Source organism: Chanos chanos, chromosome 12 (assembly GCF_902362185.1).
Source record: "Chanos chanos chromosome 12, fChaCha1.1, whole genome shotgun sequence".
Lineage (NCBI taxonomy): Eukaryota > Metazoa > Chordata > Actinopteri > Gonorynchiformes > Chanidae > Chanos > Chanos chanos.
In genome coordinates, this window is record NC_044506.1 from 11,045,941 (window position 1) to 11,189,126 (window position 143,186).

A 143,186-nucleotide genomic window follows, 5' to 3' on the forward strand; every position below is an offset into this window, starting at 1 on the left:
ATGAGGAGTTGCCAGAGGGGGTCTGCTTGCTGCGTGGAGTGGTGAGTGGCAGCAGTGAAGTCTCCTCCTCTCCCTAGAGGAGGGTGATGGAGATATCCCACAAAGCCACAGCCTGTCAGTGGCACAACAGACCCCCACGCGGAGGAACGCGTTTCCCCCCCCGGTGGCTCTGCCTCGGAACCCCTCACAAAGCAAATGTCACACTGTCAGGAGCTGCTGATGGGGGGAGCGCGCGCTTAGCCCGAGACGTAAAACCGTTTTCCAGAGGCGGGGGAGAGGCGGAAGAAGAAATAAAAAAAAGAAAAGAAAGGAGAGGAAAGAGAGGGGTTCGCAGCAGTGAGCTTGACTGTGTTTGTTGTTCAAACTGCGTGACTCTCATTTTTCCTTCAGGAAAGCTAACAGTCCCCTCAGCACCCAACATGGTGCTGGTGTCTGTGACTTAGACCCCGAGTCTTAGACGTAGCAATGGAAGTATGAAAATGATCTCCATACCTGTTGCAGTGAAGAACAAGTATATGTGCATCATTGCGGTGCAGAGGGAAAAAAATTGACAGACAAGCACTGCATAGCACAGGTACCTACATCATCAACTGATTTTCAGGGTTGTTTTTTTTTTTTTTTTGTCTCTAGGTCACAGAAACCAAGCTGTTAGAAGTACTGTTACCTTAGGAGCCGGAATGTATATTTTGCAGTTATGACTTAGAACACACAGGCTTCATATTTCTTGCTCTTAAAATTGCATGCCACAGAGGCAATTTCATTAGAATCACTGTGCTAGTCAGACTGTGGTGGATGAATGTGGGTTAGGATCCTTACAGAGTGCCTTTTCCAGCCGTGAACCTGTCTCCACGCTACTGCCAAAAACCAAAACAACCAGAACACGAAAACAGATGGAGATTAAACACCTCCCTCTCTTTCTCTCTCTCGCTCTCTCTCTCTCTCTCTCACACTCTCTCTCTCTCTCTCTCACACTCTCCCTCTCTCTCTCTCTCACTCTCCCTCTATCTCTCTCTCTCTACCTCTCCCTCTCTCTCTCTCACTCTCCCTCTCTCTCTCTCTCTCTCTCTCTCTCTCTCTCTCTCTCTCTCTCTCTCTCCTTTCCTTCCTCTCTCCCTCACCATATATTCTCTTTTCCCTCTCCTGCTGGACAATTGTGAACTCCCTAAGCACTTGCTGTAGCTGCATTGCATGGAATAGTGGTTACCACATAAACAGTGCCGACGGCGAGCGTGTCCGGACCGTAACTCAGGAGCTGAACGAGCCATCTCCTCTTCCCCCGGAGCAGAACAGTAAGAGCAGAGAGGAATGAGAGGGATGGTTGGAGAAGGAGGGAACGGCGGTGGGGGTAGAGGGACCCGCAAATCAGCCCCAGAGAGCCTGCGAACGCTGATGTCACCCAATCCCCAGGGACAGGCAATAAATCAGAGACCAGCGGGGGGAGGTTAGAGACAAGCAGAGAGAAAGACAGACAGACAGACAGACAGACAGAGAGAGAGAGAGAAAGAGAGACAGTCAGGCAGAGTGGTGCACCTCAGCATTGCTGCAGTACTTTATAAGATTGTTTGCATGCAGTAGGCCCCACCCTCGCCTCTTGTTTCCCATTTAAGCCCTGATCAGCCTGGCGATAACGTATGGCGCCACAGGTAATTGGAAAATTGGCAGGCTTGTCAGAGAGATTTGGTGGATGGCACCGGTGTATCCGGCAGAGAGGGGGGGGTTCATGAGGTGTCGCCCCAGCGGGAGATTTATATCTCCCCGGGGGGCCCGACGGCAGCGCGGTATCCAGAGTTCAGGAAAAAGTAACGCATTTTTCATCGGGGAGAGGCTGCATTTTCAGAAGTCATCTTCAGACAGAGACAAGACTAAAAATGAGGGAGACTACAGTAAATGGAGTAAAGCTAGTTAACCATCCAGGGAGATTATAAATGTGATATTTAAAATTGTCTGAGGCTTATGACTACCCTAAGGATATCTCCTCTATTTAATATAGTTTTTAAAATGCTTTACCTCTGGAGATGTCTTTAGTCTGAAGTATTCAGAATGCCTGTGGTAGGCACATTTTTGTCACGTCTCTTTTCTTACAAGACATTTTAAAGACTACTTTTAAAGGCCGTCGTATTTTAATGCTTTAAAAATATTTGATGGTTTTAAGACACTTAAAAGAAAAAAAGACTTAACGTAAACAAAGACTGTCGTATTATTTTAATAACGTTTCATGAAATCCAGGCTCACTCTGTGTCTACTCACAGTCATCACTATGGAAATATATAGGGGATAGTGATATAAAGCTGTTATTCTGCTGTATGTATCGGTTAAATGGTCTGTATATCACAGTAGCATCTTATTGCTGTATATCAGCAGTGTATTAGATGTGCTGTCAGTGAGGCCGTACAGATGCAGGTCACTCTGAGGTACTCTGTGTTTAAGCACCTGGGGATGGTGGGGGGGGGGGGGGGGTACTCAGTAATCACATATGACCATGTGTAGATGTGTTTATTAACCTCCAGAGGGAGGGATAATTGCATCTGTCAGACTCGTTTAAGTGTGAGGACGGCCGTCGCTTTCCGTTTGTCTCCCGCTCTAAATCACAGGGGGGGTCTTAAGCAGCTCCAGCATGACGTACGTCCTTTGTTCTTTTCCGCGAGACCCTTGTATGTTGCCATAAGCCGCAAGTCGCTGAGGGAGGGGGGGGGGGGGGGGCTGTTGGGAAATATCTCTCAACGGTACCGCTGTAAGTACCGGTCTGAGAATTCAGCTGACGGCTTAAAGGTTATGACACGCAGGGTAAGGTCGTTTGGGAAACGCCTGAAAAGATGTCCCTTATCGGGTCAGTTTTGAATGCACGTGAAATATTTTTCTTCTCTGTCTACATACTGTGTGTTCCTTTAACCCAGGTATTTGAGTTGTTATTATATGAATGCGCACGTATGCATTTTTTGTTTCTTCTTTTATTTTTCAGGAAGAAGAAGAGGCACGGGAGGAGGAGGAGGAGGAATCTGTGAAGGAGGAAACAGCAGAACAGGAAATTCCAGACTGAACCAAGTGAAACCTCACCTCACCTGAAAACTGATCTCCGATCAGCATCAGTATGGTCAATGCTATCACCTCCACTTTCTCAACGACGTTAGAGTAGTACATTCACTTTCGTCATTTTAAAGAAACTTGCTGAAAAACCTTATCTCCATCTTCTGATTGACATTTCACCTATTATGTGTCAGATACATCCTAGAAAAGAATTAGTTTTGTGGTGATAATAATTTAAACACTTAAAGAGAACGTAGTAGAACTTCATGTTTGTTAGAGACTGGAGGTAATCGCACTGACAGGTAGTTGTGTCTATAGCATTTATCACAGTTTTCATCTGTGAATCTTTCAGTGGCAGCAGCATTGGTCTTTTGAGTTTCAGCCATGGACAGTGTCTGGAAACAACTGACAAGAAGTTGAATAAGTCATTGTAATGATGACCGTTTTAGTGCCGCGAGGCGACTGTTCCGAGTATGCAGATCTAGATGCAGTATCACAGGACAACTGTGTTTTTGGTATTTGATTTGTGGGCAACCAAAGGCCCTTTTTTTTTGTTCCCCTCTGGGTTATTTTCGTACAAAGTTAAATGTATTTCCCTCGACTTCACTACCTGAATGTGAAGAATCCCGTGTGATATATTATCACACTGGTATTGTGTCACCAATATTTTTTTAGAAAGAGTTACCTTTAAAGTCATTCCAATACCTCTCTCTTTTTTTGTCTCTTTTTTCCTTTTAATTGTAAAGAGAACATATGCTATTGCCTTGTCACTTTCCAGCAAGAGCTCGGTTAGCTCACTCTCACTGGTTTCATTTACCTCCGTTACGTTTTTCTTTTTTATATATGAGTTGAATTATTTTATATTTTATGCATGTATGACTGTTATTTGCAATGGTGATACTGTACTGTCTCCGTTACGTGTGCATTGCCTGTAATCGAGGCTGTTAGCTGCACTTAACACAAAACTGGCATGGTAATTAACCATTAATGACGTTTTCAAGGGATCTCAGAGTTTACGAGGAAAGACACTATTTTTGCATTTTTACAGAATATTCAAACATATTGATTGAAAAATAGTTCTCATATAGGAAGCGGTGTTCTACCATATGCACATATTTTTCAGTTGTGATGTGTGAGCCACCTTTTCTTACCTTTCTTTTTCATTTTATGATACTACAAATGATTAAACATTGTGCCTGCCACACAAGAACTTTTAAGTTAACTAAGAGTCTGTATTTAGGTACTTTGTAAATGTGAAATTCCTAATAAACGTTACTTGTGAAACTTGCTGGTTTTTGGATCGATTACAATAATTTTAAATGGTTTTATAAAGTGAAGACTCGTACGGAGTTGTACTGTACACATACACATACACACACACACACACGTGTGTGTGTGTGTGTGTTTATTACATATATGCTTTTATGATCTGATAAATCAGAAACCTCAAGTTGCACATTTCTGTAATATTTTCAATTGTAGCATTTACATTTTAGACCCATAATTGTCAAATATGTACTATTTAAATCAGAAGCTAATTGGATTCATTTCCTTTTTGTCCCACTACACTGACTTTTGTGGCGTCTGTTTACAGCACTTTGACTCTAAAGTATCCCAGACTCTGAAGCCACAAGGGTAGACCCACAGCACAATAACATGACTGCCTCCCCACACCATGGACAAGCAAAAAAAAGAAAAAAGAGAGAAAGAAAAAAACATTAAATATCTCATCGCCTCACAAACCCAGCCCTCCGTTCCCCCACCCCCACCCGCCCGCCCACCCCTTACCCTGTCAGGGAGGTGGCTAGCATTCTGACATTAATGCATCGAGGGGTGTAATTCCAATTTGTTTCAAAGCAACTATTAATTTGCCCATTTCAAGGCCAGGCGGGAGGGAACCCCTGTAAGGCCGCTGAACCGTGAAAGACATTATCTGGAGGGCTCTGTCTCTTTCGGAGGGGGAGGATTGCGCGTCGCACAGGCGATTGATGCTCTTTGATGAGGCGTCGCCGGCTCCCGCGGCCGTTTGAGATGGGCCCCCTGCAGCCCAACTCCCAGCATGCCGTGCGAGGGGGATGTCATTAGAGCTATAATAACAGCGGCAGGCACCCTAATGTCGGAGTGGTCCGCTCCTCCGGACCCCCCCCCCCCCCCCCCACATGCCCCTTCAATGGACTGATTTACAACTCCTGCATACCAAACAGGTCTTTAATGATGGCCACATACTCAGAGAGAGAGAGAGCAGTGTTCAAGGACCAGCTCTTTTAAGAAGCACACACACACACACTACACTACACTACACTACACTACAAATACTTAAGCGGTCTGCCGCTTTTACGTTACACACCCCTGTGAGCAACTCATGGGTGTCAGCGATACTGAACAGTCATGCATGCCCCGTGCAGCCTGAATGTTTATGGTGACTGGTAATGACTAGATCATAATGTTCTTAAGGTACAATTTATCGGCGGCTCAGCTGGATCTCTGCCTTTATGCGCAAAACCTATTAAGTCAGAGGCATTCTACATTACCACTCTATGTATCCAAATGAAATTTAATGTAATGAGTTTTATAGGAGAATATCTTGTAAACATTTTGATACCGTGCTGTCGCTTCATTTCATCTAATGTTTGTCAGCCAGCCGACCTCGGACGGATCAGTGTTAAATAATTCCGCCGTTGTAACATGAAGATGCCGAGCCATATGTGTGTATCTTGTTTTCTCTGTGTTTATGCTGTTCTGCGTTAGATGGTCACCTTTATATGGCAGCAGATCAAGGCCAACAATAGGTCAAAGTGATTTGGAGAGGTTGAAGAAGCTGGGGTCTGTTCAAATGGACAGGTCGGTGTGAGAGTGAGAAGTCCGGATGACGTGGATATGTTGCTGGGAGTGTAGACATGCACCTGTTTGCACATAAAAGATCAGATAACATAAAGGTAACAAGAGATGGCCACAAAAATAGTTTGCTTTAATTAACCATATCCCAGATTTACCAATCTTTATATCTGTGCCTCTACAGTAAGGTCAGATTTAGTGAGTCTGCATATAAATGTGCTACTGCAGAGATATTCAACCAGCTGTCAGTTTGTCATCAGCCTTGATTTTCCAGACAGCCTTACTCTGACATATATCTTGATTCCAAAAAGAAGACTGTCTATAAGACATTAAGACCTGAATTTGATCAGATGGACAGATATATGATAAAGAAATGTTAAGTTTGTTAAATTATTCATTAAAACGTCTTCCAGTGAATACTGGTCTGCCGATTGGTTATCTGCACAAACCAAGTCAGTTTTAAGCTTTCACAAACATGTTCAGATAATGTCCTTCTTTCTCACCTTAAACTGTCTTCTCACAGGAACACCTCTGACTTTAATCCTTCACAGTCACTTTGAGTTTTTAATTTGACGTCTCCAACGTTCACGTTACGTTCGATTTTTTTCGGTCTTCTATTCTGGGTTTCAGTCTCCTTACATCTAGGCCTACTTTCAGTCTGTGGCTACTCTATGTATGAGTTGAGACGTCGGCGTCCTAGGATACAGGATTCAGAAAAGTTTTTGGATAAACAAAACTTCTACTAATGAAGCTTTTGTTATGCCGCTATTTACAATTTCAAAACTCCACGGAAGTTTCAAGATGTTCAAGCCATCACATTTTAACCAGGTTGATCTTTGTTCTGACACCTCCCCTAGCCTCTTAGCCTGTTCTTCGTCTCTTCCCCGATGACTAATATTCTCCTTGTTTGTTCGGGGGAATTAAAAAGTAAAAATTCACTTATGAGGCAGCGCGACATTTCGATTGGAGCCTTGAATATTATCCGAGGCTCTCTTTCGCGCTGTCTCGCTGTTTTAATTGCTGCGGATAATGCTTAAAATAACGTCTTCCAGGATCTGAGAGGTGCTTGCGTGACCTTTTCCAGGCTTTGCCGTGTTGTGACAGAGTCATTTTGCAGTCCTTAATGCACTCAGAGTGTACTCTGTTCTCAGACGACGTTCACCGGGTGCTAATCTCCCTCTCTCGACACCTCGGCAAAGAAACTCTCATTAAGAGTAGGGGTTCCTAAAAGGGTCCCTGACACGCTGAAGTTGGACACGGTAATAACTCGACATCTCTTACCGAATTTAAAAAGACAGGAGAGGGAATATCCTCCGGCACAGCTCACAGTAGGCAAAGAAAATTTGATGTAACTAACTTTTTAAATTTAGAGTGCTGGGAAATTTTTTATGTAGTTTGACAACCCTAAGTTGATATTTTCCAAGAAACCCAAAGCGAGACTAGCTAGACTGTTCAAAACAGTACCCTTTTATGTGTTTGTTAATTTTTTAATTGCACTGTTCTTAAACGAGATGTTGGCCAGTTTTCCTCTCTCTCTCTCTCTCTCTCTCTCTCTCTCTCTCCCTCTCCCTCCCTCCCCCCACATTCACACACACACACACACAGACACACTTTTCTCCTGCAGGAACCTCAAGGAAGCGATGCTTTTTATGCCTTATGTCAAATTTACACCCACATAAAAAGGTAAATACCCTGCAAGGCCACAGGGATAGAAGCTACTGATTGTCTCCCTGTTACAACTTTATGGGCTGTGTAATTCAGATGGACACAAAACGGACTCTAAGAAGTTTCTGGTGCCTGCTGGAGTTACCTGGACTGTCCTCACAGACCTGTCATCTCACAGTCTTTATCTGTGATGTAAACAGACTTTTTTTTTTTTTTTCAACAAATTTGAAAGGCAGATTATCAAATCATTCTATTTGTGAAAGATAAAGTGTTTTCTTTACAAAACTGCAAGAATAGAAACTGCGTTATGTCCAGAAAGACATCAGTCATACAATCCCTGCATCAGATACTGCCAGTGCAGGCATCTAATCTTTTCCCTTTTTCTATATCCATACCCTATACAAAAGACACACAAACAGACTTGAAGGCACTCGGATGGCTGACTGATAAATGTCTTGTAGGCGATGTGATCAGTCACATCAGGCAGGGGTCAGATATTGGCTCTTAGTCTGGGCATCTGTGTCTCCGGGAGGAAACAGTGTCTCTCAGCAGCTCATAAAGCAGCCTCTTCCAAAGGACACAGAGGTGCACTCCACGCCATCAAAACCATTTTTCACCCAACACCAAGGACACTGCCATCTCCCACTGCATCACACCCTCTGCCAGACCCTGCAACTCAAACTATTTTTTGTCACTGTTGACACTGTGGAGGGGAACAAAAGACGCTGATCAAGGATTATATGAATTCTAAATCGAGTTTGTCCTTCATGTACGTTTGGCCAAATCGTTACAGAAACAAGTCTTTAGAGGTATGAAGATGTGTAACTGGTCCGCTTTGAAAGGTTTATAAAAGAAGACCAATTGTTATTCATTTGACCTTGACAATTTAGCTACTAACTAGTATTTGTTTGGCCTTTCATGGACTGAATTAGATGAATGGGTCAACAGGTGATTCATGTAAAGACATTTATTTAAATATGAAATCTTAAATAAATAAACAATTTGTACCATTAGAAAGAAAAACAACAACAGCAAAAACAAAAACAGATTGACAGGCTAACAGGAATGCAAGACTGTAAACAAGTAGGAAATAGATACATTTATCACTATCTTCTTTATATTTTTTAAAGCCTTTATGATACTTTAACCCTGGATATGTTAATTACAACTATAGTCCACTTGTAATACATTCAGTGTCGTAAAGCATTACTTATAAAGCTTAAATGCCAGTAAGGAGTGTTTTTTTTTTTTTTTTTGAAGATTTAGTTTCATATCTTACAGATACTCTTCAACTCGTACATTTATTCAAGTCAGTCATCAGTTTGAATAGTAAACGCGTCTGGTTAGAAAATGCCATCTTGACAGCATGAATCAGGCCAATCACCGGGCTGCAAATTGCAGGCCCTTGGCTGCCGCTTAAGTTTAAGCTAAGAGGCACTCACTTTGTACAGAGATGCTATCGTCCCACATTCAAATTGAGTCGCAAATGCCAGACTTAATGCATTCTGCATCTGTGCCGTGTGCACTATAATATCTTATTCAATCTACAGATTAGTACTCGCTTGCCATCTTTCTTTCTTTTTTTTTTTTCTCCCTCTCCCTCTGTCCCTCTTTAATAATATTCTGTGCATCGTCTCTGAGCGTGAAGAATATTATTCCCTGTCGTTAACTGCGGTGATCTCTGCTTTGAAATATTGTCATTTTCGCATCACCATTCCAGCTGTATGCTCGTCGTACATTTAAAAGGCTGTTTTGGGACAGGAAGGCCTCTATACAGTTTTTGGCATGCCAACATTAGCTAGAAGATTGCATTATTAAATGGCTATAGTGTTCTAGCACTCCCCATGACCTGCCAAGGATAAAGAATCTGTTTACTGTAAATTGCACCTCACTCCCTCCCCAATACCATCTGCCACTTAGAACGCCGCTGAGTTTGCCTTTGCTAAAAATAGACACTCTGATTGGTTCCTGAAGTGAAGGGGGTTTACTCCACCTAAAAAAAAAAAGTCTCAACACGTCCTGGGTAACTCAATAGAACTTTGGCAGTGCATTACCATAGCTTTAACTGTCACCATCCAAATAGCACCAACAACACGGCGGATTGATTTTGTTATGTTTAATGAGCTGTTTGTGTGTGTGTGTGTGTGTGTGTGTGTGTGTGTGTTTGTGTATGTTTGTGAGTGACAGAGGCAGATAGGAGGCAGTAATATATAGGCAATACAGTCAGGTGTTGAGGAAGCTGACATAACTTTTTACTCATTCTAAGTGTATCTCTGGGGATGGGTTTGCAGGCGCACTGCCTGTAATTGGCTCATCCTGCCTGCTCTACAGCTCTGTCACTGTGATTTGCCAGTTTGCTGATGTGGGGAGACAGAGGTGTGGCTTTTGTGTCTCTTTGCATTTGAGTGCACGGGATGGGCTAAAGTGTTAGCAGAGAGATAAAATGTGTGAATTATTCTGAACCTGTTTTTCCTAGAGTTTAGATTACAGACTTTGATGGATCAAACCAATCTGCTTCTCCGTGTGATTACTCACAATACCAGCAACTGCTATTAGTGTCTTATTATCCTCATCAATACGTGTACTGATAACCTTGTTCATGGTTAAGGTATGTAGGCTACTGAATGCAACACATAAATGTTATCCATTCATTTTGAAACATTTCAATAGGTGGTTTCAGTTAGCATGGTAAAACAGGCACTCCACTCTCACTGTGCCCTATTAAAAAATTTGGAACGTTTTAGGCTCCAAACAATTTGCTGATAAGTCTGCAATACTAGATAAATACTTAATGAGGTACTTGTTTTATATTGTCTTACAATCCTTCTGCCTTTGTAAAATAGTGCCTTCAGAACTGCAGAACTTTTTTTCAGTGGGACGGCATGGCAGTTTTTGTTTTTTTTTTTTAAACGGGAGATAAAAACAGTCCCTTTCCAAGAAACCTTCAGAATCTGTAATAATCTGCCACAAGCGGTGGCCATATCTCCAAGCTCTGCCCATATTTAAAGGTCTTCTGTGGTTTTACAAGTGGCAGTAATGGTGTTGCTGTGTTTCTGTGAATTGGCTGACCTGTCACAGAGAGAGCTTGTTTATGAGCAAATTATGCCTTCCCCCCCGCCCCTCTCCCACGCGCACTTCCCAGCCTACCAAGGCACAAAGCTCATTCCAATGGCAGTAAAAATCCACAATTGCCCAGATTCATCACTGAATTAGTGAACCTATGACAACCTCCAGCCAATGCACCCTCCACTGATGCAGGTGCACACGCTGAAAGGGAAACGCTCTACTCCCGAGAAGAGGAGATGGTTAAAACGGGCAAAGACCTACTATAAATTCACTCATGCCGTCATCTGTCTGTTAAAGGGGCTTGGCCGTAGGGGCTGCATGTCAAGTGATGGGGATAAAACTTTAGCCTTAAGACAGTTGATTTAAGTGTCTGACATCCAGAGACGCGTTAAATGTTTTTTTTTATATATATATATATATATATATATATATATATATATATATATATATATATTGCTTGAGTTAATCAGTGTTTCTTAAGGTTTTAAGTCAAACTTCTCCATTTGCAGCTTCAATAATCAGTAACGTAAGAGTATAATAGCTGATGTATTAAAAATAGTGTGCTGCCTAGCAGCCATTTGGTTTTTTTTTTCTCATGTCTGTCATGTGATCAAGTATTTAAAGAACAATGCAGCTGTGATGGGGTAGTCTCAGTATGAAGTAATGTAGGTCACTATACAATCGCTTTTCGCCCCATATATGGCCTTTTTTTTTTTTGTCTCTCTCTGTAGGTGCTGAAAGAGAACACTTTAAAGAAGCAGGAATCTAAGGTTGAGTGTGTTGAAGATGTAGCATGCTGCCACGAATAGAGAGGGAAGTAAGGCTCGTTCCGTGTGTGTAATATACTGAAAGGTCATAGCTTTCTCCCTTTCTCTCTCTCTCTCTCTCTCTCTCTCTCTCTCTCTCTCTCTCTCCCTCTCTCTCTTTCTCCCGGAGCTCTTCTATCTCTCACCCTACAGAGTGCTGGCCTGGTGTGATAGTGCTCCAGGTGTGCTGTAATTTGCCTGCTTTTTCTCATCTTTATCTTTGGCTGACCCCCCCCCCCCCCTCCCCCCCACTTGCTCGTTGTGAGAGAAGAGGCATGTTGGACATATACCCAGCAGTGTAATCTCCACTTCTGCTGTTTCATTTAAATGAGCTCCTTCTTTCATATTCAGCACCCATCTCATAGGCATTCTAGCAAAGGTCAAACGCTTTGCAGTGTCTATAACGCAGGGCTTAACCCTACATAGTTCACATTCTGAAGAGGACATCTCAAACAGTATTCATAAGTAGAGTTGGAATGGTGTTGTTTTTACTGATTTTTTTAAACTAATTTTTGTGACTTTCAAAATTTGTTTCAGTGGGTAAATTATTATGAAAAAAAAACCCAATTGTTTTTGAAGACCAAGTCTGTCGTCGCAACTTAAGATGTAATTCTGTTTTATAGCTGTTCCTACCTTGGGATATATGCAAAGTAGAATAAAAAAAAGAAAATCTGGTTCACTCATAAAACAGTGATTACTGCAGACAAATTGCTGCCTGCCATAACCTGCCACATGCTTTTGTCAAACACAAACTGAATTTCTTATGACCTACAGGCATGAAGCAGTAAACACATAAACATTGCATTTGACAAGGACATTTTCGAAAGGTGTACGGGTGAATTCATTGGCTGCATCCATGTGATTTAGCAAATTCATCATGGAATTGCAACCAATCAGGAGACTGGCTCACGTAACGGGCTGCCTGTTGAATGGTTTGGCTCGCTGATAAAAAAAAAAAATAAAAAAAAAGCCTTGACAATGAAAGTCATCATAGTCATTGCACAAATGAATCACTTTGGTACCAGACGGAGACAATGACACTCCTCTCTCATAGCTGTCTGCGTAGCTCTTTCCAAACGTCTCTGCAACGTTGAAATAATGTTGGGTCTCCATCAAAATTAGTAGGGGGGGGGGCATTAAGATCTGCTGGAAGGCAGACAACTGGCAGGCATCAGTTTATAGCAAGATTGAGACTGGTTTTGGACGCTCACGACTGAATGGCAGCTGAAGCCCATCACAGGCACATCTGAACTACACACGATAAGGCTTCATTTGCATAAGTTTATTTTCTCCTATTGAAGAAGCTGCCTAAAAACAAAAGGGCAGCTGATTATTTTTGCTTGATCATTGTACCATTCCAGGCATCGACTTGAAAAGGTGGAGAACAATGAGCTTTCCCTCAGGAGAGGGGAGCCTGACACGCATACAGTACCGGGGAGACACTTAACACGGATGTGTCCGCAGTTGACAATAGGCCTGCCGGACAGTAAGGGGTGCAGTGAGGCCTGATCTGTCAGCGCTGTCCACTCGTTCAAATGGCTCCCGTCTGCTGAGAGTCTAAACCGTTTCTCATTACTCCAACAATACAAACATCTTTCATCTCTGCTGTCGCCCATATGATACCGCAGCTCATTAGACGTTCTAATGAAATAACATTTTATGGTGAGGCACGCAAGGTCTCATAAATTTAAGAAATTCACATTATGTTAAAAGAGGCAGATTCTTTCGCAAGTTCACTGCAGACAGCTGCGCTCTGCAAATACAAACATTTGAATATTGGTCCATCGATTTTTAGACACGAGTAATGATCTGTGAATTACTGACATGTAGGGATTAGTGTCTTTGCTTTTGTTGTTTGGGTAGTAGTTTGATTATGACACAGTGTATTAGTGATGCAGAGGCATTTCAAAGGAGGATTATGGTGCATTGAAATGGTTATTGAATAGGTGAATAGTAACACTAGCAAGAGAGCCTGAAAAACACAGGATTACCAAAGGCTTTTGGCTTCCTAATGTGATTTTAAAAGACAGTTTTACCTATGTTGTGTGCTCTCCAACAAGGATGGCGGGAAGCCTGGGATTAGAGGAGAGAATGTATTTTGCCACAAAGCCGATTAGCTTGAATTGAAACAGAGCCAAATTGCACCTCTTTCATTCAAAATAGCTTGTGTGACAAAATACGAAGTAATCAGTGAACCTTTGTGTCTAGAAAATGTGCCATGCACTGATATTCCAATAAGCGTGGCATTGATTGAATATAATGATGTTCGTTAAAGCTACAGGTTTTTGTTTCCGTTACCGTATGATGGCAATGCACACAAGCCTTTGAGGTGTATTTGAGGGAGTATTTGGCATGTGGAACATAATGACCATGTTTTATAATCTCTCTTTTGGAATCACAAAATTGCTCATGTAGTTGTACATTTACAGCTGGTCTAACAGCAAGTCTTGTGAGGCTGTAGTTTGTAGCTTGGAGTTTGGCTTCAATCACATGCAGCCGATGGCTTTTCTTTCAAGGCATGACTGCCACCTAGTGGCTATGCAGTAGTATATCATCAAGAACAAATTATTCACAAAGTCTTAAAATAAATCGAAGCATATTTCTCAAAGAAATATTTAATTATTTGTATTGGTCTCTGAAAGAGCAGAATATTGCACAGATAGTATCTTCAAGTAAAGGAAGTTTCTCAAACCAATTTAAATAACCAGTAATAAGACACAACCAAAATGAAAAAGTAAAAATATTGACTTAATTTTTGATTACATCTTTATCTCCAGCCATTGAATATTTGTTCGTAAAATAAATTCAGTATAAATTCAGATTTTTATTTTATTTTATTATCAAAATCATGTAGCAATACTTGGTGATGCAGCCGTAATTTACACTGTACGCTTATTCCACGGAGACAATTTATCAAGGCCTGCTTTTTTAGGTGTTGGGAGGATGTTTTTCCACCTTTATACTGAAAACATTTCATTTGGCTCTACTCCTACCTACATCTATAATTAAAGCACACGTGAATGAACTGCAGGCAATCCGTCTTAGAAAGGCCAGTGTGACAAAAAAAAAAGAGGGTTCTGAACCAATGAATCACAGCAGGTCTCAACCTGTGTGCCCGTCTACTGGAATTTGATGGTGCTTGGGTCTGCTCCGTGCATGGCACCAAACTTGAGTTTGAATAACTTCTTTTTCAGCAGTGTTATCTGTGAAGCTGTTGTTCCACACAGCCATGAAGCACATGTAATTTATGTCTTCATGGGGAGTTGAGGAGGGATCAGCGGTTTGGACAGCCCCGAGGCTCCTGTACCATGTGACACACAGAGGAATTACACGCTGACGGCTGACAGCTCTGGTCCTCGCCTCAGGTCAAATGGGCAGTCCGACACAGAAGGTTCATTCTTCGCATTAAGTCAGTGATTTACAGTGGTTATTTCATTATGAATGCAGGAAGGTATTTCTAAGAAAGTCTTAAACACGCTGAGAATCTGTCAGGATGTTTCTGGATGAACATTTTCCAAAGTATTCGTTTAGGATACATGATTAAATAATTAATGGGTGTGAAAATAATCTGGGGGGGTGTGAAATGATAAGACCCCTCAAACCCCCCCACCCCTGCCCCATTTCTGCATAATAACCACGCTGGAGAAAATGACAATGTTTAAATGATTTCAAAGTTGAAGAATGAATCTGTATTTATATTTTAATATTTTTTGCAGAAGAAAACGGTGACAAATATCCAGATGTTGCTAAGAGCCTCAGTCGCCCCTTTCCCCACCTACAAGACAAAACCGTTCTCATAAGCAAGTAAGCAGAGAGAGAGAGAGAGAGAGAGAAAGAGAGAGAGAGAAATCACCTTGATTCTGCTAATAACTTTATTTAAATAAGACACAAGATCTCTATATTGAAAAATCTGAACAATTAGCCACACACGACCAGCAGTTGAAGTAAGAGAGTGTGGCTTTGGACGCTCTCAGCTGTACACAGTGACCGAACATGAACAGTGGATTTGTGAACGTTAAGCAACCTCAGTGACCTATGCTACAGCATATAGCACGGCCAAAAACATTTTTTATAAAATAATAATAATAATAATAACAACAACAAAAAAAATAAAAGCTATAAGGCTTATTTTCGAAATGTTTCCAATAGTTTGAATCTTGCGACAGTGATCACCATTTCACACAGAGGTGAAGAGAGGACAAAGGAGTTTTTTCTTTTTTTTTTTTTTTTTTCAAAGCTTGATTGTGAGAGTGTGTGGCTTTTTTGAGAAAGAGAGCTGTTGTTTTGCCAAAAAAAAAAAAAAATGTCTTCCTTGAGGGGATTAACACAATTATTATTCATATTGGAATCTTCTTCCCGTTAAAAGCAACAAGAAACAGTCTTCATATTCATCTTGCTTCAAAATCCCCACCCCCTTTTCCACCCTTTGTGCACACACTCAAATGGGTTTTTTTTTTTTTTTTTGTAAAGTGGTCACAACAACCAAATAATTTATTGCCATTGTGCGCAAACAGACACAGAAGGTCAGATTAAACAAGTAAACCCAACCAGTAATTTTTTTTTTTTTTTTTCATATTAGTTAATGACTGCTTGCTAGCAATATGCTAACAATGTGCTCTGGTCACATTACCAGTGCTGGTTTCTGTATTGATTGATGGCTTTATCAATAGGCTATGTGCTGATTTGGCTCTGTACTCATAAAAAAAAAAAAAAAGAAAGAAAAAGGAAAATGGAATGGAATGACATGAAACAGGTTAGCCACATAGGAATGGAACGTTTCAAACTTCCATTTCAAAGCAAATTTTTTCATCTACTGGACAAAATCTTTTGCTATTATTGCACACATGTAGTTTTACCCAAAATAACAGCAGTGTTAGTCATTCAAATAAATTATTTATCTTTAAAATAAGGTGCAAGATAGGAAAAAAAAAATTGCATTGTTCCTTTTTAAAGCCAGCTTTATCTAACGTACTCTCTCTGGGCTGCCAATGCTTAGTCAGAGCAAAACCAAATGAACATGATGTCTTTTTAAACTCTCTTTTGGAACATGACAACTGAAGTGAAGCAATACAGACATTGTTCAGTTTCAGGAATGCGCACAACTAGAATGGATGTCTAAAAGGGAGGGCAATTTTTTTTTGTGATTGTTTTGTTTTGTTTTAACAAATTGCTCACGTCATGCTGTTTGAAACCATCTTGTTCAAATAATCAACATCAGAAACTGGTTAACACAAGTAGTAAAAGAAACAATGACATAGCCATCCAACTTAAGTTTATCCAAATGTGAGGCCGCTTAGATGAACGTAAGACATGCTGTTGGCCATCAGATTCAAAAGGAGCTTTTCTTTAGTGCAGTAAAATAGCATTGTCATTCAGGCTACCAAACAGGTACTTCACTCCAGTAACAGAGTTTGTATTTCATCTGACCACACCCCTTTGTGTCTAAACTTTGATGAAATGGGACTTTCTGTATACATTTTTTATAAATATATTGAAAATTAAAAGCTTAGTCAGTCAATTGAGCTTTTATCGTGTGAAATGTCATACGTGTTAAATGTAGCAGTACACATGAATTCTTGAATCTGTCATCAAAATCTCTTTCAGTGCTCCTTTCATCATTACATAACTACTCCTCTGAATGAGCCCCGCAGGACTCAGAAACTTCCGGAAAGCCTGACACTGCATGTTCACCTGTGGTATCTTAACAGTCGTACGTTGGAGCAAAACCTGACGGTTTGTAATGTTTCCGATTTACATTTGATCCATCACGTGCAACCATGCAACTAAGGGAAAAGGGTGAGGTGAAGTCGGGCACGTCCGACGTCCATGGTCAGAACAGTCTAGAACACTCCAAACCATACAGAGGCAAATGAGGGCCTTACGTAGGTCCACACGCGGTGCTCTGAGCATGTCAACCACAGACGTAAAGAGAAAAACACCATTCATCTCAACGTGCTGCTGCTAAACTCCAGACAGCACCACCTATGGAATGTTATGAGAAGAATATGGGTCGTTTTTGGAAAGAGAGGAAAAGAAAAAAAACCAAAAAAAATATAACAAAAGATGACTGCTTATTGTTGAATTGCTCCTCTACTTGGACAGGCTGCAGATGTGATTCAATCTGTGTGTATGAACATACATTCCACATTACCTGAGTTTAGACTCCGAGTGATACACCTGAAGCGAGCCCAAAGGCGCTAGACACTGTGCAACAAATTGTGGCCTTTTTCCCTATTTTTGTTTTTTCTTCTGTTTTTTTTTTTTCTTTTTTTTTAATTTTTGTCCAAACTTTGCGATTTGACTCTTTTTTTTGATAGTTTTGCATTAAATGTTCAGGAGAAGTTAAGAAACCTGGGTAGAGTGTAAACATAACTCTGAAGACAGCTCTTTTTTCTTTCCCCCCCGCCCCGTTACGTACATAACACAGCAATACACGGTTTTCAATCCAAACAAGCTTTTTTCTTTTATATGTATATGTATATATTCATATTTATATAGAGAGAGATAGAGATAGAGAGAGCTTATTCATACTGTGGATGTTTAAAACAGAACACGACACAAATTTTAATCTTAAACATACTACCAGTTTCAGATGCATGCTCCCTGCCCTATTAAACCCTCCTTGAAGCTTTTTTTTTTTTTTCTTTTTAATCGTTTATGATTTTATCCTCAAATAACAGCATAGCTGCATATTTCACCTTACGGTAATACCCCACTTTGCGCAAACTGATTATAGTGCTAATATGTAAGCCGCTTCGCTTAAATTTTAAGCACACAAACAAGCTTGACTATGGACCGGACAACATTTGTGCAAAAATTGCACAATATCGATATTGTTTCATTGGTAGGATTGTAAAACGAAAAAGTACCTGGGAAAATGGATTTACAATGAACCCTAAACGCGCGTTTGGACCATATCCTGTTTTGTGGAATGTAAATAAACTTTGAGACATAACAAATAAATACAAGTTTAAAGTAAGAGAGAAAATGTAGTCCTGTTGCTCGCTCCAGTTTCTGTTTTTGTTTTTTTGTTGTTTTTTTTTTTTTGTTTGTTTTTTTTTCCTTAAAAGATTAACGATTAATTCATACCTAAAATGTCTTTTGCATATTTTAGGTCCATGGAACCTATTTTTGATTAAATTTAATAAGAACCTCTTCTGGTGCTAACATGTCTACGATGTTTTTTTTTTTTTTTCCCCTTGCGCAAAGCGTGGTATTACCGCACATTTACACTACTCCACTCACATCCCTGCCTAGAACAGTGTTTAAAAGTATGCAAGGAACATGAAGGTGATTTGTATGTAGGTTTTTTTTGGGGGGGGGGGCGGGGGGGGTTTGGGTGGCGGTGGGGACCTTGTTGCTATGCCATGCAGATAGTGGAAGTTCAGCAAAGAGGTGGGGGCTGGGAGGGGTGGGGGGGTCCTTCAGCAAGAGTGAGGGGGGTGGGGCATCTGGGATTTTGGGTGGCAGAGGCCAGCTCTGCCTGGCTTTAGCTCACAGCAAAGTCCTGTGGCTGAGAAGGAGATTCTGAGGGCGCCCCCTGGAGTTGGGAGGGCGAGGTGGCGGGCGATTCCGGGGGGTCGTCTGTGCTGGTGCTGGTGGAGACCTGAGTGGGGTGGAGGGGGGCGTAGGAGCCCGACGCGGCCGCTGGGAGGGCGGAGCTAGGGCCAGCCTCGGGGTCATCATCCTTGTCGGGTTGGGAGGAGCTGTGCTGAAGCAGAGAGCCAGGGAGTTTGACTGGACAGAAAGCCGAGCCGGTGGGAATGAAGTTAACTTTGTTTTTGTCTGGGCAGGAGAAGAGAGGGACGGTTGTGGACTGTCTAGACCTGAGAGAGGAAAAAGGCAGAACAGATTCACGTTTGTTTACATTCCTAATACACACAACCTAAAACCAGGGAAACATACACATGTACCACAGTGCATTTGGCTGACTCTGCATTGTCAGAGTGTGGAGATTGCAGATACTGGTCCTGAAGTAGATTCTCCTTATTCTCTCACAGACAGAGCGTGGGTTGCTATGAGCTAGTGATGCAGAAGGATCAGACATAGACTGTAGGATGAGAGCGCCACTCACGTCATTTCCTCAAACACTTTGATCTTCTCACAGCCCTCTGGTGGTTCCCGTTTGAACATGTAGCTGTTGTTGGGTTTTGGGGAGGAGGCGAACTTGGGCAGAGGGGAGCTACTGCCACTGTCTGTGGGGAGGAAGAAAGAACTCTTTAGAGAAAGGAAACACATCATACGCCAAACAACACAACACCCAGCCAGATTAAAATAAACAAAAACAAAAACAAGAAAAAAAAACACAAGAAAAAGAACCACATGAGCAGATTTTGAGAGATTTGATGCTGAGGCCCTCTGATAAACCACAGTTAACGGCATTAAATCTCAAAGTTCCCTTGAAACTGTAAAGATCTGGGAGACTCTGATGAACAGAAAGGGTGCATGGAAGTGATTGTCAAAATAATAGCAGTTACTTTCAGAAGTAAATCAGCTGTTCTCTCCCCTGACCTTTGTCTCTGTCGTCGAGCAGTTCGTCTGTGGAGTACGGGCTGCCGTCGTGCGAGCCGTGCGGGCAGGCGGGGGAGGGACAGGGGGACAGGCTGGAGCAGCTGCTGGAGCGACCAGGCACTGAGGGCGTCTGTGTGTCCACACTGCGACTGCTGCTGCTTCGCTGCTGAGGGGGAAAAGGAGCCCGTCGCCCGTCTGGAACCTCCAGTGCCTTAGAGAGAGAGAGAGAGAGAGAGAGAAAGGGGGGGTATTAGTTGTGAAAGCAGAGTTTTTTAAGAGTACTGCCAGTCTGACAAGCACTGACAAGCACTAGTGACAGCAGTATGAACACAAAACAAAACCTGGTCATTTTTATCAATGTTACGATACATCCATCGGTTGGGGTATATATATATGTGAGTACCTTCAGCTCCTCCTTTTCTCCGTTGTCTTTGATGAAGACTTTCTCCAGTTCGTGATTGATGCCCTCCATGCTACTGGGCACTCTGGAGATGGTGGGCTTTGGCACGGTGATGTTGGACAGCGGCATCTGCACTGACTTCGACATGGACAACTACAGGAGACAATCACAGTCATACACATTCAACGTTAACACACATTCACGTAGGTTCGAAAAACACATTCATACACAGGCTGATGCATTAAATTCAGTTTGAGAACTTAATTGAATAGTTTCTAAATACCCTCCACACATGGACGTGTCTGCTGACTGTACTTATACAAAAGCCCGTTGTGAGGGAGTGTTGACCTGAGTTTGGTTGCCTGTTGTGGTGGTGGAGGTGGTGTTGAGAGAGGTGATGGAGGGGACACAGCCCTGGAGTGGCGACAGACGATCTTTACTGTGGCGACCCCCCTGTTTACTGCGCTGGAGCTGCTGACGGAGCTTAGCAATCTGCTAGAGAGAGAGAGAAAGACAGAGAGAGAGAGAGACTGTGAAATTGTTTCTACTGTTCTAATATTGTTTGATCCTCATGTACAGAAAATGCTGGTGGCATTGACATATGAGCACTGACAGTGGAGAATGAATTGGTCAGAAAAATCATGGCTGAATATAAAACACACAGTCATCCAAGACACACAGTCATCTTTTCTATGATGACTCAGTGGCACCACAAGGGGGCGCTGCATAAAAGGAAACGAGTAGTTATGTGCGAAGCAGTTGAGCATGCGTCCACACTGCTGCAGCATGTGTGTGTGTGTGTGCGCGCGCACGCATGTGTGTGTAAGACACACTGAATGCACTAGTGGTCATTCTGACAGTTGAAATGCAGATGGCAAAAAGAACCTTTTTAAAGATAAGGATAAACTTCATGCAAAACAACATACTAAGCACTTACCTGGCAGCTACAGAAAACTGAATAGTTTGGAGCATATAGTCTGGAGCATAATATGAAGAATACAAGGTGCCAAGGAGTGAAAGCACCATCTTAGCATAGCAGCATGATCACTAGGTCTTTACTGAGGCTCCTCCAAGTTTATCTAGAGCACAGCCCACTTTGTCCAGTGGGTGTCTGAGAAAAACACAGCAAAACAAGTCTGGACATGCCACTCAGTGGTTCATTCACAATGCTAGTAGAATAAGAATTGGTTGACAATCATTTTAGCGCGTCAACATTTTTTTTTTTTTTCCTTCTATGGTAACAAAACAAAACAGGAAAACAAACAGACCAAACATCAACCGTCATGAAAAAGGCACTCTGTTTGTCAAGGGTGATATCTACGTTGACCTGGTCGCGTTGCGCTCCGCTAAATCTGTGTCAATAGCTCATTAAGGACCTTTGTGTACCGCCCGCTACATTTGGAATTAAAAATGTGGCGCAAGGTAATTAGGAGTGTCAAACCGTGTTTTGATACAGTCCATTCTGACTATAAGAACCGCTGTGATGTGAAAGAAAGAAGAGAAAAAAAAAACAGAAAGAGTGTTCTTGGAGTCAACATTTACCGGCGGCGCCATAAGTACTGGTGTGTCTGTAACATTAAACATGCAATAATTGAAAACACATAGTATGGTTCAGCTCTAATGAAGCAAACTGAATGCGCTTCCTTGTAAAACATCAGCTTAAGTCAATAAACATAGTCTAAATCCACTTAGGCAATGTAAAGAGCTGTGAGCTACTAAGTGGAAGCACTTGATGTAGACATGGCCAAAAAAAAAAATGTGTAGATTGAGGACATAGACTTCCTATACGTGATTAGGGGAAAATAGTTTAAAATCGCTCTCTCGGAAATACTTCCAAACGAGGCAAACAGCCGCTGGGCTGTTTACGACCTGGCCAAGGCCAAGAAACGTGCTATGTTTGCTGGGGTTTATGTTTAATGAATGACAAGTCATGATTTCTTGTGTGTTTATGAATATGGATATCATCTGCCTGCAGGAAGTAGTGTAGGGTGGGGTGAAAAGTCGAAACAAGAGCAGCCCTTGCACATGGGAAACTATTTTCAGCAAACACGACAGAGTTTCATAGTTTTACATAGCAATTTTACCACTGTTTCTGTTACACACAGCTGGTTGAACTAAGAAGGCACATTATAGAGGGTCGCATTTTCCTTACAAACAAAGCCTGTTGACAAACTTCAAAGCCTAAATGCTGAAACATTTGTATACTGTCTAGGACAATGCTAATGTACATTTTTTTAATGAAGGTTGATTCCCTGGAGGCCTTGGGTCTGAAAGATGCAGAATATGAAATGCAACTGGGAATTCCAGAGAACCAGATGCAGAGGAAGTCCAAAAAGAAAAATTACACCTCCACCTCAAAAAGCGGAAATCTAAACTAGGTGTGCGTGGACAATCCAAAAAGAACCTAAATTGTTGCAGCGTTAACAATCACAAGATTTTCCATGCTTGACCAATAACGTATTGGATCAGAGGGAAGGTGTCCCACAGCACGGTGCTGCTGAGTGACCACACACACACACACACACACACACACACACACACACATCCCCCCCCTGATGTGCTGCTGTGCATGTTACTGGCCTGGCTCTTATATCTACACCTGCATCATTGTTGGAGAGGCCACAGTTGCCTGGCCACCCATAAAGCATGTGAGGTTGCGGCCGTTGCTGAGAGGGGAAGTAAGCTGTTACGGAGGAGAGATAGCCTTATCTCCCTCCTCCCTCCCTGCAGCATCCTCACAGCCTGCACTGAGCCTTAACGATAAGCTCGCCTCATCTGAGCTAACGCTAACGCTACAGCCGAGCAGCGGAGGAAGTCTGAAGCCGCACAGGAAGTTATATATAGCGGCGGGCGTGCGGAGACAAGGACTGACTGGTTAGCGGCTGGCAGCTCCCCTCCGAGCTGGGCGAGAAAGGTTTCGTTTTTCATCTGCCTGCGTTTTCTGAGTGCATGTCGTCTCTTCGTATGGAGAGCTATATTGAGCCTTTGGGCAGGATGAGATCACTCTAAGCAAAGTGCACAACTCATCATTGTGCTTCTGTCGGGAGAACTACGGTTTCATAGCGCCTTAAATGATGAGGCGGTTTATACGCTTACACGTTACACATTTCATATTCAGCCTGGAAACACATGTAATGACAACGAATGGGCTGGGCGCTAGATGTGCTAGCTAGCCACTGTCAGCCAGTGTGTGCGTGTGTGTGTGTATGCATTAGGTTGCTTTACCTCTTTTAGCTGGTCAGCACTGCCCCAGGATGCTGAGCGCTGGTGAGTGCTCCTCTTTTCTCCCGTTTCTTCACTCCAACATCCAGGAGTCTGACACACACACACACACACACACACACACACACGTACATACATACATACACACACACACACACACACACAGAGAAACACACACTGTATCAACATCCATCTCCACGTTGCAATCATAACATAATCCCTAATAAGTTCTCCAAAGCATTTGAGTGGGCTTTAACATACATTTCTCTTACACCTTAATCTCTTAATGGACCCAAAAAAACTTTCAAGGACATTTCAAGGCAATACATAACACTGGGTTACATGATTCATTTATGTGTTTCTGTGTCTTCCAACACCCTCTCTCTCTCCCCTACACTCATCCCAGAAACACACACTTGAGTGCAGTATGTTGAGTGCACTCAACTGAGGTCTGGAAATACCAAGGCCCAAAGCACAGCTGAGAGCGATAATTTTTTTTTTTCTTTGAAAAAGCAAGCGGTTATAAAAAGACGCTAGCGTCCCTTGGTGACCCCCTGGCTGACCTCCGCCAACAGACGGAGTTTTGGGGGGGGGGGGGGTCTGGAGGAGGAAAAAGAAAAAGGCTTTTTCTGATGCATGCTGGCCTCCGAATCACGGGCAGCTGGGACCCGGGGCTGGTTTGGAACAGCAGACTTTAAAAGGGTTCCTGTGGTCGGATAAAGGAAACCACTGTGTGTGTGTGTGCATGCTAGTTTACCTTCTGGAGAGCTCAGCTCAGAGCCCCAGTACATATAACTGGAGCAGTCATGCATGAGGACGGGTTTTTTAGCAGCGCCTGTGGGGGTAAGCAGAGGCCGTCACTGCTTGGGCTAGCGGCAGAGTCATGAAACGGTGAGGCCCTCTTTCATTCATCTGCCCGATAGACGTCACATTTCAAAGGCTGCCCTTTTGTAAATAGATCAGCACAGGAGCAAGCCAGGAAATGGAGAGAGGGAGAGGGGGAGAGAGAGAGATAGAGAGAGAGAGAGAGAGAGAGAGAGAGAGAGAGAGAGAGAGAGAGAGCTTTGAAGCCCCCCCCCCCCACCATTTTTTCATGGCCTCTTTTGAAAAAAGGTGAGGAAGAAAGAAACAGGGGAAGACAAAAACAAAAAAACCATGCACGTGGAGTTGGATGCGGTCACCTCTTCACAGAGGAGGACGTGCATGAGTGCTTGCCAGAGTGGGTTTAGATACGGAGTAAACGAGCACTGCACCACACAGGCAAGCTCTCGCAAGGCCAGAGGACAGAGGGTGAAACCAAAGGCGCAGTGTGTTAGGAGACACACACACACACACACACACACACACACAGAGAGAAACACACACGCACTCACACACACACACACACACACACACACACACAGAGAGAGAGAGTAGAGAGGGAGAGAGAGGTTGAACCAGAAAAGAAAACTTTACCAAAATATATTGCACATCTATTCCAATGGACACTCACACTATTTCAGGGCTCGATATAAGGAAATTGTCTAGTGTTGTGAAAGTATCTCTGGTTTTTGTACAGTCAAAAGTGGATGACACAATGCAATAGAAAGCCACTGATGGGGCACCTAATTAACAAATGGTCAAAATGCCTGATAAAGTCTGATAATTATACATACATACACACACACACACACACACACACACACATATATACATACACACACACACACACACACACACACACACACACATATATATATATGTGGGCAGGGGCAGGGGCAGAAGCAGAGGCAGGGGCAGAGGTAGAGGCAGGGGCAGGGGCAGGGGCAGAGGTAGAGGCAGGGGCAGGGGCAGGGGCAGAGGTAGAGGCAGGGGCAGAGGCAGGGGAAGAGGCAGAGGTAGAGGCAGGGGCAGGGGCAGAAGCAGAAGCAGGGGCAGAGGCAGGGGCAGGGGCAGGGGCAGGGGCAGGGGCAGGGGCAGGGGCAGGGGCAGAGGCAGGGGCAGAGGCAGAAGCAGGGGCAGGGGCAGGGGCAGGGGCAGGGGCAGGGGCAGGGGCAGGGGCAGGTTGCTGTGCAGCACTGAAAACAGGATGCACGGGCCCAGGCACACTCTCAGTGTTTATCAGAACCCTGCGGTTGAGAAAGAATCGGGTGACGCTACTTAAGACGACGGCTGAGAAACATGCAGAAGAAAAGCTATTCGACCATAAGATTCCACTCAAAGGAAAATGTAAATGAGAATGAAACTGTAACTCGATAAAAGAAATACTATTCAGTATTTTTAGAGCCCCAAAAACCCGCGAGATTAGCATATGACCTCACTTGCGTATGAATGTGTACTTTTTTTTTTTTCCTCTCAAGGGAGTGCCTGAGGCATATTTGTTCTTGACCTGCATCTCCACTTGAGCCAGCTGGCAGCTTTACATACACAGAACTTAATGTAAGCATGCATTTCAAGAAAAGCAGAACATGTGCTGACATGTCTCATTGTGTCATAAACCGCTCGGAATTTCAGAGCTAGAGAGAGGACTGCAAGCAATCCACGACAGCGGTAGAGAAGGAGAAACAGGATACCGGTAAAAATTAGAGTAGTCTAGCTGCAGTCTCCTCTCTCTCTCTCTCTCTCCAAAAAAAAAAAGGTTCAGTTGACATGCAGAGCTTGTAAAGTAGGATCACACACATGTTGGTTCCCCACAAATGGACCTTTGTGTGGCTGAAAGGCAGGGCCTGGTTAATGAGTGCTAGGGGCAAGGGGTCATTGCCTTTGGAAAGACTCGGCTAATACAGGTGCTAAATCTCACCCTGACAGTGGAGGCAGGTGGTGTGCGGGACTTGGGGGGGGGGGGATGGGGGGGCTGTACTAGAGGGACTCTAAAACACCTGGCGACAGGTGAGAGCAAGCTAATCAAACACCTAGTCACCACCTGTACACATCAGTGCATCAGTTTCAACTACATTTGAAGTAATTGAGGGATTTGATAAGAACCCAGTTATCCAGATTCTAAACCATCAGATGAGGATGCATTGTGAGACCAGTTTTTATCTTATTTCTATGGGAATAGTAAAGACACCTCTGTAACTGGTGCTATTTAAACTGAATGATGCGTTCAGGGCTAAAAGCCCTCTGACAAACACGCACACATGATCACCGCTCGGTTATCCGGTGGAGAGCTTGCTCGCACTTTGGATGACGCTTTTGTAACATCTGCTTTGGAGATCCTTTGCAGTGGTAAAAAGCTGTCAAAGAAAGATCTTAAACACAATCCACATACCTGATCAATATCTGCACATATTTAAACAAGACAGGTTTAACCGTGTTTGACACGTCACAAACGAGGTGAAGCCTTTAAGATGAATTTCAAATCTTTCAGAGAAATCATTTGGTTAAATTTAATACCACAACTGACACGCACAGACTCAACGAACCATCGCAATTTAAATATTTGATCTTTAAAGATGACAAGATTAAAACCTTCTGCCTTCTACCTCTCCGTATCTCCAACCATCAGCAAACGCGAAGCTCGCAGACAGATGTGTGTGGATGGTGAAAACAGTATGCTGATCCTGATAATATGCAAATGGCGAGTTATTCAACCTCTGCTGGAAAGCAGAAGCCACCCAGACAGGCCGAGCTGTAACCAGGCAGAGAGCGGTATGGAGAGGGTAAGAGCTCTGGGCCTACCTGAGTGGACTTGTCTTTCATGCACGAGGGGTAGTGCACATGGGGATCTCGCGGCCACTGCCCGGTGAGGTAGGGTCCGGTAATCGCTCCCAGGGAGGAAGTCCGTCGGATGGTCCCCGCGGTTCGCACCTGCTGCGACTTCGACCTTTCAACTAATGTGGTGAGAGAGGAAAAGAAAGGGAAAGACAGACGTGGGAGGGAAAGAGATAAAGAGAGTATAAGCGGAAGAGCAAAAAATTTGATTGCAGTATGGTTATTCCTGTTGTACGTATCACAAGTTAATATGTACACAGGATGCGTTAAAACAACACTCCGCATATCCACAGGAAAATAATCTCTTTGAAGCAGCATTCAAATCGTGTTTTATTCCAACAGCTCCCGTAATCATTAACCAAAAAGGTGTAGGGCTTATCGGCACTATCTCAAACGCACCTTTTGTCAGTAATGGATGGGGTCACGGTGTACTAATCCAGGATGACAGGATCCCAGATCATTTATTAGGGAAGGGAGTGTTGATGCAGATTATTTCCACACTCTCCTTCACCAGAGTTTGTTTTGTTTAATGCCACCGGCACAAAAGCACCCAAGCTTTAAAGAAAAAAAAGTTGGGTTTTTTTGTTTTTATCTACAGAGTAAAGATTTCAAAAGTAAGAGGGGTGTTTTTGGGGATGGGCGGCGGTTAACGGTACAGGATTGTACGTTTTCTGTAAGGAAGCCACTCTAGAGGTCTTGCTTACCCTTTATTTGAGGGCAAGCAGGACAAGTCCATTTCAAAAGCAACCGAACACCTGATAAAAATACCTCAGACATATCCCTCGTCTCCCAGAGACCGAGGTGGGGACGGGAATTAGGTCAAGGACGTGTGAATATCATGTTAACCATAGTCGGAGCGTAGCACCTTTCTGCCGTGGAAAGGACAATATTTACGCCTCTCTCTCTCTCTCTTCTTCCTCTCTCTGCGGCACCGCTGTGCAGACAGTATCAGAGTTCCCAATCACCTTTATGGGTTTCAACAGTCAGTCTCAGGTATCTGTGTAAATACAGCAGCCCAGGGCGTCTAAAGTAAATGGAGCTGGGGCTTTTTATGAAAAACAGAGCCCTGGGAGGCAAACACGGCTCTGTGCCCTTGAGCCAAAGCTGACCAAACAGGACGGGTGTCTAAGAACAGCATTCCTTTATCGTCACATGAGACTGCACAGACGCTGCATCCTCTGCTGAACCTCACATTTCTGAGTGAGGTGTTAGATATGGTTGCTTTTTTTTTTTCTTTCTTTTTTTTTTTTTTTTAACGTTACTTTTTTTGGGGTGGGGGGTGGGGGGTGGGGGTTATCCTGATGCACGCATGCACTACGTGAGAGATGGCATTTGAGCAGTGCAACCTCAAGATCGGGGAAATGCTTTAGCAAAGACCTAGAAACTGTGTTTTGGTCATGTCTGTGTGGAGGGGTTTTGGCTGAGTGCTGTTTTACTGCTGAGCGTGCAGATCTGGCGGTGGTTCACACAACAGCCCATTTTCAGCTCTCGCCTCGCAGAAGGCTGCAAAAGATTCACACACCCACTGTAATTATCTCATCATCATTGTCTGCTGCTGCGCTATAAACTGTAAATCGCCAAGTTCAAATGATTATTAAGTAGAGACATAAGAGCAAGCTGTCTTAAACCTCAAAAGTCAACTTAATGCAGACTTTAGAATGTTTGGACTAACATGTAGTTTCTTTTTCTCTCTTTCTGTCTCTCTCTTCACTCTCTCTCTCTCTCAAATTTAAGCAGAAGACAAATAACATGAAGAGTTCTGGAAGCATGTTGTGTATATGCAGAGCGGACATTTGTTCCAGTGACAAACACAGTCAACTGGTGCAAAGGGGATTACTTTATGCATTCTTAATTTGCACAGCAAATTTAGGCCCAAGCTAAAAAAAAAATTTAAAAAAAAAAAGAATTGCAACTATTCCTCTACAGTGTGTGCAGTTTAGCTTAGCTTTACTACACTTCCCTCCTAGTGGAGCTCGACTGGTCCAAGTTCCAAAACCAAAGGGAAAAATCCAGGAGGACTGTTTATTACTAGGGGTGTAACGGTTTTGCGCTGAACCCCAAAGTGGCGGTTCTGTAGTCCACAGATCGGTTTACGGTACGTGTGCAGTGATCCGTGAATTTTCCCTTTTTTTTTTTTTTTTTTCCTTTTTTTTTTTTTTTCAGTGGTTGCAACTCAAGTTTTTTCTTTCGAACATGATGCCAAATGAAAGGGAAACCATAATGTTAGCATAGGAGATCATTCCACATGCTTTGTGCCTTTGTTCATGAAGAATAACAGTAGTCATAATTTTGAAGGCAGTACACATTTTCTTTTTCTTTTCATTCCTCAGTGCAAGAAAAATATACGTACGGTGCTCACTGTGCAATGCACAAATGCGTTTACTGAGCGGACTATTCCAACGGCTTTAGTGCCAATGTCCACCAGGTAACTATTTTAAATAACAGTCAAACACACGCCGTCATTATTCAGGTCATAAACGATCTAAGTTATACTGGAACATACAAATCCACATAAATGATTAAACTTGATCTAATCTCTAGGCTTCTCCATGCGGTAACTTGTTGTTTTTTTATCAAACTAGCCGTGCGCTGATCTAAGAGAGGTCAGAGATGTCAGTCACTGTTTTGCAGTCGTCATGCGTTTCTTTTCCTGCTGAAATGGCGCACTTGACCGACAGTCCCAAGTTTAGCTTCATCATGCTGATTTTCTAGGAGATGAACTTTAGATAACTGGTGCTACAGTTAAGATTTCTTGTGGTCATTTTCTTTAAAAAGAACCTTAAAATACAGTGTCCTGTTACTTAAATGTATTCCACTCATTGTCATTTGCCTTAAAATAACTGTTGCTCAGGTGTTGTTTTCAGACAGTCCAAGATTCTCTAAAACTAGAACCCTAAAAGAAAAGGTAGGGAAGGTTAGTTTTCTTTCCTTCTCACTTTTAAATAGCTTCGTTGGCGTTTCTATTGAATTTGTCTTCTTCTGTTAAATTTGCATATGCCTTAAATTAAAATGAAAGAAAAACTTGAGGTCTAAGGTGGTTACATTTTCTGTCGAGCTAAAGCCAAAGCATGACAGAAACCGAACCATGGACCAAAAACCAAAGTATAAACAGAAGCATGAATTGGCTGAAACATTACACTTCTTTATTACTGATACATTATTTGCTTCATGGATCAGTTCTATTGATAAGTCACTTTGGATAAGCACATCTACTCAACAAGTTAGCACAAATTTGTTTTACCTTTCAAGAAATTCAATCAAAGTGGAGACAAAACTCTGTAATACAAGTGGAACATTTTTATTAAGTACGTGAGATATTATAAACTGGAGTTCTGTAGAATCAGTGTATTAAACTTTGGCTCAGACAGTCAAAGTGAACTCAACACATCTCAGTATATCTTCCACAGACTAAACACAACCTAGCCTGACTCCAACCTAAGAACCATGTTCAAATTAAACTGTGACAAATCTCTTGAAATGTTCCTTTTGAAAGAACTGTTTGCATTGAAAGAATGTATCTGAGATGTATACGTATAATGGCAACAATAACTCTATCAAATGTAAATTATTTTTCTAAATGCCTGAATGAACCGAGTTTCAACCCTGGACAACCCCGGGCAGTCACGTACTTCAGAAAGACCTAGAATGTCTTCGAAAACAGGATCTAAACGGTGAATCTGGGGCAACACTAAGCTATGCCCTCACCTGCTGATCTGGGGACAGTGTTTTCTTCATGACCTAAGTGCTGAAGTACAGACTGAAGTTGAGAGCAGAAACTTAATGATGCGAAGACTAAATTCTGCAGACAAACTGTAAAGTAGCTTTGTGGCTTTAACAGCTATGCTAATTTGTGGGACACCCTAGGCATTGTAACACAGACACACACAGACACAGAGTTGCAGACTCAGAGCTGGCCCTGTATCCAACTTGCCCAAATGCCTCACAGTGGGACTCCCAGAGTGTGGATAGCATTTGGTTACTGATGCCCTGGCACCAGGCTTTTTGCCTCCCTGCTTTTTTACAGCTTCCTGAGAGCAGATGGAAAGAAGGGCAGAGGCCCATGCCAAGAGCCCTCACAAGAGAGCACACTGACACTTTCACAGCACGGCACAGAGAGGGAGAGAGAGAGACAGGGAGAGAGAGAGGCCTTAAAAGCTACACGTCGTGCGCTCTCTCTCCAAAATGTCTTAATTTCGTATTGGAAAGCTGCGTAAATGGTTCTACACAAACTGTATGCGTGAGTAATAGGTGACATTTGTGTTCAGTACTGGACGTGCAAAGAGAGAGAGAGAGAGAGAGAGAGAGAGAGAAAGTGTGAGAGTGAGTGGGTGCCAAGCATTAAAAAAAAAAAAAATGAAAAAATAAAAAAAAAATACACTGAGTGTCAAATCATGTGGTTGTTTAAAATGTTGACTAATTTCTAGATGACCTCATCAAAGGTATCTGTTTTCATCCAGTGAGTAAATTACACTACCACAACAATCCACGCGAATTTTGAAAACTGTAGGCAGGGTTTGAGTACAAAGAGGACAGAAATATATGCATGCTTATGTGTGATATTATCTATACGTTGCTGTCAAATCACAGTTTGTAAGTAACCTAATACCAAACGACACTTGAAATTTGAACTCGCAGTGACAGTCATCTCAGATACAGCGTGCGCATGTCAGCAGACAGTCAGACGTTCGCTAAATCTATATAAAATAAATCTCTCAGTAAAATTACTCATGAAAGGTACGCGAATGCACGTACCATAAAAGTCTGAAATGTGGAAGCTTCACGGTTTCATAAGTCAATATGGTCTCTATGGGGAGTTGATTTGCATAGCAGAAAACACGGCTGCTATTGTATGACAGTCATCAGCCCAGTTGGGGGTTCTGTTGGGCAGGTAGGTTTCACACTGAGAAACCAAAACTAACCGAGAGGTTGGGAATATGCAAATGTGAACTTTTCTCCTCAAAAAAAAAAAAAAAAAAAAAAAGTCATGTCCTCACATATCTCCTCTCCTGTAGTTTAGAACTAAAGGGACAGACTATGCACATGAGGCACACGACATTACTACATGACACATTCAAAAGTCAAGGACTTTAAAACAACAAAAAAAGGACTTAAAGTTAACTGTTCATTTTCCCTTAACAGTTAGGTCACCATCTTCTAAATGTGCCAGTAAACCAGATGAGGTTTACATGTTCACACAAGTTGAGGCTTTGTCCAAGATTACTTTTGTTTAACCTGAAATCTTACTCTACCACTATCATATCTAAAATTAAGTTATAAAAACGGTCTTCAAATTCATTGTCTTGACTCATGTGTAACCTTACCCACCTCACACTGTAATGACACACACAATGAAAAGTATAGGCTGGATTTAACTGTATTTCCATACACTTAAATCCAGATTTCAAGAAAATACTGGACAGACAACAGGAGTGGCAGGGAGCCTAAATTTTAATCTCACCGTGTGCGTATAAAAGACAATGTGCTCCAGAGACCAGATGCTGAAGGGCTTGAGTCCCGAAAACAGGCTTACGGATGAGAAACTTCTCTGACCCAGCACAAAAGAGCAAAGAGGAAACATTCAACGCAACAGAGAAGGGAAGAGCTTATTTCACCCACAGTTTTAAAGGTGATAAATCCACTTCCTATGAGGCGAAGTGAGTATGTTCGCTTCTGGGCAAATGCACCAAGCTTGCGCGTTAACACTTCTTGATCCAAACGCAGATCGGGATGAGAAAATGTCATGTGTGAAGCACGTGAGGGACAGCTGAGTGTTTAACTTACTCTGCTGAATATTTTAATGAGTAATAAAATGTCATCCAAGTCATGTTTTTCTCTGGGTGTTCTCAATGCAGTTCTCAAACCATACTTCACAATGTCTTGTCTTTGTGTTAATTTCAAGAGACAGGAAGCAAACGCGTCGGCACCCCGACGTGGAGGTAGCAGACCCTCACCACGTCACTGGAGTGAAGGCTCCACAATTAAAACGGGCACACAGTGAAAATCTAATGACAACGTACTATGCACAGTGAATCACACAATGTGGTATTACTGTAATCTGCTTTGGATAACCAGTTCTGCATTAACAATCGCCTGTTTGTTTCCCCATTGCCATACACATGTGTTACTTCATGACTAACTGACCTGTAGGTTGCAAAGGCGCCTGACAGAGTGAAAAATCAGTCTGACACAGGGATCTGAGTACTACACTGAAAAGTATCCTAATGTAGATGGGTAACACAATGCAGTGTAAAAGGGCTAAAATAGTGCGTAACAGTCCTCAGGAGACTACCATATCCTGTTCTTCAGTGTCTGAGGGGAACAGGACCTCCATCACAATGACACTTACACTCACCACTCTGCTGTGTGGAACAAAAATGAGAAAAGTTCCAAAGCAATACTAGACCTGAAATAAAACTTCTTGCATGCTTTCCTGTGATTTCAGTGTTTTCCACCCCGACCCAAAATAGAGATGTAAACAATGGAAGGACTAAAGTTATAAAAAAAAAAAAAAAAAAGGCTTGGGCAGATCCCAGTTGGGTCTCTCAGTGGGGTTTTTCTCTGCTATGGAAAGTCTATTGCTCTCTAGTTTGACATTGGCTTGTCATACAAGTATGTACTAACTTACGACAGCTGGCCTCTTCTATTACTACAGCTGCTTCTTTTTTTTTTCCTGGGCAAACATTAAATTCTGCGCATGGGAAATGTCCAAATTAAAACGCGGTTTATTTCAGAGACTATGAATGAAAATAACCGTGACAGCCGAATCATTCGTACAGTTCTGCATCGTACATCTAAATTAAATTATGTGTTTTCATAAATGTAACTAACACTGGAGGACAGATTGTGAGCATTCCAACTGTTCAAACTACACAAAACTGGTTTGGCACAGACTTGTAGCAGGGGGGTGGGGGGTGTGTGTGAGATGATGTTCTAGAATGAGCAGGTGGGGGGGGGGGGGGGGGTTTGCTTTCTCAATTAGACTTATGTCATTGGGGGATGTCCTAATCTGTCATAATCCCTGTGTGTCCGCCTGGAGTGAATATGATGAGAGTTCAGCTGTGGGTCAAAAAGCTCCTGCTCTCCAGCCGTCTGACCTGTCTGTCCTCTCCACAGACCCTCACACAGCCGTCCTACACATTAATCCTTTACCATGAACCTGTCTGAGAACAAATCATGCTCACAAGTAATACTACGACACTACTGTGGAATAGTGACACAGAAGTTGTGTTTTGTTTTGGATGTTTTCTTTTGGTGAGACACTTTTGGTGAGTCAAGTTGTGCAGGAGACATTTCCATTCCATCGGAGGCAGTCACAGAAACGTGTGAGGTCTCTGGTTGATAAGGCGCTCTAGAGCTCTTATCCTGCAATGTAGAGCAATGTGATGAATGGTGTAATTCAACCCATGAATAATATAAACCCATGTATGCTATTAGGTCCTTCAGTGCTACAGCTAATATTCATTTCATTAAGACAGCAGTGCTTCAGTAATGGCTGTGTTAAGTTTTTAAATTAGTAATACAGATGTGGTGAAAATAAGAACGGTACTAATATGGGTGTGGTGTGTCGTTGTTCTCGTTTGTGTAGGAGTTAAACTGTTGCGAGGTTTCTCTAGTCTCCTGTAGAATAATTCCTCTATGCTGTATGATTTATGGAGGACTAGACCACGAGTTAATGAATTCAGGCATCGCTACATGCCTTCAGCCTGACTCCGATCAGCTGGGACGACATACCACAGATATACAGGTTTAGATCTGTCATGAGTGTAGACCCACATGTGGTCTTCACTGAGGACAGTGTACGACTAAAGAGGCAGCCCAAGTTTCCTGCTGGCCACCTGAGTAAAAGAGGAAGCACGATTTCTCACTTTTCAGCTGACTGTGCCAAGGGGTGTGTATTTTAAACCATTCTCAGTCATCACGGCTCACGCGCAGAAGATAAAATAGGTACCAAAACTGTGTAACTTTTCATTTTCTCTACTCTGTTTCTCCTTCAGTGCCGATGCACTCTCAAAGTTACAAATGTTGTTCCTCTTTTCATGCCCACGTCTCCAGACCGCATAAATGTTTGAAAAATTGCAAAATCGTATTCTTTTGATCCAATTTATTTGCTTTGAGAACAGTCTCTTGGGTTTCATGCGGCAAAATCTGCTGGAACTTGAAAAGCAGATGAATGGGACGCCAGTAAACATAATTGATGATTTCAACGGACATATTGGTCCTCTACGTTAATTGCCAAAACCTCCTCTTTAGAATAACTTTTTTTTTTTTTTTTTAAATCCCTGGTGACATTGGAATAATGTTTTAAACATCACCAAAGTAAAAGCAGGTCATAAAGTCATAACTATACCATACGTATGACGCTATGGGAGTTTTGCTTTGAGGGGAAATGAGGGTTAATAGTTAACCAAACAAGACAAATTCTAAACAACTATGGCCCTCACACCCTTCCCCCTGTGACTTCAACATATTTTGACAATGTGGGAGCAATGCAAAATCCAACACACTGCCCTGAATCGACAACACAGACAAAGCTGTCTTCACTGAACACATCTCAGTTACGAGACAATCCGCACCGTTTGTCAGTTTATCATACAATTCTTTGTGGGGAATGGATATTCAATGGTAAAAGAATTCGTGGGTGCTTGGAAGTTGATGAATGAAAGATATTTACTGTATGAAAGTGTCTCCACTTGGACCATGTCTGGCGCTGGTGATGACGTCATCTCTTTAAGCCTTGTAAAGATCATGGGTTAAAATGTCAGCCCTGTGCATTTTACTATACATCTGCAGCGTCTGAAGCCATAAAAGCCATAAAAGCTGTTGACAAGCTCGGCAGCCATTAAACAAACAAAGCCCATGCAGCACTACCATCACTTCTCACACTTTTGAGTGAGTTACATAATAAGAGGCTACTAACCACACACAGTGACAGCTCAGCTGCACAGTTGGAATACATTTGCCCACTGAAACCTAATTAAAAAAAAAAACACCCATGACCAAACAAAACCTAACACACACACACACACACTACACGAGTAAGGCTAATCATTAAACCCTTCAACCGTCTACATGTCTATGAATAATTCTGACAAAGGTGAGCCCACATGCCTTTAATGGTAATCAACTTGCTCCTTTTGGTAGGAGTTGTTGCACAATGATGTTCTGTGCAAGTTGCATCCAAGTTATGGAATCCTCATCTGGTTAAAGTGAAAATCATTTCAACTGGGAAGTGTGGAACTCAAACATTTAAGGTGTCCAACCACACACATTGTTTTCCATCATTACTTACTCTTGGCCCCTAAGAAGCTGCAGAATGCACTACTCTGCAGTACATTAGAGTGTTGGGTTGCCATTTTGAAAAAGGGTATATAATCCAACGTCCATTATTGCTTTGCAATAATCAGGCTGGACAGCTGAAATGCCATGACAAGCATAAAGATTCAGGGCCTACACTCAAAATAACATCCTAAAGGTCACATTGGTAAAGGAGAAAAGAAAACCTCCAGCTGTGTCAATGAGAGAAAAAAAACAAAACAAAACAAAAAAAAACATTGCTAACCCAGTCATCATTGACAAACAAGTTCACTTACACAGTCTTTACTCTGAACATACCTAGTAAAAGGAAATGGTTGGAGCCCATTCTGCAAGATGAGCCATAAACACAAACATTTAAGCTTGGCTGGGCATTATGCAAGTCCAATCCAATCAAGCACTTTGGGCTACATGTCCTTAAAGGTTAGAGTATGTCACGTCATTATCATAAGTTCATCATTAACCAACAGTTCTGAGTTAAATGACTTCACTCCACACTATGCATATCTTCGGACCTTGAATATTGCATATAGTAATAAAAAGAAGGACAGCATCTGAGGTTCCCCTTCTTGAATTCACTCACCCTTACCCACGAGACCTCCAATGTACAAATAAGATAAAACCTCAAGTACTGATGACTTTCTCCTGTTTTCCAAACGCGCACTCTAAACCTTGGACGAAGAAAACGATTGCTGCAATAGCAAAGTCCATGAAAGACCACATAATGTGTGTCACAGCTGCTATGTTTATGTCTTCGATGCGCAGCAAGGCCCATTTCTGTTTAATACAACCTTCCAATTACCGACGTAATTCTTTCCATCCTTTCCATGTTGAACAACAACGCTCTCGTTATAGCCTGGGAAAATACTTACATGCTCAGTCATTATCAGCACTCCTGGCTGAGAGTTGAAGCTCGAGCGATTGCATGTCCTGTACTTATCGTTGCCAACATTTTATACAGCCAGCCAAGGAGAGTCGTGTTTATCAGACTCGAGCGCTAGCTTAGCAAGGCAGCCTCGGGCTGAGGTGCATCAGCTGAGACACGATACAAATTTAAACCAATGCTCATCACGATACAATTAATACATCTCCTTTATAGCTTTCTGCAGATATTAAACTAATGATTGCACTGACTGGCATTGTCTGGTCTGCAAACAGAACGACCAACACGGAAAAAAACAAATGGGCAAGTGGGCCAATGGCGTTTACTTAGCCACCCATACATTTCTGATGGTAATGAATATGACCAGTTTGCTTATACGTTATGTGTAAAATTATTCGCTGGTTTTGTAAGAACACATCTTTCAATTTGTCAAGAGCGACATGCATGAAAGATTCCCCCCCAGTGTTAGAAGATAACGCACGTCATCAAAGAAAACAAGGCACCACCAACAGTCTGACCCACTTAAATGGCTAGCAGTGAGCTAACATTGCTACGTCTGATGCATGATGGATGGCTGGATGCAGAGAACGAGAGAAAGATTAAACATCACAATTCGCTGTTACTGTTTACCTCTGAAAACGGGCGAGTTCGGACAGCGTTCTGGAGAACTCTTGTTGTCAGGCGGGGAGCGTCTCTGTCTTGCGACCAGCCTTGCGTCCACCGAGCCGTTTCCAGCCGGGCTCGCAAGCAGCAGCTGCGTCGGGCTGGTGGGACTGGAGCAGCGGGACGTTGACGGTCCTGTGTTGCTCCCAACTGAGATGGAGGAGGGAGAGCGGGTTGGGCTGTGCTGATTTCCACGCAATAGCTGGTAGGGTACCGTGGCACGAATGGGCTGCAACCGGCTCGTGTTGCCACTGCTGTTGTTGCTGCTGCAGTTGCCGCCGGTGGCTGAAGAGGTGGGGGACCCGTCATTGCTGCGTTTGACCCTCTGTTGCTGCTGATGCGTTGAGTTCGCAGATGAAGCTGACATGATTGCCACGAAGTACCAACAGTTCTACTTAGGGAAGTATATGGCATCCAAAAATTAAACTCTATATTTATAAAAATCGATAACAGTTCCCCCGGGCAACGGTGAAAAAAACTTACTTTAAGAACAAGGGAATTTAGTCCATGATGAACTGCGAATCACATTTAAGAAGCCAATTCAGTTTGTTTTCTGCGGATATGAATTAGCTTGCTGGTAACAGCTACATTTTTAGCAGTGTAGGTTCCCGCATCGAAATGTTTTGGTCCTTTTGAATTGTCAGCATTGCCGTTGCAGAGAATGGGTTACTTTTGACTTTAAAGTGTCTTAAATGTAACTTAACTCTATACACGTGTTAAAATAAAAACTTCACATTGGAGAAATGTAATCCTATGTCGTAAGTCTCGGCACCCCTCTGGCCTTACGTTACTCCAAATGACAAACACTGCATCCGCACAGCCACTGGCTGAAATATGCGGGCAGGATACTACGGTGAGAAGCTACCATTTGATTGGTTCGTGCTCTAGATAAAGTAAAAAGTCATTGGTCCAAAATCAATGACTGACTGCAAAATGGCAAATAGATTCATTGAGGTTTACTACATCTTGGATTTACACTTTCGTCTGAACCGCTATTGGTTATGAAGGTAATTGACAGGTTCATCAACAACAAGGGGATACGCACTATAAAGTCTGTACAGACATAGTAGTCCACGAATATCGAAATATTTGTCGAACAAATCACAGCCTGAGATAACAAAATGGAAAAAGTTGTTGCGGTTGGGAAATATAAAGAATTATTAACTTACTCGGAAACCAGCGAATAAAAAGCCATGCCCGTGTTCTACACTTTGCGAAATCAGTAAATAAACTTAAGATTTATATTTAAGGGAAAACAAATGTGTACCATACTCTTTTAAATTATTTTAATAAAATACCGCATGACAAAATTTGTGTTTAATTTGAGCAACTGAGTTCCCACCCTACCCCCAAACAGGAAATAAATACAGCAAACACTCAAACCATTGAGACTATAAACCCTTCTATTCTAAGAAACAACTGGGAAAGCATCTCTCTGTTTGTTCAATGTTAATATACTGTATTAACTCAAGAAAACAAGACACAAATCAGGAGCTGACAGAGCATTACTCTAGCATTATGAACTGATGGGTCACTACTGTGTGGTTTAGACCACACTGAAAAGTCATGCTGACAAGCAAATGACCCCCTAGACAATGGCTGTCTTACAGAAGCTATATATAAGGCTTTTGGGTGATTTCATACAGTAAATGGATGAGCTATGCTCCAGTGCATATCATAAAATGTAACAAAAAGGACGGAAAGAGGAAAAAAAAAACATCAGAGGGAAAATAATAATAATAATAATAATAATCATGCTGAAAGTGAAAGAGCGCAAATAAAAGTACAACTTGCAAACACCAACATGCACTACGACATTAAAACCCTTTTGATTACATTTAAATAACCTCCATTACAGTTCAAAATATTCTACCAAATTCAATCAAAACAAGCATACCAATTCATATAAACCAAAGGATACAGCACACACAATGAACCAAAACATGCACACAAACAGATGGACTGATCTCACACCGTGTATATCACTGTTCTGTTTGTCATACAGATACTAAGTTAACTTCTGAGTCCTAAAAGACACATAAAGTATAACACCATTTAACCAAATGATGACAAAATGTTATTGTTTCTTTTATCAGAAATATCAAAACATAACAAAACGAAAATCCCTTCATTTCATACACCATTCATTTCGACATCATATTTAAGTTTTATTCATGTGCATTGTTCTAGGAATATGACAGTGTTTGTATTTCTTGTATTCATAATCCTGTCACAAAGCATATTTTTATACTATATTTCATATTATACATGGTATATTGTAAAAAACTTGTCAGTCCCAGAGCCAATTACACTGGGAGAATATACTGAAGCTCTGAGCTCAAATCAAAGTCTACAGAAAGTGAACAACAGCAAGTTGCTGCTTGAGCAACAAAATTGTGCAAGACACAGAACTTGAAAGTAATGGAAAAGCACTATGATTTGAAAGTGTGACGTAAAATGGAGATACATGGCACAAAATGTACTGATGAGCAAAAGGAGTACTATTCTTAATCTGACATGACATAAATAAAAGTGTTTCACAAATACAGCAGGGACAGTCATCTTACATAGCCAAAGCGAGTGCCGTACTGTCCTGAGTTAACTGGTAAACATCTGAAATGTCGGCCTTTGGCATATTCACGTCTCTACAGCACGAAACATAGGTCGTTTTCGGTCGATCGCTACCGTACAATTGATCTTTCATTTACAGCCGACAGACATCTTCACTCTGAGATGATACTGCGCAGAAGGGATTTGACGTTACCAGCAGGCGATGGATCAAGAGTTGGAGAGCACCGAGTTCTCTAGAGTGAAGTCATACCGGAAATTGGCCAAGTTGTCATTGATATCTCGTGGCAGGACCAGATCTGGGATGAACGGCAGCCCTGCTTGCATTGCAAGAATATGTGGTGCTAAGGTGAAGGGAACGTCCCCAAGAAGCTCTGGGAGAGCCAGGCTTACATCTGCACTCGGGGCCCCTGGAGGGGGCATAGCAGCTGGGGTAACTGGAGCAGACTGGGCAGCCTCAACAGCCAGACTCTGTCTTGCGCTAGACGACTGGATGAGAAAAAGGAAGGAAAGAGTTTTGGATCATATGAGCCTGAAAGTTTTTTTGCACAACGTGTTACACGGGTCATGAGCATTCATTAGAAACTTAAAGTGAACTCGCTATCCAGTCGTCATGAAAGTGATCTATTAATCTGCAACTATTTGCATATTAAAAGATCAGATTAATAACAACATTTGCGAGAAGGAGACGTACTTTGAGACAACGTACTGTAATCAGCCTATAAAAAAAAATAAATACAGACGTGAGGAGTTTCTGGCAATTTGCCCTTTGACTGCTAACAGTGGAAATTATGTTTGAAGTGGATGAGGTTTCATTGCATAGGCCCTGTCTTTGCAGCCCTGCAACATCCTAAGGAAGGAAGTTGCTGGGTGCTGTCCCCAATGTTACAAATGTTAGCAGCTAAATAATACCACTAAACACAACCAGAAACTCTTCCACTTTTACAGCTGTTTCTTTGCATTGTTGAACAGTCGAACCATTGAACAGAGCTTCACAAACTGCTTTATTACTACTGAGACTTCCATGAAAAGGTTTGTGTGGTTTTTTTTTTGGGTTTTTTTTTTTAAATTTCCATCCAAAAAGCTGTGTTTGAATTTGAGACAGAAAAAGAACACATATTAAAGTCAAATACATTGAATCATGCTACTGTAGTGAAGAAGAGTGCACTGTCCCTCATCCAGAATGACTGGTTAGTAATTTCGAATGGTCCTGAAGGGAAACAAAGCTCATGTTGTGTATGGACATGAAGTGCCAACAATATACACCACAGGACAAATGACAAATTGAGGACACTGGCTTTCCCTGGAATGGGACTGAGGTCAAATGTGTTACTAAATGCAGCAGAGATGTTGTTTCAAGAAATGTTTATTCCTCTGAAATTAAAGGAGGCACACTATTCCTTTGGGAACAAACCGCAGAAGAATCTTAAGCTAAACAAATGTACAGTGTGTTGTCCATCTTCCCAAGTATTATCCCGTTAATGAGCAACATACTAAAGTTTTCTCTTTCACCCATTCTTAAAGTACGCTGAAGATTACATTCATTAAGTCCCTGCTGATATGACATTACATAATCCACATGCTTCAAAGGTGAGCTAATGCAGGTCAGCGGTCAGTGTTAACATTCGCCAGTTGGTTATTTATACAGCTGGTGAGAAGTGTAGGCAAGGTGAATTTTGCCCTTCCTCGAGCCAGTGGAGGATTGAGACTTTTTTTCCCCCCACTCTGGCTTCCTCTTGCTCCAAGTGCACAGCAAATGTTGAACAGGGTGCGGCAATCTTTTGAGTTTACTCAGCACCCTGTTACCGCACAAAGCTCTCTCTCACAGACACACACACACGCACACACGCACGCACACACATATATAGACAGCTGCTACTTCACATATTGTCAATGCTTAAACCCTTATAATTAACAGTAGAAGGATCAAGGCCGTATCAAATAAAAACATGTGATTGGGCTTCTTTCATTAGCCATATGGCCTCAGTCAGGGCTGGAAAGCAGCGTGGTGAATGGCAGTGGCATGTGTTGGCCAGTGGGTCCAGCACAACCAGTCTGCACCTGTCATACACACAGCAGTGAGAGTGCAGCACGGGCCAACAGGACCCCTCTCTCTCTCTCTGTCTCTCTCTCTCTCTCTCTCTCTAATTCTCCAGAGTGACTAAGCCTAACACAGTTGTGCTTCGAGGAACTATCTGCATGGTAACATATGGAGAAGGCACTTGAGGTAGCTTAAAGACATGAGTAATCGGATGTACAACAAACTGCTCATTCATATATTATATAACATGAGACAGTTGTGATAAATGTTTATCGTTTTCTCTTTATTGTTTTCTCTTGGAATTGCTCAGATTTTTTTTTTTTTACGATGACGTGACTGTTAATGACTTTGAAAGTCTAATTCTGTAATGGAGATGATATAGGACAAATCACCTTTGCTGGTTGTACAATAACATTGGTTGCTGGCTGTACAGTGCTGGCGCTGTTGACTTTGTGTTTCCGCTCCTCAGCAGTCTCCCCTGAAAAGATAAACAGAAAACAGACATGTTCAATTCTGCTATTGAAAACAGAGAGCAGGCAAGGTTGCATCTATCATCGATGCGACGCAGAGTTTCTAAACAAATTTTTTGTGAGCCTGCGTCTCTACACGAAACCACATCGGAATTACAGTTTCAGGAGTAAACTGATTAATTTAATCTAGAGAAACCCAGTCGACAATGTCGATTGTCCGTGATTTAAACAGTGATTTTCAAATCACATTAATGGATTAGAAAGCATTAATTCTCCTAGGGACTTAGTAACACAATTCTCTCTGGCACCTCACAAAGTAATGCAAAACGTCTCCCTTGATGCATGTCTCTTGACAATGCCTGCCTTCCACATACACCGTGTTGTCAGAGGGATAACTAATTACAAGTGGAACAGCAACAAATAAGTCTCCTTTTTCCCACCAAAAGATTTAAGTACTTTATAAGCTGCCAAGTGTCCACCAGAAGAGTGGTGAAAAACTGGTGAAAACCAAACTACAGAATGCCTGACTCTTGTGTCTTGTTGCATTTTGGCATTGGGCTTTGTATACTCAACAAAGCTTTTATAATTACATGCAGTTCTGTTGGGGAGACACATTTAAAAACTCTCAGAATGTACTGCTCATATTGATCCGTGCTTGGAACATAAGTGCAACAACTGTATGAATTTGAATAAAATTCTTTAAAAAAAAAAAAAAAAAAAAAAGTTTAATCTCTCAATTGTGATAGTTTAAGCATAATGGGTGCTGGTTTGAAACAGCTGGGTCTCTTTATTCAAAGGGTGCTCTGTTTTCACAAAGACCGGGCATCTGCTCTCCTCTGGGGCCTTCACACACTAGGCCTCCTCCTCCTCCTCTTACTATTCAGTATGGAGTTATTATCGCTGAGCTCACTGCTTTTGATCTCACCACAACACGTCTCCACAAATGACTCTCTGTGGGAGAGGCTGGTGTCCATGGTAGCAAACCTGGGCCAAAAACACCATCGGTTTGAAACGCCATCCAAGTGTCTTCCACAGAGAATCCGATTGAGCTCAGAGGTAAATGATGAAACCTGACAGCGCTTCTAAGGTTATTGCCCTCGTTGCATTTGCTTAATAACTGACAAAACCAACGAGAATTCCAGCTCACAGTCCTCACACTGATATTTTGGTCAAGACGGTGACAGATTCAAATGGTAAATAAAAGACTGACCGATCTTAATGTGTCATGAATACTCGACTCACTACCCTGACTTTCAAGACACTTGACATCAGTTTTGTTTTATTCTAAACTGTTTATACGGCTGCTATGAATGACCTCGCATTTTAACCTTTGCGCGCTTCTGCAGCATGTTACAAACATCGGAACTGAGTACAAATGCAAAGAGCAAGAGAAGTGCTTTCCTGTACAGAAGTGCATTTGAACCACGGATGAATAATGCAATGTAAAGCAAGCTTATATTCTCTCCTTCATGTACCGTCAGCAAATTCCGCTTAGTCTTGACTCTTGAGCCGTACCACAGAAAACACACAGCATCCCTGCCTGTTCGCTTGCGTGCCAAAGTTTATCCTCTCCCGTTCAGTAAACCCTTCAGGCAAGTCAGGGATAACCCATTTAATGCACAAAAATATAAGTATAACTTTGGGTGTACGACGTGTAGTCTGGCTATTAATATTTTAAAACAAGACAGTTAACATCAGCATATGTCAAAAGACTTCCTCTTTCTATGCTGGATATCGGCCAATAGGATCTGGATAGTTTCCCCTTTTCACTCTTTGATGAAGTTTTTTTTTTTTAAGTAAATATAGGGGTTGAGACGTGAAATGAGTTCAAGGTTCGAGTTGGGATCATACTCTGATCCACTTAACCCTGCTTAAATGAGCTACGGATCAACAACGGGGAGGACTGAAGTCAGGGAAAGAGGTTGAGCAAGCTGTCTCAACGTGTTCTAGCAATGCCGTGTTACATCACAGTTTGTAACAAAGCTCCTCCGCGTTTATTTTGTGGCTGGTTTAAAAGAAAAACAATAATAAAAAAATGTGTACACTGTCTTTGTTTTGTTCTGAGTAATTACCACACAAAGAATGCGACAAAGTAAACCACCGGAGTACAATCAAAGCAACAGCCCACATCTTTTTCTTAAAAACATTTAAACATCCAGCCACATTTTGAGGGAGAAGAAAAGGAGAAAGGAGTCAAAGTGCATAGCGCGCACCAGGGGAGTACCAGACCCTCTCATACTTAAGACACAAATACTCAAGTCTCAGGAGACATTTGGACTACAGTACATCCTCTTGTGTGGTAGCCAAGTAAGGCAGAAAAAAAAGAGAGACAATCTTTGTCTACTAGCTCTGAAGAGTATGAAAAAAGGCACATAAACAGAAAGAGAGAGAGGAGAGAGAGAGAGAGAGAGAGAGAGACAGACCAGACAGGCGGACATAGAGACAGGCAGAAAGAAAGAAAGAAAGAAAGAAAGAAAGAAAGAAAGAAAGAAAGAAAGAAAGAAAGAAAGAGGTGAAACCCCAGAAGAGGTACAGCTGCTGATGACATCAGCAGTGCTTTGTGTTCCTGAAGGTTCATGCTCTTGAGGCAGGCAGCTGCCCCGCAGTCTGCTTTTCAGCTCCCAACACCAGTCTGTCTGTGGACCATTACCCAGTTAAACTGGGAAATAATACCCCTAATCCTCACTCATTTCTCTTCACAATGGAGTGAGATGTATGGAAAAAAAATAAAGCACAAACATGTCGTGGCTATGCCACTGACTGTATAAGTCTAATTGACAATTCATTTCAATACAACATTTCTGTATGAAAAACAACTTTTTAGCCACACAGAGTATCCTATTCAGGGATTATACAAGGGAGTGAATCAAGTGTTTCCTTATAAATCATATGTGGATGATAAAGGATCATGTAAGACCTGGCACAACTTCTCACATTCTTGCCAAAATTAGAGGAATTTTAAACTGAACATTCAATTGACACCAATCAGTGGCCTGGGGGTGGGTGGGTGGGGGGGGGATTGTTCCATTCTGTAAACATCATCAGGCTCATTCTTTCATATTCCATAATTGTTATGAACTTTTCATATAATCTAAAATAGATATTTCCTCTCCTCGTTCCCCATTTTCCAGGGAGAGCACGTTTCGGACTGTTTTAACGACCATATGTGAATGGCGTACAGAGCCTTGGAGAAACATCCCAACAGACCTCCTCCTCCTCCTCCTCCTCCTCCATCCCGTAGCAATTTTCCGTTTGCTAGCTCCCACAGCCTAAGCCTGTCCCCTTCCCTAGACCCTGTCTCTGCTCACAGGAGGAGTCTTGGACTCCACTTGACACTGGAAACAAGCCCCTGAGGTCAGTTTAACTGTCACTTGTGACGGTTATGCCCTAAATGAAACAAGGATATGAGAATACTCCGTCGGACATTAAAGACATCTGCAGTTGACAAATTCAATTTGCAATCGCTCCTTAAACCTTGTGACGTTTCTAACGGAGAAAAAAAAAATGCTAAGGGAATTTAAAGTCGCTACCTCTTTGCTACACAGATTTCACACTGAATATTACACTAGGACATAGGCTGAGAACATTGTGTCATAACTTTCCAGTGTTTCCACAAGAGAGGAATTATTCTAACCGGATCTGACCTTGTTAGATGATGTCACCTTTGAGAGATGCGTATTGTCATGGGTGAAATCATTACTACATTAGTGCCGCTCTTTCTCACTTTATTAACCAAAGCAATTACTAAGCCATCTGTGATACAATAACATCAACAACCTCAACAACCAGAACAGCTAACAGTAATATCGCTATTACTGTAACACTTATTTGAAAAAGGAGACCAAAGTGCTGTATTGTTAAGTATGCAGAGCTTACAATGAATACCTCTGGACTCATTCCAGGTCCAAAGCCTTCATATGGGAGGAAATCGCTAGCTACAAAGTGGCGTGTGAAGCCAAGACATACATACAAGCCCCAGACCATCTGTATCTACTCTACAAGCAGCAGACTAGACTCAACTCACAGGATGAAAAGAAAATGATACCAGTCGCTCATTAGACAGGGGGACAGCAGAGGAAGGAGAGAGGGAGTCGGGGGAAGAGTCTGTAGCAAAATTTTCATTATTTTAAGAAGACGCTTACTATGGATTTGAGAGGTGTAGATTTACCCTGGCCATTTAAACCAGAAGTATTAACTTTTACACTGAATAGATTTGTCAATAGATGTCTGGCACATTAATCAAGCAAACTATCATTTCAGTTACAGTACAGTAATAATTATGCAAACCATGCCTCTGCCAGTACAAAGTAACTGGGGTTGAGGTCATATGTTGGCTTTCCATGTTCTAAGAATACTTCAATACAAAAATCTGATGCAAAGAATTCATTGCAGTAATATGGTGTTTCCCCTCCCAAAACTCTATCAAACTCATTACAGTGTTGCCCTCTTATGGTAAGTTGGTGTTAATCAGGTAGGAGCTGTAACATCTGAATGTGAGGTCCAATCATACAATGCAGATAGTCAGTGAAATTCAGTGCTTCTTTGCCATGACCACCTCAAAAAGACACAACACAGTGCTAACCTCAGTGAAATTAAAGAGTGCAATAGGAAAGCTGCATTAAGAGGGGAAAAAAACGGTCAGCACTAACAAAAGTGCTTTGTTCTCGTGGATTATGTGGGCATGCCAGATTATATCATTTATCTTTCATCACCAATTTTAAAGTGTGTCACGCGCGTTGTTACAAATCATTACGAATGAATGGCTTTTAATGTGGCAATTCCCTAGGGTGCAACATCTCAACCTACTTTCGTTTCGTCTGAACGATCAGGTGACTGGCTTACGAAAGGTCTATTCATTGACAAAATATAAACCAGCTTTAAAGAGAATAAACATACTTCCTCACCGATAATAACGAATCCATCTGCTTCCTTCTCAGACTGTGACTTCTTCGATGAGTCTTTCCGAAGTCCGAGAAAATTAAACATTTCGGCTCACTTGACATATAAATGATAAACAGTAGTTAGTTAATAACATATTATTTACCAGTGACTGAACAAACAACAGAATAGCAGCGGTTAGTTACAATACTCTTCTTTGTCAGCAACATTCTTCCAAAGTTAATTACGAAAAGTCACTAATATGTTTCACAGCCAGGCCTTAAATTGCGAAGTTACAAATTAACTCCACTATAGTTAAGTTTGCCAGATGTGCAGCTGATGTCAGCACAACTAGCAAAATGTTCCCTTAAGCTACTTAGAAAAATAAAACTTGCCACTAGATTTCGTTAATATGAAGTTCGTTGAACTCATCAGTAATTTTCTTACCCTTACTAATAATAATGACCTACAAGTATAACTTGTTACCAGTTTTCTGGGCCAATACAACAGCTAGCAGGTTAGCTACTCTGCTAATTCAGCTAGCCAGGACGTGCGTCGCTGTGTTTACTGTTTCTTGTTATGAAGTCGTAAATTCTATGGTCCGAGTGGAAACGAGGGTGTTCGAATTTCGCCGTTCCGCATACAAGTCCTTTCAGGCATAATATTGTAACAACCCCTGAACTAATCATGACGTTAAGTCTTGTTGAAGGCATGGAAAAACGGTCAGATCTGCGTAAAAAGGTAGATACAACACTGATCTATCTGGTTGATTATCCTGCTTTTATACGGTGTAGTTGCAGTGTAGTTCTCCTGTATTCTAATTCAGGCCATTTAGACCTACTTTCTGGGCTTTCTCATGTCAAATGTCACTGACAGTGTGTTAGGTGTGCAATATTGTCTTTGAGTATTAGCATTCTAAACAGCAGTTAAACTAGTCACAGAAGCCTTCATTACAATCTTAGGAACTGTGTAGGCAAAGCAGCTGTTTTACTAGGGAGGTTATCTTTCGCACGTACACAGCGGAAATACGTCAGAATCAAAGACTTCATTTTCGCGGGTTCTTCACACAATCTCGGAGAGAAGAAATTTTTAAAAATGACAGGTGTTTTTGAGTCTCCAAAAACCAGAGTTAATGCCTCCATGCTACCCCAAAATGTGAGCAAGGCAGTTTGTTTTGTTGGGCGTGTGGACAGGGTAAGAGTTCTCCAAAATTCTTCTTAGTTAACTTGTGTGACGCTCGTATGGTTCCAGATTGAAACACACACATATCTCGGCTCGCTAACTCATTCTAGCCGAGCTTTTAAAAGAGTATTCGCTGTGTTAAGTCCGCTTGTGCCTATGTGATAACCAACAATGGCAGTAACTTTGATTAACGATCACAGAACATGGTCGCAATATAGTTATCACACACTCTCGCTCGCGCGTTCTCTCGCTTTGTCACATGTATCTTTTGCTTCTACATTGACAGGTCCACCCAACAGGAAAATCTTTCACACTCCTAGATGGAGATGAGAAGATGGCCTCCGTAGAACTTCACGAACCAGTGAGTTTCAGCTTTTCACATTCTAACTTGGATATCTGGATTTTTTTTTCTTTTTCCTCAGTCAAAAAATAAGTATAGCCCTGGACTAGAATGCACTATGCATGAGGATTCTCAGTTTGAAATGCAGTCTGCTCTATGTTACTGTTTCCATATTTAAAAAGTTGCTGTGCTTTTCCCTAGCTTGACGAAGAGTTGAGTGGAATTGTTGAGGTTATTGGCATGGTGTCCAACAAAGGAACAATCATGGCTTCAGCATACAATGCCTTCAGAGAGGAAAAAGGAATTGCCTTTGGTCGGTATATCACACATTTTGATCCCTTTGACAGAATGCACGGAATTGTCTTATGGTTCATCATCTCATATACTTTTATCTTTCCTCATTTTTTTCTCAGATTTGCAGCTGTACAATGAAGCTTTGAAAATCATCCATGATTTCCCACAGTATTACCCCTTTGAGGTGACAACAAGCAATTAGTAGCGATTTAATATTAATCCGTTCCTCCTCATTCTTCTCTCTCTTACTTTTTTTGTGTTTATTTAGGCATTTCTGTTGGATGTGAGACTTTTTTTTTTTTTTTTTTTGTAAAATATTTTTATGGTGTTTAAAGAGTATTGTTGTCCATTAAAACCATAAAACCATAATACTGTATTTGCTTTGGTTTTTTTTTTTTTTTTTTTTTTACAAAATCTAGGAGTGTAGTATTGGGTGCCCTCTGTTGGTTCATTTTATATTGCATGTCATAAGACTATGGGAATATGTTTTTCTTCCACCAGGTGGCTGACAGTCAGATATATTTCAGTCAGATCTGCTATAGAGTCCCAGAGATCTCTGCATTTAAATGCTGTAAGCATAATGTGACTAGACAAAGTAATGCAAATACAAAAGGATTCTGTACCTTTGTTTTGACCTAATTGCAATAACAATTGCTTATGTGTATCTGCTATGGAAAACTTTGAAATTAATAGTTTAACAAGATCATGATATTGAAACAAAAGCAGCATGACCCTTTCAAAAGAGTTGAAATTAGATGAATGTTAGTTGTGTGAAAATGACAAACTTATGTCGTGTGAAAGGAAACTGTTTCAAAAGTGGTGTATGCTATCAAAACAGCATGCTGCAAAGAAAGGAAAATTCAGTTAGGGAAGAGAAAAAAGGAAAGATTGTCCATTAGGAATGTTTCTCAACCCTCCTCCTATAGGACGTTTTTTTGACCTTTGGCTCATGTGATCTGGCCAACCGTGAAAGGCTATGTTATATTGTTCCATTGAAGTTTCCCAGATCATAAGCCACATCCCACAACATAAAGATAAGGGAAGGTTTCAACATGTTACTTACTTTTGTCGTAGTTTTCATGTAGATGGGTAAAAAGGTGGTGAGCAACAATGTAAAACACACAAAGTAGAAAGAGGTATATAGTGATACATCCTTGTGGAATATAGAAACTGAGCTTATGGTGGTTGCCCAAAAAAACCCCAATTGAGTACATGAGACAGCTGAAAGAGTGTTATAGCTCCTGATGCCATGTGCTCATCCAAACACATCAGTGAACAAAATTAAATGAGATGCCATATTTGCATGAACACTGTAGGATTTAAATGGCCACCGCACAATTAACCACAAAGTAAAAGTTCGGTGATAAGCACAATAAACCAAGTACACCTCAATACAGTAGCGTAATAATTAGCAATTCATTTTCAAATTCTTCTCTCTTACAATCTGCTCTGTGATATAACCCTCTGCTGAGCAGTGGAAGAACATGAAATGGTCAGCTGAGATGTATTCTTTTTCCTCCATCTAGATATGTTTATGTGTGGAGAAGGCTGAAGGAGATCCTCAATCAATAAGTGGTGGTGGATGTGTTATGGTATGGGCAGTGATGTCATGGGAGTCATTGTATTTAACTGTTACACTGCATGGTTGTATTTGGCAAATAATACCAAGCCAGTTCAGGTTAGCATACGCATTGTATGATGCAAAATTTCCAAAAATATGTTTCCAAATTTTAAGAGTTGGTAAAACAGGTTCTAAAGTAGTTTCAGGAACACCACGTTGAAGTCTTGAAATTTCCATGGCCTCCTCAATGACCATATCTAAACATCATTGAAAGCTCTGAAAGGTAGACTTCAGGGTGAAGTGCAACTTTCTTTGTTTTTCAAAGAATGAAATCCTTGTAATTTCCAGTAAAGTTCTCACTGCATTTGAACAACACACTAATGTGTAGGAGCTGAGCCTATAAAAGAAATGACAGAAATGTAGAATTGAAAAAAATATCTACTCGTTCATAATACCAAAAAATGATTTCTCATAGCAATATATATATATATATATATATATATATATATATATATATATATATATATATGGAGTGGCATGTTTTCAGAAACAGGTTTTGAATTTATTTTGTCACTTAATTGCTTAATTGTTCCTTTGTAGTAAATGATCTCTGGTATTGAAATGCTGAATTCAGTCATTATAATCTTCACTGATATGAAGACCTCCTGGACTTCATATCAGTGTTGGAGGTAAGAGAACATAATGACTGTTATGGCAAGTCTTATAAGGAAGTGTACTGCTATAAATAGTTTATAAATATGCTCTTGAGAATATTCTCCTGTAAGCTTTTACTATCCAGTTGTCAAAGAATGTTTTGAACAGCTTCATTTCATCCGCCAGGGAGGAACCTGGTATGTTCTGGAAGAGTTGAATACCAAAGAATTCATCCATCACTTCTAGTGGCAAATCACCAAGTGGGTGGTGTATTATTGATCTGAGTAACTCAGCCCAAATCAGTAACTGAGCTATCATGTTTAGCCTCTCCTCTTACATGAGAACAGAGCAAAAATGATTAAATCTTTGGGTGGAAAAAAAAACGTGAAATACTGCTTTAAGTCATTTGATATTCTTATAGATCATAGTGCAAAGTTGACTGACTGGTGATTAATTGTTTTATTCAAGCAATCAATGAGTGAGAGAGTAGGAGCCTGAGGGAAGACAGCTGCCATATTGTTGCAAGTCCAGACAAAGTTGTGATTGTTAAAGCTGGAGTAAAAGAGTGGGGCTGTCTAACCTCACTCGAAGAGGGTACCCTAAAACGCCGACCCAGAGTTAGGTTTTACCTTTTGTATTATAATGTTTAGGGTCAGGACAGACATAGCGAAATCTGATCTGTAGCCTTTTCAAAGCCCACATGCTGGGATGTGTTTAAGAAGGCAGCGCTCTCCTGTTTTTTTATGGGTGAGATAAAATCTTGTTTAAAATAACTACAGGTCTTTCACTGTGACACTGAGTAACCGGGTCTATGCCCAAACACCTTGCTTTGTCACCAAAAGCTAAGTATAAACTCAAACTACAAAAAGTACCTGGAACAGCATATCAATTTTAGCACCTGTATGTTGAATATGATATACATTCTTCACATTAGAGGACTAGGGTTATTCTCATAACCCCAGAGTCTCACATTCATGACCTTGTAAACGACTAACCCACATTGCTGCCAGACGACAGTAATGAACCACAGTCCTCCTTCTAACCCTTTACCCTTCAGAAGAGAAGAAGCTACTCTATATACAACTGGAATGTGCTTTATTGTTTTTATGATGCACTTTCCCTCATGATTTAATAGCCTTTCAATGTACAATACATCTATCCTGACATATATAATATAACAGTTATAATTTAGTTCACTGGGCATTGTCCTGAAAGGTTTGATCCTGCGACAATGGATCTGATCATGAACATCTCCATCACCACAGGGAAGGTTCTTCATATCACTCACTGACATGTTTTACAAATAATCCAAATATGGTGGGTTCAAGAAAACTCCATAGCTGCAGGTCATGAGCTCAAGTACCCAGGGGCATAAAACTGTCTCTCAGCAGAGGATAGTTACAGATATATGTAGTACTTTGAAGTCCTGTATTTTGGATTGCTTTTTTTTTTTTTTTTTTTACGATGCCGAACACCCAGAGTTCAGAATGAGTAAAGTTTAATAGTTCGACACTCTTGCCGTAGCTGCAGCCTGTGCTCCTGCTCAAAGGCAAAGAATGATAAAAAAAAAAAAAGGGTCACAACACTAGCATGTGCCTTGGCTTGACATCTCCCAAAAATGATGTGCCTCAGGCTACAGAATCCTATGGAATTTGTTTAGAGTCTGCACCTCAGGTGGCTGTCCTGTCCAAACAGCTAGAAAATCTGAAATCAGTCTCGATTCACCAAAATCATTTCTGTGAAGTGATATGAAACAGCACAGCACAAGCAGTGCTATTATTCACATCACCTCCGATGACACATCAAGCATTCAATTATTTGACAAAGCAACTTATAAGAGCTCTGATTTCTTAATATATCATACAAGCATAGCTAAAAATGCCTCGAGAAATTCAGTCTTTACTGCTAGACAACGCTCTGTATAGTTGCATTATGCCTTAACAACTCTTCTGGCACCCACCTCCACACGTAATCATAAAGAGACAGCAGACTGTGAAACACCCTACACTGCCGTTTTTTCCCTCCTTTTTTTTAAATCAACCATATTAACAACAGTTTCACTAGAAAGAGTCATCCCATGGTTTTTGACGTATCCTCCTTTCTGTGAGACATTAGTTCTGTGCTTTGTAAGATGCAAGATTCCTCAGTTTCCATTCTTACACTGACATGCTGTTTCCTGATTCTGCTGTTTTAATTGAGTATATATACCTGGCTGCCCAACTGTAGTATTGGTCCATGCAGTAGGAACAGGCCATAGATATGGAGTAATGATTTATTTTAACATTTTACTGAGCATCAAGGAGGAACGACGTCACTCATTAAGTCTGTTCTACTTCTCTATTTCTGAGGATTACCATTCAGCTACATCACAGCCCTCTGCCTGTTAATCAGTCTGTAGGGTAAGTTACACTGTAACCCCTAGTGATACAACCATATATGCTTTGTCTCTAACATGGCAGAAGTATTGTATTAAACATTAAGGCTTACACAGTGCCAGACCAGAGCCCTAACAATGTATATCACGGTACCAAGCTAATGTCACTATATATGAATTGGAGCTCTCACAGGTTATGCCTCTGCATGGGAAGTGTACATTGTATTCTCTTAATGAATTATACTTGTGGAAATGTTTGGGTTGTATTTTGCAAGTATAAAGTGAAGAAATGCTCTTGTGTGCAGATAAAATAACATCAGATAGATAGATAGATAGATAGATAGATAGATAGATAGATAGATAGATAGATAGATAGATAGATAGATAGATAGATAGATAGATAGATAGATGGATGGATTTTAAAAATCACACACTGTCTAAGGTTGAATAGTTCACATATTGAAACAAATGATATGTGGAGACAAAAGTAAATGAAGGAGGAAAAACTATTCACTTTTGACCCCAGAAGTTGTTCAACACTCACCCACCTCATCATGACGGAAGATGGAGGATGTAAATATGGTAGATCTGTTGCGTATATCACTGATATAAGTTGTCAAAAACAGGAAGTTTTCCCTCCAGCAAAAGAAGTTTTATGGCTTAGTTCTCAGGGTGACATTTAAAGTACTGTTTAAAAAATATGGCGCATGCTATTGCTATATAACTCTGTCAAAATACACGGCTAATTTGTGTGATTTGAACATCTACATTTTAAACTTTGGCTTTGGACAGCATTTCTCTGGTAGTCACACAGCACAATGCAGTCAGAGCTGAACAAAGACAAGGTGACTTTGGTCATGAACTTGAATGACTTAGAGTTTCAGTAGTACATTGCATGCACACCGTGACTTCAGTCATTTATCACAGATGTTTACAAAGTATCCAACCTATTTATCTCTGCCTCTGTCACCGATGGCTCCATGCCCAGCGGCCAGTTAACTCACATGTACTCAACTGTCTCTGTCTTCTACCTCTTCCCCCCTGTAAGTCATACGAAGAGCTTCATAGCCCTGTCAGAGTTTTGTTGCTTGTCAGGGTGAAGTGATATTTCAGCTCTAGATCTTGAGGAGAGGTTGATGGCTTAACAGATGACTGGAGGAATGTGTTTTCACGATCATACATTTAATTTAAAAAGTCCATAGGCTGCATGAAACAACTCACAATGCCTCATGATCCAAAAAGAGATTGTATAGAAAAAGTTGTATAGAATGTCTTAGTTATGTGTGTGTGTGTATATATGTGTGTGTGTGTGTGTGTGTGTGTGTGTGCATTCTCCAGACCAAAGCACAATACTAAAGTTTCACCAACTCTGATGGTGGAGTGCAGGGTTTTACTTAATACAGATACAGTAGACATACAGTAACGGGTATATTCAGGTGAGGATCATCGCTCAAGGACAAGAATTCCAGTTTGAACCTGCAATTTCCACGCAGCAGCCACTTCTGTGACATGCCTTCCATAGACCCCTTTTTGATCAATATAAACTTCGTTCAAAATTGGGCAGATGTGCGAAATCCATTCACGTATTGGTCCAAGTAGTTGCTGGTGTTTATATTTTAATTTATCTTAGCGTTTAACTGGTTTGATATACAATAGTTTGTCATGTCTCCTGCTGATAAAATCGGGTCTACCAAAATAGAAGCTCAACCGTCCGTTCACATAAAAGGGGGTTTAAGCGGGGTTTAGAGTAAGCTATCCTCCACAGTGTTTGACCACTGTCTGCTGTCAACGCTAATGTGAGCACGACCAGTTCATACATATTCAGCTGAAGGGAGCAGCCCTTGGTGATATTTTTGAATGGAAGTTTGGTCATTCCCTTTCAACCTCTAGCTACAAACCGAGATAGCAGGTTAACGCACTGGATTATGTAATTGAACTCAAATGAACGGACTATCACAGCCACCGGTAATTAAATGAGAATCTTCTAGGTAAGGTTTTATAGACCTTATAGACCTAATTTGTAGCATTTCATCCTGCATTTTGTCATGCGTACATATGAGTAAAAAAAAAAAATGCTTTACGCACAGCATTTATTAGGCTGTATTAAATGTGACGGGGATGACTGGTTTAAAGGATGATAGAACCATATTTTTGCTCATCTCAGAAGATTTATTTATTTATTATATTTATGTATTTATTGTCCCTGAGCTGTTAGGAGACTATTTTGTAGTATTATTTGGAAGCGTACAGTTACAGTTGTGCACACGTGAAGCTCAACAATAATGAGAAAACTCGGGGTGCTCCTCATCATTAGACAGTATTTTAAGACAACAGTCAGATTAGAATCATACGTTTATGCAGAAATCTATTACATTATGTTTCAGTGCGAGGCGTACTTTGTAGATGATTATGCCTCAAATTAAACGCTTGAATATACAATGCCATTTCTAATTTTCACAGCTTGTATTACTGTCTCCGTCAGGCTAAATTTATGAAAAAGTTAGCATGTTGGTCAGAGAGCTTGTCTTTCACACTTGGCTTGAGAGTGAATGATTTGTTTTATGAATTAATCGTGAATAATTTTTTTTAAATGACTTTTATTTTATTTTTATTTTTTTTTATTATTATTTTTTGGAAAAATTGCATATATTGGACAAAACACTGGGAAAAATTTGGGTCAAATTTATCCCAAATCCCATCAAACATGTCATAAACAACGCAGTATTTCAAAACACATGTTATCCTTTATTTTGCGTTTAGCAAAACATGCGTTAAAACTTGCGTTTGTGGCATGTTTTTGAAATCCCTCTGTGACAGTGCCATCTAGCGAGAGGACACTATGAACAGAGAATATAGTGCTCTATAAAGTTAATGTCAACATTTGAGCTAAGATGAACAAAGGCAATGTAGGGGAGGGGGAAAATCCTCAGAGAGATAAGGAGCGGAAGGGGCTAACTTGCTTTGTCTCTGGGTTCAGGGTCTGGAACAGAAGGCAAAATGCAGTGTGGTGTGATACTGTGCTTCATACTGCTGTCTCTCTCAGAGAGAGTTAGTGGCCAGGGCAGAAGGAAGAACAAACAGAAGGCGGAGAACCTGGTAGTCCTAAATGAAGGAAAAAGTAAGAGACTTTATCATCAATTGTCATTTTAATTATCCGCCAGTTCTCAAATTATCTGTCATCTGACAGGTCTGGGATGTATGACTAGATGGGCTTTCTAAGCCTAACTCTTCCCTGTCCCTTTCTGCCATTTCAATACAAATTTATATATGTAGTATATTTTGACTATACAATGGATGGATTGATTTCAGAATAAATCTGGGCTCAGTGCTCTTTCTTCTTGTCTTTTCCTCACTGTGTCTCTCCCCTTACCTCTCTCTCTCTCTCTCTCTCTCTCTCTCTCCTCTCTACCCTCTTTGTTGCCCAGCTCTGATATGTCCAGTGGAAGTGGCTTTTTTGGTGGACAGTTCAGAGAAAGCCAAAGTTTTACTGTTTGAAAAACAGCGGGAATTCGTGCTGCGCTTCAGTACACGGCTAATGCAGCTTCAAGTGCCCGGCTGGCACATGCGGGTACGCCTGGCGGCCCTGCAGTACAGCAGCACCGTCTCAGTGGAGCATAACCTCCGTGACTGGCAAGACGTGGACGTGTTCCAGAGTCGGGTGGCGGCTATGGCCTACATCGGGCACGGCACCTACTCGGCCTACGCCATTACCAACGCTACGCAGCTCTTCATCCGTGAAACAGCAGCCAGCAGCCTGCGGGTGATACTGCTGATGACTGATGGGGTGGACCACCCTCGGAGTCCCAGCGTACTGACGGCGGCTGCCGAGGCCAAGAACCACAACATTCGTGTTTTTGCCATCGGGCTGACGGGGCCCTTGCGGGGTGGGCACGGAAATGCCAAGCTGAGATCTATTGCTACTGCACCGCCCCAGCAGAATGTCTTCAGCCTTACTGATCCCCTGCTGGATGAAAGGCTCTTCTCTGAACTGGTGAGTAATGGAGAAATGAACTTGTTGATGATGCGTTAATTCAAAGAGGTGCCCAGATGTCATACAGAGAGCTTCATTTCCTTGATTAGTCCGAAATGAAGGACAGGACAGTATTAACTTTCTGGTCTCATACACACAACAAACGAGTACAGAATTCTTTAGTATACAGTAGGCCTGATTGGTTTTTCACACAAAAATGAAGGTACATTGACCTGAATAGAGAAGATACATTTGAGATGTAGTTTAGTAAATGGCCTATCTAATTATGTATTTAATCCAAGTCATATTGTTAATGTGCTAGTCATTAGTCAATCAGAAATCTGTTTAGCTATGTAATGCCAAAAGAAGACAATTTGGACAACACCAAACAACATCAGCCCTCATGTTACACTCACCAATCAATAAAATGAGTAAATATGATGATTTTCATAACCAACACTTTTTTTGTCTTTACAGAGGGCGTTTGTTAATACAGGAGTAAGTGCCTCTCATTTTTATTTTGTTTACTTATTTGTTTGATAATATACTTCATATCCAATCCTGCTGTAATATATTTGGTAAATCTCCTCTAAGGTTTATCAGTCTACTTTCATGCATTTTAGTCAGCTAATGTGGACTCTCTATCGATGACTGTGATCACTCTCTGGTCTACTGATTATCTTTGACTGAATTTGGCCGTCTGACTTATTTCTCCATTCCAGTGCCCACAGCCCAAATCCTGTTTGTGTGATAAAGGAGAGAGAGGTTCCCCAGGAAGTCCAGTGAGTAAAAACTCTGTCATCCGTTTCTCCAGTCCACCGAAATCCCCAGCTGTGGTCCCAGTGAATCAGCAACTTAGAATTAAACTTTTTATTATACCTTCATGCCATAAATAATGATAAATATCAATTAAAACCATTCATTTTCAACTTTTGTTACATCATATATCTGGAATACACTGTGATCCTACCAGACTCAAGTGATGTGTAAAAATGGTGTGTCATGATTTGGATCCATACTTGTGGTCACTGGCCATGAACTGACAGATGGATCACAGGGTCAGATTGTCACTCACCTCTGCTTCATTCACAAAGTACAGAGAGCAGAAGCCCAGTGTTAATCAGTAGTAATCCTTACATAGGGATGTGTTTGATTAGGCATAGGAGCAGAGAGAGAGGAGGATTTTAATTCTCTCGCTCCATGGGCACTTGGTTTTAGCGCTATGAGGAGCAGGTGGATTGAGCTTTCATTCATGGAAGGGCAGTGCGGCAGTACATCACAGAGTAGGAAGTTTCCCACACTGCAATTGTAGCAGGTGCTTGGGACTATGAAAGGCCCTGTTTTCAGAGGTTCTGCTGTGAAAGAAAATAAAGCTCTCATTGCATAGAGGAGAAAGGCCAAAGGTCAAGGATAGGAGATTAAATGTGGACAAACAAGTGATCAAAGCTCAGTGCTGACTCAACCTCACAGATGTGCAAGTTCAGGGCGTTCAGGGGTCAGTATGGTCAAATAGGGGCTGGTCAACTTGACCTGCACTGAAGCGTGTAGTAGCAGGTTTTGTCTGATAGGACGATTCACGTCCATAATAATAAAAGCACCAAAACCAACGCTTTAAACTAAACGCTTATCTTAAATTTCAGCACAATATTTAATTACATCCAGTTTTCCACGTCAACGACAGTTTAGCCCTTTTACAGTAAAACTATTTGATATGAAAGCTAATTTTACCTTTATGTTCAAACTTAGGGTAAACCAGGAGACCCAGGATTTGATGGAGCTCCTGGGCCAAAAGGATCTAGAGTGAGCCCTTTTTTTTCTGTCATTCATAGCAATGTCATTTTTAAAAGTACAGCGCTAGTGATTACATGGCCTCTTCCCTCTGGTTTCAATTATAGGGAGAACCTGGATTAAATGGACGTCCAGGAATGGAAGGACTTGAGGTAGCATGTCATTTTAAATATGAGAGCAACTTATCATCATTCTTATTATTACGTAGTAGTTTGAGAAATCACTGCATTTTTTGCTTCTGTTTTGCAGGGAAGGCCAGGAAGTAAAGGAGAAAAGGTCAGACATTTTTAAAAAAAAAAAAAAAAAACATTAGAAACTTCATTACCCTTCACTTTAACTGAAAGGCAAACTGTATTTAAAAGCACTAGGGCAAATGGCTCCACATGGCTGACACACCATCCGCTCTGTGTCAAACATGTGTCAGCCTTGATCTGGTCTCCAGTACCCAAGCCCTGACCTCCACAGTACTGCTACAAACATCTGTGCCACTGGCCCGTTCAACAGTATGTGTTCAGACATTGTGAGTTTTTAGCAGATAACATCTGATGGCTGAACGGTAGAATGACAGCCTCGCGTTGCACGCGATGTTTTAACACACTCATGGTCCCTCTCCATCCACTCGCCCTGTTCTCTAGGGGGAGAGAGGAGAATGCGGCGCCCCAGGGATGAAGGGAGATCAAGTAGGTTATTCGTAAATGAATCTCTGGCTCTCTGGTTTGGAATGGCCAACCGTAACACACAATGTGGAATAATGACTCGCTCTTCCCTTTCCATAGGGGCCTGATGGACCTCCTGGACAACGTGGACCAAGAGGAGAGCAGGTAATACCTTTGCTCTGAGGTTTTTCGCTTAAGAAAGTATGAAGCAGACATCAATGCTTTCTTTGACTCAGATTAGAAGAAATATCCTGATCTTTTTGTCTTGTTATCTAAATGCTTTAAACTACTCACAAAGTCAATGAGTAGATAAGTGATCAAGTGACAATTTTACTGTAAATATCTAAATGGTTAAAGAGGTATCATGGAATCAAACAAGTGTACAGTTGAAAATCGATTTCACACTGATGAAGCATCAAGAAGGCCAGAGGAAGACCTTAATTTGTTGATATTACTGTAGATACTTTGCTTCAAAGATCTTAAACATTCATTTGACATAGATTTTGGCAATGGTCTGTGGATGCAGAACAATGCAGCCAACCTTGTTATGAATGAGGGGCCAGACACAAAAGCATAAATCACCCCCCCCTACAACATTGAGGAAATGATTCCACACATATTGAGGTGCTCACAAAGCTAGATTGCTTCTCCAGCCTCTGCGCTTATGGAATGTGATCTCGGGATTTGCTGTTATCTCTGTGCTAATGTAGCGTGTCTAAAGCACTGAATCCAAGCTTGCACTGCATTGTTCTTCTCTCGGGCCTGACTTTGTCTGACAGGATTAGAGCAAGGACAGAGGTTACTCACTCTCACCCTTCTTCTTGAATATCTGTACCCCCCCTACAGCACTGTCGTGACGACAGTAGCCTCGATTTTTGACACAATTCGGATTTAGACGGGCCCTCCGCTAGCCCAGTTTCCCACACAGGGATGTTCTCTGTGATGGAGAAACTGTCGGACTGTCCAGTGTTGTGTGAGGGTGGAGTGAATATATCTAAATAGTTTCCCTTTAAACTTTAGTGGACAAGGTTTTCTTCAAGGTGGCTGGGTATTTTCTGTTTTTTATTTTTTTCAGTTTTGATGTTGTTTTTCTAACATATTCTGTATATGATAGTGTTAATGATCATAACATGGATAATTGGAGCTCATTTGAATGGGATGGTAATCATGCCAACTAATACCTGTATGGTATGTGTTCTAGGGTCCTAATGGAAGCCCTGGTGAACCAGGGCCAGAGGGCCCACCAGGGCCTAAAGTAAGACCACTATACACAGAACCTTCACTGTAGAAATTGATATCATAACATTAAATACAGATGCTCATTAAGCAACATCTTTTTAAGCAATGATTTATATATATATATATATTTTTTTGTTGTTGTTGTTGTTTTTTGTTTTTTGTTTTTTAAGGGTGAACGTGGGCCTGCTGGAATAAGAGGGCCTCCGGGGGATCCTGGCATTGGATTTCCTGGTGCAAAGGTTATCAGATGATTACAGCTCTATCTGTCAAACTAAACTTACTATGGCTTGCATAACCTCAAAAGTACTTTTCACAAGAACATTTAAGGATTTAGTCAGCCAGTCAGTGATACTCTTGGGAGTTTCTGTAGTAACATTTTGGGTTTCAATTATTCCATCTCTCCTGCGTTTTACAAGGGAGACAAAGGAAATCAGGGAAGACCTGGACCCACTGGTCCTCTTGGGGTGGGAGAACCAGGCCAACAAGTGAGTAAAAGGGAATTAGTGGTATGGTTTGAGGAGACTCTCGGCTTATCTCTTTTGATATGAAAGTGAGTCTTTCATCCCACCACAAGGGTGATGTAATTAATTTGTGCAAACTGTTTTAAGGCATAATGAATTAATTAATTTATCTTTGTTTTTGGCTGTACGTGTTTTTTGTTTTTGTTTTTTTTTTTTCTCTATGTGTCTCTTAGGGCCCACCCGGACCCCCTGGGATACAAGGAAATCAAGGGTTTCCAGGGGAGGGTTTACCAGGGCCGAAGGTGACTGTTAAGGGCATGACTTTGCCCTTTTTATTCAACAAGCTAAGATGGATTTATACACAGTTAATTCTGCTTAAATGGACTGTGTGCATTGTTGGATGCTTTTGCTGTCCTGTGGTTTCAGGGTGACAGAGGATATGATGGTCCCAAGGGAGCACGTGGCCCCCCAGGGAGCGGTATCAAGGGTGACAAGGTATAATACTATAATTCAGAATAGTCTTCAACAGAGGGAAACCAGATATAAATTAGTCACTGAAGTTGTGGCCAAGTTAGCCTCCTCTCAGTGTGTTACTTTATCCATGCTTTAAAGGGAAATATAATTGTAAATGACCGCTGAATCACAATGCAACTTGTCACTCTTATATTGGGAGTGTATGCTGTTTCCTGTCTGCTCTGTAGGGGAATACAGGGGCCCCAGGTTTGCCAGGACTTGTGGGTTTTCCAGGAGTGGGGATTCAGGGAGAGAAGGCAAGTGTGATCACGGCTCATCTGTAACACAATCATTCTCTCTCTGCTGTTTACAGTATCCTCTTGTAGTCAGGACTATATGCTTTAGTTGACAAAAACATAGAGGTAGAAATGTGATAGACACTATAGACAGACAGTGTGGAGAACTGAAAATTATTTATGTATATTGACTGGTGAATGATCAATTAATCTGGAATTGGCAATTATGTGTATGTCCTAGTTGTGAACAAAATCAGACCATCAAAGATATTTTTGGCTTCGAAGAAGTCTGAATGAAGCTTACAGCTAGAACAGTGGAGTGGAACTGTATTTTGTATTGGAAGTTAAAAACATACAACATCCTTTGATTAAACAGTTTAACATAGTTTTTTAGAGATAATTTTTTTTTATTAAGTAGCGGCTTTTCTTTACTGTGTGGTCAGATCACCCTGGCTTATTTTTTAACGGTCGACATGTTCGCTATACATTGGCCCTGACTTAAAACATGTTCTGTTGTCTCAGTCTAGTGCATTTTTTTTATTCACTGCAGGGAGACCAGGGGCCAATTGGTCCCCCAGGTCCAAGAGGGACTCCTGGGCTTGGCATAGTCGGTCCAAAGGTGGGTTTAATGATGTCCATGCTGACGGTGTGGTAATGTGTACGGGTGCAAAGCCTGACAGGATAAAACATCTCATTTAGAAATTAGTAGCAAGGGTTAAACAAGGGTGAAATACAGTGATCCATCTCTCTACAGGGGGACCAGGGTTTCCCAGGAGAACCTGGGCCACAGGGGGAAAGAGGGGTTGGAGAACCAGGACCAAAGGTAATCTGCTTTTAGGTTCAAGTTTTTTTTTCCGTAAAAGAGCATGCCTGGTGTTCCTGACTGTTTCATGAATTAAAAGAAATGTTTATCAGATGTGACTACACTGGGAAGTCTTTTTCTTATGATTTACACATAATGACAGTATGTCAGAGGTTAAATGTCATAGGTTGGGAAAATCTCACACTTATGTTATACACATGTGTGAATGCTATCTGTTGTTATCTGATGATGTGCAGGGGGAACCAGGACCAGATGGCACTGCTGGGATTCCAGGTATTCCTGGTGAGGATGGAGCTGTGGGACCTAAGGTAGGAAAAAGAGTGAAAGGTCAGAGGTCACTCACTGAGAATGATTAACTTTAAAACCTCCCCTTAAATCAGTGCATCACACTCAACACTTTGTAATATTTACAGGGGGTGAATGAATGTGGGAAACTTTGGAACAGTCTTAGTGCAGTTGTTAGACGTTTGGATTTATTTTTACACTACAGGGATATAAGACCTTGTAATAAACCAAGTCAACTGAGTGTACATTAAAAAAAAAGAAAAACAAAATAAAAAAAGGAAACTTTGAGGCAGGTTCATGCCCTCAGAAAACCGGTTAATTAGGTCATTCAACAAACAATGAATAAACTTTTCGATGAGAATAGAGTAATTCTGTGTTGGCTCATGCTTGTGTATGTGACATCAGGGGGAAATGGGGTTACCAGGGCTAAGAGGTCCTGAGGGAGCACCAGGCAAAGGAATCCCAGGGGAGAAGGTACATGTGTCTGATCTCTCTGTTTGTTTATATTTGTTGTTAATTCCATCAACACTCTCTTTATCCATCCAAAAATGCCACTTTATAATTCATAACCATCATGAATGAGAGCTTCATTAGAGCTTTGGTTTGCCCTTACAAAAACAGCAATACTTATAATAGTCTCCACAGTTTCCTTTCAAGATAAATACAGATAGAGAGGAAAAATGCAATCTAATGCTTGTGACTGTCCATACAGGGAGACCGAGGTGACAGAGGGCCCAGGGGTCTACCTGGGATCCCTGGAGCAGTGGGGCCAGCAGGGGCCAAGGTGGGTAGGCAATGCTGGCACTTAACCGTGGACACTCCAGAGTTTAGATTCTGGGAATGCTGGGGTTAATATTGAGGTCATAGTTTAGATGCAAGGAATGCTTTGACTGGTCCTAGGGAATGTGCAGATTCTTGGAATGTTGGGCTTTATGGTTGGGTTAGTTTAAGATGTTAAATAGTTTAAGGTTAATGTGGAGCCAGTCTAAAGACAAGGTGTGTGCTGTGGTTGGACTTATGGGTTAATTGTGGGATCTTGTGTTGTTAGAGGTACTTGGGGGGCGTTTATCTTCTAAAAGTGAATGTTAGAGTCGTTCGAGAATACTGGCGGATTCCTCAGTCATCAGTATAGTGTGTTAATAGAGATCACATTGACACGAATGAAACTGATTTAATGCATCTGGATGAGTTTACTACCATCGTTTTTCTTCACATTCTTAAAAACTCTTATTTTAACTAGAACTTTAGTACAACATTTCCAAATGATCATATGAAACCCACTTGGGCTTCCACTATTGATTTAAAGTGATGACATAATGGACAAATAGATTTGCTTTGTGTTATTTTAGGTTATAGATGATCAGCTGACATGGTGCGTGAACTTAACTGTTTGTGTTTAGGGTGAGCCAGGCAGCATGGGTGTAATGGGTGTGCCCGGGCCACCTGGGCGGGGACTACCTGGCTCAAAGGTAAGATTCAAGTTTTATTTCCCTTAGTGGGTTTGCATTATGCTCCTAAAATTCTTCTACACTCCACCTTCTCGTTCTCTCATTTCCTCAAGACCACTGATCTTAAATGAAGGTGTGAGAGGTCAAAAACAAGAGGGAGGAAAGCCATTAATCCTTTGGGTTAAGATGGGTCTCCGTTCCGCTTACATTTGCCTACAACCAATACCGACCTTTAACCACAAACCTACCATCAAATCTAAACTCACACTGTTCATCCAGTGCAGAAGTGCCCAAATCCAGCAATGAAGGCCAAAGTCCTGCTCTTGTCAGTCAGCTACATATGGTCTCTTAATGGGTGAAGAGTGCGCACACCTGTTTTCCAGGTAAAAATCAGCATCTAATTAAGAGGTAAAAGCAAAAAGCAGCAGGATTTTGGCCTTCCAAGACTGGGTTTGGGCACATCTGATCTAATGAGTGCAATGAGAGGATGTGTGTTGGATCTACATAGCAAAATAGAAAGGTTTTGGCTCCATCATATTTAACTCATGCTAAATACATAATACCATGTTATGTGAAAAATATATATTACTTCTATCACTACTCACAAATTGTATGTCACACTTTTACCCTGGTGTGCATATTAGTTTAGTATTTTATCTGATTTTGATTTCGTTCCATGTCCGTGAACAGGGTGACCCTGGGCCTGTTGGTCCACCAGGGCCGGTTGGAGAGCCTGGAGTTGGAATTGCTGGACCAAAGGTAACCGATTTACATTATACCATAATATTTCATTTTGATGGAAAAACATGTTTTGCATATATTTTGTTTGTGTGTGTGTGTGTCCGTTTGTCTTTTAGGGTGACAGAGGAAATCCTGGACCAGTTGGACCACAAGGGTTAAAAGGAGAAGGCTATCCTGGGCCCCAGGTGTGTGTTTGTGTATGTTTTTGTGAGTGAGTATAAGAAAGAGATTAAAAGAACATTGGAAAAGAGTAAGGTTACTATTAATATTATAAAGTTTTTTTTGTACATCAGAAGTGCAAGGTCTGACACAGTGGTTAGGTAGTTTTTTTCCTCAATGTTTCACTGTTGTTCATCAGGGACCTCCAGGGTTGCCTGGGCCACCTGGAGAGGTTGGGCCTGAAGGAAAAGGAATACCAGGACCCAAGGTAATCATACATTTCCCTTTCATGGCACTGAGAAAAAAAAATTGAAAAATTAATCTTTTTGAGCTTGCCACCTACGTCCTCCAACAAAGCTTCAAAAAATCTGACATAAAAGACTTTTGCTTTTCAGGGTAACAGGGGCCCTCCAGGTGTCCCTGGATCCTCGGGGCCACCTGGAATAGGTCTTATTGGATTAAAGGTCAGTTCAGTTTTTTGTTGGATAGAGCATGTGAGAGATAAGACATATATCAGCATAGCATGGCATTGGTTGAGTCAAAGGTTATTACATCAAAATATGTTGGAATATAAAATTAATGGAGTGTTTTGTCACCACTCATTAGTAAAGCAAGTGTTAAAATCTGTTTCATTTTCATCACGTTTGAAGTGACGTCAATGCAGAGTTTACAAACTGATTCTAAGTTACTGAAAAAATGTAATGAATTTTTACAGGGTGCTGTCGGTCAACCTGGGGCACCTGGTCCTCCGGGGCCTCCAGGAGAGGGCATTCAGGGACCCAAGGTAATGAAAATACCAGCTCTGAGTCTGCATTTCCAGAATAGCTATTTGGAAATTATACTAACCAGTCACATCTGGGCTATGAGAACTTATAGGCTTTAAACATAGCAGCTAAGCTTAGTCTTATGACTAAAGGTTAAAGGTCAAAGTTCGGACGACATTAAAACCATCCTCTTTTCACAGGGGGATCCTGGCTTTCAGGGGCCACTGGGGCCACGTGGCCCTCCAGGAGAGGGCCTTCCTGGAGAAAAGGTATCAGACTTTAAGATTGTGCTCTGAGTGTTGTGTATAACACAGGAGTGCCACTTAACCATCCGCGCAATGCTGATATATCAATACATGCTTGCAGGGAGAAAGGGGCATGGGTGGTGAGCGTGGAAAAAAAGGAGAGAGAGGAGATTTTGGTGCACCAGGACAAACAGGATCCCCGGTAGGCACGAAATATCTACAGCGAGAGGCATCAAAGAGCTACTGCTTAATTAATTAAAATCACTGTTGAGAATGCCTTTGGATGATGCCTGTAACAATAGTGTTATAGTGTTATTTGTGTGAAGTGAAACACTGAAACCTTTTTAAATAATGACATTCTAAGAACAAAGCTAATAAATTGCTGGGATAATTTTATTGGTAAAGATGAATTCTAAACAGCATTTAGAGAGTATATATGAATACCAATAAAACAATATATTTCCAGGGCATACCAGGAGAGAAGGGGGACCCAGGCCTATCAGTGAGTAAACCACAAGTTTTTGCATTTCCCTTAAATTAATACATACTCGAATTACCTGATCTAACGTTTAAGTTTTGTTTTACTTTTCTTTTGCAGAGAGAGGAAGTTATCAGGATAATCAGGGAAATTTGTGGTAAATTTCTTTACGAAACTTTTTGATAATATGCTTAAGTCGCAAACTGGATATAACAGCCATTGTTTTCTGTGTCTCCTGTCAGGTTGTGGTCTGAGGTGCAGGGAGAGCCCCCTAGAGCTGGTCTTTGTGATTGACAGTTCAGAAAGCGTTGGGCCGGAGAACTTTGAAGTGGTGAAGGACTTTGTGAATGCTCTGATTGACCGCGTGTCAGTGAGCCATGAGGCCACGCGTGTGGGGGTCGTCCTCTATAGTCACATGGATGTTGTGGTGGCCAGTTTGCAGCAATTGTACGATAAGGCCGGCATCAAAGCCGCGGTACGAAAAATGGCCTATTTGGGCGAGGGCACCTTCACGGGTAGCGCCATCCGTCGGGCCACCCAGCTCTTCCAGGCTTCACGTCCCGGTGTGAGGAAGGTCGCCGTGGTGCTGACGGACGGGCAAGCGGACCGGCGAGATTCCGTGAAGCTGGAGGAGGCGGCAGAAGAGGCTCGCGCTGCTGGTATCGAGGTCTTCGTGATTGGAGTGGTGAACCATAATGACCCAATGTACTTTGAATTCCAGAGTGAAATGAATTCCATAGCCTCAGACCCCAGCCAGGAGCACGTCTACCTGATCGATGACTTCATGACCCTGCCCAGTGCGTAGCCTCAGTTCTGTCCAAATCTATCATTTCCGGTTATTTTCATACGTACTTGGTTTGCCAGTATTTTTATGTCCAAAACTGTGATTCAGCACTTGTTTGTTTGATAGTTGTTTGTTAATACTTTAACAATTTTTTCCAAAATTTTTAATAGTGTTTCATGTTAATTGTTAAAGACAAGTATATGGTACATAAAGAGACTGATAGTATTTTTGTGAGTAATTGGCACAGCATCATATCAGCATAGGAAAAAGTGTCTGGCAATTTTTCTTAAAAGCGTCATAAACAATGTGATTTCTATATATGTTTTTGCATAACTGTGTTTGCAGCTCTGGAAAGTAAGCTCCTGAGTCAGATTTGTGAATACGATGACGGGACACTGTTCATCCCTAACGAGATTACCCAGTACCCACCTGGCCGTGTCTCTACCCCTGAGGAGAGAGACAGTGTAGTCAGATACAACAATGAGGTGAAGAGATTGAGTGAAAAGGTAAAAAGATGTTCATCACACCTTAATTGTATTCTCACAGTCTCCCTCACAGGACTGGTTCACAGTCAGAGGGCAGTGTATGCAGTAAACTAGATCTGTGCAGAAAATTAGTGAGTTGACACAAACAACACCAAATTATACTTCAACAAAAGACCCATGGCGGTTAACCTTGCCAGCACCTAAAACAGTGATTATTGGTTGTGGTAGAGCATTTCTTCATGCTGTGCATTTATATAGTTAACATAGCAATCAACAAGCACGTTTTGGAAAACACTGCTTTGATTGTCATTGTTTTTCATGGGATCTCAATGAGTTTAATGTTTCTGAATGGGAACGTCAAGAATTAAGTTAAGTTCCTTTGGACGTTACTATAGGGTGTGTTATGACGGAATTTATTTGGAATACGTTCAAGTGAAATGGCTTTGGATTGTGTGAATTATTTCTTATGTAAACTTAATGTTGATAAGAAAGCTTTGCCTACCATTCTTTCGTAGCCTGGCTTCCAAGTCAAGCTTGTTACCCCGTCTCCCCCACGACCGCTTGAAACAGAGGGACGTGAAAACAATGAAATCGTCTCCATCAAAACGCTTCCTGATGATAGGCCTAATGAAGTACCTGACCTCACTGCTGCACAGTCTGAGTTTGGGAGTAGAGGGCGACCACAGTCTTCTGTCATCTCCGTAGAGGGTCCCCAGGGTTCTACTAACTGGGTTTATGAACCACAGACAACAAAACAGCCGCCGCTAGCACAAACATTACCACCTCCTCCCCCACTGCCTGATATCTTTGTACCAGGTAAACGAATAAGTCAATCATAATAGCAGTCAAATGAGAATACTATGATCTAACACCTCAGCGTCTGAAAAAAACCTGTATTATAAACAATGAACTTCACATGATTAAGAATGTACCCTTGTAGGACCTCGTAAGTGTTTCTAAGAAAGATCATCAGTTTATTACATCCTTTCAGGAATATGAGCGAGATACAGGATTAAACATAAGATTAATAACATCTCTGTCATTTTCACCAATGCAGATCAAGTGTAACTTCATCATGGAGCTTTTGTGTAACTTTTTGAAATTTGAGACCGCAAAATGTTGTTGTCATCTGGTTCTAAAGTTCTAATAATCAAAATTTAAATCTCATAAAGTCCTATACACAGCTGAGGTTGAAAGAGTTCTGTTTTCACTTGCAGGAGTGGGCTGTCGCCAGCCTTTGGAGCCTGGACCCTGTCGGGAGTATGAGGTCATGTGGTACTATGACCCAGAGGCCAATGCCTGTGCCCAGTTCTGGTATGGTGGCTGCAAGGGCAACAGAAACCGCTTTGAATCAGAGGACAGCTGCAAGAAAGCATGCGTGCAGACGTAACACACTCCAGAAGGCTTCCAGATGGCTCATCAGTTACCACAAAGTGCCATTTACTGTCCCAAAACGACTGTCATAGCCTAATTAGATTTAGTACATATTGTCATACTGTCAACAGGAAATTGTTTCTGTAAAGACTCAGCCCAGTAAAGTTTTCCTGCTCAGTGTCAATCCTGTAGGATCAGGTCTACAGTTCAATCTTCAAAGTCATGATATTAGGAGCACAAAGTAGGAAATGTTAGAACCTGAAACAAAAGACCTAAAACAAAAAGCCACGTGCAATAATGTGCATTTATATCTCACTGTGCCAAGCACTGTTGTTGTTTTTTTTCCTCTAAAAACTGTCCACAGCTTTGAAGGTTACAGTTGTCCCCAGCCACAGCGCCACCGTTTCTAAGCATTGTCTTGTCCAAAAAAATCAGTTCCCTCAGACTCTAGAAAGGGTCTTTAAGACTACTGCCATTTCCCTGATTTTGTAATCTTACAGATTCCATATTCTTATCCTCCAAGGATGTAAAACAAGGCGTTAAAATATTTTGTGTCTGATGGATCAATATATTGGACCAAGTACCATTTTGCAGTGTTTTAAAACATAAGCAGTACAGAGAACTCAGACTACTCTGGATATGTTTTCATTATTCATTTCGTTGTTTTCCTATTTTGTGATCCACTCTTCTAAAGATTTTTTTTACATACCTAATGCCTAAAAGACGGTTTCTGTGTTGCTTCGAGCACTGTAAATAAAGGTGTACACACAGTCAGATACAATTACTGAGGACACATTTAAAAAATACTGTGAACTGGTATGTAACTGCCTTTGACCTGATGATGCAGTGTAAAGTGTACAGTTCTATAATCAGTTAATGTATAGTTCCCTTAAAAGAAACTAACTTTATCACTGTATAAGTATGAACTTGTATGCATATGTATATGTGTATGTTTAAAATCACTGATATGTGAGATTAGCAGTAATCGATGTTGGTTACATGTTTAATTCTATTATGTCCTGTTAAAATGTAATAGTGGAGAACTAAAGACTTTAGTCATTCTACAACAGACTGTCCTGTTAATTATACAGCTTATAATTATTAATAATAATATTAGTAATTGTCTCATGTGCTACATTTATGTCATGACAAATTCTCTGTTCAGTAAAATAGTGGTAATGTTAACCATGTGTTAGGAATAGTGCTTTTACAGGACAGTATGTTCTCTAAAACTGTTCATGTATGTAAAACCCGTTTTGATAAATAAAATAGAAATTTTGAGGCAATAAGTGGCATCAGTGTTAAGAGTCAAGGCCTTTGGAGGTTACCTGAAAATACCACACAGATTTTTCGGAAAGGTACCCCTTTTCCTCAAACAAAATGAAGCAGTGTGATTGTAAAAATGTTTAGAAACTAAACATTTATTTTAAATAGGCAATAGGTTAAACTTGTGTTTGAGTCCCCATGGGGATAAATAACACTTAGAGTTGTGTAATATGTCCAGTTCTTTCCCTTCTGTGTAGTAAACAGACAACAGTAAACCTGAGTAACGTCCGGGGCCATAAATACAGAAAGCAAAAGACTATATGGAGGTTGCAACAAAAGGTTAGACTGCTAAAACCTTCCCTGTTTTGTACTATTTTACAATATTTGCTTTAAATGCACAATTGTTTATTAGACTGACACTGTCCTTTGAAGATTGCATTGTATGTATAGAAATGAATATAAATTGTTTCTTAAAGCATTAGTAAACACATGAAGATTAAGGAGAAAGGTCAGGTTTACTGACAGGAAGCGATATCTTCTAAAATGTGTTCATGTAACCAACATCATAATATCTGAATACCTTCTGTCAGAGATATGGCATATGAAGGCATATGAAATACATCCAAAGAAAACTCAACACAAGAGGGCAGTAGCTGCCAGCCAAGGATGGTCAGCCCATAATATCTATGGTTTTAAGGAAGACTGTAGTTCCTAGGTATACAAGGGCACGTTAAGTAACCACGGAGTTTGTGCGAGTTTCAAAGAGAACTAGCTTGCTGTGAATGTTGCTCTCTGACAAGGATATGATGAATTCGGTTCTTATTGTGTAGCTAAGTTAGACGATTTTGAGCACTGTTACCTTACCTCAGTTCTCTGAGACTTCATCTAAAGTCAGCATATGTTGTCATACAAGTGCTGGAAATTGTGAAGCTAAGTAATTGCTATTTGTATGAGGTACATCGGGTTCACCGGCTCATAGTTGAACTGCAGTCACATTACAAAATAGCTAAATAATCTAAATGGCAAATCCAGCTCATGTATCAAAGGTACGATCATTATACAAGAGGATCCTTATATTGCATCGGTTTCTGCCTATAGACTTGAGGGCACTCGGGGATCAGTACGTGAAAGATGAATTCAGAAGGCACAAAGCTGCGTCTGAAGCAGAGGGTAAATGCTTCATGAAGGAATGGGAGGTAAGACAAAAATATTACAGGGAACAGTTGACCGATTAAATTTATGGTCTTCAATTAGAGCCGCAAAGTCATGCTCTCTTCAAATGTCGATTTGATAACATCGTCGCTCTACATTCCCACTGTCAACAACCCTGATGTTTGATAAAGCTTTGCTTGTGTAATCCCATTCAAGACATTTACCTCAAGGTGGCAACATATACCCAATGATAGCCCGAATCACAGGACGAAACAACACTCGCACCTAACATCTGCAGAGATTCTATCAGTACTTAATCGATATGCGGTATATTAGTGCTAAGATGTATGTTTTACAGTCAAAAAATTACTGCGAATGAAACAGGCCTAATGCAATGCTTTCACTCATGCCACATTAACGATTGTCACTCTAAGTCATTCTATTGTAGATCTGTAAAGTACCAAAGAGAGCGTGACAAATCTTATGATTTAAATCAGGGCTGACCCTACTCGTGCATCTGCAAGTGTACGCGCATAAGGAGCTGTGACTCCATTTAACAGTTATACCTTTCTGCGTGCTCTTAAGAGATTAGAAGGTGAAAATGATTACTTTCCTCTCAATGTCGTAGTGGATGCGCAGTACTGTTTTATTTTTTTCATGTGGGAATCTTCTATAAAAATAAATGGATGTGGAAATCATGAATGCACATCTGTTTGTGTTACTGCTTGGTTTAAAACTTGTGCTAAAATGTAACCCATGTCTTTTCCCCTTTACGTCCCACCGACGGGGATAAATAAAAAAAAAAAATGCACGGAGACGATTAAAAACATCCACCTGCTCTTAAAAGCATCCACCTGTTCTGAATCACTCTAACTAGCAGACAATGACATGTAAAAGTGTGAAGAGCCGACAATGAACGATTGGATCTCAACTTAATTTCACGCATTAGATTTCACAATCAGTGCGAAAACATGCCATTATGTTTACACTTTGGCGTATGCTATTTCAATGTAGTAGAGCTCAGTACGTCACGACTAATGCCCAGATGTTTTACTTCAGTTTTAGTCTATGTAGCAGTATTTAATGTGATCTTAAGTGTATAAGTGAATGGTAGTGAGGATAAGGAGATGCAGTGAATGCTGTACATACGGTATACAGTGTTCGTAGCATAAGAATTGCATATACCATATCTGCAACAAAAGCTATGTGCATTTCTCATGACCTTGAAAGGCCATCGTTAGTTTTATGTTGCGTCATCCTCATAATGTTTTTGACTGGGAACAGATTCGCACAGAGCAATAATCTGCATAAGATAGGTGTCAATCCAGTCTAGGTAGTCACAAAAGCAAGTCTATACCTTAAGCTGTTGTGAAACAGGACAAGACGAGAGACCACTGCCACTCAGTTCGTCTCTGCCTTCGTTAAAGAGCAGGATGAATCACTTATGCGTCTCAGGTTCCAAAGCACTCCTCAGAAGAGAAAAAAGGGGAGGTGCGGGGAGGGGAAAGGGGGTGCGGAAGGGCGGTGGAGCCAGGGAGCAGACGTGGAGCGAGTCTCCAAATGTGATTAAGAGCACTGAGTGTTCACTCTAATCGGGTTAGTGCAGAGGACCCGTGGGACTTCTCCTAGTCTAATAAATCGGCCGCATTGCACCGGACAAGCTCTCCCCAGGGAGGAAAGAGAGACGGGTAGAGCACCAGAGAGTAAAATGTGGGTGAGAGTGTAAAGAGAGAGAGAGTGAGAGAGATGGAGCTCTAAAGCTGCTACGGAGAGATGACTGGAGCGATGATATGAGAATAAGAATGGGTGACTGGTTTCATTAAAGAAATAAAGCAAAGGGAGTCTAGGAGGACATTAGCTGATTAGCTTTGGATCAGTCACATTGATCTACGCTTGAGGTACGGCGTTCCCTAAAATACCAAAATACTTTCAGAATATCCGTGGGAGTCAAATGCTTTAAAGGGGTTCCAAATTACTCGTGTGCCATATAGTCCGGTGCTCAGGAGAGTTGGAGGAAGACTTTGTCCGGTGAATGAGCCCAAGGTACTGCTAAAAGTATCTGTGCAGGCCCCTGGAGACTCTTTGTACTTGACTGGATAGGTAGCCCATTCATTGATTACGTCATTACAACGGAGAATCTTTATATTCAGTTCCTGGACACTGCTAAAAAGCTTGCTCTTCAGCGTTCCCCCATTCTTAAAAATATTAGTCCTTGGCAAATGTTCAAAGTAATTACATTATGTAGTGGAGAAAGCCTTTCAGACAAATGGCTTGTTTCTTCCAAAACTGAATTGCATCCAACTTGTAAGACACTACGTGAATGACGAGAAGCCAAGAATTTATGGGTTTGTTTTGGGCGTATTTTTATGAATGAACCGGTGTATATATAATGAAGGACAACGCAGTACGCAGAGTTTGGGGAATTGTGCAGTAATGGAATATTAACAGAAGCAATATGCATATAACCAGCAACGCAAAAACAGAACTAGCTAATTGTGTGATTTGCCAACTTTTGTCTAGGACCCCACAGCACATCATAACATGCCGTATCTATCTAGAACGTGAGTCATTTGAGATTTAGCATTACACAGCTGAAGGATTCATTCCATTGGACTCTTGCATACTTTGACCAGTCTATCTGAGATGATCTCTTTCTCTAAGTGTTTCCAAATGAGGCCCTGCTCCCTGAGGCTGCCACACAACAATTGCAGCTTCGAGTCAGCGATTACTGAGCATGATGGGAGGACAGCAGGTCACTGGTGGGCTGTGACCTCTATTAAACCCGAACTGACCCATCAGTCCCACACAGTTCCACTTCTGTAATTCACAATGTGTCATGGACTTTCAGGACCCCCAAAAATTTTTTAAAAAAATGACAAAAAGAAGTAGTAATGAGTTGAAAAAGTAAATTAGTCCAAAAATATGTAACAAATCGCCGAACTTAGTAGTAAATACCACCGGAAATATTCCGAATTTTAGTTTTTGTTTATGTGAACATAAATATGTATCATGTATGTTTACTCATTCATTAGTCTTTTTTCTTATTGTCCTTATAATTGTATTATTCTTTATTCGTTCTTATTTATGATCCTTTTTTTACTTTAACATGCAAAAAAAAAAAAAATTAATACAAGGGCAGACATTAAGATTTCCAAAAGAGAAGGTGACTAGTCACTCAGTGCAGACATCGCTGGAAATGGTTCTTCTCAGCAGGAGTCAGTCATGGAGCTATGCGCCTAGCAACTGGGATCAAAGGTCTATCTGGAGAAAAATGTAATATGTTCACGTTGTCAGTTTACAAGTTTACAATTACACTGAAATTAACTATCAAGCAGATTGGAGATACTCCTTTAGTCAACCGCAGAGAGATAGCCAGCCAGGTAATAAACTCATGATAGCCATAAACTTGGAATCCGCAGGGCTGGTAACTATGTTAAGCTCTGTCTGTAGTTTGTCAACACATTTCTACTACTGCTGCTTAGTTTTCACTAAGGAAACCAAATTTAGGAGGACGTCTCCAACTGATGTAATATATTATAGTCCTTTCGGAAGACATAGCTTCCCAGTACTTAGGCTTATTACACTGTTTCTAACTGCTGGTGTTGAGATCCATTTCCAGTGACAGTCCTCACTTATGGGCTAGATTGACTGCTTTACTTTTAAAGAGTCCAAAGGCCTGAATTGCTTTTTCCGTCTGTATTTTCAAATTTGTCAGGGTGTTTGTTTGTTTTAATTATTCATTTATCTTTTTATTTGTTTATATACGCTGGTTTTATGTGTTCGTTTGGTTGGTTGAGGAGAAAATGAGAGCTAGAAATCGACTTAGACAGGTAGTAGACCCAACTACTATCATTTATCACAGCAAGTACTCAGATTTAATGGACACTTTGTGGATGCGTGATCTTCAGCTATTTCATGAATTCCCTTTTCTTTGTTCCTTTATTTTTAAATAAGGCTTTCTCTCTCCTGTCTGTGTAGAATTACAAAGACACGCTACAGACTCAGGTGCTGGAGTCGTTAGGAGACAAGACGAAGAAGGCTGACTTCGGGTCCGTGTTGCCTGAGGAGAAACTCAAACACTTCCAGGACGAGCAGATCGGTCAGCTTTACGAGCTCATGCTGGAGTCCACCAAACCCAACCGCCAATTTGACATCCAAGAGGATGGCGTTCAGAAATGAAGGGCTGAGGTGCCCACACAGAGAGAGAGAGAGAAAAAGAGGTTGAGGAGGAGAAGAGGCTCTCTATAGGGGACCCTGTATAGAACCTCTCTGTGTTTCACTGGGACATATCTTGACATTAAATACTACATTCTGCAGAATAAGTAATTGTATTAAAGTATTCTAAGTAGAGATTTGAGTCCACTGACCTTTTGTTGACTTGCTATGTCCCAGGACAGAAAAAAAAGAGAGAATGTAAGTATCGTTTCCTTCACTGAAATTATTTCCCTGAAAAAAGGCAGTCTGAAGGCAGGTCTAAAGGTGCGGTTATCACTAGAGACAGTATTGTTCTCCAGAGATGCAGCAAATGCTCAAATCATTTATGCCCTCTTTGCTCTTACTGGGCCGTAAGATCACGAGATTGATAAAACTTCAACGGTTCTGTTAAAAATGTGCATACGAGCGCCCACAGAAGATGCAGAGCTGTCAAAAGGTATCAAATGATACAGACGGAAACATTTTATTCCATCAGGAACCACATTGGTCGATGTTTTCTGGTAGCGCAGACTAGGTAATTTATGTGGTTGTTTTCGACTGGCACATCATTTCCCAAATCGGGATTCAAGCATGCAGAGAAAAAGTCAAACTCATCTCCGTGGTGGTTTGACACAAGATTATTTCATACATGAACAAAATTGTCTGTGCTCATAACAGTGCCGTGCTGAGAGGAATCTCAAAATTGGCATGATGGAGAAGAGAAGCACTTAAAAAAAAAAATGTGTTTATTTTACTGAAAGATTTTTCGTGTGACTCTCCCATCCCAAAATATTAATAGGATTGTTTATTTTTTTTTCCCCCCTCCGTTGTGTGTGACAGAGTACAGCGAGGTCGAAATGCAATTAATTGTAAAAATGAAAAAAAAATAAAATAAAAAATACAGATTGCAATTCACACAAACATAGAAACCTAGCCTTCTAGCAAACAAACAGCTCTGCCTATCTGTATCAAAATGTGCAGATATCCACAAGAGCTTCAAATATTAAAACAATATATTTTACCAAAACTCTAACACAAAGATTGCAAACATGCTCTTAGACTGTGAATTACCTCTGTATGAGCTAGGCCTACTGGAGTCAATAATGTTCCAGTCAGGAGAAGGGCATGTCTATTAGTCTGGATAGCTTGACAGTCAAGAAGAAAAGTGTGGATCCCACTGGGATTAGAGGGAGTAGAGAGAGAAATCTCCATGTCTTATTCCGAGAACAGAACAAGAGCACGATAAAACAAGGGCCTGCACGTAGCAACCTTTCACACGCCGATTTCATGACGGAGAAAAAAGAAGAGACAAAAGGAAAGGGGGGGGGGGGGGGGATCAATATCAGAGGACAGTTTTCATTTGCTTACCTGTGTGAGCAGAATTGAATCTGTGGAATATCCAATGCTTTTGAAAGAACTAATCAGTGAAAATCCATTTGAAAATAAAAATAAAAAATAAATAATAACATGTTTTTATGACCCATGTTCATACGGAATGTTATTGCTTTAGGCATTAGTATTGGTCAGCATTCTCGAAATTGTAAGCAATGAACAGGTCAGCTACCAGACACTGAAGTCAGGATGATGTTTTGTAGTTCGTCTAAATATGAAGTTCATTTGAAGTCTTTTTTTTTCTGAATGTGAAACACATTGTGAACTAAAAAAGAATTCATGTGGTTCCCTCATTTTTTGGCACCATACAAAAATCTGAAGGCTGCAAGGGCAGGCTACTTTTTAAACAATGTCACAGTCACCGTTCCAGTTTGCTCTCAGCAGTAAATAAAAAAAAAAGTGAACAAGTTGCAGCATGCAATATTAAATAAAACTATTAGATTCGAGGCTAGGGAAAGAATGCTTTTGATGCTAATTATAATTCCCTGGATTATCTGTAGAGGAGCAATGGAAGAAGGACCACTGGGTGCCATTGATGAATTTTATTTGTTGCCACGTCGCATTATGCATACAGCCATGGTGTTATTTTGGACAAATAAATTAGGCCCGACACAGTAAACAACTGGATATATCAAAAGAAAGTGAAAAAGATGTAACTAATTTAGAATGACACCAGCATGATTGAATATAAATTGTGTCTTGAATAAATCAAGGATGGCATAAACAAAATATTTGGAAATGTCAATCTTCACACACTTCACCAAAAGTTAAAACATTAAGGATTTCATTTCAAGAGACGTTCGCTTAAAGTCATTTAGCATTTCTATTTCATGCGTTTGTAAAGCACTCCAAGGTCCAAACACAGCCAAAAACGTGTCTTAGTGAAGACTTGCAAACAGAACTATAGAATTAATTCCACTTACACGACTGCTCTGCAAAGAACTTTGACATACAACACATTTGTTTTCTAGGGTCTCCAACAGTTAACATAACGAGATGACTGCGATTGCTAGGACGAGCACTCCGCGGTGCTTCACAATTGGCTGCTTTTGGGGGAGAAAACTGTGCAAGAGCAGTCGAGGGAGGTATGACCTGCTTTGACTTTGAGAAGTGTGAGTCAGAGCACGAATCGAATCTTGAGGTAGATGATTCACTGTGCCTCCTCATTGAGAGAAGGCACATTTTGTTTGGACAGCTCATTCTCATTGTCTATACATGAGAATTCTGACATCATTATCAACGTTATTGACGTTGTAAACGGTCAGAGTGTGACGGTCAGACTCCCTACATACTGCACTGAAATGTACAAAATGACATGTATTTGTCTGTAAATTCATTTGATCTAAAAATTTTTAGTGCAAATTAAAATGTAGTACATTTGATCCGAATGGCATTGATGAGATGGTACATTCCATATAGCATTCTCATATGCCCACATCAGTGACAACAATTTTTAAGGTTAGTTTTCAATTCATTAACAAGTATACGCTCTTGTGATGTTTATAAGGTGAAGTACTTTAAAGTACCCTTACATAAATCTGTGCAAGCACCAATATGCTTATATTTATTAACCATAAGCCTGTAGTATGGAGAGAGTGGATTCAAACAGATATCTGCACAACAGTAAACACATATTAGGTAAATTGTTAGGTTCAGAAGACCTAAAAAAGTTTACAGTTACAAACAACTTTAAGGCTATCCAAATTTTATAAGCTTTTGAACTGGCACAAAGAAAAAGCCAAGTCCATTACCAAATAAGTCTAAACATTTCTACTGCAATACTGTGTATGGCCTTAAAAGAAAACTTGGCACCAAAGAAACATTAATTTTATAATGAAACTAAATGAACAGACAGAAACAGTCAGAATGTCTTGAGAGAAAAGTGGAGTAAAGACCTTATAGTAACAGTTCACAAAGTCTGAAAGTATGGTTTTATTACTTGGAATCCAGAATACAAACGGTATAATATATCAGCATTAATAACACACAATGGACACCATTCGAACTCTACTGAGTTAGAGTAACAGCTTAACAAAAGCTGGATTTGAACACATGTAAGCTATGTATCCAAAACTTGAAGAATTAAAAAAAAAAGAAAGAAAACAGAGTGAAATTTGCGTAAATTACAGAGTCCTGTGTTGTATGGGTAATCCATGAAAAATACTGAATCGATATAATTTGTCATTTTAAAGCAAATGCGATTTTACTGATACACTGGTGAGTGGGGAGCTCACAGAGTGGCTAGAGTTCTCTAGAAAAGACCCGGTATATTTCCTATGAATGACTAAAATAAAGGCCCTTAGGCTTTGGTAATGTCAGAGGAACGGGTCAGCATTATTTCAGGACTAACATTCAGGTCATTAATTGACTGACAGATGTCATGATGACTGTATGCGCAGAACAATTGAAACACATTAGCCTGATTCTCCTATGAGGCTCAAATAAGACCTCGTAATTGCGATGCTCTCCAGTACGGAAAATCAAAAACAGGTTCTTAGCACAAGAACAGATCTATCAGTTCAGCATCTGACAATGTAGGACCTGCAGGTATAGCAGGCTTTTATCCTTGTTTCAGAAACAAAATGTGAGTGACAGGACCATTCCGCAGAAGCTCTGCTCAGAATGGTCTTGATTATTGCTCGATATCCTATTTTCCATCAGCCTTAAGGGTCAAATAACACAGCAGTCATATTTGTTCCAGGAAGGTGTCTCCATGCAAGTGTATTACGGATCAACCCCCCATCAGTCCACCAGACTACATCCCTTAAACACACACACACACACACACACACACACAAATACAAATACAAATACAAATACATTGCGCATTCCACACTTAAAAAACTCTCTAATTACTGGACTTCTGAGAATTCATCAAGCTGACCAATGAGGGTCACATTTTCCATGTATGGGGAGACAACAATGAATCTCACTGCCTGTTGCTTTTCTTCATTTTTTTGCAATTTTGCTGGAAGTTCCCAAAGGCCGCATAATGTGGATAATACCTTCGATTCTTCGTCTCCCTTAACAATAAACTCATCGGTGAGGAAAGTTAATGAGGTAGACGGAAACATTAAATATTAAAAAAACAATTACTTAACAGGTGTTCTCTGTGGACTTGGCATTCTATAATGTTTATACTCAAACTATTTTTGGATTTGTTAACCACAAGACCAGACTGCTTGAAAATAATTAGGAGGTTATGCACCCCCAGACGTAGAAGACTTTAATTATGATTTCTCTAACGTTGGCTGAGTCACTGTTTCTCCCCCATTTTCAACATGGAAAAGACTCTGCACGTGTTCTGCCAGGATCTGGCCCTTGTTAGCTTGCCTTCGACCCTTGTCTTTTTAAAGGTACCAACTGAAAATGGGATTGGATGTTCAAACAATACGGGGGACGTAAAACCCCTCTGTAAAGAACGGTTCCCTTTTATAGATTTTTCTGAAAAGTAGTATTACTCAGCCATAGATGCACAGACCGAAGGGACAGAGATGCATGATAATTTAATTACAGGAGACATTTACTTGGTAAAAAAGAACATTTTTCATTCCATGACTAAAAATAAGATTCCACCATGTGCTCTGATCATCCATCCTGAGAGAGGGAGAGGGAGGAAAAAAAAAAGGGGTAAGTTACAGGGAATGCTCCTTACAAGCATCTGAGGCACCGTTATCAGGCTTAGCCGTAAAAATGTATATTGTCGTAAATCTTTTTTTTTTTTTTTTTTTAACCTCAAGGCTTGTTTGACCCGTTGACCCTGTGAGATGGCCGTTCTTGATGAGGTGATAATCTCAGCGCTCAGCGATATCATCTTTTCCTCTTTTCTTTTATGCATACATCACCTAGATTCTGTGTCCGTGGTAACACATCTCGGTGGCTCTCTCGGAGGGATTGCTTCCCATAAGGTCAATCGAGTTCTCAGAGGAACATGGCACACAGACAGGAGAGCTGGATCAATCAGAGGCCTGCTAATCAGGACGCTAATGTGAGGAGGCAGTGTGGAGAATAGAGTTGCTTCCCTGAATGACACGCTGATGAGGAGGCATGACATCCTATCCTCCACCTTTCACTCACCACAGCAATGCGACGCACGGTGGTATGTAGCTACGGACCTGTCAATAATCTATTCATGGGTCCTAACTCTCACCAAATGAATGCTGAGAAAACGCTAAAGCAAATGGACTGGTGTAGTCGACTCATATACTGTCCAAAAAACAAACAAAAAAAAAATCCCATGACACTTCAGAACTGACAGTTTTCAATGATGCACTTAAATAAAGAGAGAAAAATAAACACAAGATGTAAATTGAGTATACACTGTCTTTGAGCTAATTGAATATTTCACAAAACAATCTGTCTGACTCTTTCTATTATACAAAATTTAGGTACGGCGTAGAAATAGAGAGCAGCTTGTTTCTCGTTGCACTGAAAATATACAAACATTTTGTCATAAAAAGGGTTTTATTTCATGTGACAGCAAACCAATAATGAGATGGGCCACACACAGTCTATATGACATTAAAACCATCCCCAAAGTGACATAAAGGAAGGTGAGTGACACACTCTCTATATATTGCCTCTTTCCATTCATAATGGAACTCTGATATGGTTGTAATGAGATGCTATTAGAAAGCAGCTGATTGAAACTGATTCTTGCCCACTGGCTTCACCAGCATGGGACAAGGCTTTTCCCAGTTTTGAATATTCATGAATGTTCACTAATAAATCTATAAAGTCTGGTTATGAAATGCCAATAACAGCTGTCAAATACACCTGGACTACATAATGGGGGTAGGGACTGGATGACAATATATGTCAAGAACGAGAAACTGAACAAAAACAAAGCATGAAAAAACAAAAGCTCGAATTAAAAAAATGAAGCACCAAGAACTACAATCATCATTTCAAGACTGAGCTGAGACATTCTGAACATTCTTCTCTCTTCTCCCGCATGAAAATCTCAACAATTCCTTGAATCGAAATATTGTTTGCCCATTTCTCTTTGACTAAATTTGTCCCTTTGTCCTTGGCGAAAGCATTCAACGTGTTGAACGGCTTAAGAGGTCAATGACCCTGGCTTTATATGCAAAAACTGCAAGGCCTGTTATGTTTAAAAAAAAAACAAACAAAAAAAAAAGCACTATTAAAGCGTGGTAAAGCTGGATGGAACTTCAAGGTTATATTTTTTATGAATAATAACGTATTTGTTATTATTAACGAAAAATACTGAAAAGGTCCAATCCTGCAGTCTTTAAGATGTGCACGTGTGTGCGCTAACAGTCCCAAGGACGTGACAGCAAGAGGAATGTCAGTCAGTAAGATCAGGGATGTAGAAAAACATTGCTGGAATGCAGAGATGCATACGTCGCAGTGGACTGGGACAAGGTTGGAAAAAAAAGATAAAAAAAAAAACCAAAACATACGTATATGAAAGACCAAAGAGAGAAGGTTGTTGGAATCAACCTTTAACCACAGGTAAATGCACATGGAAAATTACAGCAAATTCCAAAATAGGGCTTTAAGAAACGTTGTATGTCAGCCCATTTATGTCACTGTGCAAACTGAAAACAACTGGGAACAAAAACGATGTGGCTATAGAGCCAGACTAAACCCCTTTCAGTGCTCTGCCTTGTAAAAACCACTCCACTTTGTTCAGTATCAGCTATCAGCACTTACCCTACATAATTCTGTTCAATGAGAAAGCACACTTAATGGTCTTCAAAATATTGATCTCTTCGTATGACTACAGAAAACCTAAAGAGACCTAATCCCTGAGAAAAATCAACTAAAATTCAATGCAAGCCCATGTCAATATTCAAGACGGCCCTTCAGTCTTTAGTAACATTAAATATGTGCAAAAATAAAAGGGGTCCACTCTCTTTATCATTCTTAGATTACAGTATCTGACTAACAAATAAAAATCCATCTCTTTCTAGCACAAACAATACTAGCTGAACACAAACTGCAAAAACAGTATAAAATTAATCATACTTGACAGTCAGTCAAGAGTCTGGCCCCTCAGTCTTCAACATATTTTAATAATGTTTTTTATGTGTGTGTGTGTGTGTGTGTGTGTGTGGTTTTCACAAACTGATAAAAACTATGCCTGAAGTGAAAAATTCATTCTACTGGCATATTACTAATACAGTGCATTCGAGTGTCTGGCTCAGTTAATCTCTCATTCAGAAAGCTGAGGCACCGTGGCATTAATTTTTCTTCGACATGGCCAAAGTTCTGCTCTCAGCAGCCTAAGAGTTCGAAGTGAAAGTGTTTGACATTGAGTGGATGAGGAGTTTCTGCTTAATCTGCCAAATAGGAGGGACACCGATGGGCAAATTAAGACCTCGCGGGGACAGAAGTTTTGCAACCCAAGCTTCAGTTTTTCTGGTGAATTTTCCCTACATTCAGGTGCAAAACAAGCGCAGTTGCTGGTAGCCTTGCTAAGCAGTATGTCTAAGTAAACCTCTACGCCTAAATAAGCAAGCAACAATTTAATGCATTTAATATGATATATCCCGACGTGCAGCTGCTGTAATTAAATGTGTTTCCATCTAGCCTGATGGACACATTTCCTCCATTGGGCTAAGACTACATTTGGCCAATATTTAGAGTCATTCACCTCTTTCTGCAATTTTTTTTTTGATTGAATGAGAAGCACCATGCTGGTTTCACCAGATTTTGATGGGCAGGACATCTGCCCCTTAACGTTTTCACCCCCGGGGAGTCTTGGAGAAAAGTAACTCTTGTTAACAAGAGCCATATGCGGTAGCACTCAAGTTTAATCCAGAGAGCAGCAGGAGGTTTGGGTTATGTCAGGTGGCACGCTTCTCTTAGGCTGTGTGATTAGATGACTGCACAGAATTCTAAACAGCATTTCTTTATTGATCGGCAACATCGGACAACAACTCTCTCTTACAGCCATCCCGCATGAAAAACTGCTACCAGGTTAATTACTCACATCTCAAAGCTACACGTTTTCAGACAGTGGATTAGTAGTGTCCTCTACCACAGTGTGAATGTTAAAGACAACAGTAGAATGCCACAGGTCCCTGGCAATCCCAGTGCTTTTCTACATGCTCTCCTCAAACCTTAGAGACAGAGAAAACCCTGAGAATTACAGTAATGAAACAGTTGGAAATATAAAAAGGATGAAAAATTTGGTTAAGACAAAAAAAAAAAAAAGGCAAAAAATCTTTGGGGGTTTTTTTCTGCTGTTCTGAAAAGACAGACATGTAAGAAATAAAGACAAAATTTGCTCCTGAGAAAAATTGTGTTCAAACCATTTAAACATTCTGGACAAGGACATTCTAAATGAACGTAGCCTCAAGACTAATTTGTTTCTGATTAGCAACTGAACGTCAAAGTGCTGTTTCATAATGTTAAAGAAAGCATGCGCACATGTGTGTGCTTGTGTCCATTTACTGTGCGAAAATCCACTCATTCATGTGGAGGTCCCAGCTGGATCCATCAACTCCCGAGGAGAATGGGGGTTGCTAATTAAAGCTCTTGCTCGATGCAAGGTTAGACCACCAATTATCCAGTCAAATTCTCCGCTGGATACCATCTGATCAACTGTGACAATGAGACAGAGAGTTGGATCCCACAAAGACATGTGCCAGCACACTTAGGTAGTTATCTCCTGATTACACACACCTCACAGACCCCTTAATAAAGTGGAGTATCAAGAAGTTCAAAAGTGAAGACAAAGGTGATATGCCACTTTTTTCCCTTAAATATCACCCTACAAATAGAAAAAAGGAAAAAGAAATACTTCTGACCAAAAAGACATACCAGCAACAACAGAGACGGCCACGATTATGGTAGTCATGTTTTTTCACTCCTTGCTAATTTCACGCATTACTCATTTATACGAAAGGATTAATAAGGAATTAAGGTAGATGTGAAAAATAGCAGTTTGGTAAACTAATCTTCGTTTTCTGAAATGCAGTATGAGATTGAAAAAAAAAAAGCTGGAATATGTTAAAAGCTGATGTTTAAAACTGTAGATAAAAGGAGATAGATAAAATCCAAAAAGTTCTAATCTGACTTACAGACTTTAACAGTTTAACTTGTTACATAACTTGTGCATTTCAAAGCATCGAGAGATTTAAATAGTCCTTCGTGATCCATCAGATAGTGAACTACAGACCTCCATCCACGGCCAGTAACTCACCGAGTAAACACAAGATCAAGACCAGTGTCAAGGCCATTCCGGAGTATTGTTTCCATTACGTTGACCTTACCTTAGGAAACCATTAAGAGGTATATTTCTGCCACACAAATCCTCCTAATAGAATTTCTTTTTCTTTTGAAATGAATGGGATCAGTAGGAAGTACTCTTTGCCTTAAGCAGCGACTTCACTCTCCAGGCTCATCTTGACACGTACTTGACGTTGGAGTGCTGCTGACTGACAAAGCCTCTGCATTTTTCATCCGGTTGAAAAGACAAACTGTCAGCGAACATGGAGGAGGCAAGTCTCTCCTTAACCATAACAGCAGCCATTTTCCCCTCCACCACGTTTCCAAAATGGAAATCTAACAGAATATATTACAGAACGTTCCACGACTCCATCTCAACTACTAATATTGGTATCTCCGTGGAAGAAAATAAGTGGGGCCTAAGTGAGTTTCTGTCAGATCCAAGACCTACAGAGAGCTGGTCCCAGTGAGTCATAGGGACAGGAGGGTCACAGTAAAATATAATGTGGTTTACCTTTGTGTGCCTTGAATATCTAACACACTCTTAGACTGGAGACTCTTAGACTGGTCTGTTCTGGACAGACAGGCGGGCTGTAGGCTTACCCCTACCTTAATGACATTTCACCATTAAAAAATAAATTTAATAGCAATTTACCATGATGCCAAGAGCACGGAGTTGACAACACCATATGTCTTGAAAATAACAAATATGAACAGTGATTTGGCATTACATGGTTGCTCTCTCTTTATACATTATTTAATTACTAATGTACCGGCACAGGTAGGCTAAAGCGTATGTTCTGGGCTTATCAAGACTTGTGTTTCATTATTTTCTTTTTAACCCAAGAGTATTTATGAATAAAACTAGTGAACATCTTCATATTTTTGTGTCTTGTGAAATAACTGCATAGGAAGAGTGTTTTCCAGTGTTTTAATGTGCCGGTACAGAAAGTAGACACACATGACTGATTCTCCCTGGGATTACATCTGGTTTATAGTTACACGTTAAACAATGAGAAGATATCAGCGAGAAGACAGCTTACTCTTTTTCTTGAATGGCCGTACTTAATCGATTCTGAGCCAGTTAATGCTTACTCGTGACAACGTTTGTTTGCGTTTTAGGATCGGAAACGTTTTTTTGAAATGCCTGGAGAACACAGAGGTGTATGGATGAAGTTAAGCAAAGATCTGAAATGAGACTCCTGGTTTGTCTCAAAGGTTAGCCTACTTTGTATTACAGAGAAGTAGTAGTGGAACATTAGCTAATTTAATAAGCAACATGTGGGTGGGAGATACCACAGAAAGCAGTATGATCTGAATGCCAAAAACACACAAAGCGTAAATCCACATCATAACATTCCACAGAGCCCATCCAAACCATTGTGCTAATCGATTTCTGTGTCTGAGAGAACAGGCTAATGGTACATCTGATTCATCCTTCACAAACGAGCGCTGACGAAAAAAAAAAAGCAAGACCCCCTAGTTCATTAAGCTTCAACAGCTATTCTTCCACCTTGCCTGTCGCTATTTAAAAAGACCAAATTTATGCTGCGTAAGGTTATCCCCACAGATTCACTCATGAAACACACTTTCAGGGAGCATAACACAATGGAAAATAGAATGTATAATATAAAACAACGTATTATGAGCTGAAGTCAAAATACAAGGACAAAGAAATAATGACCAGTTTGGTTAAAAAAACAAGCAAACAAAAAAAAGCGGTTGTCATTAATAGCCTATGATTATCACTGATAAATTCATTATGTGTCACAGCAACTATGCTGATGGCTTGTGGGTAAGTCTGCAGGTTTGATATCCTGTAACGTTCTTCAGTACTAAATTTGACAATGGATATCAGGGACGTCATTTCTCTGTAAGTAGAATTTGAAAAATGTTTTACCTGGGCTTTTGCTCCTTTTCGGCCGGGTGGCTTTAAAGCCCCGTGGTGCGGCGGAACAATTGAAATGCTTCTGCTGGTTCATTTACTCTGAGAGAGGAATGTCTCTCAATCCTGTATGACATTTTTTGCATTAAAAAAGGAAGGTTTTCCTTGATTTGTTGAATGCCATAAAAAACTAAGCGGTAGAGGATTGAAAAATGTAAATTAAAAAAAGTAAGTCTATAGTAAGTGAGGTCCTCACTATCATTATTGTCCGTTGTATGAACTATAGTATTTACCATTTACTGGATTAGTACTGGATTAGTGAGAGTTTTTTACTGGATATGTCAAGCGGGGACTATATGTCATAGGAGCAGGACCTGGATCAGCAAGACACTGTGTTGACATTTACCACTCTCTCCTTCTCTTCCTCCTTTTTCAGTTGCTCTTTCTTTTGTAGAACTGGTGGGCTCCATATTGATCCCAATTCCTTTGTTCATTTTCGGGTTCAAAGATGCTTTCAAGGATCATCAGTACCATCTCAGATCAAATCCACAACGTCTTGGAGAGGCGCAATAGAAAGACGTCTTGTTTTATTGCATAACAAGAGAACACACTCTTATGCAACATCACTAGATATCTTAGCTCTAAGACAATAGATTTTGGTAAAACACAAGGGGTTTGATCATTTTGCAAAGAGGTTAAAATCCCCCCAAAAAGCACATAGATTTCCATTAAAATGACCTTACTGAGAACTTGTTTTCCCTTTTATCCAAGTGTATTCAAGCTGTATTAGCATTGAGCCAATGTGGTCTGAATATCGTGACACAAGTTTTGCTTTTAGCACATTTTTTACATTACCAAATGTTTAGTTTACAGACAATCTGGAAGCACCACAATCCCTTTTTAATCAAGATGGAGAAAAACTCTGATACACTTTGTTTACCATTTTGTCCCTTAAAAGCTCAGTGTAATCGTTATAAAATGACACAACACCTCTCAAGAACCGGCACATCAGACTAATTTTCCACTCTGAAGTGGCTATACTAGCCTCTTTTCATCACTGTTTCTTCTGTTTGTCCAGCAAGTGGAACATTGACACTGAAGGTTGTATAAATGCCAGTAATGGCCAAATACATCACTGCTTATCTAAAGCTATAGTAGAGTGTCCATTACATATCATACACAGCGTTATATTTCTTCTTTTTCATTAATTACTCAGGAACCACCATTGCAAGGAAACAAAGGCAGCCTGATCTGGGTACAGTAAAGCCACAAAATAAATCTTCCTTTCTCAGGAGCTTGCTGTCAGAACCTCTTCATATCAATCAAACTGAGAATGAGTTTTTCGCAAAGGCCATAAACACCGTGCCAGGCATGTGTAATGAATTATCTGATAGGACATCAGAAATGTCTGTGTTTCCCTTCATATTCCTATGAAGTGAAAGTCCCAGTACTGGACTATGCAAACAGTACCGTCAGGCTACTTAACATTTTTATTTAAGCCCACTGTCTGCATAAACTCGTATATCGTGTTATAAACCGTGTTGCTGTTTAAATAAAGATTTAATGTATCTTAAAGGATCTTGTGAAGCGGTTTGTGTGGTTTAAGAGTTTAAAAAAAAAATACTGTTTAAAATAATTGTTCATGGCTCTGAGTCAACACAATATGACAGTCGGTATAAAATGTTAAAGTTCAAGTTAATTAAGTTTTTGTGAAAAGCTATTGTGTGCATAACGACCCGAACAGCAGATTCAAATGCTAAGTGTTGGGACTGTAGAAAATGACCCGGGCCAAGTGCCCTTGAAGAAGGAACAGTATGCAGCTTCAATCATTTGGGTGACAATTTAACAGTTTAAAAGCTTTATGGATCTTGGAAGACTGTAAACACTTAGAGTGTCCAGACGCAAGGGTGTCTGCTGTGGAAATGAATAATATCACCTAACATAATTATAATGTACTGGAGGGAAAAGGTATTAAATGCTAATGGAGTCCCCAGCTCTCTTTTCACCTGGCACAAAATGCTCCACTTTGCTGCATAATCTACCCAATCTCTGCATTAGAAATAGGACATCATAGCTCTTTCAGTTCAAGGGAATACATTTACAGACACAATAAGAGAGGATGGCCTCAGTTATGTTATCAATCTTGTAACAATGAGCTCCTTCCTTAAGGAGAAAATTTTAGTCTTCTGTTCTGCTTGTTCTTTTACGCCAAAGAAAAATAAAAAGGCCGATATGCGTTGTGTTCTGTTCCTGTGTCTTTTATTATGCGTTTCCTTTTGAACACAGGGTCATTAAGGAACAAATGGAATCTATGAAACAATGCTCTCATCACCAGTGACGCACCTGCTCGACTTGCATCTGAGAAACTTAATCAGCCGGTCTGGTAGGAGATAGATGAGTCCATGGCGTATACATTAAGTAATGAGAATTCTGCCACTCCTGATCCGCAAACATCTGAAACACCTCTGTAAGCGTCACCCACTGATTTACACTGACAATGTTTATGTACAGTCAGATGATGGGGAGGATGAAAGATAGCGAGTAAATCGTGGATAAGGCTTTTGCTGGGTGATGGGTGAATTAGATTACATAGGAACTCAACAAACAGGATAAAAACACCAGGGTCATTACCTGACGAAACACCTATGGTTCAATTTAAGAAATTATGTCTCAAATTAAAGGGAAAGCCACTGGTAATGTGAAATATTCTCATAACATTCGACATAACATCAACATTTAATGCTCTTGCATTTGGTATCAGTCAAGGTGATGTCAGCGAATGATAATAAAAAAATGAAAGGCTTTAAAAAAATAACACTTTCATAATTTATTTATTCAAATAGGCCTAAATGAAGTAGTTCAGAATTAAAACAAAGAGGTTACACATCACTCCACGCAATGTCACATCCCGTCCCATACAATACAGACAGTAAACCCTTTCCACTGAACACTGGCTAGAGAAAATCATTACTTACAACAGCAATCCATCAGGGCAACACCATTTAATTAATGGATGAAGGGAGGTCTAGTGAAGGGCATGATCAACGGCATACATTTGGCATTATCCTAACCTACTGATGCACTGAATGGTAATGTGACTAAGATTAATTATGCTTACACTGATGTGCGTGCTCCTAGCAATGAAAGCAGGTTTAAATAAATGGTACAGATTAGACAGCAACTACACCGCACTCACTTTGAACATAGAAATGATTTGTAATGCTTAGGAGGGACTCACAGAAGACTATGGATGTAGCTATGAGTGTACTTGCAAAAAATTTACAAAGGAGATAAGTCCAGATAAAATACAAACTTAACCAACAATTTTGCTCTAGCTACTGTAACAAGGTACTAGTTTCTGTGACGTGCTGCTTAGGTAATTTACCTTACTATCTGTCCGGCAATCTGATCTAAGTAAACATTGCCTGATGTTTTGTTATTACTGTCTTACATTAAAAACAATGCAGTTGTGGCTTGACCGAGTTTTTGCATGGAGATGAGAATGATGTGGCTGAGGAAGTGTAATTACTTTTTTGTTGTTATAGCTGTTGTTCAAGGCCCAGCCAGTGCCCAATGGTTTAAACCACATTTTAAAGCAAACTATGCCATACTGATTTAGTCTGCTATGAAGAGAAACCCTAAACCTAAGCCTAACCCAAACTCTATGAAGAGAAACACAGACATGTCATCAGTTGGAACTGGTCACATAACTGCAGGAAATAGGAGTTTATGCTTTAATACCTTTCAGCTGATGAAACTATTCACTGGTTTCAAAGTATAAAATCGCTGACTCTAAACAACTGCAACTGTCACTTAAACAAAGTGAATTTTAACTAGCTTATAATTGTCTATTGCAAGAACACTCAGAGAATAATCAGGTCTAAAAAAAAAGTAGACTCTACATTTTTATGAAAATTGGTGCATGTACTTGTTTCAAATTTAAAACATTTTACTGCAAAGAGGAAGGGGGAAAGAATATGCCCACTTAACTGTAATGTTCATAGTAATACCCAAGTTATATTCAGATTTAATTACAAAACTATTTTGATGGTCTAATCTCACTGTGACTCAGTTGAGTTATAAATATAGCAAATATGACTGTTCAAAAATGACTAATTTTTTCATGTAGATTGTTTAATGTTTTTAACAAATGGACACTACCATTATTTTAATCGGAGTTTCTTAATCCAGTGCACCTTGTGAGGTTCAGAGAGAGAAATAGTGAGGTTCAGAGAGACAGAACAGACCTCAGTGTTTCAATGCTGAAAGAAGTTGCTCATATAAAAAATTGGAATTAGGACTTCATTATCCACATACAGCAATAACTGAAGAAGCCATCACAACCCTATTTACAAGACTAGTATTGGTTGGAATTTCCCGATACCTAACATTCTCTACAAAAGAAGGTTAAAGGTTTCCTTGGGTGGCAGACAATAACACCCACTATCTAAAGAAGTGCTTTTCAAGTGTGATGTGTCAGAGTCAAACAACCACCCACTTCTCTCGCTAAAATCAAGGTCATTGTGGAAGTTCAAGGTAGTTTTAAGTTCCAGTAATTATTCTCGCTTGTGTTTCAAAAACAAATTTGTAATGCTTCAAATTTAGACAAGATATGAGATTAAACATATATAAAAAGGGAAAGACTTTTTTACTTTGTAAAGCAGAACAGCCTTTAAAAATACGCATTAGGTAAGTTGAGAAATTTGCATTGCTATGAATTTTATGTGTGTGTGTGTATATATATACATACATACATATATATACACACACACACACACACACACACACACACACACACACACATATATATATATATATATATATATATATATATATATATATATATATATATATATATTTATATACGTGTGTGTATGTGTGTGTGTGTGTGCATGTGTGTGTTTGGGGATGGAATTCCAGAGGGAGGGGGCAGCTATGGAGAAAGCTCTGTCACCGGACCTGGGGTGACAGAGCTTCCTCCATAGTTGCCCCCAAACACATCCGAAAATGTACTGATTTGTACATGTTCAAATCACCACTCAAAACTCACCTCTTCAGAAGTGTTTTTAATGTGTAATTAATGTTGTGAGTCGTATTGTTTCTTATGATTATTTTTTATGCATGTAAAGGATCTTTTAGTGCCCTGAAAGGAGTTCTATAAATAAAATGTATTATTATTATTATTATTATTATTATTAACATTTTATGAGGCACTTGGTGACAACATTAAACACTCAGTCTGTCCAACCATAGGTTCAGTCAAACCATAGGTGTTCCTTTTTCCCCGCACTGAGAATGATCACCACTCCCTAAAAGAAAACATAACCCTTGTAGGTGGCCGTCACTGTGTGATATGTACACAACAAAATTAAAATTTCTATTGCAGCTCCTAACTGATATGAGATTAGTTATCTTATAATTAAGAACCTATTGTCAAAGCAAACAGACAAATGTTGTTCGGTATCATTTCTGTACCTTATCAAGAGGGCAAAATAAAGCCTACACATTTGAATCCTCAAACTGTTGTAAAGACACACAGGTATATTGTTATTAAAGAAGATAACGTCAGAATTATATGTTCAAAGGTTATTATCTTAGTTTGTCAGAGTTTGTCAGAGTCATACACTGTAACAAGTAGGCAGCCATGGACCTAAGTCATGAATTACATTTCATAGTATGAATGAAAAACCTTGATTTTCTTGCTGCATGTTCAATGTGGCAGTCAGTGAATTAAAAAAAAAAATTAGATTAAAAAAAAAAAAAAAAAAGGAAATTATAGAGAGCGCAACATGCGCTCCAGATGTTAACAGTAATTTCAGGGTTATCTTCAATCTATCTGAGTATTGATTAAAATGTGTTCTCTAGGACTATTGCGCTGAGGTTCCAGGTAAACACAATCTTTCCATCTCGTTGATACCAGAAGGAAATCTTAGTTGTTGCCAAAGAGAACAGTCTGTCAACATGGAGGAAGAAAATAGGATATTCAGGACACATTAAACACAGGCCTACCCTTATCTTGATACAAGAATAGCTCCTTTGGCCTCCTACTCGTGTGTTTTGATTACTGTCCTTGTCGTTGTTCTCAAGGAAAGTGTATATTTCGTCGCACACAGTTGTCTGGTTCCTGTTCTTATCTGGAAGTTTCCTTATCAGATCTTTGTCAATATGTTACTTCACCTCCCGAGCAAACAGGCATATGTGCTTCTAATACAGTACAAATGTATTCTGCACGCTCAACATTCAACAAATGCCCAAAACAGACTGTGACACAATAGGCTTTCCATGGAGTAAATCAGATCGTACACTCACAGAAAAATATGCATCTGATAAGAGGTTTGGACTGATTCAAGCAGCCAAGTTGGAAGCAATAATAAATCGATATGAAACGCTTGTTTTTTTTTCTTTTTTATATTAGAAAGAAGACAGAGAGGAGTAGGCCTAACTTGTTTAAGAGGTCGATAACAGAGCCTAACTAGAGACTGAATTCAGCAGGTTTTGCTTAGGATGTTCTCCCTTGCGTTGGGACCAGTGTGGAGTGACATCTGGTTTAAATTGAGTTTACCTCTTGTTTTTGGCAGCTCCCAACTGCAACCAGTAGACCGTATCTTAATTTAAATTTTAATTCAGAAAATTTAGTCCAGCAGACACACATGGAAATTTTATGGTTACTTTTCTCAATATCACCTCGTTTAAAAAGCAATCTCATTCTAAATCCTAAAATGAAACTCATTTGAAAAAAAGGAACTGAATCACTGTGCTATCTAAAACAAACCCAAGGTACAGTAGGTTACATAGCACTCAGATGGATCAAAATAGAATCAAATTTTATAATAACATTTAACAATGGTATATTGCAATGCTGTTTATACTATATTATTCTAGATTCATTAGCTTATGTGGACTTGTGCTGATATGTGTACTTCTGATGCAGCCCCTGCCTTTATAGAGAATGTGTGGAATAATTCAGATGTATTATTTTAAATATCATGTCACAGTGTAAGTGTGTTAACCGCGAACTACCCTCTCACATTTCTGAATGTTTCAAATGCTTTTTATTAGGGGTTCAAGTTGACAAAACTCCATAAGCCATAAATTAGGCACTGCATAACAAGTGATTTGTCTCCGCTCCATTGTCCTAATGGAAAATTACACTGTAATTAGGCGTTATATAAAGGCCCTTTTGCTGCCATTTTGTCACACTGTGATTGTTCAGTGTTGAGCATCGCTGGCTTTACTGATTCATGCATGCCACCAGTCACAGTATGGAGGAATGTGGCCTCTAAGGGGCATTTTGAAAAATGCCTTGCTGCTCTTCTCTTGTGAGTGATCTACATTGTGAGGAACCTGGACTGATGTCCATGTGTCCATGACCCATGCCAGCCTCAACTATTTTAGCATGTATGTATGTGTCTTCCTCACACTACAAACTATAATAGCTCTATAAACTCTATAAACTATAATATATATATACACATACTCTCTCACACACAAACACACACACACACATATATGTAAGCTGGAAAACGAGGAGAAACAGTCCTCCCCTTTCAATCTATCAATTCGCCTTGATCAGCGATAAAAATAACGACTCGCAGGATAATCAACACCAATCGGGTAAACAGAGTAGATGATTATCATTGTCATTGTCATTTTGTGATAGAGTTACTGTTTTTTGCGAACTAGTTAAGGCCTGAGTGCTAAACTTTATTGTGGATTGCAACGCTGATGCATTATACAGATAAAAGATCCTTTTTCCAAACCTAAAAGTTTATTCTCCTAAACTGAGATCGACCTCAATAACTTTAGTTCCGTTTTTTAAATTTGATTTTCGTACCACAAGAAAGCTGCTATGTAAAACAAACTGAGGGATTAGTTTTCCCGCGCTATAGCTTTCGCTACACACGCTTCAGACAATCCACGGTGTTTCGCAAGCGTTTAAACGTCAGAATCTTGCAAATCAGACAAGCGCATTTGACATTGATATTCCCTTACGTGGGGCAAAGAGCAAAAAGTACAGTTATCCACAAATTACAAGAACGTGTGGGTATAACAAACGCTACACATTTCAGTAAGGAGAAACAATACTATCACGAAATGATATTGGTAACCATTTACTCTGTTTACGCGACTGGTGTTAATTATTCTGCGAATCGTTAGTTTTATTGTTAATCAAGGCAGATTAACGGGAACAGGTTGAAACTAATGATTGACTTACAGGGGAGGTTTGTTCCTCCTCTGTTTCCGGCTCACAAGCCGCCGCTGAATATGGGTGTGTGCGTGCGTGTGTGTGTGTGTGTGTGTGTGAGAGAGAGAGAGAGAGAGAGAGAGAGAGAAGTTTTTTTCTCAGTAAATTAAAATCCATTGAATTAGAAATCCATTTGAATTAGTGGAATGTAGATGTTCATGTGCCTTGCCCTAGTCTTAGAAATTGTTTATTTATCTGAGACCTTGACAAGCACTTTAAAAACTTTTTTTTGAGAGAGAGAGAGAGAGGGAGAGAGAGGGAGAGAGAGAGAGAGAATCTAGTAATGTTTGAGTTGGAGTGCTTTTCATTTCTCAAGGTAAAATTCTCCACTGGGACAAACTGAAAGGATGACCTTCTGGGCTTGTGTAAAATGGATTCCAACATGCATTTCCATGATTGTTCATGGTGAACACTCATGGCAATCACACATTGCTTGCTCTGAATACCAGTAGAATGATACTTCTCACATGAACTGCCCAGTCACACTAATGGGGTTACAAAAAAATCAACCTCAACTAAAGCATTGTCATACTTTTTCATTGCACTTGAATACTGTCCTGTTCATGTTGATGAGTAAAACTGAATTTCTATATGTGGAAAATGGAATGGGAGGTATTAAACAAGTACACAAAGGTGTGAGTAGTACAGGCTATAAAATGACAACAGCAGTCTTATGAGGAAATAAGAAAACCTAAGGATTTGAAAACCTCCCCCAGTGAATACTGTGTGTTAATTGGCTTTATTACTGTCTCTGTACAAGCTACAAAGAAGCCTAAAACAGTGATACCTTACCCTCATGAAGGGAAGGGAAATAGTGATTAATTAAATCTGGTAGAACCTATAGATTGTCTAAATGTAAACAATTTTGGACTCAAACTACAAAGACTTTTGCATGTGATTGATGCATTCAATCAAAACTAGAAGCACAAGAGGGCTCAACAAGCTGTCCAGTACTTGATTTGAGTAGATGGTGGAGCTAATTATCACGTCAAAACACTGAGGACTGTAACAAACAGGATGGCACTGTTGTGTTCATTCCTCCATTCACGGAAGGATAACAAAGGACCCTATACATAGGATGGTGTGCAGTTTTGTCTTCGCTCTGATTCAGATGCAGAGGTCTATAGTACCTTTACAATGCTGACAAAGGGCTACCAAGGTAGATAATGTCATCACTGGTTATTTATGGGCTATATAATTGGACCGGGTTGACGCTCGGACCTAATTTTCCTCTTAAAATGACGTAAAAGAAGGGTGGGAGCCAACCCCCTTTCAGCTGCCACCTCAGACAGAGATGTAAAGCACCTCCCCTATGCCAGGAGGATATCCTGCATTCCCCCCATCTCGGTTTGATGGATAGTGCTCCTGACAAAGGACAGTAAAGCAATTTCAACCATCATTAGAAATGAATGACTTCATTCAGGCGCAGTCTCTCCAGAAGAGAGACATGACATCACCTCAGATATTCTGTGACCATTTGGGCCAATCCGAAACACAAAGTTGAAAAGGACCGAAACCCACTCGGTGGACAGCATCATTAAGATCCTTGACAGACTAGGTTATACAAACACGGAAGATAGCACTGTTAACCAGTCTAAGTGACCTACGCTACGACTTCAGAATCTCAAAAGCATGGATTCGCCTGCATATTTCTGCTCTGAAATGTATTTATGAAATGTAAAGTCTGAAATGTAAGTACTCCTGCAGGACTCATTGATGACTGATACATCGTGTTTTACGATTCATATTTCCATCCAATAGATGTTGGACTGACACATGAAGGCTTAAAATTACTGAGCTTGCTGCCAAGCTTCCCATTCAACTTGGCTAGGCCTGCTGGCACTACACCTCTATTTCTAACGTAGCGAAAATGGACTTTCTTAATTAATACTAGTCCAAATGGTACTATCAGTATGACTGAGAGGAAATGGTGGCACAAATGCAGCTCCCAAGTGAAAATACAAATGAATAGAATGAGTCAGTCAGAACTATGCATTGTAAATGGTGAGTAGCTTGCTTTTAGACATTATGACAGAGATGTAATGTTTAGCTCTGAAATTATTTGAGTGCTTGCGTTTTGGACTTATGTTTCTGTACATTACAGCACTTAAGCTCAGAGTTACAGATGCCAATTCCAAAACAAGGAGTAAGACCACTGAATGAAATATACCTACTTATTTGAGAAAATCTTTAAAGTAGGATAAGCATTCTTCATTCCTTGATTGCTTTGTTTGTGAGATGACCTTTAAATCGTTTGCGATATGCAGGCTTTAAAAATTAAATGGGATTTTTGACATTGATCTGCCTCCTTAATTGCAGTTAAATTCTAAGATACAATGAGAACCCACGGAAATGTTCACCCGCCAGTTATTCTCTTGGATTTAAAATACATTGTCTCGGTTATATAGAATACCATACATCACTTCACAGTCAAGTCAAAGAATGATAATTGTGTGTATGAATCGTCCTTTTAGAGATTTATGATTCGAGGCTTGGACACTTAAAATCTCCTTGAGTCGGTGTAAACAGTCTAAGTGGTAAAGCGACAACTGCAAATTAAGTCAGTGAAAGAGTAAAAGACCCATATAAATGGTAGTTATTACGAGAGGACCAAAAAGAAAACCCTCAGTGACACATTAAGTGATGGAAGCTCTATCTGATAGTTGAGTCAAAGACATTATTACTCTATTAAGCACCATACTGTTTCACATTTAAAGCGATTGGGCAATCCTAATCCAAAGGAATTCAATTTGAAAGAATTGCATTTTCCTTAATCAGAAACTCAAAATGTTAAATATATCAGTGTAACAGAAATCATTTTGTACAGAAATAGATTTCACATAGAATTCCACCATCTTTGTTTGCAATCTTTAAACTTCAAGTAGCTGCCTAAAAGGTAATAGAAAGCCAGGCTACATCTCCCTTATGTGAATCATATGCTCAGGGGAGTAAGAGAAGGTCAAGTCATTGTTTAAATAACACAGTTGACTGAGTCAGGGAAACCACAGAGGTGAAGTCCAGCATACAGAGAAAAAGTCAGGTCTTTCAGAGCCAATGACAAATTCAGAGGAAAGCATTGTCATACAATACAATGTTCTGATTCCTGATCCCATTCCTGAGTATAGATCCTCTCTATGCTCTCTCTCTCTCCTTTTTATCAAAACCACCAGCTTTTGAAAATTGACAAAGTAAGGAAGACAGGTCTCAAGCTTGAGCCAAGGTGAATGTTGGTGTTCTTGGTACGTCACCGAATGACGCCATTGTTTAACATGCCAGATTGCTTCGGTCTGAATATTCGTAAACGGGTATGGATTATTTATCATTTTATTGGACATTTATTGACAGCCTGAGAGAATCCATTGTTGATGTGACTTTCAGACATTGGAAAAAAAAAAATCAAAATTAGAACCTCATTGGTATCAACCCCTTGCGTACTGCATACTCATATCCTAGATGTCCTTGAGCCCAGAGACAAAAGAGAAACTTTTAAACTTATATACCTCAATATACAAGCACAGATCGTTTAATATATCCCTCTATAATGCCCTTATTCTAAAGTGACACTGATTTCTTGTTCTCAAAGGTTGATAAGGATAATGATTGGAGGGAAGCCAAGAGACATGATGTAATTTCTGACTCACAAACAAGGACGGAAATGATGACGATACCTTCTGAAAAACAATACAATAACAACCTGACACAACCAACATTTTATGAATGCAAACTAAGAGTAAGATACATTTTTGACCCAAAGATCAATCTCCTAATCTGTTTCTCATTTCTGCTCGGTCATTGTGTATGTTCACACGTACGTTCATCAAGGAGCTGTCTATGGAGATGACGATAACTGTCTGTGGAGACGGGGATAGAGATGGAGCATATCTAGGTCACGTCTTTAGAACAAAGAAGTAGTCAAAATTGGGCGATTAAAGTATTACAGTCCTAACAACTTCTACTGACGAACTAGACAGTAATGTATCTGCAGTCAACGCTTTTTATTTGGGCTTTGTTTAATTTATTACGTAAAATGGGGGTCCTTTGAGCACAGCTGCAGCTCACATTCAAGGCCAAATGTTTGCAGGATCACTGTGGCATTTCAGCTGTCCTGTTAGCCTGCTAGCTGTTGATTCTCATCAGAAATTCCATATTAAAGCAGGTGCGTAATTATTTACTGTGGATACATAGACTAATGTGAGTTAATCAATAATCTTTCATCATCTCTCATACATGAGAGAAAAAACAGCATATTTGAAATAAATTAAAACTGGCTAAAAACCTTAAAGCCACATCAGAACGGAAAAAGAAGCTGGCTGTAAAACTATTGAACCGACGGGTTCTGTATTGTAATCACACAGTCGTTATAATAATCATTACATTATAACAATAGAAATGGTGGTTCATTGGCCCAAAAGTAAAAAAAAAGAATAGAGCGAACAGAGTGACATCACAGAGCACAAGTCATTCCTTGTTCCTTACAACTACAGCAGACATAGTTAATACTTCAGAAACCCTATAATAACCTTTAATATAATAAGCCCTACAATAACCCTGTAATAAACCCTGTAATCACTCTGAAAACAGATTGAGTACCTATTACCTTGGAAGAATAGACGGTGTCACTCACATTCCTGAATGGGCGGGCAGTAACGGTCATTTTCCCACCATGGTAATTTACTGGAATTCATAATTGTTTTGCCTTGCCAAACAAACAGGAAAAAACAGGAGAATGTATAGACTTGAGCAGGTAGTAAGTGAAGTACCACACATATTTAAGAGTCTGCTTTGGATTGAACCCCCCCCCCCCCCCAAAGAAAAACGCCAGTGATTTTTCTCATTTCCCACTGGTACTTGCACATCTCCAATACGTATGATTGGTATTAAATTAGTATCTTTTAACTTGATCATTTTGGTCTTTTTTTTTACTACTTAACAGGCACTGAATTTTTTTCAGTGGATGTGGATGAAATGTTGTGGATCAGTTGAAATGTTTGATCAGCTAAAATGAAGATCGACTGACCCCAGTGGTGATGAAAACCTTACAACATTCTCTCTTCTAGCCACCGACTCTTCTTCTCACAGCTATCTGCTGTAACCGACATATCTCACTTTTATCTCCTCGGTCCAATCAGCCATCAGTCTCTTCCTCTACTTTTCACATCCACATCTTTCCCTCAACTCCTGACACTTTCCAGCCATCCTCCATTCACTCTCTTCCTCTCTTTTATTTTGTGTTCTCTTATCTCTTCTCCTATCACCCTTCTCTTTTCCTCTCCTCCTCCCATAATTCAATAAGTAGTCATGGTTGTGAGAGTGATTAATTCCAGTTCAGAGTGGCTGTATGACCGCAGAGCCGAATCTTATATTAGTAATTAATTTATGCATTATAAATCTTTGCGATCTTTGCATAACCCTGGATGGCAAGGACTTAATGGTTAATATTCATTGCACTGTCATCAGTATTAGAGAACACAGTTCAATAAGGTAATAGCAGAGCGTGCAGAATACATTTAATAAGTGTGAAGTTCACTCTGTAAAAGTAACCCACAATGGACCACATTACACTTTATCAATGTAAATATAAGCCAACACTTACAAGAGTAAACGCAGTTTTAAGAGCTCTGTAAAACAGCGCCCTCTGTCAGGCAGTTGTAACACTGTAGGACTTAATTTAGACCTGTGTAAACTGAATGTAATGAACTCTGTGCAACTCGGGTGAAATTTTACTCTGAAATCAAAACACTCTCAGAGTTGTTGTGTTGTATGCAAACGACATTTGGAAATCAAAACATTATTGAATTCAAGTGATTACGTTCTCTACGATAAGTATATTTACAACATGACTAAATAGAGTTAGAATGTAGAAAACAAACATGATATTGAAACATGAAAACATGAATATGCATATGTAAATAGAAGCTATGTAATCGGCTCCGACAATGTTTTTGTTGCAGCGGCGGCCTTTTAAACCCAGAGTTAATATTTGCATATGGCATTAACGAATGATTAAATAAAAGAACATCATTGTCGCCGAAAAAAAGCACTCGAGTTGTGAAGGACTCGTTGAGCTGCGTGTGTGTTGTGAACCCATGCTTAGGCGCGTCCCACTCCACACTGCACTGCGCTGTTAAACAAACAGCCTTTCTGATGGAAATCAGTGATGGCCGTGCTTCCTCTGTAGGTCGCCCACCCCCGAGTATCCTCTCCACTTTCTAAAGCACGATTTATGCTTTCATTAAATACATGGGTTTATGGTAAAAAAAAAAAAAAACTCTCAACGTAGTGTCATTCAAAGGTGCGACTTCATCCTACTGCTTTGTCAGAGTCTCTGAAGAAGCAACACGGGTCTACTACGTGGGCTTCGTGTGCAAAGCAATGTAAAATACGAGCATTTCAGGTCTACGCTGCAAACTCTGAAAAACAAAACTAATGACAGTAATTATAACAACATTAATACAACGGTCCTACTTTCAGTGATGGTTTGGTTCGAAAATTAAACAGGAAATATGAAAACAAAATATATTACCCGTATTGTAAGTATCTTATTTAGCCGTCAGTTCATATGGACTTAGAAATCTCCAGCATCTTTGAAGTGTGCCGCTTGGTTTACGGTGTATATAGACCTCTGCTTTGAATTCAAACGCTACACTTTTTACCCTTGTGTTGTACTCATGTCCCGAGTCGGTAAAATTGACTTGAATAATCAAGTATTTCTGGACTCATAAATCAAATTCTTTTCAAAGATGACTAGAAACAGTTTCTTGACATTTGTCATTTGTTCTGAGGACTCTCGCAATGCCTACGTAGAGACAGCTACTCGGTGCGTCACCGACGCTTCGTTTTCCCCATGCAGATTAGTTGGACGTTCCAGTTACAATAACTTGAGTGCCTGAGAGGGTCAAAAGGGGAAAAGCTGGTGCCGACCGCCGCTTGTACGAAATATATATAAAAAGGATATTAGTCACTGAGAGATTTGGAAGGCACATGCCAAATACAGTGACTTGCTTTATTGATTTTAAGCGTCCAAAGAAACCTGTCACTTCCCTTTCGCTTGCTATAAAACCCCAGTCAGATTCTGACTGTGGTCACGAATACACCTCAGCAACTAACTGAGCTGAGTGGAACGCAGTGGGAAACCAGGGACATACCATTTAGGTGCTCTCTTTGAGGTGCGTGTATGGAGAGAACGCGTACCTAAGACAAGATCTGCGATCCAGCCAAGAAAATTACTTTTATTCGTCCTAACCGTGTCGTTTTTCCATTTTGCCTCTCTGTTTGTAGAAGGAACTTGACAGTTACAGAAAACAGCCTTCAGCACCATGAAATTACTTCTTTCAGCTGTACTACTTTTCCTCGTTATTTTTGAAGTTTTTGGTGAGGAATTGGGTCCAAGAGAAGATCTCGATTATTGGACGAGCAGTAATCAAATACAGGTAAGTTTTCAAGTGGAGTTTAGCGTAAACAGTCATTTACAATGTTAACAACAGCTTCATTTGAAATATTTGAAATCTAACAACTGTCAAGACTGCTAAAACCTTCTGTGATAGGAACTTGCATGCTTGCATTCAGTTTCACTGCACGACATTTACTGTTTTTCTCAACTGAATAGCCTACACACGCAAGAAATAGGCTGCATCATCAATCATCAAGTGCTCGAAAATCTTAGAAGATACACATTTGAGAGGAAAAAGCAATGACAGAACATTAAATACCCAGAAACCTTGCGTTTCCATACACGTTTTCAACTAGTCTACAAATTTATTTTAATGTTCGTTACGATGGCGTTAACAATATTACGCACGCACAGTTTCATTAGATACGACAATTTACACATAGAATGAGTTCTACCTTTGGAAGATGATGACTTTTGATTGGCAATAACGAACTTACATCTCAATTCAAGTATGCAAGTATGATTTCATGTTCATTTATATACAATATCTCTCGGAAGATGGACTCTGAGATTAATTTTACACGGACACGGTCCCCGTCCAGTGCTGAATTAGCTTAGGTGTCCCATTCAAATGTGGTGCACGTTTTCCATTTGACTTTGCGGGTTGGGTGGCAGCCAAGTATCATAGCTACTCCTCTGTTTTTCCTGTACTTGGGGGTATTTGTGAAACAGAGAACCATCACAGGTATGCATAAACAACCAGTAAACTCCAAATTAGTTGAGATTCGCTTTGTAAAAAGAACTGGGCTATTTGTTATATGACAGTAACATATCAGGGTATTTTGCTGGACAAGGATTTAGAGTTGCCTAGACTGAAGTTCATTTTAATGGAAAATCTTTAATCAAGATACAGTATGCTCCTTGAGTGTAATCTTTGAAACAGAAAAACAACAGCTGATCAAGAAGAAGCACGCTTTTGAGTAGTGTGCATTGGCTGGTGATGGTAAAACACGCAAAGTTGTCCCTTTGTATTCCTCCCTGATGTCTTAAGTTACGCCAGATATATCATCTCTCGTAGGATGATTGGCTTCAGTCTGATCCATTTAGAGAGATACTACGGCGAATGACGAGAAAACCACGACCCCATCAGTTCTTCGGCCTAATGGGAAAGCGCTCCTCCGGTAAGATCAATTACGTATTAAATTCCATCTTCCTTAAGTGGTGTTTTTGACTGTCGTATGCTTTTAAACGCAAGCTGTTTACAGTTGCATTGAATATTCATGAGTATATACATACTGAAGCGCTAAGGAAAATCATTAGTGCACCTTAAAATGTTCAAATTCACCTGAAAAAAGAACAAACGGTATCGTTATGATCATATCGTTATGTAATTCTCAGTCTTCACAAACAGTAAAAGAGACAAGCGAGATTACTAGCATATGATGTAAATTCTCTTTACTAATATTTCTCTCAATTATCTTCTGTTTCCAACCTCCATCCCTCCAACAGCAGCAAATGCACAGATCACCCGAAAAAGTAAGTGCAACAGAACGACAACATTAATCGACTGAAAAAAATAAATCAAGATCCCTAACATTTCATTAGTTCCTTGGATACATTAGGCTAGGGTAGTCTTGTAGTCTCATCATTGTCAGGCTACACCGCATTGGAAACACACCAGCGCATTTTTTCTAGGCTTGTTTAATGAGTTTTCTGTACTCAGGTAAATAAAAAACGATACAAGTCATTCTGACAGTGAGTGCGGATGGTTGTATCCTAACTTACTTGGCAATGGGGATAGCGATCAAGGTCTATCTGCCAAATGTGATTTTGAACTCGAGGCTATGGGATGATGAATTATTGTTTCAGTGCGTCCGTATTTTCTTTCGCTAACACAGTTGCAGAACTTCGCATTTGGTTGTGCATAAACTATTATACGAACCTACACGTTCCAGCTACCCACTCAATTAATTGTTGAAACTGACATAAGTGACTCCAGAGTCACCTCAGAGACAGTTTAAAGTAAGCAGCCTTTCCTCCCTCTGAGGAAGAGATATTTCACTCCGGCCTCTGGTCGTACGTGTAAGTCTTCTCTGAGGGCGTGAAGGACACAGACCCCTTAAAAACGTCCAAACGGTCTGTGTCCTGGCGTGGTAATCCCAACCTGTCCAGTATCTGAAGATTTGTCTGAGCAGCGATGGTGGACAATGCAACAAAACTTTAAAACTTCCTCAGAATGTTATAGAGCAAAGCTCTATAGTAGGTTACTTGTGCGCTATACAAAGACAAATTGGCATTAAAGAAAAAAAAATTCGAAAAAAAGAATGAATTTTATATCTTTTTCCAGGGCATAAAATCAACTCCTTTGTTGGACTAATGGGGAAGAGGAGCCAGGAGGAACCAGGTAAGGCTTGAAGCACACTAACTTTAGGCTTGAAGCACACTCTATACTGAAACGCTCCACTGAGGAAAATGTGCGTAAAATGTGCATGGAAACACTACGTACGAAGTTCCTCGTAACCACGAGCAGAAGACTGACAACTAACACATTATTCTTTAGTAATACGTACTTTTATTCTTACTTTCGCAGATTCATATGAATGGGGCACAATACAGAATATTGACAACAGACGTTAATGTCGTTTACACCTGCCATCGGATCTGCTTCCCACGGAGTCATTCAGTCTTTACGTTTAATCTTATGTATTGTTGGATTAAGTTGAAAGTCTAATAAAATTTCTGTTTTCATGTTGTGGTGATATAGGAGTGTTTTACATGTCTCAGTTCATTTTCTTTCTTTTTTTTCTCCCACAGAGGGAATGAAGAGTTTTATACCGTCCTAACATGATGAAATGTTATTTAATGTAATGGCTATTGTGGACCATAGAAGCAAAACTGTGGCAGTATGGTACATGGAAAAATTGCACTGCCCACTTTACTGTATAGTGCCTCATAGTGTTTTAATCTCAACCAGTTGTACTCTAATGACACTCCAATTACTGACATCAGAACGTCTTATTCAAAAGGACTTTACATTCCCTGTCAAAACCAAAACCAAGGTTCTTGGTACTGTGACAGAAGATGATGTTCATGTGTTTAACTGTAGCTTCTTATTAAAATTCTTTTCTTTATTGGTCAAACTGTGTTCATTTGTTATTCTGCTACTCCATTGGTTAAAGGCCAGAAATCACGGCTGACAAAGACTGGAGCACATGCTCCCCCTAGTGGAAAGTTACAACAATAAACTGAAAGGAAAGGTTTCTTGAAGGTGGAGGGTGGTGGTGGGGGGACACAGGTGAAGCAACAGGTTGAGGTTTTTGAGCCCATAAAGGAAAACATGCATATCTGTGCTTGTTCAGAGACAATACATGCTTTTTATTCTAGGTGCAGAGTAGACGGTATTCATATACATGACTGTATTATTTGTAATGGTATTTTATTTCATCTCTCACTGTAATATGTTGTATCATGGGGCCAAGACTGAGACTCTGTACAAAGCACAGTATAATCAATAATCAGTCTCACTTTGCATAAAAAAAAAAAATCAAGATTCTAGATACACAAACACTGCAATTACAGCACATTCTTGTAGTTCCACACCTCCATTCACACTTAAGCATTCTTTCAAACTCACTCTCAAACACTCACTGCAATCAAGTATTAAACTAATCACTTAGTGCAACTAGGTCTGCTCTCCAATTAAAAGGGCATACAGTCTTAAAACAGTCGATTCATTGCAGACAACGCTTATGAAACAACGTTCGACTTGTATCAAGTTATCCACCTATTATTAAATCAGAAAAGCAAACTGCAAAGGTATTACGTAAATCCAGGGAAGATATTGCTAACTGAGAGATGCTTGTATATGAAATGCCCCGGAATGCCATCAGCGTCTGAAAACATGAAAACCCAAATGGAGAGCAGGGGTTATGTGCAATTTTCATGACCAGTCACTGTCAGCAGGGCTGCTTAAAAGGTCAGTATCAAGCTTCTGCAAAAGCAAATAAAAGTAAAAACCAGAAAATTAAGTTTTACATTCAATAACAATGGATCTAAAATGTCTGAGGATTTGTGTGTGTGTGTGTGTAGGTTTCAGGTGAGATCAGAATCGTCAGAGCACAAAACGGTACCAAAACCATGCCCCCATCAAGTCAGAGACTCCTTACATATTAATTCTTTGGTTGGTTCTAAATCTTGTTACCATTACAGTGGAGCCCATGTGGAACTTCAACGTAAAACTTTCAGAGAAAAAATGAAAAAAAAAAAAAAAAAAAAAAAAATACTAGGCGTGACGAATAAGCATAATACGTCGTCTAACTTCAGCATAAAGCCTGACAAGAGGTGGTCACTGGGCTGACTGTGACACATAAGAGGTAAGCAACTTTTATTTTTCTGCTTTTGAGCTACAGATGTCTATGCTGCTTTAAAGAGGTACATTTACAAGCATGGGTACTGAACATGTGGGAGAGACACTGTTAGCGTATGACGGCCTGTAAAATTTAAGAGCAATTTAGACATGTGGCTTGGTAGCACTGATGCAGTTGACTGGTGAAGTCGAGTGGTTCTTCTGCTCCTTGTCTGGCTTGTAGATAGACAAAGTTCTGGCAGATGGATCAGTTGCTTTGATCCACTTAGGCATCCAGTAATGGGGGGTCCACTGAGTTCTCTCAGGGTAATACTTCTCAAAGATCTGTCGGAAGTAGAACGCTTCTTTGGTAGGAGGGGTGTTGTCAGGGAACAACTTTTTCGCCTTTTCCATCTGTGAATCGGTCACCTTCAGGTAAAGATAAAAACGAAGTTAGTACAGCAGATTCAGCATCAAAGAACATCATCATATATGTAAGGTATATGAAATATTTTGAGTTGTGTGTGTGTGCGCGTGTGTATACCTCTGACTCAATGTGGTCCTGTAGGCTGCTATACCACGACTTCTTCATTGATGTCATTCCATCGCTGAAAGCTTCTTTGCGTCTCCACAGTATTTCATCGGGGATCAAGTTCATGCCTTTGAATGAATCCCTCAGCAGGAATTTCTCCACACCATCCTGTTGGGACAATTCACATGTTAAAAGCATATGGAAAAGATGACAACCTTCCCAGTTGACATGCGGGGTTACTCAAATTAAGTTGTAAATCCAAGCGCAGAATATCTAGAGGATACACCTTAAAACTGTATCGCAATTCAATGGTCCTGCTGCATGCTTCTGTTTTATATATATGTTAAAAAAACCCCATAAACAATTAAACTTGAGATCAAAATACTTTAAATAATAAGTACACGGATGAGAGGTTTCAAGCTAACATGTATGTCCACATCCAAACAAGAAAATTAAAAATTAAAAAAAAAAAAAAAAAAAAAAGACAAAATCAACAAATACACAGATGTTGCATTCTCCTGTCATTTATGCGTGCAGGACAATGAAGTCAATAAGAATCAACTAGATCTGACTGATTCTCACCTTAGGAACCCTCATTTCCTCTGGGAGAGAAAGGTAGTAGGCAGAGAACCTATGGTCCAGGAAAGGCACTCTCAGCTCCAATCTAAGAACAGAGGTCAAAAGAATAAATCCCACATGTTCTGACAGTAAACCAACTGAAATCCCCAGTCTGATGGTTATCAAGAGAAACTACCTAGCACGAGATCATCGTTAAAAATAAGTTAAAAGTCTCATTCTTATTGAGGTGCTTGACCATGGATTTATGTTTTGGTTGAGACAGAAGTGGTTCTTTACCCATGTGCAGCTGTGGTTCTGTCCGCTCGCAGTACATCAAACAGATAGAGCTCCTTCATCAGACGCACACTCTCCTCAGCAGCAGCCTGGGCTGATGGAGCCTAAACCACACATCACAGCACAGACTTTACATTCCCGAAGTAACAATACTACAGCTTTAGACTACAAGCTCACAACTGCCTTCCCAAAAACGGCTCTGAAATATTTATAATAAGTGTTCTCATACATGGTGGTTAATTGAGAAATATTTCTCAGTGTGTCTCCCTTCATTAAATACATTTTTAAGAATAAAAATCTAATACTGAACCATTGTAGGTAATAAAACTGTTTAATGAAAGCTTATTGATGCAGATATGTACCTTGTGGAAGTAGATGTACCCCTGTGTAAGCTCATCGGAACCTTCACCAGAGAAGATAACCACGCTATCGGTCTTTTCTCGAATGTATTTGGATATCAAATACATGCCTGTGAACAACAACAACAACAACAACAACAACAAAAATGTTCAACTCAACCACAGAGCACAAACTCAAAAAGTGCTTTGGTCAGGTCTGCAAAGCTCTGGCACCATCTAGAGGCAGGCAAAAGTCATTAATAAAAGGAGAGGAATGTTTATAGATGCATGAGTTGACCGGGGGGGGGGGTCAGGGAGCAGGTTTTAACGACCTTTCAAATGCAGACCCTTTGCCTGCTGGCCAAATTTTCCAACAGGCCTTTGCTGATCAGGCATTTTTCAGGACAGTCTTTCAGATTATCACTGCCTCTAATCTCGAAGGAATTCAAATCCATTCAGACTGGTAAATCAGGAGGAAGAGGAATGTTGTTCAACCACACCGAATTTGTTAAGGTCGGCAGACACATTGATTTTTTTTTTTTTTTTTTACAAGCACAAATATAACTCACCGCTGGAACAATAACAGACAGTATCATCAGTCTGCATTACATCCCATTGCTGTTAATAGTATAAACAGGAAAAGTACATCAAACAATGTTATTTAAAAAAAAAAAAAAAAACAATAAAAATTCCCATTACTCTTTATCAAGTAACAACTCACATCATAGCTTACAATACAGCTTAACTTATTATTAATAACTTATTATTAGAAGGTGCACTGCGAGGTTAATTTTCACAGAAATGATTGCACTCAAGTTCTAGTTACCAAACGTGAAAAGGGAGAGGATCTTCTGAGTCCTCTGGCCTTATGGCTGCTTTACACAAATGTTATCACCCAGAGAAAGAAAGAGTGAACGACATCATGACGGTCTCCAGTTGATGTGGTGAAGCATGGATCGCGAGACCACATTAAGATGTGCGAGGACTCACCCACAGAGGCCCGAATGGTGGTGATGTCGTAACTTTCCAGGTGCTGAATGACAACATCGACAGCCTGGATACCTTCCTCTGGGGTGAAGTTCACTTCATGGTGCTCACTGCCTATATGCTCTGCCACCTGCAACACACAATCCAAGGTTAACGGCATTTTATACACTGTAAAACTTACTGATTTCCAAAATTCACTTCTCAATTTCTTCTTTTTAATCACTTATTTCCCATTACTTCTTAAATATTGAGACTCCCAGATTGGATGATACATGTACAAACACATACACACACACACACACACACACAACATGGACAAATGAATACATAAATAACACACATGCAGTGCCTTTCCCCTATCTCTGGAGGAGATGTATACAGGCTGAATTGGAGGATCTGAAATGTCATTATCTGGCCTTTTCTTCATTAAAAAAAAAAAGAAACAATAAATAATGCAATGTGCCATTCATGTGTAACAATCAAAGGAAGTCAAGGACCAGTCAGATTTAACCCACCTTGCGAGCAGCAAGGATATCTGGGCTGTCCTCTGCGCCAATGGCAAAAGTCTGAATGGGGTAACCCAGTTCAGCCTCTTTGGCTAGTTTCACCAGTGTTGCAGCCACCAGACTTGAATCAAGACCACCTGAGGATGTAAACACAACCCCAGCATGTTAAAACAGGTTACATCTCTTTAACCTGCGGTTTATAATACAATATTCCATGCCCTTTACCGTGACTGCGTTAACCGCAGTGCTTTTACTTTTACTACAGTGATACTACGCTCCATTTATACCCTCTTCATTACAAATAACAGCTTATTTCAACCATATATATGGTTATATTTTGCATACTTTAAGTCTGTGTGGTAAAGGCAGGTAGTACCTGAGAGAAGGCAGCCTATTCTTCTGTGGGCCATCAGGCGTTTTCTTACGGCATTTTCAAAGAGTGATCTGATGTTAGCCTTCACTGTCTCCAATGCGAAGCCTGGGGACACACACAAACACAAAGTTCCCAACCATGATACCTTTGTGAAACGAAGAACAGGAGAATCCTTATCACATATGATCTTAAAAAAGAATATATTACAGGAAGTTAAGGACATCAAGTTACCTGAGCCAAGACTTTCAACGCTGTCGTATAGGGCATGTTTGGGCTCATCAGTACAACTATGGAAACGGTCCAGTTTAACAGACTCAACCTTTCCTGTGAGCTTCAGGTCGAATTCCTCAAAGTGACCAGGAGGGAAGGGATCAATCTTGGCAGGGCTGGACATGGAGTGAGTAATCTGGGTAAGCCCTGTAAGCACAAAGACAGTGGAGATACTTTAAGAGCTTATGAAAAGGCTAGAACTACACCCACAACAGTGAATCAAATCGATGTCTTTACCTTTAGCCTCAGAGCACACAGCCAGGAAGCCGTTGTCAGTCATCAGCTTAAACATGGGCCTCACACCGTAGGTGTCTCTACCCAGGAAAACTCTTCTTTTTTCAGTATCCAGCAAGATGAATGCAAATACACCATCCAGCAAGGAGGCCATCTTCTCAATCCCAAAACGGTCATACAAGTGGAGCATGATTTCACCGTCCATCCTGGTCTGATGCTCAAAATCAAACTGCTTTCTCAGCTGCAGGTTTAAAGGGGAAAACACAGAAAGTTATGCTGTGGCTCCTAGCCATATGTCCCACAGGGACTGACGTGGATAATGCTGTAGCTCGCAAGAAGCTAGCTCAATGCCATCACTGATGCCCACACGAAATCATTCTATGAAGCCTGCCTCTTAAGAGAAAGACACTGTACAAACGTGTGCACATTGTTCCACTTACCCTCTGGTGGTTGTAGATCTCACCGTTGAAACAAAGCCAGAGAAACGGGAACTTTTTTACGCGCAGTGGCTGCATACCATGAAGCTGATCCACGATCGCCAAACGGTGGAAGCCGAAACAGCAGTTTGTAAAGCCATTAACATTTTCAAAACGAAAAGCATCAGGTCCCCGATGAGCTATTTTCATAGCACTGGTGCACTGGACTGAAAGGCACTCATCACTCCCAAATAATGCCCATATACCACACATCTTGACTCTGGGATTAGAACAGAGGGAGACAATGTTTAAGGAAGGTACACAAACATATGGACGTTCACAGGCGGAAGACCGAGTCTAAGGACCACGTTTAGTTAAGCGTCCACTCACGAAGTCTTTATCAGGAAGCTCTTCACTAACGTCAAGCCACGTGCTACATTAATACTTCCGAGGTAATGCTAACAAAAACGTTAAAAGAGATATAATGTGAGTCTTCTGTATAAAAGGCAGCGCAGAAACGCGACATTACTACTAGACAAGCAAACTTTATTCACTGTATATATATTCGCAATATATATTATTTATATTGTGTATATATACCTCAACCGAAAGTCTAAGTATCGCCTCATTATTTTTGACACATCTGTCGTTTTTTTGTGTGTCCAACGTTAGCTAGCTAGCCAAATAATCTTGCTGAATAGCTGAATGATCAAGTTAAAAATGTCAAAATTCAGGTGGACGTGAGGCATACTGCCCCACCGGCAAACTGCAAAGCATGTTGACAAATTGGGTTAAGTCTACCATAAACGACATTTCGAGCGATACAGTGGCTAAAGTAATTAGGTTCAAAGATCTATTTGTTCGATATTTTACTTACTTGTGAATGGAACCGATCACAGTTTCTTTTCAGTGGTTAGTATTGAAGGGATCAGCACATGGATTTGCTTCCGTCGAAATGAATGAATCGTTGGTTTATAGCTCTATAACACAAGCAATTCAGTGGGTGGAGACAAGAGTGAAACACGCTCCGAGCATTGCATCAGCTGCATCGTTTCTGTTTAGTGGTTATAATGTTAGTTATTATGAAGTCGTTAAACTATTTTGTTTGGGGTGATCTGTCAATTTGTTTTGTCCTTTTTAACTCTCAATGTACAGAAAGATCAAAGCGAATTTGAGTAGTAGGAGTAAGGCATTTTTCGGTATTGAATATGTCAGGAAAAGAGCTCACATCAAGCATATGTTAATGGAAAACTTATTCTAAACTCGCTTGATTCACCACGTAACCATTCAACACTAACTCTACCAGCTATATTTTGATGGAGGTAGTCCCTTACTCCCCAAGATTGTCTTAATTATACCATTTTATAGGTTAAGTGCTTTAAAACAGTATCACGCGAACATTGAAAAGCATCATTGACAATTGTTCTCCCTTTTTTTTCTAAATCCATTGAAAACAAGAAGAACAACAACAAAAAACAAAGCACGATTACGACCAACCCTGTAGCAAAATTGACACCAGTGGCACTGAAAGTTAATAACATTGTCTAGAATTATGTTATGAGGGTGAAAGGCGCAGGGTTCGAATTACGGAAGGGATTTGGGGGAAGAGGGTCTGACCCCCCTGATTGTCACTGTATAATTCGCACCCTGGAGAGGCCATTACTACATAACTCCATAAGCTTTCCACTAATGTTGTGCTAAGTGTTGATGTCATGAAGTATCCATGAGAGTTAAAAGTGTGACAACCAGTATCCTGCATATATGGACAACCAATCTCAGAAAGCAGAGGACTGTACAACACAAAACATTTAGATTTTAAGGAGGTAAATTAATAAGAAAGTGAAATATAGCTGCAAGCGGCGATTATGGGATCCAAGCAGCTTTCAAAGCAAAGCTAGTTTAAGGGCTGCTGAAAGTTGATTGGCTGATGGCAGCCATCTTTTAGCTATGACCATGTCCATGTAGACTTTATTTCAAGTTTTGACCAACACAGAGTATACAAAATTTGAAGTTCATTAGTCAATTGGTTTAGACATTGGGACCATTTCTTTGCTACAGCGCCACACTGGATTTACATCAAATTTTGTAGGATTAAGTCTCACGTCCCATAGATGTCATATCTTAAGTTTTGTGATGATCGGACATTGCGTTCAGGAAATAGACCTCATTATATTAAAAGAGACCACACCCAAAAAATTCATCAGCTTATTGCGGCAAAGTTATATATATATATATATATAGAATTTTAAAGATAGTGGTCTTGAGAAGTTGTGTACCAAATGCCATGCAAATTGGTCAAACTTTCTGGGAGGAGATAGATTTTTAAGGTTTTTAACATTCAAAATTGTAGAAATCCAATATGGCACATCATTTTTATCCTAGAGGCTTTTTTCTTCCTCTTCAGAAGAAGCATTTAACTGAGCTAGTTTCATGTCTCCAGGACAAACAGGTCAAATGTTATGACCTGTTAAATCTGCAAATATTTCACATTGCTCTATAGTGCCACCATCGGGACAGTTGGAGACATTTTTGTAAAGATTTCTATTTGATACATCCTAAAGAATTTTACAAAGTTTCATGACGATAAGTCATAAGGGCTGCTGAAAGTTGATTGTCTGATAGTGGCCATCTTTTTTGAGCTATCATCTGGCCCTTTTGCCCATTATTAGGACTTTTGACCAAGACATGACATCCAAAGTTTGAATTTGATTGGGCAAGAGGTTTAGGAGTTACAACCATTTGTTTGCACCACCCATGGACAAATTTACACCAAACTTTTGTAGGCTTAAACCTCATGACTTATAGATGTAAATTAATAACTTTTGTGATGATTGGACATTGCATTCAGGAGCTACACCTCATTATATCAATTGAGGTCACACCCACAAAATTCATTGGATAACTGTGGCCACACTCTCTAATGTAGCAACTGTCTTTAAACTGGATTCAGATTTATAGGTCTGAAGATGCTGTTTACTAAATTTTGTGCAAATTGGACAATCCGTCTAGGAGGAGAAAGATTTTAAAGGTTTTACAAAGAATTCAAAATGGCGGAAAATCCAATATGGCGCATCATTTGGGCCAATTGGCTTTTTTTTTTTTTTCATCTGGAGCCAGGGAATCTGTTAGAAAAAAATTTGACTCTAGGCCAAATGGTTCAAGAGTGACAGCCCAAAACATGTTTTTGCTTGATTAAGCGCCACCATATGCCAGTCAGGGTAATTTTTCTAACCCGAGTTAGAAAACCAGCATCACTGCATTGACATCTAATTATATCTAGTCAGTTTAGGGCCATAAAACAGTTGGTGTTCTATTCTTGACCGTTCTTTAAATAGTTGCCATTTTCTGATGCTAAGTAACGGTTGCAGCACTAGCTATAATATTACCTTTCATACACAGGCAGTGCAAGACTGGACTTTCATATGTCCTTAAACTTTGCTTTGGTGGTAAAGCTAAATCAAGATGAAAGGGACTACTTATGGGTAAAAAAGTGAGATTTAGTGAGCTAAATATCCTCTGTAGAATTTCCAAAATGGCAAAGTCTAGTAAAAGAGAGTGACAGTTCTGTTTTCCAAAGTTAGGATAGTCAAAAATATGAAACAGCATCTGCAACAGGTAATACTGCAGACAAGACCAATGAGATGTAAAAGAAATATGTGGTTATAGAAATATGGTTTATTGAAACATTGATATTTGTGAATCATGTGTTCAGCAGAATACATCACATGAAACAATTCTGGCCTGTACTGCCCTGGTGAAGTGCCACATAATGTCTTAAAATATCTGACAATGAGTGAATTATATCATTGTATCAAACCATCTTGCTTGAGCGAGTGAACTTGTGGCTCTCAAAAATGTATGGACATTAGTGTGAATAGACATTGCCTAACTTATGCAAGCAGTATAAACAGATGTCAAGTAATTGAATAAACATACTGAAATCTAAAGTGAAAATAAAACAGTAAAAAAAAAAATTAAAACACTTAAAATAACATAACAGTAACATAAGGCATATATTAAAAGTGTACATCGAGTGTACTAGTAGTAGTACTGACAGCTTAGCATTTTCAGGCAAAGATACTGTGCATGACAAAGACAGCATCTAAATTGAGGTTACATGCTCGCTGTTAATTACAGAAAAAAAAAAACCCCAAAAAACTGTTCATGGCCATTCTTGTGAGTTTCTCAAAGGTAAGGACTAGTCATCTTAAAGTTCTATCCCTGTCTTATAGCTTGATTTTTAAAAGGTCACTAAATCCACTTAATGGGAGCTGCTTGCGAGTTTCAGAGACCGCCTCGTAGACTGTCTCCTACTGACTTGGGAATATCCAGGTCAACTCATTTTACCTCAGTAATTAACCCAGTACCAGAGTGATGGTTGTAAAACAACTGAAACCGTAGGCATAACAAAATATCTGAGCCGAAAATGTTTTTCACGTAAGCATTTTTTTGTGTATTAAAGTTACTTTTTGTTTGGCAGCCAATGCCATCCAAATAAACTGACAGTGTAATTAAAACCCGTCTGATTGCCACATTACAACTCACTGTAAATGACTTAATGAGATCTGAGTAAGATCTTAATATTAGTCTTGACAACTTATGTTACTCCTGCTTTTTTCTGGCCTCCAAACAATGAGGACTCTCAGTCATTCCAGAAACACATCAACATCTCCTATTACATATTCAATAAAGCTGGGAATAATCTCAATTTAGAGGAACAATTCAGAATGAACTGCGTGTTAGCCTTATATTAAATGCGGCAGAATGACAAAGCATAAAGCTCACTCATCCATAATAGATAAAACAACCGAAGCCCCAGCAAAAACCATGCAAAACACATACTTAAATATATTAAAATACAAAAAAGCTGAAGTTGATCAGATTCTATCCATAAAGTTAATAATTCTGTTGCAAACAGAAACTGTAGAGTACATGGAATAGTGTACTACAACAGACGTTTGTCTGGATAATAGATCTCTCAGAAACATTGAAAGGTAAATGAATCGGATCTCCTCAATACTGAAATGTCTATAAAAACCATGGCTTTATTGATTTTTCAATTTCCCATTTTCATTAACTTACCAGTCAACTCTAAAACACCTTGCTAATAATATCCATCTGTAAACGTTCTGTAGTTTTAGATAATATATTGCACTCATCAACCCAAAGTGTTGCTGCCGCCGCCGCCACTTGGCGTTATATTAGGACCAAGGTGTTGACAGGCCTCCGGGTTACATCAAGACAAACTCACAAAGGTCTGTAGCAGGAATCTGGCTGCCACATACGCAGATCCACAAGAATTTGATTGAGTTTTTGCATCCATAGGTTCCTCTCTGCCTTTGTGTCAGCGCTCAACCAATTCCTGTGTAAATGAGACCAAAACTTTATCACACTTTCACTTTAACCACTAAGTTAACTGAGTACAGTTTTTTCAAAAGGATGGCTTTTATTAACTATTTTATTTTATTTATCTTTTTGAGACAAGACTGATACATTGCTATGTGGTTATCAGATGGGGCTTACTTTGTGACACACATGGTGTTCATACACTGGCTAACCAGAGTCTCTTTGTCATCCTCTCTCTGGGGTCTCACTGTGATCAGCTCAAAGGTGTTGGGTCGGGCGCAGAACTCTCGATTGGCCGGTTCAACCTTACGGCTGGTGCAGTTCGCCAGATTGATGCGACCAATTGGATTCTAGACGGAGAAGGGTTACATTTAAGCGATGCATCCAGTTTTGATTTAACAAAGAATCAAATGTTCTTGCATCATCTGCAACGTACTTTGCGTTTCTCGTCGTCGGGATAGGTCCAGTAGGAGATGCAGTAGCCCGAGAGGACACACCACCTCCTGTGCCACGCCCCAAATCCACTGACATCTTCAAACATTGTCTGCAAAAAAAAAATACAAATAAAATGAGATGTACAAACCTCACCTAAATTAAACACATAATTTTTTAACCTACTGATGGATGTGCCCATACGTAAGATGAAGGGGACACTCACCAGAAAGCCCCTTTCCTCCACGCGAGAGCCCACCTCACACTGCATTTTCAGGTAGATGTGGCCTTCCAGAGGGCAGAGGAAAGGCACCTGAATGTGAAGAGATAAGTTTTGAGATAAAGGCTGATGGCGGCAACAACAACAAAAAAAAAATGAAACAAAACAAACGTGGTGTTGAGGGGATAATCCACACATCTCTTAATGCATACAAATATACCCCTTGAGAGTGAGACAGCGCAAACCGCAGTTCCAGAAAAACTGCTCGCCTGTCGTTCCTCCAGGCACATCAAGAGGAGCAGACATCCAATGAAAACATAAACTACCGCTCAGGCTGCGCTTTGAAGTTACAGCAAGCACGGACAGGGTATTAATAATAGAGGCTCAGACACCACTTTGTGATGCACAGAGTATTGTTAGATACACCTTCACACCAACCAAAGCCCAGTGTTAATAGACATGAGCAAATGTGGCAACCTTGTTCTGAAACATGCCACTGAGAAGTTCTCTCTCACTGCCTTCATATCTGATCTAAAAGAGAAAAATGAGCGCATGTGAATGAGTTTGGGCAAAAGAGATCGGGAAGAACTGGAAACTAGAGTTAAACTCCACTGGAAAAGCAAGTGCAGTGGAGATGTAGCCAGACCTTTCCTACCCTTATATCTTACACTTCATCTGACAACACTACTCCTAAAAATGCCTCCATCATATTTAGGTCAGAATGGACTAGGCAAGTATAGGAAAGAGCTCTTCCACATGTTGTTTGACTTACCTTTTCCAAGGGAAATTTAGTCTTCCCAATGGAGGCCAAGGTTAATTTGTGTGAACCAACAAGCACGAAGCTACTGCTGCGAACTGCATTTGGACCCCCAGGGCTGGCCATGACTGCAGAAAAACCATTAGTTATCAAAGGTTACGAAGAATAAAAATGAGAGGAACACACACACGCACAAAATTACAAATTAAACAGTAGTTTAGGGTTTACACTTACCAGGTGTTTGGAGGTTGCTCTTCTACAGAAGTGGAGAGAAGGAATAAATTTATATTTGTTATAGAATATTCATATATAGCAATGTTTAATGTTTGCTTTGTGACTGAACTCGTTAAAACTTATTGATGCAAACATACGGACGAACTACATCATATTTTTTGTTTTTTCACTAGTTTAACATTCTTTTATACAAGTGTAGCCCAGAAAACATTCCATATTACTGGCAAAAAAGAGGAAGTAGGAAATACTTACGGTGATGGCAAGGAATCTCTTTGGAGTGATAGCCTATGGAGAAATCATTTAAGATTGTTAACAGTAAATCAGTACTGATGAACACAGTTGGTTATTTCTGCCAGTCACAGAAGAATGTTCTGCACTTCATGAGCCCATTTGTCCACAGAAATATGTATCTGTAAAGATATACTCATGCACATAGTGAGAGGAAAAGTAGACAGAAACTCAACGGTGAGTGTCCCAGTAATAAATCTGGTCAATTTTCCACTACAGTATAAATAGAGAGGCACACCAGGAAGTGAGGAGATAAGGAACAGTACGTAGCGTACCGACAAGCATGATTCGTGGATCTCATGAACTTGTCTCAGGAGAATCTGAACATAGACAGTGCTGATCTTCAGACCGGACATAGTCACTATAGCTTAATTTCCTGTGCAGACTGTTTTCTATGTATTGTGAAGTTGAAAGACTGATATTTTGCACTCCTTTTAGACTGAGACAGACAAATATCAAAATACACCTAATGTTGTATAGGGATACCTTTGATTTGTTGGGTTTCTTTCTCTTCTCAGGGTTTAATTCACGCTTCTGAACCTAAAGGAAAAATAAATCCAGCCGTCAAAATCTAAGAGCAAAATCACTTCAGCATTTGGCAGGAAGATCTATATAGTGGTTAAAGTGTAAAGTCACGCTTACCAGATAATAGACCTCAATATCGATTTCAAAGTCATTGGAGACGTCTGACCTATGTGGTGGAGACGACCGTTAGAGCCGTTGAGGAGAGCGAAAACTGATGCAATTTCTGGTTTTGCAAGAGCTGAACTTACAGTGTGAACTTGGTAGAGAAGGTCAGGGCATCCCCACTAAGGGCATTGCGAGTGTTGGCTAGAGGAGTAGCCACAGTGTTCTCAGCCCCAGCTCGAATCATGACAAAGAAGTAATGGTTCCCAGACTCTGAACAAACAATGCATCAACAATTAACACATTAAAATATCAGACATACAAACAACCGACACACTAAAACATCAAAACAAATGACATGTAATTAAATAATGTACCTGGCTTGTTCGCAGTAGAGCAAACAAAGTCAGCCTTGAGCGGCAGCCGGAGCTCCAGGAGTGTGATGGAGCCTTTGGAGGGAGAAACGCCCACATCCTCCTCAACTTTAGGTGGGTCTTTCTTCTGACCTGCTGGACCCTCTCCTTTCAGACGATCCAACTCTGCCTTCAAGGCGACCCTCCTCTCGGCTAAGAGTTTAAATGTAGAGTTACTGATGAGACAGGAAAAGAACTGAAGGTAGTTATCGTGTTGAATGTGTGAGTCACTCACTGGCAATGAGAAGGAGTCTCTCGGCTTCAGCCTCCACCTGAGAACCCTTGCCGTGCTCCTCATCCGTGCAGCAGTTCAATGCCTGACTGGCCTGGTGGATCACAGTCTGCTGCAGGTTCATCTCGTTTGTCAAAAACTAGCGATAAAGACCACACAACACGTTTCATCAGCACCCACGACATGTGTGACAAAGTGATATTTACACGTAATAAAGAGACCCAAGGAATTAGGCACTCTGTCCTGCTTTCAGTATCGGGGAGAATATGTGTGTTTGTGTAATTTAACAATGCATGCGTGAAACCTTAGAACCACATCTTTGCATGTAAATACGAGGTCCTCTTTCACCTTCATCCTCTGTTTAATGCTGATGTGACTGGGATTCCTGGGGTCCTCCATTCTCTGAGATACATCCTCCTTGCGTACAATCACCTGCTTGACGTGTGGCCTTTCCGTCTCCTTCAGTCTAGTCGATCTGTACGCATCAATACTGCCACCAAAGAAAGACACTCACTGTCAATTTCTCAAATGACCCCTCACAGACACGACCGGCATCGTAGTGTAAGATGACATGACTACCTGTAGGGCAGATTTTGCTCTTCGTCGATAGTTGAGATGCTCTCTGATGAACCCGCTCGCAGCACCCTGGCCCTCTGAAACTTACTGCTCCTGGAGATTCCATCAGGGGTTGCACTCTTCTCATTAAAGGAGCTTGCTGGGGTTGATGTCTTAGAAATTAACACAAACAAAAAACAGTTCGGAACTTAAATATACAATGAGTTACTGGAGTGTGGCGGTGGATGTCCAATACAACCAATTTCACAGCAGCTTAGGACCAGTGGGAGAGATGCAAGGTAAGGCAATGATTGACCTTGGATACTAACAGGATCCTCACATTTTTGAAGAATTTGAGTAATTTCTAAAGGAAAAGCCTAAGGAGGAATAACTGAGTAAAAGCTTTAGCTCGCAGTGGACGAACCGCACTGATATTCATTGGCATCTCTCGCAACAGATCCCAACAATAAAATACTTTTTAGCAAAATGTAATGAAGTCTGAAACGCTTTCTTTGTGTCTTTGCAATGTAATTTAGAGTCAAACTCTAGGAACACTTATCACACAAAGAGAGGGGCACACTCAGAGAGCTCTTAAACCCAAGGCATGTGATGAATAGCACACCGTAGTCGAACAGAAATTTAAGCATGTCTGAGAAAAAGAGTCACTCTCTTCAAATGAACATCAGTGAAACCATGCTACGGCATAATTCTAGCGCCATGAAAAACCAGAAGGAGACATTAAGGGTATTCATATTCTGTTAGCATGGACAAAAAGGGAGATTTTAAATTTTAAACACACACAGATTTTAAACACACATTTTTTGGAAAAAAGCAGGCTATCTGAAAATTCAAGCATGCATAGGTACTTGAGCAGACAGAGATTAGACCAGAAGTCATAAATGAAGTAGTAACACAACAGAGATTTTTCCAAAGTACACCTAGTACTCACCATAATTTTCCTCTCTGGGCTTTTGACAACAGCAGCAACAGTCTCTGCCAGTGGAGTGAGAAGAGACATAGAGGAGATGTTCAAGGCATCTTCATCATCATCCTCCTCCTCTTCTCTTGTACTGGGCTCTTCTTCATCCCCTAGAGCATCTTCAAACAGGTTGTTGATGACCTCTGAGTTAATGGAGCCATCCACATTCATCTCCACTTCATACACCTCCTCTGCTAGATCTACAAACAAAGTCCATTATAAGTGTACGTGCACCAGAAACACAAAAGAGGAGAAAACGAAACTTACAAAAGTATTAGTTCTGACTGCAAGTTATACTTAAAAAAAAAAAAGCTTAACACATAGACCATCTAGGTTATTCCAAGCATATTCAAAATAAATTTTATGTTGTACCTTCTTTTGCTTCATATGTCTCCTCCTTTACAAGCATCTCAGCAGAGAGCCCAGCTTTCTTCAGAGGGCTTGAGGTTTCAGCAGGTTCCATTTTAGATATTTCTGATAATGGAAAAAACAAAGACTGTTTTTAAACCTCTCGTATGCTGCGACTGACTGGTGTGTGTGTGTTGTGGTGGGGGAAACAGAGTTGATTTGAGGACAAAGGGAAAAGACAAGCTGCTGCTTAATATGCTTGTGTTAAGAGGAGATGTGCGGACTAGTCAAAGGAAGAATTGTCTTATGGAGGGGAAGTGGGGACAAGACTTGAGTTGTGTATCCATCCAAAATAAGCCCACCAACATGACGTGAATTTTACTCAAATCAGCACTTACTAAATAACTACTGACAAATTATAGTGATACGCAGAGTGTGCAAAGGCAGAAACCAAAAACTATACTCTACCATCTGTACTAGGCTCTGGAATGCTGGGAATTTCTGAGGCAGGTGCTGAGGGTGTGTTGTCAACCACAGGCATAGAACTCTCTAGATTCTCTGCTGCCTGCTGTAGTTCCATCTGAAACAAAAATTAGCAGAAATTAAAACAACAACCACAAAATACTGAGAATACAGTAGCACCACTTGCCCTACGAAATCCTTTAAAAATGAACAAAAAGAAATCTCAAGGATGTACTCTATTCTCAGCATGGTCAAATTAGAGGCTTTATAAACTGAACCCGAAGTCAAACCGACAAACAAAATGAGAAACACCTTAAAACAACCATGTAAACAGACAAAAAGATATAAATACAACAGGAGTTTGATCCCTTGTCATAAGTAGGCCTACCTTACTGGGTGTGACAAAAAACATTATCAGGATATATTTTCTCATATTGTTTGATAATAATCATCATGTTTCACATTTAACCATATTGCTTTGCATACTCTTTGCTGACTGAGATCTGATGACCTTTTTTGCCACAGTATGTCTTTTACTAGTTTCTTTCTGGTTGTTGTGGCTTTCACTCTGTGTAGCTGTGGTTTTGTGACATCTGTTGTCATAGGTGCAAACCCACTTTTCCTGCACGATTGTTTTTTTCTTGTGTGTGTGTTACAGTATATTAAGCTGATAGAAACATACAATTCAAATTGTTCTATTGAAAATAAACTGTAGATGTTTATTCTCATAACCGTGGTCTGTTATATAGTGAAAATGAATGATTTAGTTCCATCATCCAGTTCTATCTATCTAGAACAGTAATTTTACATATTGAGGAGAACTGAGATATGATTTGCTTAGTGCACAAGCATGTTCTCTCCTCTCCTGCTTGTGATTTTCAAGCCCTGCAAACAAACATAAGCTACTTTCACAGGGTCATCCTCAAGCTAAACAACCTCAAGCTACTCCAAATTATGGATAACAACACTGATTCATCTAAACACCACATTTATTCATACGCCGTTGGGATTTGATTTGAACTGAAACCTTAGTCTCTGGCTCATTCTTGACTTGCACAGTCTCCTCTTTGTTTTTCCACATGTTGCCCCTTTGAAATCGGCTGCGAACCTGCGCCAGCTCTGCCTCTCGCTCCTGCAAACAGTGAATGAACAAGACACATTGAGACAGCTGATCATGATCTCAAAAAAAACCCCCCAAAAAAACAACTGAAATAAATAAATTAATAAAAAAGTTAATTGTAGTAAATACTTAAGGTTAATGCACCATTTTTTGCCTCTGGGTGAGATCGGCGGTGGCAGTGGTTGATTGAGTACCCATCAACCTCTCTTGAACGAGCCTGGCATTTGGGGTGGCTCTGGGGGTGACGGTAGGGGTACAGCTCTGGCCTGCTCCAGCAGAGGGGGAGCTCTGGTGTCGTTCCTGACACCGCTCACCAAAACGCTCCAGGAAAGACTTGACACCTAAAAGCATGAGACAGAAATGTCACACAAGACAGGTCACTCTCCTCAAATTATGTTTGTTTCAACAACTCATACCTTAGCCAAAGTGTTTAAAAATAATTACGAAAGATAAAATTGATAGAAAAGCTTTGCTCACCAGGAGTACCAGCTGGACCCCGGGATTGCAGGGGTGTTACTTCTTTTGCAAATCTGTCCCGGGTCTGTGTCACAAGAGCAGCAGAGGAGGGCTTGGAGGGAAGGTGGGATTTTTGAGGGCTTGATTCAAATCCTATTCCAGAGTCCAGTTCTCTGGATTCAGAATGTTTCTTTAAAGGACTTTGGGAAATTGGGGCCTTCTGAGGACTGGAGGGTACTGCGGAGCGTGGAGTGGGCTGGGCAGAGGAATAGTTCTTCAGGGGACTGGATGCAGGTGAAGGCGGTACCTCTCTCCTCTGTTGAACTGGTTTGGGCTCGGGCACCTCAGTCTTCTGTGGACTGGGTGGAATTACTCTGGCTGACTTGACCGGAGAATGTACAGGAGCCTGAAAAAAAAAAAAGTGTCTTAGTAACACGCAGTAAATCAACAATAAACTTATGGTTACATTTACAAACAGAAATCCACCCCCCCCCCCCCCCCCCCACACGATTACATTTACAAACAGAAATCCACCCCCCCCCCCCCCCCCCCCCCCTCCCCCCTCCCCCCTCCCCGGCCAACTGGATATACAGAATTGTCACACACTTTTTACCCAACATATAGAAGAATATCAGCTCTTATCTGACCCACCTGATGAGAGAGAGGCGCAGGCTTGCTCATGGGAGCCTTTTCTGGCTGATGCTGCACCGTAGGGCAGGCTTTTGCACTGATGCTCGCAGCTGCACGGACCGGTGGGGGCACACAGGCGGTGCCAGGCTTTCCTTGTGCATTGTCTCGGCGGGAAGATGGGTGTCCGAGGTCATCCTCCCAAGATCCAATCGTCGCAGCGAGGTTTGCCAGCCTTCCCTTCCTGCCAATTGGGGTTCCTGAGGATGTGGGAGCAGGGATTGAGGCTACTTCTACCACTTGGGACTTCAAAGGGGAGACATGGTCGCTGGATGTGCCTGTATCAGAGACACCTGGAAATAAAACAGAAAGGGCTACATTACTGTGGTGTGTAGACAAAAAGGTTGTTTGTAAAATCTGTTAATTCTATGTCTTAAAAAGAATACTTTCACTAAATAAGGAAGAACAAATAAATTGCATTTAAGTACATGTCTGTTCTCTCAAGCCTTCTTTTAAGGGGTGTGCAAAAGTCTAATTTTTTTTGTAGTCAAGTACAATGGCAGCTAATACGAACAATTAATTGATTAATCTGGGTATATGGGGATAAACACACAGGCAGAACAAAATTAACCTGTTCATTTTTATTAAAACACACTATGACAATTCAAAAATCATCTTAACCTTTTCAGAACAAATTGATCAATCGGTTACTTTTGCCCAGTTTTACTGTTGCTTCATGCCCTAATAGAAAATCAGCACGCTAGATTCTTCATTATCTTCAACCTGAATTCGGGTATTTGTGTCTCTGAAGCACTAGGTCATTCTGGTACCTGCAGAGTCCCAGCACTGCCTCTGTTCAGCCAGTCTCTGTAAACGAGACCTGAAGCCTGAGGGGCTTGCAGAGGCCGTTTCGGTCAGGATCTCTCTGCTGTTCTCCATCGCTGACGGCTTAATCGTCTTCTCCTTGCTCCCCTCTTCCTTCTGTGGATGTAGCTCCATTTTCTCTGGCTCTGGGGCGGACCGGACAGCGACAGCAGGGGGAGGGACAGAGCGGACACTGGTGGGGGCCACAGGAGGTTTCTTGTCTGTAACAGGCTCTGTGGCCATCGAGTGAGGGGCTGCTGGCTCCTTGTTTTCCTCCCCACTGATGAGGGCATTTTCATCTGAGCAGCGACGCTTGGAAGGAGATGGTTTGGAGGAAGGGAGCACTGTCATGCAGAAAGCACAGCACACAAATCAACAGCCTCATCACTGACAAAATACTGCGGGGTGTTAAGATATTTTGTATCAGTAAAATTATTCAGGTATAGAGCCATGGTACTCTAACATATATAGTTTATAGCATTATTAATCACTGGACAAAAAAACATTTCCGTGTTCCTAATCAGACCTGTTATGAATTTATTGCACCTAAACAATGGTAACTGAGAAATCAGTCTACATCTATCAGATGAGATAATGTTCTAAAAAGGGGGGCAACTTAGTACTGAAACAGGTAACAACACGTTCAACTGAGTAATACCTTGTACTGCAGGTGGCTCACAGAGCACGCTGTTGGACTCTGTCAGTGGCTCTCTGTTCCTCTTGGCCATTTGTCTGTTGGCTGCTGTTGGTCTCTCTGCCATCTTTTTCTGGAGATTTTCTCTGCGAGCGCGTGTGCGCTCGAGAAGTTTCTAAAAAAATGTAAAAAAAAAAAAAAAAACGAAAACAGATTTGTTTCAAACATTCTGTGCAGTCACAATTTACCGAGGGAGCTAAGGATTTCATGTGAGAGCTGAAAATAAATGTGACTACAAAAAGGTCAGTGATACAAGCTACTTAAGTATGTGAGTTTTAATTTGGGGATAGCAAATCTTCTGGATTAAGGCAAACTACTGATCTCTCTCTTTCTCACACACACAAAAAAACTGGAGGGAAGTTAACAGTTTCGCTCCACTTGCTCTTCCCTTCTGTTTATCACATCTATTCAAAAAGGAAGGGGGAAAAAAAATCCTATGGGCCTCCTCAGCACATTTACACGGAGAGGTGATTTACAGTCCCGTTACTAAGCGAGACAAAACACATTCCTTGTGTTGCACTGTTGGTTGGCTGACTGAAGAGTGGAAAAATCAGTTAATGTGGTTGTCATCCCACAAGAATCCTGTCATGTGACAAGATGCAAACACTCTATTGGCCAGAGTTTAAAAAGGCTGACTGAAACATCTTGGATGCTTAAGAAAAAAGTTGTCCAAAGTAAGTGCCCGGGAAGACTTCTTACAATGAAATTACTATAAATGGTACAAACCTAATGCTCTCCCCAAGGACCAGAACATAATCTAGAGGAGGAATACCAAATTCCATGCAATATTACTCTAATCTCTTGGGATGAAATTTAGTGTATTACAAACTAATTGTGGTGCAAGTAAAAATTCTAACAGTCACACACACCTGGAGACACATTTAAAACACAGTCATTAATTTTCAATGCATATCGCTATCTATAAGCACATATTGACACTCTATGCAAATTGAAGGAGAGTTGTTTCGGATCCCTATTCTTCACTGTAAAGTACCTTGCGTTAAAAAGCAGTAGTGCGCAAAGCCAGAGTTTAAATTTCCCCTACCGAATAGCCTACAATGCGCGTCTCTCTGGACTAGCTTGAAATAGGAGGCCAAGGAGTAGAGGGAGAGGCCGTTCCACAGTACATCAGATGACTGGCGATATTTCAGGCTTTTTCAGTCTACACCAGTAAGCTTACACAGTGACTAAGTACAAGTTAGACCACGTTTGAGTCCCAAATATTGGCCTCTGCAAATACTTACAAGCTAACTAGTTAGCATTACAGGCCGGAGGGAAACTAGCCACACCTCACATATGCATACAAGTCGTTAGCACATCTCAGTACAAAACAATTTCGTGTAAAACCCAAATATGTACATTTCTGGAGCCTTTTAGATTTTCAACCAGTGAACCAGCTAATCACCCGACGTGCAAACACATTAAGTTAAACTATAACAAATATCTGCCATTGGCTAACAAGCTATCAAACACGTTGCAACAACTCACGATATCTGACAACTGACTGTGTTGTTACGTTCGATGGTCAGCATTATATCACACAGTCAGTAAATGACCAGCATAAAAAAATCAGAAAACTACTTAAGATGCCTGAGTAACTGACTATTTACGAGGTCATGCGATTGTTGGTGGGGTCTATGAGGTGGAAAAAGACTGGCGATACATTGTCGATTAGTACCCCTAAGTTTACATGTAGGCTAAGTTATAGATTTAGCCCATATTCATAAATGCACTCACCTCAGTAAATGGATCCATTCCGAGTCAATGTTTTCCCAGTCGAGCCCAACAGAATACACTATCTTTGTCCTCTTTCGCTGTCAAATGAGGGGAAGTCTTCTCGCAAACGCTCAAGCCAACTCAACACTCATATGGTTCAAATTTGAATTTCAGCGCTGCTCTCATTGCGCAGACACCAACGGCTCCGTTTACGTCACTCAAAGCGTGTACACACAACAAGCGCAGGCTGGAAAGGGAGGAGCTATTGCTGTGTGACTTGTTTAGCTGCGGTTTAACCGCAGGTAAGAACGGGTGTGGCTAAAGCGGTCAGTTTGGGGATGTAGCATAGAGTTATATTAAAAGTGATTGCTCTGTCAAAACAACGACTAGTTTAGCTAAGCTGCCGCTAAACCGGATCAAATCAACATCATATAATAATGCAATGTTTTATCATGCATAGGCTACTTCACTGCCCTTTTATTTACATATAGGCTAATACATTATTAATACATAGGATAGTAATTTTGATAAAAAACAAAAACAAAACTAACATTGCTTTCTCAAACCATCCTGTTTCGAAATTCGTACGTAACGTCATCCGTCTTGGGACATTGTGCCATCCACATCCTCTGTTTCATTTGAACTTTTTGCAATGTATGCCTACACTTCTTTATCAGATAAAACCAAGCAATCAGCCTAAAGCTGTGTCTACGATTATCATAGGTTAGGAAATGAAGTTGAAAGAAGGCAGCTGAATGATTGAATTCTCCATGTAGGGCTCAGCTGCCTTATTAATCGACAGACCTATAAAATCGGCTTTGAGAAATGAACTGAGGTAACTATGGAGAGAGTTCAAAACTTCAGCGAGGACACGGGCATACACTTTACACGGAGTAATACAAAGCATCATACACAAAGCATCATCTAAGTAGTGGACGCATAATAAGACACCAACGCAGTTCTCTGACGAGTATCGCCAGTTTAAACGCAGATAAAGCGCCATAAAGAAGAAAGACTGAGAGAAGAGAAGGACCCCCTTCTCTCTAGACCGACAGAAACCGCAGTTTGTTGACTTGAGCACTGCAGCTGGACCCAAAGCTGATAACTTGATGCGGGCGACGCATTCAGCTCGAAATCAACTTCCCATAATTTTCATTTGACTGTTACGCTGTTTTTACGCTGTTGTTGTACACGTGATTTGATTGGGGTTTTTTTTGGGGGGGGGGGGGGGGGAATTGAAAGGACCTATACTAATTAAGGATAAATGTTTTTGTTCAGCTGAGGAAACGCTAAGACTGTTTGCATTTATAACAATAACATAGCGTTTTTATGATGCATCGAATAATATGTGAACACTATATAAACCTCCCTCTGGTTTAATGAGAAGGTGCTTCAGTTTTAAATCTGTTTAATAAACATTATTGCCTTTAGTTAAATCTTACGTCAGAGTAGCCTACATAACATCATACACAGTGAAACATATAGTTTTAAATGTTTAAATATCCGAACAAGGGACTTGTTTAGATTACGTCTGCCTTCTGTTAATTAGAGGAAAAATAAAGAACCTTCAAGGCACTTTGGCGAGAGTCAGGATTCCAAAAAAATATTTGTCACAAAACTGAGAAAGAGGAAGCAGCAGCAGTTGTAGTACCAGTTTTGTTTGGGGCTGTCGGTCCGTCTTTGATTGAAGCGCGTCGTGATACAAAAAAAAGATTCGGATTCCGGACCGAGAGGTGGCGATATCGCCTCGTTTTATTTACGTTGCCGCTTGAAAGGGAATACCGCTTGATAACGAAGAAGGCTGAATCGGTTGTTAGCCCGGCGACGATAGCTGGGGATTTCTCTACGGCTTTGTGCAACAAACAGCCAAGACGTCTTACGCAATGAGGTGATAATTGATTTTGCTTTTTAGGTTATTTCAGTATTTGATTGCAAGCTTTGTCATTATTAATAGCACATTGCGGAAATTAGACTGGTGCATGTTTCTGTGCTAGCTAGTCATCAAATCTTACCAGCAGGCCTGGAAAGATGTAATGCTAGTCAGTAATTTTGTATTAATTTAGAGATCCATTAAATTTATTTAACAGCTGTTGTAGAACATATATTAACAAATATTCAAAGGCATCCTCCCAATACGATGCATTCTGTGCTAAAACTTCTCTCGTGAAGCTCTGGCGGTTAGGTCGTTACCAGCGAATGAATGAGCTGCTTACATTAGCTGTTGAGCTGTGGTTGACTGGGTATTACTTGTGTTCCTTGTCGGTCTGACGGAAGAGACCACAGATTGTCTTTGTGACACAATCTCATGCATTAATATCCTCTTGACAATTGTTTGAACACAGAATAATGCAGTAAATTAGCAGGGCTATTAGCGCATTGCATCCTCTCACGTAGTTTTAAGAGAGTCATCTCTTAAATGGCTCCCATTGCTTCTTACAGAGGCGATCGGGGAAGGGGCCGGGGTGGCCGGTTCGGCTCCCGGGGCGGTCTTGTACAAGGGTGAGTGGCTCTCGTTTCATCCCACAAAACGTTCTCCTGTACGCTTTAACATTTCTTACATGACATTTTATTCTAATTTTCTTGGGAAATCTTGTATGTTTTTTCTTGATTAGATACCGGCCCTTTGTCCCACACATACCCTTTGATTTTTATGTGGTAAGTCTGTGGATGCACGTCATAGTGTTTTTTTAATTATTAGATCTAACTGAGGTGTACAGGAGATCTTTTATTAAGCATTGTTATAACTGCAGAGGACTGTAGGCTGCAGATCCTACAGGGAACTTGTAAGGTGGCTCTTTTTTCAGTTGAATGTAATTGAAGCTTAAGTAACTATGGTGTGAGTAATGACAAAGCCATATGGTAGCTTACCTGGAGAAGGAGTATTACTGTGAGTGGTCTGGAAAGTATGACGAACCTGTTGTGTTTACAGTGTGAGATGGCATTCCCACGGGTAAAGCCTGCCCCTGATGAGACAGCCTTCAGTGAGTGTCTATTGAAGAGAAACCAAGACCTCAGTCCCACCCCTGCTGAACAGGTCACTAAAGGCTACAATTCAATGTTTTTTTTTTTTTTTTTTTTTCCAGTTGCGTCTCCTGGCTGTTGCTCCTGTTCTGCTTTTACTGTAGTCAGTCCTCGTGGTGTATCATCTGTTTAACTGTTTTTAAAATCCTAACTTTTTGGCTTCACTTTTGCCTTTGCCCATTGTTGTTGTAAGTAATTGGTTTATTGCAAAATTTTGGATTGTTTTTAGAGTCTGTCTTGACACACAAACTCCTGACATGCAAACTCTGAACACACAGAATGCGAAAATGGGACGCCACTTCTCACGTTACATTGTTTTTTGATGTGTTTTTTTTTTTTTTAATTGACAGTCCTCCATTTTGTCCCTGGTCACGAAGATCAACAATGTAATTGACAACTTAATTGTAGCTCCTGGAAACTTTGAAGTGGTGAGTGTTTTTGAAAGTCTGTTTTCAAGCTTCTGTCAATGACATTAATTAGTACTTTCTTAGTTTTATACACAGCACAAACACCAGTGTTAAATTTACACTAAGGGTGTTGAAAACTACAAGACTATGTATGAGTGCACAGAGACTTGTATACATCTCCGAATGTTAGTTAACGCTGTTGTTTTTGGCAGTTAATGTCTGTGTAATAACATTGTAATAACCCGTCATTCTTCAGCAAATTGAGGAAGTCCGCCAAGTTGGATCATACAAAAAGGGCACCATGACAACAGGGCACAATGTGGCTGACCTGGTGGTTATCTTAAAGATCCTGCCAACCTGTGAGTTTGGATGATCTTACTTTTACCCTATTCGTTGCTCCTTCAAGTCTACGCTATTAGAGGAAAAAGACTTTGTGTTTTATTTAGATATATTGTAGCCTTGAGTTCCAGTTAAATTTTCATGATGATGAATAACTATTTTATGTAGTGGAAGCAGTGGCGGCCTTGGGAAACAAAGTGGTGGAGACTCTCCGTGCTCAGGACCCTGCTGAGGGTGAGTGTTATGTCTCATGTGTTTTGAAATGTCTTTTAAATATATAAATATATATTTTTTTTCCGATCAGTTTTTTTGACTCTTTCTTTTCACGTTAGTACTGTCCATGTTGACCAATGAGACGGGCTTCGAGATCAGCTCGGCTGACGCCACGGTGAAAATCCTCATCACCACTGTCCCACCGAACCTGCGCAAACTGGACCCTGAGCTCCACTGTACGTCTAGACACATAGGCACCTAAGAGCGTTTCTTTAGGATTTAATGATGTGGACGCTGTATTTGACTTGCCTGTGTTCTGATTGATTTTTGAAGTGGACATAAAGGTCCTACAGAGCGCTCTGGCTGCTATCCGCCACGCCCGATGGTTTGAGGAAAACGCTTCTCAGTCTACGTAAGATATGCCTGAACCTCTCTGTCTTCAAGATTTGAACTCTATCGTATGCCTTCCCACAGCATGCAAAATCCACTCGTCACCTTACCTCATTAGTAGAGTATTAGTAGAATCTTCTTCTTGCCTATGTTAGAAGTATGGTATGTTTGCCTAACTTCCTGTGTAATTCTGAAAGTCTTTCTTTGAATGTAAAGTTTTCATAGTTTGATAAGTCGTGTGTACAGTCATGTGTTTGTGGAATTTAAAGTTGTCGTTGTCTGAACAGACATGTGTACCGTGTGTGTAATTCAGAGCTTTGTGTTGCTCAGGGTGAAAGTCCTGATCCGTCTGCTGAAGGACCTGAGGGTTCGTTTCCCTGGCTTTGAGCCTCTAACCCCCTGGATCCTGGATCTACTGGTGAGCCAAAGACCCGAAAACAGCTCAATATGTTTCAGTCCTCTAGTTGTACAACTCAATCACTACAGCAAAACGGGCTTGCCCTATGTTATTTACAAATTGCCCTGTTATACCGCTGTTTTTTTGCTGTCCAATCTGTTCTGCTGAAACCTGAGCAGTAGGCTGTAATCAGTGACTCTGCTTTAAGGTCTGTAGTAGTTCAGGCTGAAAGTGAGGACAATTTGTATACACTTTCAAATGCAGATAAATGTATATTTTAGACATGATTGTCGACTGTCGTTTTACTGGCTTTTATCTTAAGGGACATTCTGCAGTTATGAATAACCCTTCAAGACAACCTCTGCCACTCAACGTTGCATACAGGTGATGCTCTCTTTTTATAAACACTCTGTCAACAGACAATAATTAAAATTTGCTCTTCATTTTGCTACTTTGTGTACAGTGATTAATTATTGTCTATGCACGTGTGTCTTTGTAGACGTTGTCTTCAGATGCTAGCCGCTGGCCTATTCTTGCCAGGTTCGGTGGGCATTACGGATCCCTGTGAAAGCGGAAACTTCCGAGTACACACAGTTATGACTTTAGAACAGCAGGTAATTCTGTGAAATATATCATAAAATAGATTTCCCCAGTAGTTGTGTTTATAGATCTATTTCATTAACGTGTGCGTCTCTCTGCAGGACATGGTTTGCTTCACAGCCCAGACGTTAGTGAGGGTACTGTCTCACGGAGGTTACCGGAAGATCTTAGGTCTGGAAGGCGACGCCAGCTGTGAGTGTCTCCCCAAAACTAAGACACAAGAGGATCCAACATCACTTTTGGGTCCATAATTACTGTGGACGTTTAATAAGCAGATAAACAAACAAATAAATTACTAGGGGACAAGAGAAGGCATAGATCTCAGGTGAAGCGTACTATTTTTACAAACAGACGCATGAAAACTAGGCTTTTTGTAGTCACATTTGTTCAATGTGCATATCAGAGAAAGCTCCTCATTTATTTATTTAGTTAGTTATTTATTTATTTGTGACTGTCTCATCTCTTGCAGTTTTGTGCTCAAGGACACTCCTTTCTCTCTCTCTATCACCTTTTATTAGTGTTTTGCCAGTTTATGAATCATACACTGAATTTATGTTACTGGCATTAGTTTTGCTCTGCAGTAAATCACAGACAGTTACAATATCACTGGAACCTTTTTATGGAGAATGACTCAAAAGAAAGAAAAAAAGAAGGCAGCTCTTTGTCCTCACAGGGACATAACAAAAGAGGACAAGAGAGAGAACAACAATAGACAAAGAACAAACGGACATTACATTGAACTTATGAGGTCTGAGACAGTTCTGTTTGTTTCCTGTAGACTTGGTGAAAGAAATGTCCACATGGGATGGGGTAATCGTCACTCCATCTGAGAAGGCCTACGAGAAGCCTCCAGAACGGAAGGAAGAGGAGGATGAGGCTCTGGATGAAGGAGCAGAGGGAGAAGATGAGAGCATGGAAACGCAGGAGTGAACAGGTAGATTCTGATGGAGTTTAAACTCAGACAGGGTTAGAACAGTTCAGAAACCTGATCCTCACCTTGTTAAACCATCCCTCAACTAGAAATATAAAGTTCAATGCAGAATGTGTTAGAAGCTGGTATATCTAGTTATTCTTGTCAGAAAAAGCACGTTTTCGACGTTAGGTTATTTTGGGAAGGAAAAAATAAAAAAAAAAGATGTTTGTTTCTGTCCTTCTCTAGGGTATCTTAAGTACGTGCCATCCCTTTTGCCTGTCTTGCCCTCTGATCTCTGAACAGAGAGTGTTTAGACCCCGTGTGTCTCACTCCTAATCTGGACTTAGCCCAACGCTGCAGACTGTGTCAGCGTGGACCAAAACGGCGCCAATGGCATGGACAGATTCAGTCTCTCTCACTCAAACCTCTCCTCTCTTCATCTGTGGGGAAACTCATTCTCATTAGGAGGGGTGAGGAAACACCCCCCTTTTTTCATTGTTGTGTCTGTTTCTTTTTTTATTTCCTGGTAGACATTGATAAATTAAAATGTTTGTCCTTTTTGTTATGAACTGGTGTCCTGTTTTTTGTTTACTTAAAAAAAAAAAATAGAATTTCTCCTTAATTTTTTTATTTTCTAACATTGAGAGAACTCCCTTCTTTTACAATATGCTGTTGTTATTATTATTAGTTTGACCTTGCTTTATATTCAGTGCATTTGACTCAAAATCAAACATTAACACTGTGGGCCCCAGCATTCTGTGTTGTGTGATCAACACTGAGAAAGAAGAAATTGCTAGTGTGTTTTAATATATTGATATTGATAAATATTTAGTTAGTTTGCACATACAATCACAAATCTGTGTACAGGTTGTTGTTTTTTTTTGTAGCTTTTCCTGCACTCAAAGTAACCTCAGATTTTGTTGAGATAATGAACAACAGACAGACAAAAACAAATCTGGAAAAAATAACGTTTGCAAACTGCTATCACTGGTGAAAATGAAATTCTGTCTTAGAGATGAGTTTATGGGACATTGAATGTGTTTTCCTTTGGACTTTGAGCCTTGGACTGTTTATAGTGGAAACCCTGTGATGGGTTATGAATATTATTTGGATCACTAAGCATCTCTTTTCGGCATCATATCTCAAATGCTGTTTGGTAAAGATGTGACCGTCCAACCTATTCACAGTTCACAGGCTTATCTCAGTTTTTGGGCCATGGCTTGGGTTTGTATCACGTTTTGGGCTGAAAGAAAATTGTACTCGGAACTGAAGTTTTTTTTTTTTTTCTTTCTAAACATATACAATTTCAACACAGAAAGAACAAATTTGATACAAACAGCAACAAAGCTCTTCAAAAAAAAGAATGAAACAAAACTAATCTTCAGTATCGATTAATGAAAGACTCTTCTTTTAGAAAAACGTAAGAAAATGAAAATAAACAAAATTCAATTTTCTCTGCAGCAATTATTTAAAGGCTCTTCTCCGTGATAATGAGTGGAAGAAATCTGAACACCAGAGTCTTTTAAGATGCTATATCAAGGAAAGGACTGCAGGATTTCCGTTGTTGACAGGAAAACTGAAATACTACCACGCTGGTGATATGAACGAGGCAGGAAAGTCCTCTGCCTCTAGACTAACGCGCCATACCACTGCAGGAGAGGGCGAAGCACGTGACCATTGCAAAACGATGTCCGACTGCTCTGACCTTTCTCAGATCAATGCGCAACCACTTAAACACAAGGATAAGTTTCCGCTTTGAGAAATCTAAAGATTACGACCACTTTGTTTACTGGGATTCATATATTCCAATATAACATATATTATGTATGATCTGGGTAGTTACGCCATGTGTTTTGTCATTTAAAATGGTCGACATTTAAAACTGTCGATATTGTCAATATAAAGTTGTTATAATCGTCCGCTCAGTTAAAGCATAGGCGCACCGCATGATAACCAAGGCGTGAGTAGATATATTATTGCAATGAAAAGTGAAAATAACAAGAAAAAGCTTGCAGGCTTTAAAGTATGATTAACGTTATTCTTAGTGATCAAAAGCGCAAAGAGTGTTGAATGTTCTCCTATACAAGGAGTACCTGCTGACGTGGCACTGCGTTCAAGGGGAAAAAACAAAAACAAAACACAAGAGGTGAGGTGACACTACAGGCATACCTTGACCCAAACCGAACTAAACTGCAGAACCGCGGTTTTCTGTTTCATACAAAACTATTGCACCCTCAGTGTTTGGACACAGAGCCGTCACTCTGTCCAGCAGTCAACCCTCAGATCACATGAAGAGAAGCTCTGATCTGTGATGTAAGGGCCATTACTAATTGGTAAGACAGTGAAGGTATTCATTTTTTCATTTTATGTGATACAATAACTACTGATTGATATGGTAGTGAATATACTCATTTGGCCTGGGGCCAACTTTCAAAAGACCATATCTTGAAAAAGTCAGTTCTAGTGTTCCTTCATCAGAGTCAGAGAAGCAAGACTGGAAATACAGCCTTTTGAACATGATGAGAAATGTAGGAAAAAAATTGTAGTGAATGCATTGCCATTGGAATTTTCCTATGGAATTTTAGTATTTGAATCCAGCAGTGGATATTTTTGCATTTGTGGCCATTTACGAGAGTGTGAAACACAAAATTAAGATAATCGGCAGCCGGTGAACACAAAGAATGCCAAACAGACACTGGTTTAACTCGCTAAAATAGCTTTATAATAATTTTAGAAAATGTTTACAACATTGACAGTGTTACATTCTGTGTTAGGTAAACCACATCACAGTGTACCATCTCTCTGGGTTTAGCGCTAGCTGAAAAATTATCTGTACACGTCCATAGTAAGAGAACAATGACTAATCAAATCTGAAAACACATGATTCATGTACATTTCCACTGTGATAGCTCCTTAATGACCGGCACCAAATATAGGCAATATTGGACTCCTTCCTGGGTTATCCAAAAGAGTATTTTATATTTCTAATAACCCTTTATGAAAAAGGCAATACTTGCTGCTTCTGTGGTGTGTCTATTGCTGTTAACTCTGGGCAGCAAATAAATATATGTCAGCATAAAAGTAATACAAACAATACGTTCTGATCATACCATGGCACAAAATGAAATGGTAAACATAAAAAAAAACCCATAAATAAAATCATGTATAGTAACACTAATAGCAATAGATCATATTCTCACTTCAAACAATATGAATTAAGGATTTATACAGAGCTGTATAATGTATTGTCTTTCAGTCAGACATTTGTTCAATGTACCTATCAGAGAACAAATCCAAGGACTGTAATAAATATGGATTAAAAGGAAATAAAAGGAAAAAAGATGAGGAAAAAAGGACTTATTATGCTACATTGCAGAATATGAAAACCAAATTCATTTCAGAGTGTAGGGAGGAAAACATCATGGTTTTATCCAATACACCCCCCCCCCCTTGGTGAATATTACAAAAAAAAAAAAAGTCCAAGTCTTCACTGCACTGGTGCTATGTGGAAGATTTCTTAAGTTCTTCAACGTGACATTTTCCCCCCTGTCCACAGCCTTGCATGCAACTGTCTGAGAAGAGCCCAACCAGTTGGCAGTTCAGGTTTTCCAAAATGTCTGTTCACCGGTAAAATCCCCCCCACCCCCACCCAAACTCTCCCCCGATTAGCAGCAATAAAAATGAATTAAAACAGCTTTGCCCTCTTTACGTTATAAATGCGGCCTTTGAATACAGAATAGATTTTCTATAATCAGAATTGAAATGACAATGTTCATAATAATGTGATACTAGTAATAATACTAACAGTAATAATCATAATAACAATCCATATAATATTTATACCAATAACTTCCATTGCAACAGATATATTTACTGTACATAATAAAACTTAGAGTGACAAGGTATCTGTAATTACACAGTAATTGTTCAGTTGTCTATGACCCATGTAATTTCCAGTGATCGGATACTGCAGTAGTTTATTATGGAGCGGAAGGTCAACGTCACAGTGCCATAATTACACACGCTGCTACAAGCTCCTCATTGCTACTAGGTTATAATTATCACCCACGTAATCTAGTGTTGTTTACATCAGATACAGTAGCTACATCCTGTTTCCTCACAATAGACATGCTCACAAAAATGTTTTTTTTGAATGGAGACTCCAAATGCAATGACAACGACCTTGGCTTAGAGTTTTTGTTTTTCTCCCCCTTCGATGGAAGCCGGTGCAGTTACTTGCAAGGTGCAATAAAGTTTAAAACAAAAAAAAAAACGCTGCAGTATTTTTCTTTTTTTTTGAGAGCACTGACAAAAAGGTTGAGACAAAGAGGTACATGGTGTGGACGTGAGATGGAGATAGAGAGAAATATACCCAGAAATGTATAAGTGGTTTTGCTTGAAGGTCCAAGTTTTCCATTCACATAGTGATATATACTGTAAGTTGTTTGAGTGTCGTTGGTATTCAGATTTTTTTTCCCCAGTATAAATAACTGGTCTGTCCTTGGACGAAGTAGGCCAGACACCTCTGGCCAGTGGCGGGTCATTCCATCTTTAAATGTGTTGTTAAAAAGAAACATCTTCTCTCTTCATCTTGAGTGAAAGAAACGTGCACCTTGAAATAATGCTAGCTAACTCTGAGCGAAGAAAAGAAAAAAAGAAATAGTTTCAGACAAATGAAGTCCAGTAAAGCCTCTGTCTGGGTGTAGTGACTTGGGGAGGAGTCCTTCACAGTGGAAGAGTCCATTGTGCTTTTGTCTTTACTAAAGTGCTGTGTCAGATATCATTTGATCTTTCTGACTCAGAGTGATGATGTAATATGAGCTTTCAAAGCAGATGAAGACAATATCCATAAAAACAGAAGAATATCTTTAAATGACAAGTCTTGACTGAGGGCTTCTGGGAAACAATTGTCTGCTGAGATCAGGTTTAACAGAAGTGACCAAAGCGTCTTTTCGTTCCTGGAGAATAATCCATGGGTCAAATACCACTGTACAGAAAACGTTTTGAATATACTGTACAAAGGCAACTGCGCGGAGTTGCAGCAACTGCAAAAGTAAATGTAACTGTGATGTGATTATATTGCAAAACGAATCAGCAATGCATGTGTTTATTCAAATTTTAAAAACTACCAGAAATGGATAAAGGTCCAGTCAGACTGAAGTGATGTCAAAAATGATGTCTTCTTTGCAAAGGAATGTATAAATGTCTTGTGAGAGAGAGAGAGAGAGATGGGGGGGAGAGAGAGAGAAAGAGAGGGGGAGAGAGAGAGAGAGAGAGAGAGAGAGAGAGAGAGAGACATGCAAGTCACATTGAAACATCCATATCTGTGATAAAGTAAGGAAAATATCCCCAAAAAGTGAAGTGTTAACCCAAATCAAATGAATAGAACTGTACACATTTGAAATAACATTGAATATAATATTGTATTATGTGATTCTTTAAATGAAAAGTGCTGACCAGGCACATAAAGTTACTCAAGATATAGAAAACTCATCACGCAATTCTTCGGTGTACAGTGACTGTCTACAGGGACTGTCTACAGTGACTAAGCATGAAGTCAAGAGTGAGAGGAAGAGAGGAGAAAAGAGAGAAACTAGGAAATGAGGAAGGAATATGCTACACTTATCACCTGTCATTGGCTGGCGATTATGGAACTACCCTACAAATTCTCTCAAACGTACCCCAAAGTACCAACTGCTTATTTATTATTTTAGTTCAGATATGTGAGAGCACACTACTATTTAAACTGTATTTGGTATTGGTTCAATAGGGACTTGGAACGAATTTTCATACTCTAATCTATAAATGTTACAACATCTATAAAATATACATCTCCCAATAAAATAGTTTCTATCTCATTCCATTTTTGAACGTAAAAAGGTCTCTGTTGGTTCATGCAAACAATATCTTTTTTATCTTTTGAATATATAGGAGCAGATCTGTACCAAGAGCAAAGATCCTGGCATGATAATTATTAGTGTCTGCCTCTGTCTTGAATTATTTCAATCACAGAGGTGCTTGAAAACGTGCTAACATATAACCCTAGCCTATAAACCACAGCACGCCCGGGCACGTGCGTGCATGCGCGCACACGCACACACACACACACACACACACACACACACACACACACACAGAGATGCATACAGTCAATTTGGATATATTGTGATTCTTTCATATAATAATCTCTGACAAAATTCTGTGTCTAACGTATTCAAAACACTATTTAAAGACCTTTTGGTGTAACAGGTAGACAATGTTATCTCCTTTAAGGTGTTAGATCAATTTATGCTAGAATTTACAACAATATTCAAATGATTCAGTTTCCCTGATACTCCCCCTTTGGTCAATACCAAAGAGTCAGGTTTTATCAAGCAAACGCCCCTCCTCCAGGTCTATTCAATTCACACTAACAAGTATACAAAAAACTTCCTCACATGTTATAGTCTTGGGCTAATTCTTCACCATACCTGCTTCAACACCCTCGTTCCTGTGATTAAAGACCATCAGTTTAATAGATCAAAAGTGAGCATCGATTACTGTAGCTTAGCAACGTGTAGAAAGTCTTTGCCCCCATCCTCAGTTGACTTCACTCTGTTTTATCTGTCTTCCACACATCAGTGACTTGTAGATTGATTGGCGCTTGAGTAAGGAACTGTCCCTTCTCTTCAGTTGGTCATGGACCTCCTCAGCAGATAGGTGTGAAATTAGGGAAGGTGTTTCATACCTCTGGTACAACTGTGCAAGAGCCTTTACTCAAAAAGACTGGTCTTCTCATCACGATGCTTGGCTAGTCCTAACAAAACTCACTTCGTAATTTCTTCACTAATTTTCAGGGACAGTTCTAGTCGCCAATTTTGAGACCACCCAAATTCACTGGAAAATTCGGTGAATACAATAACAGCACAGTTTTCAGCTGCAAATCTCTATGACATTAGTTTCACCAAAAGCGGAAAAAAGTAGACTAATTTTCAGTTCACTGTTGTAGCTATCACCGTATTGCACAAAAATTTGTGATGGAGCGTTTTGGCCTGAGCGTTAAGGATGTGTTTCTCTAAACTGGCCA

At 40.3% G+C, this 143,186-nt stretch overlaps 9 protein-coding genes across 9 annotated transcripts; 5 read left to right on the plus strand and 4 right to left on the minus strand.

Annotated features, from left to right (window-relative positions):
* Window positions 1-18,754: 18,754 nt before the first annotated feature.
* glcci1a (glucocorticoid induced 1a) lies at window positions 18,755-38,447 on the minus strand. Its single transcript, XM_030789354.1, has 8 exons — window positions 38,048-38,447; window positions 27,190-27,341; window positions 23,533-23,622; window positions 20,656-20,799; window positions 20,311-20,460; window positions 19,908-20,118; window positions 19,471-19,591; window positions 18,755-19,222 (listed from the first exon to the last, which is right to left on the minus strand). The coding sequence occupies exons 1-8, from the start codon at window positions 38,445-38,447 to the stop codon at window positions 18,886-18,888; spliced, it is 1,605 nt and encodes a 534-aa protein (XP_030645214.1). The 3' UTR covers window positions 18,755-18,885.
* Window positions 38,448-40,371: 1,924 nt separating this feature from the next.
* On the minus strand, window positions 40,372-48,566 carry umad1 (UBAP1-MVB12-associated (UMA) domain containing 1). The gene is made up of 4 exons (XM_030789403.1): window positions 48,485-48,566; window positions 48,064-48,154; window positions 43,082-43,167; window positions 40,372-41,137 (listed from the first exon to the last, which is right to left on the minus strand). The coding sequence occupies exons 2-4, from the start codon at window positions 48,143-48,145 to the stop codon at window positions 40,859-40,861; spliced, it is 447 nt and encodes a 148-aa protein (XP_030645263.1). The 5' UTR covers window positions 48,146-48,154; window positions 48,485-48,566; the 3' UTR covers window positions 40,372-40,858.
* A 556-nt stretch (window positions 48,567-49,122) lies between these two features.
* rpa3 (replication protein A3) lies at window positions 49,123-50,076 on the plus strand. The gene is made up of 4 exons (XM_030789451.1): window positions 49,123-49,231; window positions 49,506-49,580; window positions 49,761-49,872; window positions 49,973-50,076. Exons 1-4 carry the CDS (start codon window positions 49,133-49,135, stop codon window positions 50,053-50,055), a joined length of 369 nt encoding a protein of 122 aa, XP_030645311.1. The 5' UTR covers window positions 49,123-49,132; the 3' UTR covers window positions 50,056-50,076.
* Window positions 50,077-57,439: 7,363 nt separating this feature from the next.
* On the plus strand, window positions 57,440-70,907 carry col28a1a (collagen, type XXVIII, alpha 1a). Its single transcript, XM_030788488.1, has 34 exons — window positions 57,440-57,560; window positions 57,868-58,433; window positions 58,523-58,543; window positions 59,135-59,194; window positions 60,159-60,212; window positions 60,308-60,352; window positions 60,450-60,476; window positions 60,836-60,880; window positions 60,977-61,021; window positions 62,058-62,111; window positions 62,266-62,334; window positions 62,512-62,580; window positions 62,790-62,858; window positions 62,983-63,051; window positions 63,258-63,326; window positions 63,856-63,924; window positions 64,060-64,128; window positions 64,365-64,436; window positions 64,819-64,887; window positions 65,126-65,197; window positions 65,814-65,882; window positions 66,552-66,620; window positions 66,719-66,787; window positions 66,961-67,029; window positions 67,157-67,225; window positions 67,477-67,545; window positions 67,726-67,794; window positions 67,892-67,972; window positions 68,237-68,272; window positions 68,369-68,405; window positions 68,491-69,045; window positions 69,378-69,538; window positions 70,033-70,333; window positions 70,735-70,907. The coding sequence occupies exons 1-34, from the start codon at window positions 57,440-57,442 to the stop codon at window positions 70,905-70,907; spliced, it is 3,561 nt and encodes a 1,186-aa protein (XP_030644348.1).
* Window positions 70,908-72,920: 2,013 nt separating this feature from the next.
* Window positions 72,921-77,640, plus strand: sdhaf3 (succinate dehydrogenase complex assembly factor 3). The gene is made up of 2 exons (XM_030789553.1): window positions 72,921-73,353; window positions 77,288-77,640. Exons 1-2 carry the CDS (start codon window positions 73,177-73,179, stop codon window positions 77,486-77,488), a joined length of 378 nt encoding a protein of 125 aa, XP_030645413.1. The 5' UTR covers window positions 72,921-73,176; the 3' UTR covers window positions 77,489-77,640.
* A 26,903-nt stretch (window positions 77,641-104,543) lies between these two features.
* Window positions 104,544-107,254, plus strand: tac1 (tachykinin precursor 1). The gene is made up of 5 exons (XM_030789555.1): window positions 104,544-104,657; window positions 105,696-105,798; window positions 106,127-106,153; window positions 106,965-107,021; window positions 107,208-107,254. The coding sequence occupies exons 1-5, from the start codon at window positions 104,544-104,546 to the stop codon at window positions 107,252-107,254; spliced, it is 348 nt and encodes a 115-aa protein (XP_030645415.1).
* Window positions 107,255-107,986: 732 nt separating this feature from the next.
* asns (asparagine synthetase) lies at window positions 107,987-114,423 on the minus strand. Its single transcript, XM_030789543.1, has 12 exons — window positions 114,348-114,423; window positions 113,495-113,750; window positions 113,058-113,295; window positions 112,782-112,967; window positions 112,554-112,655; window positions 112,187-112,314; window positions 111,675-111,801; window positions 110,709-110,815; window positions 110,350-110,450; window positions 110,077-110,158; window positions 109,507-109,662; window positions 107,987-109,391 (listed from the first exon to the last, which is right to left on the minus strand). Exons 2-12 carry the CDS (start codon window positions 113,741-113,743, stop codon window positions 109,128-109,130), a joined length of 1,740 nt encoding a protein of 579 aa, XP_030645403.1. The 5' UTR covers window positions 113,744-113,750; window positions 114,348-114,423; the 3' UTR covers window positions 107,987-109,127.
* A 4,294-nt stretch (window positions 114,424-118,717) lies between these two features.
* On the minus strand, window positions 118,718-129,879 carry anln (anillin, actin binding protein). The gene is made up of 24 exons (XM_030788489.1): window positions 129,862-129,879; window positions 128,089-128,239; window positions 127,397-127,774; window positions 126,591-126,919; window positions 125,961-126,345; window positions 125,628-125,824; window positions 125,363-125,495; window positions 124,370-124,450; window positions 123,926-124,027; window positions 123,524-123,753; window positions 122,599-122,747; window positions 122,368-122,509; window positions 122,023-122,158; window positions 121,752-121,940; window positions 121,521-121,647; window positions 121,390-121,438; window positions 121,234-121,287; window positions 120,712-120,744; window positions 120,460-120,481; window positions 120,241-120,353; window positions 119,475-119,561; window positions 119,253-119,360; window positions 118,994-119,166; window positions 118,718-118,832 (listed from the first exon to the last, which is right to left on the minus strand). Exons 1-24 carry the CDS (start codon window positions 129,877-129,879, stop codon window positions 118,718-118,720), a joined length of 3,501 nt encoding a protein of 1,166 aa, XP_030644349.1.
* Window positions 129,880-131,668: 1,789 nt separating this feature from the next.
* Window positions 131,669-136,137, plus strand: ilf2 (interleukin enhancer binding factor 2). Its single transcript, XM_030789545.1, has 14 exons — window positions 131,669-131,728; window positions 132,280-132,339; window positions 132,453-132,495; window positions 132,770-132,874; window positions 133,212-133,289; window positions 133,525-133,627; window positions 133,776-133,841; window positions 133,940-134,056; window positions 134,154-134,232; window positions 134,541-134,628; window positions 134,930-134,991; window positions 135,107-135,221; window positions 135,309-135,399; window positions 135,986-136,137. The coding sequence occupies exons 1-14, from the start codon at window positions 131,724-131,726 to the stop codon at window positions 136,135-136,137; spliced, it is 1,164 nt and encodes a 387-aa protein (XP_030645405.1). The 5' UTR covers window positions 131,669-131,723.
* The last annotated feature ends 7,049 nt before the right edge of the window (window positions 136,138-143,186 follow it).

What these genes read in the sequence shown, in the direction of transcription:
- glcci1a (XM_030789354.1), bottom strand. Translation starts at nt 38,447, where the DNA reads ATGTCAGCTTCATCTGCGAACTCAACGCATCAGCAGCAACAGAGGGTC. An exon ending in TGAAAGACAAGTCCACTCAG is followed by an intron (nt 23,623 to 27,189) that starts GTAGGCCCAGAG and finishes TGTGTGTGTCAG; the next exon opens with ACTCCTGGATGTTGGAGTGA. An exon ending in GAGAAAAGGAGGAGCTGAAG is followed by an intron (nt 20,119 to 20,310) that starts GTACTCACATAT and finishes TCTCTCTCTAAG; the next exon opens with GCACTGGAGGTTCCAGACGG.
- umad1 (XM_030789403.1), bottom strand. Translation starts at nt 48,145, where the DNA reads ATGTTTAATTTTCTCGGACTTCGGAAAGACTCATCGAAGAAGTCACAG. An exon ending in AGATGGATTCGTTATTATCG is followed by an intron (nt 43,168 to 48,063) that starts GTGAGGAAGTAT and finishes TTATCTTTTCAG; the next exon opens with GGGAGACTGCTGAGGAGCGG. An exon ending in TTATTGTACAACCAGCAAAG is followed by an intron (nt 41,138 to 43,081) that starts GTGATTTGTCCT and finishes TTTCTCATCCAG; the next exon opens with TCGTCTAGCGCAAGACAGAG.
- rpa3 (XM_030789451.1), top strand. Translation starts at nt 49,133, where the DNA reads ATGACAGGTGTTTTTGAGTCTCCAAAAACCAGAGTTAATGCCTCCATG. An exon ending in CCGTAGAACTTCACGAACCA is followed by an intron (nt 49,581 to 49,760) that starts GTGAGTTTCAGC and finishes GCTTTTCCCTAG; the next exon opens with CTTGACGAAGAGTTGAGTGG. An exon ending in GGAAAAAGGAATTGCCTTTG is followed by an intron (nt 49,873 to 49,972) that starts GTCGGTATATCA and finishes TTTTTTTCTCAG; the next exon opens with ATTTGCAGCTGTACAATGAA.
- col28a1a (XM_030788488.1), top strand. Translation starts at nt 57,440, where the DNA reads ATGCAGTGTGGTGTGATACTGTGCTTCATACTGCTGTCTCTCTCAGAG. An exon ending in AAGGCTATCCTGGGCCCCAG is followed by an intron (nt 66,788 to 66,960) that starts GTGTGTGTTTGT and finishes GTTGTTCATCAG; the next exon opens with GGACCTCCAGGGTTGCCTGG. An exon ending in TAGGTCTTATTGGATTAAAG is followed by an intron (nt 67,226 to 67,476) that starts GTCAGTTCAGTT and finishes GAATTTTTACAG; the next exon opens with GGTGCTGTCGGTCAACCTGG.
- sdhaf3 (XM_030789553.1), top strand. Translation starts at nt 73,177, where the DNA reads ATGGCAAATCCAGCTCATGTATCAAAGGTACGATCATTATACAAGAGG. An exon ending in GCTTCATGAAGGAATGGGAG is followed by an intron (nt 73,354 to 77,287) that starts GTAAGACAAAAA and finishes CTGTCTGTGTAG; the next exon opens with AATTACAAAGACACGCTACA.
- tac1 (XM_030789555.1), top strand. Translation starts at nt 104,544, where the DNA reads ATGAAATTACTTCTTTCAGCTGTACTACTTTTCCTCGTTATTTTTGAA. An exon ending in AATGGGAAAGCGCTCCTCCG is followed by an intron (nt 105,799 to 106,126) that starts GTAAGATCAATT and finishes TCCCTCCAACAG; the next exon opens with CAGCAAATGCACAGATCACC. An exon ending in GAGGAGCCAGGAGGAACCAG is followed by an intron (nt 107,022 to 107,207) that starts GTAAGGCTTGAA and finishes TTACTTTCGCAG; the next exon opens with ATTCATATGAATGGGGCACA.
- asns (XM_030789543.1), bottom strand. Translation starts at nt 113,743, where the DNA reads ATGTGTGGTATATGGGCATTATTTGGGAGTGATGAGTGCCTTTCAGTC. An exon ending in CGTTGAAAGTCTTGGCTCAG is followed by an intron (nt 112,656 to 112,781) that starts GTAACTTGATGT and finishes GTGTGTCCCCAG; the next exon opens with GCTTCGCATTGGAGACAGTG. An exon ending in AGAACCACAGCTGCACATGG is followed by an intron (nt 110,159 to 110,349) that starts GTAAAGAACCAC and finishes CTCTGTTCTTAG; the next exon opens with ATTGGAGCTGAGAGTGCCTT.
- anln (XM_030788489.1), bottom strand. An exon ending in GCAGTGCTGGGACTCTGCAG is followed by an intron (nt 126,920 to 127,396) that starts GTACCAGAATGA and finishes TTTTATTTCCAG; the next exon opens with GTGTCTCTGATACAGGCACA. An exon ending in GCATTAAACAGAGGATGAAG is followed by an intron (nt 122,159 to 122,367) that starts GTGAAAGAGGAC and finishes CTTTATCGCTAG; the next exon opens with TTTTTGACAAACGAGATGAA.
- ilf2 (XM_030789545.1), top strand. An exon ending in TTATGACTTTAGAACAGCAG is followed by an intron (nt 135,222 to 135,308) that starts GTAATTCTGTGA and finishes GTCTCTCTGCAG; the next exon opens with GACATGGTTTGCTTCACAGC. An exon ending in TCTGGAAGGCGACGCCAGCT is followed by an intron (nt 135,400 to 135,985) that starts GTGAGTGTCTCC and finishes TGTTTCCTGTAG; the next exon opens with ACTTGGTGAAAGAAATGTCC.